Source organism: Plecotus auritus (assembly GCF_963455305.1).
Source record: "Plecotus auritus genome assembly, chromosome: X".
In the NCBI taxonomy this organism is placed as follows: Eukaryota; Metazoa; Chordata; class Mammalia; order Chiroptera; family Vespertilionidae; genus Plecotus; species Plecotus auritus.
The window spans coordinates 83662949-83807127 of NC_137784.1; positions in this window are offsets into that span (position 1 = coordinate 83662949).

Sequence of the window (144179 nt, forward strand, 5' to 3'; positions counted from 1 at the left end):
CTGCTCGCCTGCCTGCCTTCCTGATTGCCCCTAACCGCTCCTGCCTACCAGCCTGATCACCCACTAACCACTCCCATGCCAGCCTGATTGATGCCTAACTGCTCCCCTGCCAGCCTGTTTTCCCCTAACTGCCCTCCCCTGCAGGCCTGGTCACGCCTAACTGCCCTCCCCTGCAGGCCTGGTCACCCCTAACTGCCCCCCCTGCAGGCCTGGTCACCCCTAACTGACCTCCCCTGCAGGCCTGGGTCCCTCCCAACTGCCTTCCCTACAGGCCTGGTCACCCCCAACTTCCCTCCTCTGCTGGCTTGGTCACCCCTAACTGCCCTCCCCTTGTAGGCCTGGTCCCTCCCAACTGCCCTCCCTTGCTGGCCTCCTTGTGGTGGCCATCTTGTGTCCACATGGGGGCAGGATCTTTGACCACATGGGGACAGCCATCTTGTGTGTTGGAGTGATGGTCAATCTGCATATTACTCTTTTATTAGATAGGATAGAGGCCTGGTGCATGGGTGGGGGCCAGCTGGTTTGCCCTGAAGGGTGTCCCGGATCAGGGTGGGGGTTCCCTTGGAGCGTGGGGTGGCCTGGGCGAGGGGCCTGTGGTGGTTTGCAGGCCAGCCACACCCCCTGGCGACCCAAGCGGAGGCCCTGGTATCTGGGGTTTATTTATCTTCTATAATTGAAACTTTGTAGCCTGGAGCGGAGCCAAGCCTTCTGCTTGCTCGGTGGCGGCAGCCATTTCTGTTGGAATTTATGTATCTTCTATAATTGAAACTTTGTACCCTTAAGCGGAGGCCTGGGCTGGCCAGGGTGTGCGGAAAGCTTGGCTTCCTCCATCACCGGGGACAACCCTAGCCTCCTGCTCTTTCCAGCTCTGTGGCTGCCTCCATCTCTGTTTGGGTTTATGTATCTTCTATCATTGAAACTTTGTAGCCTTGAGTGGAGGCCTAGCCTTGCAAGGGCAGGCGGAAAGCTTGGCTTCCTCCATTGCAGGGGAAACCCAAGCCTCCCTCCTGCTCTCTGTGGCTGTAGCCATCTTGGTTGGGTTTATTTGCATATTCACTCCTGATTGGCTGGTGGGTGTGGCTTGTGGGCGTGGCTTTGTGGGTGTAGCGGAGTTGTGGTTAATTTGCATATTACTTTTATTATATAGGTTATTCAGAGACAACAATCAACCTTAGTCACATAATAGGTGTCAACGTATTCATTCACTAATTTAAAGTATCAAGGTACTAGTAGATTGAAATAGTTAGAAAAGGCTTCCTAAAAGAAGTGGGATGAGAGCTGTACTTTGAAGGATGGGCAAGCTGAAAATTGGGATAAGAAGTGGAGAGGATGTCCATTGATGGTTAGAGTTTGCTTAGGAGAAAGAAAGCTACAGGGACTACAAGAAAAAATGAATATGTAAATGGCTAGAAGAGGGAGGTGTACTATGGGGTATTAAAAATTACAAATCCAACCCAACAAAGGCATGGCAAATCTAGTTCAGTTTTCTTTTTAATCTTCTTTTTCTTTAATTCTTTCTAATATGAAAGTATTACACATGTCTTCTTTTCCCCCATTGACCCCTCCCTGGACACTCCCACCCCCAGCACATGCCCTAACCCCCCTAGTGTCTGTGTCCACTGGTTATGCTTATATGCATGCATATAAGTCCTTTGGTTGATCTCTTACCCCGCCCCCGCCTTCCCTCCAATATTGACAGTCTGTTCAATGCTTCTCTGTCTCTGAGTCTATTTTTGTTCATCAGTTTATGTTGTTCATTATATTCCACAAATGAGTGAGATCATGTGTTATTTACCTTTCTCCAACTGGCTTATTTTGATCAGCATAATGCTTTCCATGTCCATCCTTACTGTTGTGAATGGTAAGAGTTCTTTCTTTTCTACAGCAGCATAGTATTCCATTGTGTAGATGTACCACAGTTGTTTTTTATTATTTTTTATTGATTAAGGTATTACATGTGTGTCCTTAACCCCCCATTGCCCCCACCATCACCCCCGCTCGTGCCCTCACCCCACTAGTGTCTATGTCCATTGGTTATGCTTATATGCATGCATACAAGTCCTTTGGTTGATCTCTTGTAGAGGTTTGACAGTCTGATCGATGCTTCTCTATCTCTGGATCTGATTTTGGTCATCAGTTTATGTTGTTCATTATATTCCCCAAATGAGTGAGATCATGTGATATTTATCTTTCTCTGACTGGCTTATTTCACTTAGCATAATGGTCTCCAGTTCCATCCATGCTGTTGCAAATGGTAGGAGTTCCTTCCTTTTTACAGCATCATAGTATTCCATTGTGTAGATGTGCCAAAAATTTTTAATCCACTCATGTGCTGATTGACACTTAGGCTGTTTCCAAATCTTAGCTATTGTAAATTGTTCTGCTCCTATGATATATGAACATAGGTGTGCATATATCCTTTCTGATTGGTTTTCTGATTTCTAGGGATACATTCCTAGAAATGGGAATCCTGGGTCAAATGGGAGTTCCATTTTTAATTTTTTTGAGGAGACTCCATGCTGTTTTCCACAGTGGCTGCACCAGTCTGCATTCCCACCAGCAGTGCATGAAGGTTCCTTTTTCTCCACTTCATCACCAGCACTGTCGTTTGTTAATTATTTGATGATAGCCATTCTGACAGGTGTTAGATAGTACCTCATTGTCATTTTGATTTGCACCTCTCAAATGATTAGTGATTTTGAGCATGTTTTCATGTCTCTTGGGATTCTGTATGTCCACTTTTGAAAAGTGTCTATTTAGGTCATTTGCCCATTTTTTGAGTGGATTGTTTATCTTCCTTTTGTTAAGATGTGTGAGTTCCCTATAAATGTTGGAGATTAGACCCTTATCGGAAATATCATTGGCAAAAATGTTCTCCCATGCAGTGGGCTTTCTTGTTGTTTTGTTGATGGTTTCTTTTGCTGTGCAGAAGCTTTTCATTTTGATGTAGTCCCATTTGTTTCATTTTCTCCTTAGTTTCCATTGTCCTAGGAGCTGTATCGGTAAAGTTTTGCTGCTTATGGATTCTTCTAAGATTTTTATGGTTTCATCTCATACATTTAACTCTTTTATCCATTTTGAGTTTATTTTTGTGTATGGTGTAAGTTGGTGGTCTAGTTTCATTTTTTTGCGTGTATCTGTCCAATTTTCCCAGCACTATTTATTGGAGAGACTGTCTTGACTCCATTGTGTGTTCTTTCCTCCTTTGTCAAATATTAATTGAGAATAACGGCTTGTGTCGATTTCTGTGTCTCTGTTCTGTTCCATTTGTCTATATGTCTGTTCTTGTGCCAGTCCCAGGCAGTTTTGAGAACAGTGGCTTTGTAATATAGCCTGATATCTGGTATTGTGATCCCTCCAACTTTGTTCTTCTTTCTCAGAATTGATGCAGCTATTCAGGGTGGTTTTTTATGCCAAATGAATTTTTGGAGAGTTTGTTCCTGGTCTATGAAATATTCTGTTGGTATTTTAATGGGAATTGCATTGAATCTATAAATTACTTTGGTTAGTATGGGCATTTTAATAATGTTGATTCTACTAATCCATGAACACGGTATATTAATCCATGAACACAGTATATTCTTCCATTTGTTGATGTCTTCCTCTTTCTCTTTTTTCAACATCCTGTAGTTTTCTGAGTACAGGTCTTTTACCTCCTCAGTTAAGTTTATTCCTGTTATCTTATTTTTTGTTGTTGCAATGGTAAATGGGATTGATTTTTTAGTTTCTTTTTCTGTGAGTTTATTATTGGTGTATAAAAAAACCATAGATTTCTGGATGTTAACTTTGTATCTTGCTGTATTGTTGAATTCATTTATTAAATCAGGTAGTTTTTGATGATGTCTTTATGGTTTTCTATTTACAATATCATGTCATCTGTGAATAATGACAGTTTTGGTTTTTCTTTTCCAATTCAGATGTTTTTTATTTCTTCTTCTTGTCTGATCACTTTGGCTAGCACTTCCAGCACTATGTCAAATAGGAGTGGTGAAAGTGGGCATCCCTATCTTGTTCTTATTCTTAGGGAAAATAGTTTTAGTTTTTGCCCATTGAGTATGATGTTGGCTGTGGGTTTGTCATATAAGGCTTTTATTATGTTGAGATATGATTCCTCTATTCCCACTTTGCTGAGTTTTTTTATCAAGAAAGGGTTTGGATTTTGTCAAATGCCTTTTCTGCATCAATTGATATGATTATGTGATTTATGTCTCTAAATTTGTTTACGTGATGTATCACATTTATTGATTTGTGGATATTGTAGCATCCTTGAATCCCCGGGATAAATCCCACTTGGACATGTATATGATCTTTCTAATGTAATGCTGGATCAAATTTGCTAGAATCCTGTTGAGGATTTTAGCATCTATGTTCATCAGGGATATTGGCCTGTAATTATCTTTCTTTGTAGTGTCTTTATCTGGTTTTGGGATCAGGGTAATGCTGGCTTCATAGACAGAGCTTGGAAGTGTTCCTTCCTCTTGAATATTTTGGAATAGTATGAGGAGGAAAGGTTTTAGTTCTTCCTTGAATGTTTGGTAAACATCCCCTGTGAAGCCATCTGGCCCAAGGCTTTTGGTTTGCTGGAAGTTTTTTTTTATATATATATATTACTACTTCAATTTCCTCCATAGTTATTAGCCTATTCAGGTTTTCTGATTCTTCCTTATTGAGTTTTGGAAGATTTTATTTTTCTAGGAATATGTACATTTCTTCTACGTTGTCCAGTTTTTTGGAATAGAGTTGTTTATAACATATTTTTTTACAATCCTTTGTATTTCTGTGGGGTTGGTTGTTACTTCACCTCTTTCATTTCTGATTTTATTTATTTGGGTCCTGGCTGTTTACTGCTTTATGAGCCTGGCTAGAGTTTCATCAATCTTGTTTATCCTTTCAAAGAACCAGCTAGTGGTTTTATTGACCTTTTGTATTGGGGTATTATTTTTGTCTCTATGTCATTTATTTTCACTATCATCTTTATTATTTCCTTCTTTCTGCTCACTCTGGGGTTTTCTTGTTCCTCTCTTTCTAATTCTTTAAGTTGTAGAGTTAGGTAATTTATTACCAGTTTTTCTTGATTTTTGAGGTAGGCCTGTAATGCTATGAACTTATTTCCCAGGACTACTTTCACTGTGTCCCATAGATTTTGGATTGTTGTGTTTTCATTGTCATTTTTTCCAGGGTGTTTTTTATTTCTTCTTTGATTTTTTTAGTAACCCCATCATTGCTTAACAGCATGCTATTTAACCTCCAAGTGTTTGTTTTTTTTTATTGTGGTTGATTTCTAATATTATGCCATTGTGATCTGAGAAGATGCTCTACATGATTTCAATCTTCTTGAATTTGAAAATGCTTTGCCTGTGTCCCAATATGTGTTCTATCTTTGAAAATGTCCCATGTGCACTTGGGAAGAATTTATATTCCATAGCTTTGGAATAAAATGTTCTGAAGATGTCAGTTAAGTCCATATGATCTAGTGATTCATTTAGGATTGCTATTTATTTGTTGATTTTCTGTCTAGATAATTTATTCAGTGATGTCAAGAGGGTAATAAAGTCCTCTACTATGATTGTATTGTTTTTGACCTCTCCCTTGATAACTTCCAAAAGGTTTTCTACATATTTGGGTGCTCCTGCATTGGGTGCATATATGTTTACCAGAGTTATAGCCTCTTGTTGTATAAATCATTTTAGTATTATGAAGTGGCCTTCCTTATCTCTTGTTATGGCCTTCACTTTGAAGTCTATTTTGTCAGATATAAGTATTGCTACCCCAATGTTTTTTTCATTTCCATTTGCCTGAAAATTTTTTTCCACCTTCAGTCTGTGTGAGTCCCTTGTTCTGAGGTGGGTCTCTTGTAGACAGCATATGTATGGGTCATATTTTCTCATCCATTCATCCACCTGATGTCTTTTTATTGGAACATTTAATCCATTTACATTTAAAATTATTGATAGGTACTTGTTTGTAACCATTTTTATTCTTTATGCCTGCGTTCCTTCTTACCTATCTATTGCTTCTTTTTATAACAGTCCCTTTAGCATTTTTTGCACTGCTGCCTTGGTAGTGATAAACTACCTTAGCCTTTTTTTTTTTCTGCAAAGCTCCTGATTTCCCCTTCAGTTTTGAATAATTGCCTTGCTGGATTAAGTATTCTTGGATTCAGTCCTTTGCTTTCCATCACTTTGTATACTTCATTCCATTCCCCTCTGGACTGATGTGTTACTGTTGAAAAATAATTTGATAATCTAATGGGAGATCCCTTGTAGTTAACTGTCTGTCTCTTGCAGCCCTTAAGATTCTCTCTTTGTCATTAACATTTGCCATTATAATTATGACATTTTTTGTCATGGGTCTTTTTGGTTCATCTTGTTTGGGACTCTGCATTTGTGTTACTTTTTTCTTTCCCAAATCAGGGAAGTTTTCTGTCATTATTTCTTCAAATAGGTTTTCTAATCCTTGCCCCTCTTCTTGCTCTCCTGGCACCCCTATTATATGTATGTTGCTTTGTTTCATGTTGCCCCAAAGCTCCCTTTAGTTCTCTTCCTGCTTTCTAATTTTTTCTCCAATTGCTGTTCATATTGGGTGTGTTTTTCAGCCCTGTCTTCTAACTTGCTAATTTGGTCCTCCGCTTCTTGTAGTCTACTGTTGAAACATTTCATTGTATTTGTTTTTTTATTATTATTGTAGCTATATCATTCTTAATTTCCTCTTGATTCTTACATAAGTTGTTGATTTTCTCATCGAGGTGGTTTAGAAACTGTATGACCCTTATCTGAATTCTTTCTCTGACATATTGCATGCCTCCATTTCATTTAGTTCCTTTTCTGGAGATTCCTCCTTTTCTTTCCTTTGGGGGTTGTTTCTCTGTCTCCCCATTTTGCTGTCTCTTTCTGGCCCTGGGCTCCATGCTTGGGGTCTGAGGTGTTGAAGCCCCTAATGGTTCAATGAATTGGGGCTTGCAGACTGGAGGCTGCATCTTCCTTGAGTTTCACACATTTATTGTCTCTGCTCTGAGTTGTACCCCATTTTCCCATGGTTCTTGTCCCTCAGATGTCCACTTCAGATTCTCAGGGTCCGTGGGGGTGTGTGCACAGTTCCTCTGGTGTGGGACTCCCTGTGAGGGCCCAGAGCCCTCTGGCATGCAATTCACTGTGCAGTCCCAGCACAGTGAGTTTTTATGACACATTCTCTCTGTTATGTACAACACTCTACTATCCATATTTATTGTAAGCTGTAGACCTTACCTCCCACTTCATTGAGAAAAGAGAATTAATTAAATGGTAACTCTTTTACCTTCCCTCCACCACATCTACCTACCTACCACCATCTGTAGCCTTGCTTTCTGATGTGCTGGCTGAACTGCATCCTGTTAAAGGCCATTCTTTCCATTTGTGCATTGGATTCCATGTGAATCAGTTAGGATTAGGTTCATATGAGATGAACAGGGGGTCCAAAATAATACTTGCTTAAACAAGAGTTTATTTTTTTTTCACACAAACGAGTGGAAGTAGGCAGTCCAGAGTTGGTATGAAGAACTTGCTTTACAAAATCTTTAGAAACCTAGTCTCCTCTAAACTCTCCACATCCCTTGGGTGTGGCCCTGTCCAAATTTCAGGCAACTAGGATAAAAGGCATGTGCCAGCTCTCTTTCAAAGAAGGTTCCCAAGAGGTTTCACATGACACTTCTGATTACATCTTATTGGCCAGAGATAGTTACATGGCCACACTTAGCAACAAGGAAGACTTGAAAGTATAATCTTTATTCTAGTAGGCTATGAGGATAACTATGACTTGGAAATTTTATTATTGTGGAACAAGAGGAGGCAAATATTAGAGACTAGCTAGAAGTCATTGTCACAGCATCATTTTCCCTTTTTAAGAATCTTTGCCCTTTCTAGCAAATAATTCTTAACAGCATATAAATTTGAGTTAGCATTTAATATCCCTAAAGTAAACTCTTCTTTGTCCCTACTATCCTTCCAAGCTGCTTCCCCACATTCTGTACACATGAACAGCAAACGAAAGAATTGTCTACACATGCAATCTATTTTTCCTCACTTCCTATTTATCCTTAAGTCCACTCCAATTTGGTTTCCATATTCATGAATTCACCAAAACCGCTCTTGTCAAGATCCCCAGAGACCTCTATGTTACCAAATCCAATGACAGCATTTCTTTCTTAATTTTATCAGCCCTCTCATTAACATTTCAAACAGGTAATCACTCCCTATTTCTTTGAAAGGTTTCCACTTTTGACTTTGTTAATACCATATATTTACCAATCTTACCACTCCTTTACAGTGCCCTCTAACTGAACTCTAAATATTAGAGTTAGCCATACTTTGTTTTCAACCCTCTCTTCTCTCTTTCAAATCATTCCTTTGGTGGTCTCCCATTCCCATAATTCTAAATACCATCTTTATGCTGATGACTTCCAGAGAAGGTCTTCAAAAGATTCTAAACTTTAGATTCATTTATTCATATGTCCATTTAAAATATCTGCTTGGACGTCTATTAGATATCTCTAACATAACACATGTAAAATAGAACTCTTGACACACTCCTCCTACCCAGTCTACTTTTCTCATGTTTTCCATCTTAGAAAATGACATTAACATGTCAGAATCATGGAAGTCATTATTAATCCTCCTTCTCTCCCATTCCCAAATTTCAATCCACCAGCAAATCCTGACCATTCTACATCTGATGTGAATTTCTAATTCTTTTACTTCTCCACTGTTCCTACCCTACTCTAAGGGAAACTCATCTCTTGCTGAAACTGTAAGATACAATAATCTTTTTATATTTTTTTATTGATATTTTACAGAGAGGAAGGGAGAGGGATAGAGAGCTAGAAACATCGATGAGAGAGAAACATCGATCAGCTGCCTCCTGCACACCTCCCACTGGGGATGTGCCCGCAACCAAGGTACATGCCCTTGACCGGAATCAAACCCGGGACCCTTCAGTCCGCAGGCCGACACTCTATCCACTGAGCCAAACCGGTTTCGGCACAATAATCTTTTTAAAATGGAAATTAAATCATGTCACTCTCCTGATCAAAATCCTCTAATTACACTTAAAATAAAATTGAAGCTCCTACATGATATGGCCCTATAGTCTGGATGACTCTTGATTCATTTTCACTTCTACTCTTTTTGCCTCAACTTACTATGTTCCATTCATATTGGTCTTTGATATTTGAATTATATGTAAAGCTCTTTCTAGCCTGAGAACTCTTTCATTCTAAAGATTCTTTTTAAGTCCCTCTGCCTGAAATGCTTTTGCACCAGTTTCTCCACATTACTGGATACTTTTCAATCTTCCAATCTTGAATCAAATGGTACTTTCTCACACAGGTGTACCTGGACTACCTTATCTAAAGCAGTTATGTCTTACTATTTTTTTATCAGGTTTTATTCAATGGTATCATTGCAATGTGCAAGTACATGAGATCAGAAAACTTGTCTTTCTTATTTACTACTATATCCCAGCACCAACCATAGTTTCTGGCACTATACTTGTCAACAGGCTCAATAGATACTCATCAAACACTTGTTGAGCCCAGAGTAAGTAAAAGGAAGGAAATAATAAAGATCAGAGCAGAAACAAAAGACAAAGAGACTGAAAAAAACAACAACAATATAAAAGATCAATGAAACCTAGAGATGGTTCTCTGAAAAAATAAACAAGATTAATGGACCTTTAGCCAGACTCATCAAGAAAAAAAGAAAAATGACCAAATAAATACAAAGGAGGTAAAGAAACAACTGACACCACAGAAATACAAAGGGTTTAAGAAAATACTATGAACAACAAGAAAACCCACTGCATGGGAGAACATATTTGCCAATGTTATCACCGATAAGGGTTTAATCTCCAACATTTACAGGGAACTCATACAACTTAACAAAAGGAAGACAAACAACCCAATCAAAAAATGGGCAACAGACCTAAATAGATACTTTTTGAAAGAAGACATAAGGAAGGCCAAGAGACACATGAAAACATGCTCAAAGTCACTAATCATCCGAGAGATGCAAATCAAAAGGACAATGAGGTACCATCTCACACCTGTCAGAATGGCTATCCAACAAATCAACAAATGGCAAGTGCTGGCAAGGATGCGGAGAAAAAGGAACCCTCGTGCACTGCTGGTGGGAATGCAGACTGGTGCAGCCACTGTGGAGAACAGTATGGAGTTTCCTCAGAAAACTAAAAATGGAACTCCCATTTGACCCAGTGATCCCACTTCTAGGAATATATCCCAAGAAACTAGAAACACCAATCAGAAAGGATATATGCATCCCTATGTTCATAGCAGCACAATTTACAATAGCTAAGATGTGGAATCAGCCTAAGTGCCCATTAGCAGATGAGTGGATTAAAAAATTTTGGCACAGCTACACAATGGAATAATCTGCTGCTGTAAAAAGGAAGGAACTCCTACCATTTGCAACAGCATGGATGGAGCTGGAGAGCATTATGCTAAGTGAAATAAGCCAGTCAGAGAAAGATAAATATCACATGATCTCACTCATTTATGGAATATAATGAACAATATAACCCAATGACCAAAAACAGATCTAGAGACAGAGAAGCATCAATCAGATGCTCAAACCTCAGAGGGAAGGTAGGGGAGGGTGGGGGTAAGGGAGAGGGATCAACCAAAGGACTTGTATGCATGCATATAAGCATAAGCGATGGACGCAGAAAATAGGGGGTGAGGGTGAAGCAGGACCGGGGGGTGGGGGGACAATGGGGGAATAAGGACAAATTTGTAATACCTTAATCAATAAAGAAAAAAAGACTATATATATAGAAAAAATACTATGAACAACTATATGCCAACAAGCTGGGCAATGTGGATGAAATGGACAAATTCCTAAAAAAAATACCATCTTCAAAACTTAATTTGGAAAAATCAGAAAACCTGAATAGGCTGATAACAACCAATGAAATTGAAGCAGTAATCAAAAAAACTCTCGGCAAACAAAAGCCATAGTTGAGATGGCTTCACAGGGGATGTTTACCAAACATTCAAAGGAGAATTAACATCTATACTACTCAAAGTATTCCAAAAAAGAAATTCATGAGGAAGGAACACTTCCAAGCTCTTTTTACAAGGCCATCATTATCCTAAATCCAAAACTAGATAAAGACACTACAAAGAAATAGAATTACAGGCCAATATCCCTGATGAAAATAGATGCTAAAATCCTCAACAAAATATTAGCAAATCGGTTCCAACAATAAATTAAAAATATCATACACCATGACCAAGTGGGATTTATCCCAGGGATGCAAGGCTGGTACAATATTCACAAATCAATAAATGTGACACATCACATAAACAAATTGAATGACAAAAATTACATGATCATATCAATACAGGGAGAAAAAGCATTCGACAAAACCCCACACCCATTTTTGATAAAAGTTCTCAGTAAAGTGGGAATAGAGGGAGCATACCTCAACATAAAAAAGGCCGTGAATGACAAACTACAGCCAACATCATACTGATTGGTGTTTCAGGCTTCTTAAGATATGTTCCTAAAGAAAAGGGGAAAAAAATAGATACAGAAGCAAAAAGCATTGAACAGACTGTCAAACTACAGCGGGAAGGCAGAGGAGGTTTTTTTTGGGGGGTGGGCTGTAAGAGATCAACTGAAGGACTTGTATGCATGCATATAAGCATAACCAATGGATAAAAGACACTGGGGGGGGGGGGGCGCAGGTAAAGGCATGTACTGGGGGGAAGGGGAGGCTGGGGGGAGGTCAATGGGGGAAAAAAAAGAGACATATGTACTACTATTTGTAATACTTCAAACAATTAAAAAAATTTAAAATAAAAAAAATATGAACAAAAAAAAAAGATATGTTCCTAGAGTAATATAAACTGTCATTATTCACAGATGACATGATATTGTACATAGAAAACCTTAAAGACTCCACCAAAAAACTACCAGATTTAATAAATGAATTTGGCAATGTTACAGGATACAAAATTAAGACGCGGAAAATAATGGAATATTTATATAACAATAATAAACTCTCAGAAAGAGAAACTAAAAAAAAAAAAAAAAAAAAAAAACAAAAAAAAAACACAAAAAACAATTCCATTTACTATTGCAACAACAACAAAAAATTAAGAGACTTAGGAATAAACTTAACCAAAGAGGTAAAAACCCTATAATTGGCAAACTATAGGACATTGTAAAAAGAGATATAGGGAGGAGAAAAAAATGGTGGCAGAATAGACAGACATGTCCCGAGCCTTGTCCCGGAGCAGATAGAAAGAACAGCTGAGGGTCACACAGGGAGTGTCTGTTGGTGAGTTAAGGGACAGCTATACTCCAGGAGAAGGTGGGGCACTGCTGGACAGGGCTCCCCTGACTGGGAAGCCCCCACTGCTGCTGGGTTCCCTCCCGGAGCCACCAGCTTGGACGTGGAGACGGCGTCATCTTGAAAGGGAAAGTGGATGTTATCAGAAGCATTAAAATCTATAACTGCGGCACCCACCGAACAGCTGCAAACCCCAGAGCACTGGTCCCCAGTTGGCGCAAACACGTGGATTCAGAGGAGCTCTACACTCCACCACAGAAAGGTCAGATTTCGCCTGGGATAAGGTGAGGTCTCTGGGCCCGGCAGGACAGAGAAACGCACGGACTGTGGGATCTGGAGGACCGGGGGAAGTCTGCACCTAGAAGAATCCATGGATATTGGGGCTGGCGTGATCCGTGAATGTGGAAGGGGGTCCTCAGAGCTGCTAACAGAGGGGATATCTAAAAAGCAACCTATTTTGATATGATGCAGAAGGACAGCCTAAAAATTTTGGAAGTGTGCCAGCTGCTTGGACACAAGGAGGAAAAGGGGACTGCGCAGGCTTGCACACAGCCCTGGAGTTCGCACACTTGTGCTTTTTCCTATTTGAATCCTTGCTTCTGATTACTGAGTCCAATACATAGGATAAACCAGTTGGGGACACCCTAGGAGACTGCAGGGGAAAGTTGTTTTTCTGAAACCTGGGGATCAGAGCGGGGAGTGACTGTCAGAGAACCAGCTCTGGGGCAGCCCATTCCCACAAACCGGTATTGAGTGCCACAGGGAAAGCAGGATCTAAGCACAGGCTAGAGAGGACCTATAGACCCGGAGGTCAATCCAGAAACACTGCCACCCAGGGGCTGAATCACAAATTGACTCTTGTGTAATCACAAATAAAGGAATACAAGAGAGTAAGACACACCGCCTGCTTAAAAATCAGGACTGGCTTACAACACTGAGGAGCAGTGGAACGCAGGGAACTGCAATACTGTCCTGACTGGGAAACAGGCATGCCAAACAGAACAACAGAGGAAGTGAATGACCTTCACTACTGCACATTTTATTTTTTTTTCATTTTTTTCATCTTTTACTTAAGAAACTAATTTTTTTTCTTTTTTCTCACTTGATTTTACCTTTTTAATTATACATTTTTATTTTCAATCATTATTATTACTACTACTATTTTACCTTTTTTGAAAAAGTGTCATTTTATTTTCTCTTTATTTGACTTTGGGATTAGTGTTCTACATTCTAGTTTCATCTTTCCTTTAGCATCATTCTACTCTATCTCAACTCTACCTTTATGCCATCACTCTCTTCCTAACGTTTCCCCTTTTGTTGTCCTGTTTCTCTTACCCTTTTCCTGCTTTAGATTTTCCCTATTCTTTCTTTTTACACCCTGTTAAAATTTCATCCTACTTATATATCTAATTTTCAATCCTCTGCTCCGAGTTCATACACACCTCTCTCTTCTCTGTCTTCACTATCCAAAAAATTGCTCTTCTCTCTGTCCTTTTGTTGTTGTTTGCTTGAATGTTGATTATATCGATTTTTATGCTTGTTTGTGAGATTGTTTTGCTTATTCTATTTTGTTTTGCTTTTTTTTGTTTGTTTTGTTTTTTGCTTCTGTTTTCCCTTGCCTCACTTGATATTAGTTGTTGTTTGTAGTTTGTATTTATCTTCAGGTACTTGTTGCTGGCATTTGCTGGGATTAGTGGCTGTTCTATTGGAGTTTTCTCCCCTGTATATAGTTTGTTCCCCTTTTCTATCTTATTCTCTTTATTTTCAATCTTACTTTATTTTTCCTTTTCCCAATTTCATTTTGACACTCCTTTCTTTTTTTTTCTCCTCTTCTTCTTTCTCTCCTATCCCTTAATTTGCCTTTCTCTGGTGGTCATCTTCATTTGGGGTTATTAATATCATGAATACATTTCTGTTCAGTGCCTTGTGTGTTGTAACTGGTTGTTTTTTATTTTGTGCCTTTAAATCAACGCAGGAGAGAGAGAACTACATAACCAGACACCCGGAGAAGAGAGACCATGGGGAGACAAAGAAACAGCCCGATATGAAAGAAAAACAGGCATCACCAGAAAAGGAAGTAAATGAAATGGAGGCAAGCAATCTGTCAAAGAAAGAATTCAGAGAAATGGTCATAAGGTGGCTGAAAAGAATGGAAGAAAAATTCGACAATATGAGTAAGAACCAAGAGGAAATGAAGAAGAACCAAGAAGAAATGAAAAATGACATCGCTGCTGTAAAGAACTCAATAGAAAGCATCAAGAGTAGACTAGAAGAAGCAGAGGACCGCATCAGTGAGCTAGAAGACAAGGTAGGAAAAAATACCCAAGTAGACCAGCTTCTAGAAAAGAAATTAAAAATCAGGAGGAAAGTCTAAGAGAACTTTGGGACAACATGAAACAAAACAACGTCTGCATAATAGGGGTTCCAGAAGGAGAGGAAACTGAGCAAGGAATAGAAAACCTGTTTGAAGAAATAAAGACACAAAACTTCCCTGATATAGGGAGGAAAAAACTCACACAAATCCAAGAAGCTCACAGAGTCCCAAGCAAAATGAACCCCAAAAGACCAATGCCAAGGCACATTATAATTAAATTGGCAAACACCAACGACAAAGTAAGAATCTTAAAAGCAGCCAGAGAGAGACAGAAAGGTACCTACAAAGGAACCCCCATCAGACTATCGACTGATTTCTCAACAGAAACTCATCAGGCCAGAAGGGAATGGAATGAAATATACAAAGTCATGCAAAGGAAGGGTCTGAATCCAAGAATACTGTACCCAGCAAGGCTGTCAATCAAAACTGAAGGTGAAATCAGGAGCTTCACAGACAAAAAAGGACTAAGGGAATTTATTACCACCAAACCAGCAATGCAAGAAAGGCTAAAGGGTCTGCTGTAAAAAAAAGAAATAGGAAGCGAAAAAGGAACACAGGGGTAAAGAATAAAAATGGTGACAAATAAGTACCTATCAATAATAACTTTAAATGTAAATGGATTAAATGCCCCAATCAAAAGACATAGGGTAACGGATTGGATAAGAAAATACAACCCATATATCTGCTGTCTACAAGAAACCCACCTCAGATAAAAAGACGCACACAGACTGAGGGTGAAGGGATGAAAAAGATTTTTCAGATAAATGGAAATGAAAAAAAGCTGGGGTAGTAATATTTATATCTCACAAATTAGATCTCAAAGTGAAGGACATAACAAGAGATAAGGAAGGCCACTTCATAATTCTAAAGAAAGGAATCCCACAAGAAGAAATAACTCTGGTAAACATATACACACCCAATACAGGAGCACCCAAATACATAAAAAAACTCCTGGAGGATATCAAGGGAGAGATTGACAGCAATACAATCATAGTAGGAGACTTTAATACCCCACTATCACCAATGGACAAATCCTCTAAACAAAAAATCAGCAAAGAAACATCAATCCTAAATGACTCACTAGACCAGATGGAATTAATTGACATCTTCAGAACATTTCACCCCAAAGCCACAGAATATACATTCTTCTCAAGTGCACATGGGTCATTTTCAAAGGTAAACCAAATGTTGGGTCATAGGCAAAGTCTCTTCAAATTCAAGAAGATAGAAATCATATCAAGCATCTTCTCAGACCACAGTGGCATAAAACTGGAAATCAACTACAATAAAAACAATACTAAGAAATCAAACACATGAAGACTAAACAGCATGGTATTAAACAATGACTGGGTTACCAGAGAGATGAATGAAGAAATAAAAAACATCATGGCAACAAATGACAATGAAACCACAACAATCCAAAATCTATGGGACACAGCGAAAGCAATCTTGAGAGGGAAGTTCATAGCTCTACAAGCCTATTGCAAAAAACAAGAAACAATGGAAATAAATTACCTAACCCTACAACTCAAAGAGTTAGAAAGAGAGCAATAAGAAACACCCAGTGTAAGCAGAAGGAAGGAAATAATAAAGATCAGAGTGGAGATAACCAAATTGAGACCAAAAAAACAATACAAAAGGTCAACAAATCAAAGATCTGGTTCTTTGAAAGGATAAACAAGATTGATGAACCTCTAGCCAGGCTCACCAAGAAGCAAATAGAGAGGACCCAAATAAACAAAATCAGAAATGAAAGAGGAGAAATAATAACAGAACCCACCGAAATACAAAGGATTGTTAAAAAAAAAATACTATGAATAACTCTATTCCAACCAACTGGACAACCTGGAGGAAATGGACATGTTCTTAGAAAAATATAACCTTCCAAAACTCAATCAGGAAAAATCTAAACATCTCAATAGGCCAATAACTATGGAAGAAATTGAAGCAGTCATCAAAAAGCTTCCAGCAAACAAAAGCCCAGGGCCAGATGGCTTCACAGGGGAGTTTTACCAAACATTCAAGGAAGAACTAAAACCTATCCTCCTCAGACTATTCCAAAAAAGTAAAGAGGAAGGAACATTTCCAAGCTCCTTCTATGAAGCCAGCATCACCCTAATACCAAAACCAGATAAAGAAAACACAATGAAAGAGAATTACAGGCCAATATCCCTCATGAACATAGATGCCAAAATTCTCAACAAAATTCTAGCAAATCGGATCCAGCAGTACATCAGAAAGATAATACACCATGACCAAGTAGGATTTATATCAGGAATGCAAGGATGGTACAATATCTGCAAATCAATAATGTGATACATCACATACACAAATAGAGAGATAAACATCACATAGTCATATCAATTGATGCAGAAAAAGCATTTGACAAAATCCAACACCCTTTCTTCATAAAAACTCTCAGCAAGGTGGGAAGAGAGAGATCATACCTCAACATAATAAAAGCTATATATGATAAACCCACAGCTACCATCATACTCAATGGGCAGAAACTAAAACCATTTCCCCTAAGAACAGGAGCAAGACAGGGATGCCCACTCTCACCACTCCTGTTCGACATAGTACTGGAAATATTAGCCATTGCAATTAGACAAGAAGAAGAAATAAAAGGCATCCAAATTGGAAAAGAAGAAGTAAATTTGTCCTTATATGGAGATGACGTGATATTGTACATAAAAAACCCGAAAGACTCCATCAAAAAACTACTAGATTTAATAAATGAATTCAGCAATGTAGCAGGATACAAAATTAACACCAGGAAATCTATGGCATTTCTATACACCAATAGTGAACTTACAGAAAGAGAGACTAAAAAAGTAATCCCATTTACCATCGCACCAAAAAAAATTAAGATACCTAGGAATAAACTTAACCAAGGAGGCAAAAGACCTATACTCGGAAAACTACAGGACACTGAAAAAAAGAGATAGAGGAAGACATAAACAGATGGAAGAACATACCATGTTCTTGGATTGGAAGAAACAACATCATCAAATATCCCTACTAACCAAAGCAATCTATAGATTCAATGCACTCCCCATTAAAATACCAACGGCATATTTCACAGACCTAGAAAGAACTCTCCAAAAATTCATCTGGAATAAAAAAAGACCCCGAATAGCCACAGCAATCCTGAGAAAGAAGAACAAAGTAGGTGGGACCTCAATACCAGATTTCAAGCTGTATTACAAAGCCACTGTTCTCAAAACAGCCTGGTACTGGCACAAGAACAGACATATAGATCAATGGAATAGAATAGAGAACCCAGAAATCGACCCAAATCATTATGCTCAATTAATATTTGACAAAGGAGGCATGAACATACAATGGAGTCAAGACAGTCTCTTCAATAAATTGTGTTGGGAAAATTGGAGAGATACATGCAAAAAAATTGAAACTAGACCACCAACTTACACCATACACAAAAATAAACTCAAAATGGTTAACGGACTTAAACATAAGACGGGAAACCATAAAAATACTAGAGGAATCCACAGGCAGAAAAATCTCTGACATATGCCGAAGCAATTTCTTCACTGATACTGCTCCTAGGGCAATGGAAACTAAATAGAAAATAAACAAATGGGACTACATCAAAATAAAAAGCTTTTGCACAGCAAAGGAGACCATCAATAAAACAACAAGAAAGCCCACTGCATGGGAGAACATATTTGCCAATGATATCAATGATAAAGGTTTAATCTCCAACATTTACAGGGAACTCATGCAGCGTAACAAAAAGAAGATAAACAACACAATCAAAAAATGGGCAACTGATCTAAATAGACACTTTTCAAAAGAAGACAGAAGGCAGGCCAAGAGACATATGAAAACCTGCTCAAAGTCACTAATCATCAGAGATGCAAATCAAAAGGACAATGAGGTACCATCTCACACCTGTCAGAATGGCTTTTATCAACAAATCAACAAACGACAAGTGCTGGCGAGGATGCGGAGAAAAAGGAAACCTCGTGCACTGCTGGTGGGAATGCAGTCTGTTGCAGCCACTGTGGAGAACAGTATGGAGTTTCCTCAAAAAACTAAAAATGGAACTCTCTTTTCACCCAGTGATCCCACTTCTAGGAATCTATCCCAAGAAACTAGAAACACCAATCAGAAAGGATATATGCACCCCTATGTTCATAGCAGCACAATTCACCATAGCTAAGATTTGGAAACAGCTTAAATGCCCATCAGCAGATGAGTGGAATAAAAAACTGTGGTTCGTCTACACAATGGAATACTACGCTGTGGTAAAAAAAAAAAAAAAAAGGAGTTCTTACCATTTGCAACAACATGGATGGAGATGGAGAGTATTATGCTAAGAGAAATAAGCCAGGCAGAGAAAGATAAATATCACATGATCTCACTCATTTGTGTAATATAATGAACAACATAAACTGATCAACTAAAATAGTTCCAAAGACAGAGAAACATCTATCAGAATGTCAAACCTCAGGGAAGGTAGGGGAGGGTGGGGGTTAGAGCGAGAGATCAACCAAAGGACTTATATACATGCATATAAGCCTAATCAATGGACACAGACAACAGGGGTTTGGGGGCATGAATGGGAGGTGGGGGGTAATAGGGACACATATGTAATACCTTAATCAATAAAGAAATTAAAAAAAGAAAAAAAGAAAAAAGAGATATAGGAAGATATAAACAAGTGGAAGAATATAATGTGTTAATGGATTGCTAGAATTAACATAATTAAAATGTCCATACTACCCAAAGCATTCTATAGATTCAATTCAATTCCTATTAAAATACCAATGGCATATTTCACAGTCGTAGAAGAAATACTCCAAAAATTTATAAGGAACCAAAAAAGACCCTGAGTAGCCAATACCAAATATCAAGTTATACTACAAAGCCACCATAATCAGAACAGCCTGGCACTGCTACAAAAACAGGCATATCAGTCAATGGTACAGAAAAGAGAACCCAGAAATTGATCCAATTCATTACACTTAATTAATATTTGGCAATGTAGCAAAGATAGTCCCTTCAATAAATGGTGTTGGGAAAGTGAACAGGGACATGCAAAAAATAAAACTATACCACCAACTTACACCATTTACAAGAATAAACTAAAAATGTATAAAAGACATAAATGTAAGTTGTGAAACCATAAAAATGCTAAAAAAAAAAAAAAAAAAAACTATAGCCAGCAAAATCTCATACATCTCTCATAGCCATATATTTGCTGATACATGTCCTAGGGCAAGAGAAACAAAGGAGAAAATAAACAAATGGGACTACATAAAAATAAAAAGCTTCTGCACAGCAAAAGAAACCAGCATCAAAATGAAAAGGGAGCCCACTGTATGGGAGAACATATTTGCCAATGATACTTCTGATAAGGGGTTAATTTCCAAAATATATAAAGTACTCATACAACTCAACAAAAGGAAGACAAACAATCCAATTAAAAATGGGCAAAGGACCTAAATAGTCACTTCTACAAAATGACAAATAGAGGGCCCAGAGACATATGAAAAATGCTGAACGTCACTAATCATCAGAAAGATGCAAACTAAAACGGTAATGAGGTACCACATCACACCTGCCATAATGGCTATCATCAATAAATCAACAAATGACAAGTGCTGGAGAGGATGTGGAGAAAAGGGAGTCCTTTACACTGCTGGTGGAAATGTAGACTGATACAGGCACTATGGAAAAGAGTATGGAATGTCCTCAAAAAATTAACAATGGAACTTCCCTTTGACTCAGTGATCCCACCTCTAGAAATATATCTTAAGAAGCCTGAAACACCAATCAGAATGAATATATGCACTCCTAAGTTCATAGTGTTAGGGTTGCAGAAGAAGGAAACCATGAGGCCAAAACTGATAAAGAATTATAAATTTACTAGCAGCCCCATGCATGAACTTGTGCACCAGTGAGGTCTCTCTGCCTGGCCTGCAGGATCAGGCTGGAACTGGCTCTCCAACATCCCCCAATGGGTCCCGGATTTTAAGAGGGTGCAGGCCAGGCCAAGGGACCCCACCAGTGCAGGACGTGGGAGGTTGGCCAACTGGAGAGGGACCGTGGCAGGGCTCCAGGGCACGTCCGGCCCAGCCCATCTCGCTCAGTCCCAATCAGCTGGACCCCAGCAGCAAACTAACCTACCAATGGAGCGTCTGTCCAATGGTGATCAGTGCACATCATAGTGACTGGTCAACTGGTCAACTGTCCCCTGGTGGTCAGTGCATGTCATAGTGAGTGGTTGAGTTGCCTTACATTAGCATATTATGCTTTGATTGCTTGAACAGATTATTGGACGACAGGACACTTAGCATATTAGGTTTTTATTATATAGGATTGTTACATCTGTGAGCAGAGGGGCTGAGACCAAAATGGCATCAATGGAGCAGAGTAGGGGGTGCAGGATATTTATGTATCCTGTAAAGGTCAGAGTAGCCAGTTAGACCAGGTGGAGGTTGGGGGCCGGATGTAGGCAGTCCACTGAAAACTGGGTGAGGCAGTTTACTGGAAACTGAAGGCTGTTAATCATGTCTCGGGAAACCTATAATAAGAATATCAGGAAAACTGCCAGGAGGGGCAAGAGCCCCAAGTGGGGCATAATGTAAGTATGTACCTAACAGCTAGCCTCTCCCTCTCTTTTTTTCCCCGAACACATAGCAGCATTATTTACAATAGCTAAGACCTGGAAACTGCCCATGTGCCCATCAGTAGATCAGTGGATAAAAAGATGTGATATATTTACACAATGGCCTGAATACTATGCAGCTGTAAAAAATAAGGATCTCTTACCCTTTGAGACAACGTGGAGGGACCTGGGGAGTATTATGCTAAGTGAAATAAGCCAGTCAGAGAAAGACAAATATCACAAGATCTCACTTATATGCAAAATCTAATGAACAAAATAAACTGACAAACAAAATAGATCTGTAGACATGGAAGCATGCAACAGACTGATGGATATCAAAGGGAAGGTGGGGGGGAGGTGGGAACAGATTAACCAAAGATTTTATATGCATACTAGTGGTCCAGTACATGAAATTCGTGCACAGGGGGGAGGTCCCCTCAGCCCAGCCTGCATCCTCTCCAATCAGGGATCGGGCCTAAACTACCGGTCAGACATCCCTCTCTCAATCTGGGACCACTGGCTCCTAACTGCTCACCTGCCTGCCTACCTGATTGCCCCTAACCCCTCTGCCTGCCTGCCTGATCTCCCCTAACCTCTCTGCCTGCCTGCCTGATCATCCTTAACTGCCTCTGCCTGCCTGCCTGATCGCCCCTAACTGCCCTCCCCTGCCAGCCTGGTTGCCCCCAACTGCCTTCCCCTGCTGGCCTGATCTCACCTCCAACTTCCCTCCCCTGCCGGCCTGATCTTGCCCCCAACTGCCCTGCCCTGCTGGCCTGATCTTGCCCCCAACTGCCCTCCCCTGACAGCCTGATTTCGCCCCCAATTGCCCTCCCATGCTGGCCTGATCTCGCCCCCCAACTGCACTCCCCTGATGGCCTGCTCTCACCCCCTGCTGGCCAGGCCCTCAGCGAAAGGGAGAGGCAAGTGCTGATCAACAGCTGCTACAGAGGCTACGGATCAGACCCTGCTTCTCTCTCCAGGCCTCTGTTCGGGCCTGATACGCAGCCCCCTCGCAGTCAGTGCTGGATCGGGGCACCCGCAGCAGTGGCAGTCAGTGCTGGGTCGCCACGGCAACCCAGCACTGACTTCTGGTTGGTCAAGCCTTCAGTCATTTTGGATGTTATGGACCCTGGGTTTTTATATATTAAGATATGCATAATTTATGGACACAGACAATAGTGTGGTGAAGGCCTGAGTAGGGCAGGGGTCAATAGGAGTAAAAGGGGGACATCTGTAATACTTTCAACAACAAAGATAATTTTTTTAAAAAAGAAAAGAAAGAGCAACTTGTTGAAATTATGAATTAATAAATAGGAGGTGTATAAATCCCCTCTTAGTGATTGATATGGGAGGAGGAAAGCATTATGGAAGCAGTAAAGTTGGTTGGCCTCAGCAAGGTTTCCAATCCAAGGCTAGAACAACAGTTGGAGTCCTGAAAGGACAGCAAGAGGAAATTCTATGCATACACATTTGAGCCAAGATCTTGAGAAAGAATGGAACCACTGGGAGGGAATAATGGCGGCGGAATAGACAGACGTGTTCCGAGCCTTGTCCCGGAGCAGAAAGAAAGAACAGCTGAGGGTCGCGCAAGGAGTGTTTGTTGGCTGGTTGGGAGACAGCTGAATTCCAGAAGGAGGTGGGGGACTGCTGAACGGGGTTCCCCTGACCTGGCAGCACGAACTGCGGCTGGGTCCCCTCCCGGAGCTGCGGGCTTGGACGCGGAGTCTGCGCCATCTTGATCCGGAAAGTGGAGCTTATCTGAAGCCTGAGAATCCACAACTGCGGCACCCCAGGAACAGCTGCGAGCCCCAGAACAACGCTCCCCAACTGGCGCAAGCACACGGGTTCAGAGAAGCTCTACACTCCACCACGGAAAGGTCAGATTTCGCCTGGGATAAGGTGAGGTCTCTGGTCCCGGCGGGAGAGAGGAACGCGCGTTTTGCGGGAGCTGGAGGACCAGGGAAGTCTGTGCCTAGAAAAATCCGTGGCTGTAGGGGCTGGCGTGATCTGTGACTGTGGAAAGGGGTCCTCAGAGCTGCTAAGAGAAGGGCACTCTAAAAAGCAACCCATTTTGATCTGAAGTGCAGGGACACCCTAAGAATTTCAGGCAGTCCAGACTTACGCGCAGCCCATGCGCTCCCTGGGTGCCTGGGCTTACTCGCAGTCCCAGAGTTCGCACACTTGGGCTTTTTCCTCTTCAAATCCTTGCTTCTGATTACTAAGCCCAATACATAGGATCACCCAGTTGGGGACACCCTGGGAGACTGCAGGGGAAGGTTGTTTTTCTGGAACCTGGGGATCGGAGCGGGGAGTGACCATCAGAGAGTCAGCTCTGAGGCAGACCACTCCCACAGGCCCGTGGCGAGTGCCACAGGGAAAGAAGGCTCTAACACTGCCTAGAGAGGCCATAGATAGACCCGGAAGTCAATCCAGAAACACTGCCACCCAGGGGCTGAATCACAAATTGACTCTTGTGTAATCAAAAATAAAGGAATATGAGAAATTAAGACACACCGCCTGCTTAAAATCAGGACTGGCTTACAACACCGAAGAGCAGTGGATCGCAGGGAACTGCAATACTGTCTGGACTGAGAAACAGGCGTGCCAAACAGAAAAACAGAGGAAATGAATGACCTTCACTACTCCACATTTTATTTTTACCTTTTATTTTTTTTATTTTTTTTATTTTTTTTTAATTTTCATTTTTTGCATCTTTTAATCAAGAAACTTTTTTTTTCTTTTTTCATCACTTGATTTTACCTTTTTAATGATTACATTTTTATTTTCAATCCGTATTATTACTACTGCTATTTTATCTTTTTTTTTTTTTTTTTAAAGTGTCATTTTATTTTCTCTTCATTTTATTTTGGGATTAGGGTTCTACATTCTATTTTTTATCTTTCCTTTAGCATCGTTTTACTCTATCTCAACTCTACCTTTAGGCCATCACTCTCTTCCTAACCTCCCCCTTTTCAGTGTCCTGTTTGTCTTACCCTTTTACTGCTTTAGATTTTCCCTATTCTTTCTGTTTACCCCTTGTTAAAATTTCACCCTACGTACATATCTAATCTCCAATCCCCTGCTCCAAGTCCACATACACCTCTCACTTCGCTGTCTGAGTTATCCATAAACTTGTCCTTATCTCTGTCCTTTTGTTGTTGTTTGCTTGAATGTAGATTATATCCAATTTTTATGCTTTTTTTGTGAGATTGTTTTGCTTATTCTTCTTTTGTTTATTTTTTTGTTTGTTTTGTGCTTCAGCTTTCCCTTGCCTCACTCCATATTAGTTGGTGTGGTAGTTTGTACTAATCCCCAGGCACTTGTTGCTGGCATTTGCTGGGATTAGTGATTGTTCTATTGGAGTTTTATCCCCAATATATATAGTCTGTTCCCCTTTCTCTCTTAGTCACTTTCTTATCTCTCTTACTTTTTTTTTTTCTTTCTCTTTACTTTCCCTTTTCCCAATTTCATTTTCTCACTCCTTTTTTCTTTTTTTCTTTCTTTCTTTCTTTCCTTTTTCCTCTTCTTCTTTCTCTCCTATCACCTAATTTGCCTTTCTCTGGTGGTCACCTTTATTGGAGGTTATTAATATCGTGAATACATTCCTGTTCAGTGCCTTGTGAGTTGTACCTGGTAGTGCTGTATTTTGTGCCTTTAAATCAACCCAGGAGAGAGAGAACTACATAACCAGACACCCAGAGAAGAGAAACCATGGGGAGACAAAGAAGCAGTCCGCATATGAAAGAAAAGCAGGCATCACCAGAAAAGGAAGTAAACGAAATGGAGGCAAGCAACCTTCCAGAAAAAGAATTCAGAGAAATGGTCATAAGGTGGCTGAAAAGAATGGAAGACAAATTCGACAATATGAGCAAGAACCAAGAGGAAATGAAGAAGAACCAAGAAGAAATGAAAAATGACATCGCTGCTGTAAAGAACTCAATAGAAAGCATCAAGAGTAGACTAGAAGAAGCAGAGGACTGCATCAGTGAGCTAGAAGACAAGATGGAAAAAAATACCCAAGAAAAGCAACTTCTAGAAAAAAAAATTAAAAGGCAGGAGGAGAGTCTAAGGGAACTTTGGGACAACACGAAACAAAACAACATCCGCATAATAGGGGTTCCAGAAGGAAAGGAAGCTGAGCAAGGAATAGAAAACCTCTTTGAAGAAATAATGACAGAAAATTTCCCAGATATAGGGAAGAAAAAACCCACACAAATCCAAGAAGCTCACAGAGTCCCAAGCAAAATGAACCCCAAAAGACCGACGCCAAGGCACATTATAATTAAATTGGCAAACACCAACGACAAAGTAAGAATCTTAAAAGCAGCAAGAGAGAGACAGAAAGTTACATACAAAGGAACCCCCATCAGACTAGCAACTGATTTCTCAACAGAAACTCATCAGGCCAGAAGGGAATGGAATGAAATATACAAAGTCATGCAAAGGAAGGGGCTGAATCCAAGAATACTGTACCCAGCAAGGCTGTCAATCAAAATTGAAGGTGAAATCAGGAGCTTCACAGACAAAAAAGGACTAAGGGAATTTATTACCACCAAACCAGCAATGCAAGAAATGCTAAAGGGTCTACTGTAAAAAAAAAAAAAAAAAAAAAAAAAAAGAAAGAAAGAAAGAAAGAAACAGGAAGCGAAGAAGTAACACAGGGGTAAAGAATAGGAATGGCGACAAATAAGTACCTATCAATAATAACTTTAAATGTAAATGGATTAAATGCCCCAATCAAAAGACATAGGGTAACAGATTGGATAAGAAAACACGACCCATATATCTGCTGTCTACAAGAAACCCACCTCAGAAAAAAAGACGCACACAGACTGAGGGTGAAGGGATGGAAAAAGGTTTTCCAGGCAAATGGAACTGAAAAAAAAGCTGGGGTAGCAATACTTATTTCTGACAAATTAGATCTCAAACTGAAGGACATAACAAGAGATAAGGAAGGCCATTTCATAATACTAAAGGGAGCAATCCAACAAGAAGAAATAACTCTGGTAAACATATATGCACCCAATACAGGAGCACCCAAATACATAAAAAAACTCCTGGAGGATATCAAGGGAGACATTGACAGCAATACAATCATAGTAGGAGACTTTAATACCCCACTATCACCATTGGACAAATCCTCTAAACAAAACATCAGCAAAGAAACATCAATCCTAAATGACTCACTAGACCAGATGGAATTAATTGACATCTTCAGAACATTTCACCCCAAAGCCACAGAATATACATTCTTCTCAAGCGCACATGGGTCATTTTCAAAGATAGACCATATGTTGGGACATAGGCAAAGTCTCTTCAAATTCAAGAAGATAGAAATCATATCAAGCATCTTCTCAGACCACAGTGGCATAAAACTGGAAATCAACTACAATAAAAACAACCCAAAGAAATCAAACACATGGAGACTAAACAGCATGCTATTAAACCATGACTGGGTTACCAGAGAGATCAAAGAAGAAATAAAAAACATCATGACAACAAATGACAATGAAAACACTACAATCCAAAATCTATGGGACACAGCGAAAGCAGTCTTGAGAGGGAAGTTCATAGCTCTACAAGCCTACTGCAAAAAACAAGAAACAGGGGTAATAAATTACCTAACCCAACAACTCAAAGAGTTAGAAAAAGAGCAACAAGAAAAGCCCAGTGTAAGCAGAAGGAAGGAAATAATAAAGATCAGAGCACAGATAAACGACATAGAGACCAAAGAAACAATACAAAAGATCAACAAAACCAAGAGCTGGTTCTTTGAAAGGATAAACAAGATTGATGAACCTCTAGCCAGGCTCACCAAGAAGGGAGAGGACCCAAATAAACAAGATCAGAAATGAAAGAGGTGAAATAACAACAGATCCCGCCGAAATACAAAGGATTGTTAAAAAATACTACGAACAACTCTATTCCAACAAACTGGACAACCTGGAGGAAATGGACATATTCCTAGAAAAATATAACCTTCCAAAACTCAATCAGGAAGAATCTAAACAGCTCAACATGCCAGTAACTATGGAAGAAATTGAAGCAGTCATCAAAGAGCTTCCGGCAAACAAAAGCCCGGGGCCAGACGGCTTCACAGGAGAGTTCTACCAAACATTCAAGGAAGAACTAAAACCTATCCTCCTCAGACTATTCCAAAAAATTCAAGAGGAAGGAACACTTCCAAGCTCCTTCTATGAAGCCAGCATCACCCTAATACCAAAACCAGATAAAGACAACACAATGAAAGAGAATTACAGGCCAATATCCCTCATGAATGTAGATGCCAAAATCCTCAACAAAATTCTAGCAAATAGGATCCAGCAGTACATCAGAAAGATCATACACCATGACCAAGTAGGGTTTATCCCAGGAATGCAAGGATGGTTCAATATCCGCAAATCAATAAATGTTATACATCACATAAACAAATTGAGAGATAAAAATCACATAGTCATATCAATTGATGCAGAAAAAGCATTTGACAAAATCCAACACCCTTTCTTGATAAAAACCCTCAACAAGGTGGGAATAGAAGGATCATACCTCAACATCATAAAAGCTATATATGATAAACCCACAGCTAACATCATACTCAATGGGCAAAAACTAAAACCATTTCCCCTAAGAACAGGAACAAGACAGGGATGCCCACTCTCACCACTCCTGTTTGACATAGTACTGGAAGTATTAGCCACTGCAATTAGACAAGAAGAAGAAATAAAAGGCATCCAAATTGGAAAAGAAGAAGTAAAGCTGTCCTTATTTGCAGATGACATGATATTGTACATAAAAAACCCGAAAGACTCCATCAAAAAACTAACAGACTTAATAAATGAATTCGGCAATGTAGCAGGATACAAAATTAACACCAAGAAATCTATGGCATTTCTATACACCAACAATGAACTTACAGAAAGAGAGACTAAAAAAGCAATCCCATTTTCCATCGCACCAAAAAAATTAAGTTACTTAGGAATAAACCTAACCAAGGAGGTAAAAGACCTATATGCGGAAAACTACAGGACACTGAAAAAGAGATAGAGGAAGATGTAAACAGATGGAAGAACATACCATGTTCATGGATTGGTAGAATCAACATCATTAAAATGTCCATACTACCCAAAGCAATCTATAGATTCAATGCACTCCCCATTAAAATACCAACGGCGTATTTCACAGACCTAGAAAGAACTCTCCAAAAATTCATCTGGAATAAAAAAAGACCCCGAATAGCCACAGCAATCCTGAGAAAGAAGAATAAAGTAGGTGGGACCTCAATACCAGATTTCAAGCTGTATTACAAAGCCACTGTCATCAAAACAGCCTGGTACTGGCACAAGAACAGACATATAGATCAATGGAACAGAATAGAGAATCCAGATATTGACCCAAACCAATATGCGCATTTAATATTTGACAAAGGAGGCATGAGCATACAATGGAGTCAAGACAGTCTCTTTAATAAATGGTGTTGGGAAAATTGGACAGATACATGCAAAAAAATGAAACTAGATCACCAACTTACACCATACACAAAAATAAACTCAAAATGGGTACAGGACTTAAATATAAGACGGGAAACCATAAAAATACTAGAGGAATCCACAGGCAGCAAAATCTCAGACATATGCCAAAAGAACTTTTTCAGTGATACTGCCCCTAGGGCAATGGAAGCCAAACAGAAAATAAACAAATGGGACTACATCAAAATAAAAAGCTTTTGCACAGCTAAAGAAACCATCAACAAAACAACAAGAAACCCCACTGTATGGGAGAACATATTTGCAAATAGTATCACTGATAAAGGTTTAATTTCCAACATCTACAGGCAGCTTATACAACTTAATAAAAGGAAGATAAATGATCCAATAAAAAAATGGGCAACGGACCTAAATAGAAGCTTGTCGAAAGAAGACAGAAGGAAGGCCAAGAGACACATGAAAACATGCTCAAAGTCACTAATTATCCGAGAGATGCAAATCAAAACAACAATGCGATACCATCTCACACCTGTCAGAATGGCTATCATCAACAAATCAACAAACGACAAGTGTTGGCGAGGATGCGGAGAAAAAGGAACCCTCGTGCACTGCTGGTGGGAATGCAGACTGGTGCAGCCACTGTGGAGAACAGTATGGAGTTTCCTCAAAAAACTGAAAATGGAACTCCCATTTGACCCAGTAATCCCACTCCTAGGAATATATCCTAAGAAACCAGAAACACCAATCAGAAAGGATATATGCACCCCTATGTTCATAGCAGCACAATTTACAATAGCTAAGATTTGGAAACAGCCTAGGTGCCCATCAGCAGATGACTGGATCAGAAAACTATGGTACATCTACACAATGGAATACTATGCTGCCGTAAAAAAGAAGGAATTACTACCATTTGTAGGCACTTGGATGGAATTAGAGAACATTATGCTAAGTGAAATAAGCCAGTCAATGAAAGAAAAATACCACATGATCCCACTCATTTGGGGATAATGAAAAACATTATAAACTGATGAACAAAAAGATAGTTACAGAGGCAGTAAAGCATCAAACAGACTGTCAAATTACAGTGGTAAGGTTAGGGAGAGATGGGGGAAATAAGAGATCAACTGAAGGACTTATATGCATGTATATAAGAGTAACCAACGGATGCAAAACATTGGGGGGTGAGGGCATGTATGGGAGTGGGGTGGGGGTGGGGGGCAATGGTAAGATATGTACACATATAATACCTTAAAAAAAATTTGAAAAAAAAAAAATAAAGATAGCTCATTCGGAAAAAAAAAAAAAAAAAAAAAAAAAAAAAAAAAGAATGGAACCACTCCACTCCATGGCAAAAAGAAGATTGTAAAACAGGACAGAGTCAAGAGTGAAAGGCAAAATGGCAACCCAATTGGAAAAGGAGTAAGTACACTAAGAAATGAGAAGGGCCCTAGACAACTCTCAAGAACATTACTTGAGCCCTAGCTGGTTTGGCTCAGTGGATAGAGCGTCAGCCTGCGGACTTAAGGGTCCCAGGTTCGATTGTGGTCAAGGACACATGCCTGGGGTTGTGGGTTCAATCCCCAGAAGGGGACATGTAGGAGGCAGCCGATAAATGATTCTCTCTCATCACTGATGTTTCTATCTCTCTCTCCCTCCCCCTTCCTCTTTGAAATCAATAAAAATAAAAAATTTAAAAAGGAATCCAGAGAAATTATTTTTTTTAAAGAATATTACTTGAGAGAGGGAGGTTGCTGCCCTACAATAAGCAAAAAAATAAAAAAAGTACATTACAGACTGACTTTGGGTGGAGGCTTTTAGGACAGGTACACTCTAAGAACAAGTATTGAAGGGGTAAGAGAGCTGGTGAAGTAGAATCTTATAGTCTAAGAATGGAAATTGAAGTTTAAAGTTTCAGAGATAGAGCAGTTCTGGGTGATGATGAGGTCCACCATGTGGCTTAAGGCAGTGGCTAAAATGGAGCAAAGCTAAAGATAACCTAAAATTAGGGAGTCAAGAAGCCAAAGTTGGTCCTTCTATATAGGGCTCTCAGGCTAATGACAGAATTTGGGATATAAGGGCATGCCAGGATCTTCCATGGATCTGGGATAGTAACTAGAATGACAATAAATGTTAATAGTGAGGACACATACCAGTAAAGGGTAAATGGTGTGAGGGTCAAAGAAGGAAGGAATGCTGCTTGAGAGTAAAAGAAGGGCACTAGGAAAATGCTGGCTCTCAGGCTTTTGGAGAAAGAAATATTTCGCTTCAGAGGAAATATTTTAGTCTGGATTGTCCCCAAAGCAGACTCTGAGATAAATATTCCAGCATAAGTAGCTTTTTGGGAAAGTGATCACGGGAAATACACATAAAGGAGTTAGGGGGTGAGATAAGGGAGGGAAGAAAGCCAATAAAGGGGCATGTATTTCAATTGGTTGCCTCCTGCAGGAGCGACAGAGCAGGGCCAGGGCCAGGGCCAGGGCCAGGGAGGAGTCTGCAACCAAATCAAATCTGGGACTCTTCGGTCCGCAGGCCAACACTCTATCCAGTGAGCCAAACCGTCTAGGGATAAAGGGGCATGGTTTTTTTGTTTTGTTTTGTTTTTAAATGTGTTTTATTGATTTTTGGGTAGAGAGGAAGGGAAAGGGAGAGAGAGATAGAAACATTGGTGAGAGAAGACACATTGGTTGTCTGCCTCCTGCACCCCCTCTACTGGGGATTGAGCCTGCAATCCAGGCATGTGTCCTGACCGGGAATCGAACTGTGACCTCCTGGTTCATAGGTTAAAGCTCAATCACTAAGCCATGCCTGCCAGGCTAAAGGGGCATATTTTAATGAAAATTACCACTGTGGGTAACTGGAGCTTAATCATTCTGGAGTATTTTAGGAAGTAGTGTTGAACATGCAGTTCAGAGTTATTCCACCTGAGGGACAACTTACTCCTGTCAGTAATTGATTCAGAGCTGTTCCAAGGACATCATTCATCTGTTGGCACTTCTGGCTTCTTCTGTATACAGGCAAAGAGGTCTTTGAGGGCAAGAGGAAAACCTCTAGGCAAAGGAATGCAGGGGCTGGCAGTTGGAAGTCAGGCTGGCACAGACAGAAATGGGAGATGGGTGGAGCACCAACAGTATCTACTACAAGAAGCAACATGTAAGCAGGGAGTCAGGATTCCATCAGGACAAAGAAATGGAGAGACCATTCTGTAACTAGAAAGAGAGTGATAGACCTAATTTACTTTAAAATAGACATTTAAAAAATAATTGTATTTATTCTTTATTTCAGTGTGCAAATTTTTAACACCTCATAATGCTCAAAGCATATTTAAATTTCCCCCAATTATTCAAGAAATGCCCTTAACAGCTGGTTTGTCCAAATCAGGATTCAATCCAAAATCACACATTCATCTTTTAATGCCCCTTAAATTTTCTTAACTTGAAGACACTTTTTTGTTTGTTTGTTTTTTTGTTAATCCTCACCTGAGGATATTTTTCCATTGATTTTTAGAGAGAGTGGAGGGAGGGGGAGAGACAGAGATAGAGAAACATCAATGTGAGAGAGACACATCAATTGGTTGCACATGGATGGAGCCTGTAACCAAAGTACCTGCTTGGCCGGAATCAAACCCAGGACCTTTCAGTCCACAGGCTGACACTCTATCCACTGAGGCAAACCGGCTAGGGTGAAGACACTCTTTTTTTATTTCATGTTATTTTGACTTATTGAAGAAATCAGGCCAGTTGTTTTGAAGAATGTCCCACTTTTTAGATTTGTCTAAGTGCTTAAATGTGGTATTTAGTTTGTTGCTTAATCTCCTGTATTTCCTATAAACTGGACGTTAGGTCTAAAGGCTTGATCACATTCAAGTTAAAGATGTATTTGGCTAGAATACATCAACATGGCATTGCAGCACATGGACACATGTGTCTAATTGCCCTGCTGGTAGTAATGCTGTGATTGACCACTTTGCAATAGCACCATGGTAGCCAGATTATTGTATAATTAGGTTTGACTTCTGATGCCCAGAAAATGGTCTGTGGGCTGTTAACTTTGTTACCATGCAAATGCCCAGCTACCCATCAACTATTCACATGATTGTTTTAATCCCACTTGACAACTCTTGCCTGGATCAATGAATTCATGATAGGCTTAAAAATAATTTTCTAGCCCTAACCGGTTTGGCTCAGTGGATGGAGCGTTGGCCTGCAGACTGAAGGGTCCCGGGTTCGATTCTGGTCAAGGGCATGTACCTTGGTGGCAGGCACATCCCCAGTGGGGGGTGTGCAGGAGGCAGCTGATCGATGTTTCTCTCTCATCGATGTTTCTGGCTCTCTATCCCTCTCCCTTCCTCTCTGTAAAAATCAATAAAGTATATAAAAAAAATAATTTTCTAATTCCATCACTTTATATTTACTAGCTGGAATTTATAATTAGAACTTATTTGTTTAATCAAGGCAACCTAGTGCAGTGGGTCAGAGCATGGACTTTGGAGTTACACTGTCTGGATTTAAATCCTGGCCCCACCACTTCCTAGAAGTGTGACTAAGTCACTTTACCTCCAGGTACCTCAATTTCCTTATCAGTAAAATGCAGTTGCTATAAGAATTAAGTGAGGTAATATTAGTAAAGCAATCAGAATAAGGCCTGCTGCATGGTAAGTGCTATATAAATGTTAATAAATAAAAAGTAGGAGGAGAATAATGGCGGCGGAATAGACAGACGTGTTCCGAGCCTTGTCCCGGAGCAGAAAGAAAGAACAGCTGAGGGTCGCGCAAGGAGTGTTTGTTGGCTGGTTGGGAGACAGCTGAATTCCAGAAGGAGGTGGGGGACTGCTGAACGGGGTTCCCCTGACCTGGCAGCACGAACTGCGGCTGGGTCCCCTCCCGGAGCTGCGGGCTTGGACGCGGAGTCTGCGCCATCTTGATCCGGAAAGTGGAGCTTATCTGAAGCCTGAGAATCCACAACTGCGGCACCCCAGGAACAGCTGCGAGCCCCAGAACAACGCTCCCCAACTAGCGCAAGCACACGGGTTCAGAGAAGCTCTACACTCCACCACGGAAAGGTCAGATTTCGCCTGGGATAAGGTGAGGTCTCTGGTCCCGGCGGGAGAGAGGAACGCGCGTTTTGCGGGAGCTGGAGGACCAGGGAAGTCTGTGCCTAGAAAAATCCGTGGCTGTAGGGGCTGGCGTGATCTGTGACTGTGGAAAGGGGTCCTCAGAGCTGCTAAGAGAAGGGCACTCTAAAAAGCAACCCATTTTGATCTGAAGTGCAGGGACACCCTAAGAATTTCAGGCAGTCCAGACTTACGCGCAGCCCGTGCGCTCCCTGGGTGCCTGGGCTCACTCGCAGTCCCGGAGTTCGCACACTTGGGCTTTTTCCTCTTCAAATCCTTGCTTCTGATTACTAAGCCCAATACATAGGATCACCCAGTTGGGGACACCCTGGGAGACTGCAGGGGAAGGTTGTTTTTCTGGAACCTGGGGATCGGAGCGGGGAGTGACCATCAGAGAGTCAGCTCTGAGGCAGACCACTCCCACAGGCCCGAGTGCCACAGGGAAAGAAGGCTCTAACACTCCCTAGAGAGGCCATAGATAGACCCGGAAGTCAATCCAGAAACACTGCCACCCAGGGGCTGAATCACAAATTGACTCTTGTGTAATCAAAAATAAAGGAATACGAGAAATTAAGACACACCGCCTGCTTAAAATCAGGACTGGCTTACAACACCGAAGAGCAGTGGATCGCAGGGAACTGCAATACTGTCTGGACTGAGAAACAGGCGTGCCAAACAGAAAAACAGAGGAAGTGAATGACCTTCACTACTCCACATTTTATTTTTACCTTTTATTTTTTTTATTTTTTTATTTTTTTATTTTTTTTTTAATTTTCATTTTTGCATCTTTTAATCAAGAAACTTTTTTTTCTTTTTTCATCACTTGATTTTGCCTTTTTAATGATTACATTTTTATTTTCAATCCGTATTATTACTACTGCTATTTTATCTTTTTTTTTTTTTTAAAGTGTCATTTTATTTTCTCTTCATTTTATTTTGGGATTAGGGTTCTACATTCTATTTTTTATCTTTCCTTTAGCATCGTTTTACTCTATCTCAACTCTACCTTTAGGCCATCACTCTCTTCCTAACCTCCCCCTTTTCAGTGTCCTGTTTGTCTTACCCTTTTACTGCTTTAGATTTTCCCTATTCTTTCTGTTTACCCCTTGTTAAAATTTCACCCTACTTACATATCTAATCTCCAATCCCCTGCTCCAAGTCCACATACACCTCTCCCTTCGCTGTCTGAGTTATCCACAAACTTGTCCTTATCTCTGTCCTTTTGTTGTTGTTTGCTTGAATGTAGATTATATCCAATTTTTATGCTTTTTTTGTGAGATTGTTTTGTTTATTCTTCTTTTGTTTATTCTTTTGTTTGTTTTGTGCTTCAGCTTAACCTTGCCTCACTCCATATTAGTTGGTGTTGTAGTTTGTACTAATCCCCAGGCACTTGTTGCTGGCATTTCCTGGGATTAGTGATTGTTCTATTGGAGTTTTATCCCCAATATATATAGTCTGTTCCCCTTTCTCTCTTAGTCAATTTCTTGTCTCTTACTTTTTTTTTTCTCTTTACTTTCCCTTTTCCCAATTTCATTTTCACACTCCTTTTTTCTTTTTTTCTTTCTTTCTTTCTTTTTTCCTCTTCTTCTTTCTCTCCTAGGACCTAATTTGCCTTTCTCTGGTGGTCACCTTTATTGGAGGTTATTAATATCGTGAATACATTCCTGTTCAGTGCCTTGTGAGTTGTACCTGGTAGTGCTGTATTTTGTGCCTTTAAATCAACCCAGGAGAGAGAGAACTACATAACCAGACACCCAGAGAAGAGAGACCATGGGGAGACAAAGAAGCAGCCCGCATATGAAAGAAAAGCAGGCATCACCAGAAAAGGAAGTAAACGAAATGGAGGCAAGCAACCTTCCAGAAAAAGAATTCAGAGAAATGGTCATAAGGTGGCTGAAAAGAATGGAAGACAAATTCGACAATATGAGCAAGAACCAAGAGGAAATGAAGAAGAACCAAGAAGAAATGAAAAATGACATCGCTGCTGTAAAGAACTCAATAGAAAGCATCAAGAGTAGACTAGAAGAAGCAGAGGACTGCATCAGTGAGCTAGAAGACAAGATGGAAAAAAATACCCAAGAAAAGCAACTTCTAGAAAAAAAAATTAAAAGGCAGGAGGAGAGTCTAAGGGAACTTTGGGACAACACGAAACAAAACAACATCCGCATAATAGGGGTTCCAGAAGGAAAGGAAGCTGAGCAAGGAATAGAAAACCTCTTTGAAGAAATAATGACAGAAAATTTCCCAGATATAGGGAAGAAAAAACCCACACAAATCCAAGAAGCTCACAGAGTCCCAAGCAAAATGAACCCCAAAAGACCGACGCCAAGGCACATTATAATTAAATTGGCAAACACCAACGACAAAGTAAGAATCTTAAAAGCAGCAAGAGAGAGACAGAAAGTTACATACAAAGGAACCCCCATCAGACTAGCAACTGATTTCTCAACAGAAACTCATCAGGCCAGAAGGGAATGGAATGAAATATACAAAGTCATGCAAAGGAAGGGGCTGAATCCAAGAATACTGTACCCAGCAAGGCTGTCAATCAAAATTGAAGGTGAAATCAGGAGCTTCACAGACAAAAAAGGACTAAGGGAATTTATTACCACCAAACCAGCAATGCAAGAAATGCTAAAGGGTCTACTGTAAAAAAAAAAAAAAAAAAAAAAAAAAAGAAAGAAAGAAAGAAAGAAACAGGAAGCGAAGAAGTAACACAGGGGTAAAGAATAGGAATGGCGACAAATAAGTACCTATCAATAATAACTTTAAATGTAAATGGATTAAATGCCCCAATCAAAAGACATAGGGTAACAGATTGGATAAGAAAACACGACCCATATATCTGCTGTCTACAAGAAACCCACCTCAGAAAAAAAGACGCACACAGACTGAGGGTGAAGGGATGGAAAAAGGTTTTCCAGGCAAATGGAACTGAAAAAAAAGCTGGGGTAGCAATACTTATTTCTGACAAATTAGATCTCAAACTGAAGGACATAACAAGAGATAAGGAAGGCCATTTCATAATACTAAAGGGAGCAATCCAACAAGAAGAAATAACTCTGGTAAACATATATGCACCCAATACAGGAGCACCCAAATACATAAAAAAACTCCTGGAGGATATCAAGGGAGACATTGACAGCAATACAATCATAGTAGGAGACTTTAATACCCCACTATCACCATTGGACAAATCCTCTAAACAAAACATCAGCAAAGAAACATCAATCCTAAATGACTCACTAGACCAGATGGAATTAATTGACATCTTCAGAACATTTCACCCCAAAGCCACAGAATATACATTCTTCTCAAGCGCACATGGGTCATTTTCAAAGATAGACCATATGTTGGGACATAGGCAAAGTCTCTTCAAATTCAAGAAGATAGAAATCATATCAAGCATCTTCTCAGACCACAGTGGCATAAAACTGGAAATCAACTACAATAAAAACAACCCAAAGAAATCAAACACATGGAGACTAAACAGCATGCTATTAAACCATGACTGGGTTACCAGAGAGATCAAAGAAGAAATAAAAAACATCATGACAACAAATGACAATGAAAACACTACAATCCAAAATCTATGGGACACAGCGAAAGCAGTCTTGAGAGGGAAGTTCATAGCTCTACAAGCCTACTGCAAAAAACAAGAAACAGGGGTAATAAATTACCTAACCCAACAACTCAAAGAGTTAGAAAAAGAGCAACAAGAAAAGCCCAGTGTAAGCAGAAGGAAGGAAATAATAAAGATCAGAGCACAGATAAACGACATAGAGACCAAAGAAACAATACAAAAGATCAACAAAACCAAGAGCTGGTTCTTTGAAAGGATAAACAAGATTGATGAACCTCTAGCCAGGCTCACCAAGAAGGGAGAGGACCCAAATAAACAAGATCAGAAATGAAAGAGGTGAAATAACAACAGATCCCGCCGAAATACAAAGGATTGTTAAAAAATACTACGAACAACTCTATTCCAACAAACTGGACAACCTGGAGGAAATGGACATATTCCTAGAAAAATATAACCTTCCAAAACTCAATCAGGAAGAATCTAAACAGCTCAACATGCCAGTAACTATGGAAGAAATTGAAGCAGTCATCAAAGAGCTTCCGGCAAACAAAAGCCCGGGGCCAGATGGCTTCACAGGAGAGTTCTACCAAACATTCAAGGAAGAACTAAAACCTATCCTCCTCAGACTATTCCAAAAAATTCAAGAGGAAGGAACACTTCCAAGCTCCTTCTATGAAGCCAGCATCACCCTAATACCAAAACCAGATAAAGACAACACAATGAAAGAGAATTACAGGCCAATATCCCTCATGAATGTAGATGCCAAAATCCTCAACAAAATTCTAGCAAATCGGATCCAGCAGTACATCAGAAAGATCATACACCATGACCAAGTAGGGTTTATCCCAGGAATGCAAGGATGGTTCAATATCCGCAAATCAATAAATGTGATACATCACATAAACAAATTGAGAGATAAAAATCACATAGTCATATCAATTGATGCAGAAAAAGCATTTGACAAAATCCAACACCCTTTCTTGATAAAAACTCTCAACAAGGTGGGAATAGAAGGATCATACCTCAACATCATAAAAGCTATATATGATAAACCCACAGCTAACATCATACTCAATGGGCAAAAACTAAAACCATTTCCCCTAAGAACAGGAACAAGACAGGGATGCCCACTCTCACCACTCCTGTTTGACATAGTACTGGAAGTATTAGCCACTGCAATTAGACAAGAAGAAGAAATAAAAGGCATCCAAATTGGAAAAGAAGAAGTAAAGCTGTCCTTATTTGCAGATGACATGATATTGTACATAAAAAACCCGAAAGACTCCATCAAAAAACTAACAGACTTAATAAATGAATTCGGCAATGTAGCAGGATACAAAATTAACACCAAGAAATCTATGGCATTTCTATACACCAACAATGAACTTACAGAAAGAGAGACTAAAAAAGCAATCCCATTTTCCATCGCACCAAAAAAATTAAGATACTTAGGAATAAACCTAACCAAGGAGGTAAAAGACCTATATGCGGAAAACTACAGGACACTGAAAAAAGAGATAGAGGAAGATGTAAACAGATGGAAGAACATACCATGTTCATGGATTGGGAGAATCAACATCATTAAAATGTCCATACTACCCAAAGCAATCTATAGATTCAATGCACTCCCCATTAAAATACCAACGGCGTATTTCACAGACCTAGAAAGAACTCTCCAAAAATTCATCTGGAATAAAAAAAGACCCCGAATAGCCACAGCAATCCTGAGAAAGAAGAATAAAGTAGGAGGGATCTCAATACCAGATTTCAAGCTGTATTACAAAGCCACTGTCATCAAAACAGCCTGGTACTGGCACAAGAACAGACATATAGATCAATGGAACAGAATAGAGAATCCAGATATCGACCCAAACCAATATGCGCACTTAATATTTGACAAAGGAGGCATGAGCATACAATGGAGTCAAGACAGTCTCTTTAATAAATGGTGTTGGGAAAATTGGACAGATACATGCAAAAAAATGAAACTAGATCACCAACTTACACCATACACAAAAATAAACTCAAAATGGGTACAGGACTTAAATATAAGACGGGAAACCATAAAAATACTAGAGGAATCCACAGGCAGCAAAATCTCAGACATTTGCCAAAAGAACTTTTTCAGTGATACTGCCCCTAGGGCAATGGAAGCCAAACAGAAAATAAACAAATGGGACTACATCAAAATAAAAAGCTTTTGCACAGCAAAAGAAACCATCAACAAAACAACAAGAAACCCCACTGTATGGGAGAACATATTTGCAAATGGTATCACTGATAAAGGTTTAATTTCCAACATCTACAGGCAGCTTATACAACTTAATAAAAGGAAGATAAATGATCCAATAAAAAAATGGGCAACGGACCTAAATAGAAGCTTTTCGAAAGAAGACAGAAGGAAGGCCAAGAGACACATGAAAACATGCTCAAAGTCACTAATTATCCGAGAGATGCAAATCAAAACAACAATGCGATACCATCTCACACCTGTCAGAATGGCTATCATCAACAAATCAACAAACGACAAGTGTTGGCGAGGATGCGGAGAAAAAGGAACCCTCGTGCACTGCTGGTGGGAATGCAGACTGGTGCAGCCACTGTGGAGAACAGTATGGAGTTTCCTCAAAAAACTGAAAATGGAACTCCCATTTGACCCAGTAATCCCACTCCTAGGAATATATCCTAAGAAACCAGAAACACCAATCAGAAAGGATATATGCACCCCTATGTTCATAGCAGCACAATTTACAATAGCTAAGATTTGGAAACAGCCTAGGTGCCCATCAGCAGATGACTGGATCAGAAAACTATGGTACATCTACACAATGGAATACTATGCTGCCGTAAAAAAGAAGGAATTACTACCATTTGTAGGCACTTGGATGGAATTAGAGAACATTATGCTAAGTGAAATAAGCCAGTCAATGAAAGAAAAATACCACATGATCCCACTCATTTGGGGATAATGAAAAACATTATAAACTGATGAACAAAAAGATAGTTACAGAGGCAGTAAAGCATCAAACAGACTGTCAAATTACAGTGGTAAGGTTAGGGAGAGGTGGGGGAAATAAGAGATCAACTGAAGGACTTATATGCATGTATATAAGAGTAACCAACGGATGCAAAACATTGGGGGGTGAGGGCATGTATGGGAGTGGGGTGGGGGTGGGGGGCAATGGTAAGATATGTACACATATAATACCTTAATAAAAATTTGAAAAAAAAAAATAAAAAATAAATAAATAAAAAGTAAAATTATGGCTGTTTACTTACCAGTATACTGAAATATAGTTCCTATTGGAAAGGCAGTATAAATGCTTAATTCTTTTCCTTTAATTACCAAATCTCAAAGTAAGAATTTGGTTTAATAGCTGCCACAAGGGGTGACAAATAAGCGGAATAAACATTAAAGAGCTCAGGGAAAGATTTGCTAGGGAGGGGAGCTGGGAGAAGATCCCAGAATGAGAACATGTAGAGCAGTACAGGGCTGGGAGGAGAGCACTGGAAATAACCTTCTCCAACTTTTTTTTCTTCATTCTACAGAGCCTCAGTCAAAATCTCACAGGGCTCGGCAACTAAAGGAAATAGGAAATAGAGGTCCTTGTTAAAGGACAGGCACTTGGCCGTTCATGCACATCTGCAAAAGAAATTCATATGTTCTCTTCACTTGTTGTTATGATAATACTATTGCCTTGTTATAATATGTATTATAAATACTATAAAATAATAATAGAAGTTTTAAATTCATAAAACAAAACTTGCAAGACAGCAACACAAAACTTATTCTAGCCCAATGATCTTGATTTGTTAGATAAAATAATGAGCCCACATTTGGAAAGCCACTTAAATATGTTCCTAGACAGGGCCAGTGTCATGGGTGTGAAACCTGTGCAATTGCACAGGACCCCATGCTCAGTAGGGCCCAAACTTGGTTCAATGCTATGCTGTCACTGTCTTGAAATTCTTAATGATTTTTGAACAATGGATCCTGCCTTTTTACTTTGCTCTGAGCCCTGCAAATTATGTAAGCCTCTCTTTATAAGGCCTTTCTTGGCCCCTGATCCCGACCCCAAGACAGTGGCCAGCCTGCCCCATGCAAAACAGCCTAGGTAGATATCCATTTGCATTTCTAAGCTCTCTCCTTTTTTTTTTAAATCTCACCCAAGGATATTTTTCCATTAATTTTTAGGGAGTGGAAGAGAGAGGGAAAGGCAGAGAGAAACATTGACGTGAGAGAAACACATCAATTGATTACCCCCTGCATGAAGCCCAACCAGGGCCTGGGCCAGGAGGAGCCTGCAACCAAGGTACCTGCCCTTGACTGGAATTGAACCCAGGACCCTTTAGTCTGCAGGCCAACGCTTTATCCACTGAGCCAAAGGGCAAAGCTCTCTCCTTTTTAACTCTTGGGCTGCTCTAAGCCTTGCGCTTCTTACTGGCAGCTTTTTTATTTGGTTGCACACACAGTTTGTTCCAGTCTCCACCCACTTCTGGAGTTCTTTTTCCTCTTCAGAACCATTGATGAAATGCATTTCTCTGTGGGCAGCGCTCCTTCTCCCACCCCAGGAACATGCCTTCACCAGAACTGTAAGGATTGTCTGTCTTGTCTTCTTCTCCCTCAGTCTGAGCATTCTCTGTATTGCTTGTTACTAAAATAAGACACATTGCCAATAAAAGAGAAGAAACCATCCCCTCCCACCCCAGGTCTACTTGACAAACATGTTATCAATGTGTGGCCCAGCTCAGCTCTGGGGCCTTGGACATTTGAATACAGGCGGGGCTTGGTTGGAAGAGAAGGAAAGTAAAAAAAGGACACTCTAAAAATATAGGTTATCCAGTTCCTCTGTCTGTCTCTCCATAGGAGCTGCCTCTGTCTTTATGACAGACAGCTGAGGGCTAATTCTTAAGGAGCTCCAGGGAAGGCCATGTCATTGGGTTTCTAATTATAAAAGCTTTCATTCTGCCCATTTACAGTTCATTTCCTGTTGCCAAATGCCTTCCCACAAGGAAAGTGATCAATATCACTTTTTCAGCACACTGAATTCTAATTTTCACCCTTTCTCCATCTAAGTGTCCCCTCGCTTGAACTTAATATATGCTATTCATGCTCCAATTCCTTGCTTTATGTATCCTATCGAATAAAAGAGTAATATGCAAATTGACTGTACCTCTGCTACACCCACAAGCCACACCCACCAGCCAATCAGGAGCAAGTATGCAAATTAACCCAACCAAGCTGGCTGCGGCCACGGAGCTGCAGCAAGCAGGAGGCTTGGGTTTCCCTGGCAATGGAGGAAGCCAAGCTTCCCAGGCCTACACTCAAGGCAACAAAGTTTCAATTATAGAAGATAAATAAATCCCAACAAAAATGGTGACAGCCACAGAGCTGGAGAGAGCAGGAGGCTTGAGTTGCCCCCGGCAATGGAGGAAACCAAGCTCCCACAGCCCTGGCCTGCCCTGGCCTCCGCTACAAAGTTTCAATTAGAGAAGATAAATAAATCCCAACAAAATGGCTGCAGCCACAGAGTGAGCAGGAGGCTTGGCTCTGCTCAAGGCTACAAAGTTTCAATTATAGAAGATAAATAAACCCCAGATTCCAGGGCCTCCGCTTGGATTGCTGGGGGACATGGCCAGCCTGCAAACCACCACAGGCCCCTCACCCAGGCCACCCCACGCCCCAAGAGAATCCCCACCCTGATCCAGGACACCCTTCAGGGCAAACCAGCCAGCCCCCACCCATGCACCAGGCCTCTATCCTATCTAATAAAAGAGTAATATGCAAATTGACCATCACTCCAACACAAGATGGCTGCCCCCATGTGGACACAAGATGGCCACCACAAGATGGCCAGCAGGGGAGGGCAGTTGGGAGGGACCAGGTCTGCAAGGGAGGGCAGTTGTGGGCGATCAGGCCAGCAGGGGAGGGCAGTTGGGAGGACCCAGGCCTGCAGGGGAGAGCAGTTGGGGGGGACCAAGTCTGCAGGTGAGGGCAGTTAGGGGTGACCAGGCCTGCAGAGGAGGGCAGTTAGGGGCAATCAGGCTGGCAGGGGAGCAGTTATGCATCAATCAGGCTGTCAGGAGAGTGGTTAGGGGGTGATCAGGCTCACAGGCAGAAGCGGTTAGGGGCAATCAGGAAGGCAAGCAGGCAAGCAGTTGGGAGCCAGCAGTCCTGGATTGTGAGAGGGATCCCAGATTGGAGAGGGTGCAGGCTGGGCTGAGGGACAGCCCCCCCCCCATGCACGAATTTTGTGCACTGGGCCTCTAGTACCTATATAATTCTCCTATTCAGATAAGGCTTTATGTCTAAGATCATGCTTTTGCCCTTCCTCCTTTGTCCCACTCTCTTTCTTTACTGTGAGAACTAAAGCCCTATTGTTAGGGCTAAAATAATCCCTAACAGTGTATTTTGTTTGTTCATTTATTTTTTAAGTAAATAGATGCTTGAATAATAGTAGAATAAGTAGTAGTAGTAATAGTAGCAGTGGTAGTAGTAGTAAAAGTAGTTGTAGTACTGGCTTCCTCCCATGTGCAAGGCACCATCCATGCATTGCTTATTCTAATGATAACCATGTGGTTTTATTGTCCCCATTTTACAGACAACAAACTGAGACTTAAAAGTCTAGAGAACTGAGAGAATTGGTGTTTTTACAAAGGTGCTGTTTTCAGGTGATTCAGCCAGAGTCAGGACCTTCTGTTTCTGAGCAATATTTCTCACATGGAATCTTTAATAAGTAACTTAGAGGTGATTTGCATGCAGTTATGCAAAGTACACTTTGAGAAACTGTTTTAAAAAATAAAAAAGGCAGATCTCTGGAGGGGAGACAAAATGGCAGCGGAATAGACGGACATGTCCTGAGCCTTGTCCCGGAGCAAATAGAGGGAGCAGCTGAAACGAGTGGAATCCAGACCTAATTGGCGAAGGAGGCGCAGCTGGTGAGACAGTTTGCAGCCAGGAAGGGCAGAGATCCCCCCGATAAAGGTAAAATCAAAGATCTAGGCAGTAGAATCTGCCGGACCTCTGTGCCCAGAAGGTCAGGGAGAAACTACACGGCACCAAGCTGCGTCCCTGAGGACAGGCAAAGCGTCTGACTGGAAAAGAAAAAAAAGGTGTCCACGGGACTGCGGGAGGTAGTGGATTTTAGACCTTGGAGTCTGGATTTGGGATCTGAGCTCAAATGCAGCCCTGAAGAGCTGCTGGACCCCGCAGTGACGGCAAGAGAGGAACTTGCAGAGACGCGGTTCCTCCTCATGCTGGGGCCTGCGCCTTTCTCCTCTGAACCTTATTTGTAGGACCTTTCGGATACAGACACTTACCTGTGGCTGAGGTGCAGAAGAAGGGGTCAGGTAGTGGAATCTAGGGAGAGTCGGCAGCGGACGGTCCAGGAGAGGTGGAAGCAAGTCTGGTGCGGAGTCATATCTAAGCCCCGGTCGCCATTTTCTCCTGAGAGATAGCCCCTCCCTCCAGTCTCCAGGCAACCAATATAGCCACACCCAGATCCCACCCTGCATAACACCATGGAATCTGAATATGCCCTGAGGCCATAGGATCTGCCCTAAAGAGAAATCTTTAGAAGCTAGGCACCTCAATTACACCGCTACACTGCCAGGGCCCTTCAGAGTGCTTCAGTGTGCCTCATTGGCAAACTTACCACGGGTGCTGTGAGCCGCCACTGGGAGTAAGCGCCTATCCACCACAGGTGCAGCAGCGAAAGCTGCGTCTGCCCACCCCATAGCTACAGAACTCTGGGCATCACAGTCACACCTTTTCAGACTGCAGGCCCCCTGAGCCACATCACCCTGACAGACAGTTCCTTGGTGCCACTGTGAGTCCCCACTGGGCACGCGTGATTTCAATTAAGGGTGCAAGACAGCAAAAATTGGGATACTCCCCTCCACGGCTGCTGACTTCTAGACACCGCAGTTGTGCCTCTCAAGCTCACAGGCCTACATCAAGAGAACCCAAATAGCTCAAGTAGGGAGCTACACTAGATTACCAAGCCCAGGAGAACTGAGAGATTACACCAGTAGCACCATCCCCAAAAGAACCTGGGTAGCAAAGCAATTGGATCTACAATTAAAACATTACAGGAAAACATGGGGAGACACAAAAGCAACTCCCAAAGGAAAGAAAAAGAGGAATCCCCAGAAAGGGAGTTAAATGAAATTGAGGCTAGCAGCTTAACAGAGAAAGAATTCAGAGTAATGGTTATGAGGATGTTTAAATGGATGGATGACAAATACACACAACTCAATGACAAATACACACAACTCAATGAGAACTATAAGGAGCTGAATGAGAATGTCACCAACATGAAAAGGAACCAAGAGGAGATAAAGAATGACATAGCTGCAATAAAGAACACATTAGAAGGCTTAAACAGTAGACTAGAAGAGGCTGAGGACCGCATCAGCGAATTAGAAGACAAGTGGTCACCATAACCTTAAGAGAAATTGTTTCATGTGACAAAGATTTTTAAATGAAACTCTCTGTAGCCCGAAAATTATTTTGGAAGGAAACAAAGAGAAGTTTCCTTCAGAAGTCGTAAGGATTGTAATTGAAAGTCAATATATTTGGCCTCTTGAACTAAAGTAAGTAATTTGTGTTTTTGCCTCCCTGACAAAGTTTATATAAAGTTACAAAAAGAAATTGACAGCCAGTTTGAAATTGAATTGCCATAGCCTAGAGCAAAGAATATCCTTACATTATATTATTCTACAATGTCATTATAATTTTAGATATTTTACAACAGCATATTGTACAATTATCCCAAACAAACTTACAAACTAATTCTTTGAATGTTTGGCAGCAATTTAAAAAAAAAAGACATGAAAGGATTTAATCCCTTTCAGAAGGAAGTAAGGCGCTGGGAAGGCACTTGAGCATTCTATATTGGCCCCTCTTGCCTTTTGTGCCAAGAGGGACCCTCTTCTCACAATCCAATTGCCCTCAGCTGTTGCCTGAGTTTTCTGTTCATGCTGAGCTTGAAGCCTCGTGGTGGCTGGTACCATGGGTCTGTCTCTTGCCCAATCGTGTGAGCTGGGCCCTCCCTGGGCCCTCTCTGGAGAAGAAACCTGAGTTCCCTGAGATATGTGATCAGTGCCAAGGCCCTGCCGCAGGCCAGGGGATCCCAAGGCAGGTGCTGGGCGTGGAGGCCATGGGGCATAGGCTACCAAGGAGACAGAACTAAACCTCACATCACCCTGCTTGGCCCCAGAGGATGGCTGGTTAGCCAGAGACAGGTAAGATTCCTCAGGGAAGGAACAACCTAAGACAGGCACAGTCGCAGAGGGGCCATCAGGAGAGAACTTGGGGGTCAACAGAGGTGGGGCACAGACCCTCACCCCCCCCCAACCTTGCAGGGGCCTGAACCCTCACCCCGTCTGAGGGAGGTCTCCTGCCCCCATGGCTGCTTTGCTTCCCAAGCCCAGCTCAGATCGGGACCCAGGTAACAGACAGAGACTTGGCCGACAGCAGCTGCCCTATATCTAAATCCAGCCTAGCACCAGGAATGCTCAGGGCCTACTCAAGAATGCAAATAATCCTTTCCACTAATATTTACAGGGTAAACTAAGATTGTTGGTAGAGTATTAAATTTGACAGTAAAATAATAATCAATTTTCAGATTAATTTAAATAGGCTAATTGAAATAAGTGAATATTCAAGAAAATTTAATTGTACTGGACAAAAAGCTGTTCCTAAAGTGGTAACTAAAATTTCTGTTGGTAGGGAGAAACCAAGATGGCGGCATAGGTAAACACCTAAACTGCTGCCTCGCACAACAATTTCAAAACTACAACTAAAAGACAGAACGGACACCATCCAGAACCACAGGAAAGCTGGCTGAGTGAAAATTCTACAACTAGAAGGAAAGAGGAAAGCTCACAGAGAATTGGAGGTACGGCAAAGGGGCTTTGTGCGTGCAGAGAGGAAGGGCGGCTGAGAGCCTGGCTGACTTTCTCTGGCGGAAGGGGGAAGGAAGCTTCCGACTGCACTGAACCCCAGTTCTGACAGCACTGAACCCCAGTTCCGGGCGAACCCCTGGGGACCCATGCTCTTACGGGGGGAGTCTGGACTCTCAGGCGGAGACTCAGGAGCTGGGGAAGGCGGAGGACTGAAAGTGCCCGCGCGCGCGCGCCAGTGCACACAAAGGCTGTGGAAGTTGCCACAGGCTTTCCCTAGTGGAAGGGAGTCAGAGGATTCTGACTGCACTGAGCCCCAGTTCTGACTGCAGTGAACCCCAGTTCCAGGCGAGCCCCTGGGGACCCACGCTCTTGTGGGGGAGTCTGGACTCTCGGGCGGAGACTCGAGCTGGGGAAGGCGGAGGACTGAAAGCGCACGTGCGTGCAAGGGCAAGGCTGACAGGAAGCCAAAACTGAGACTCCACCCCATCCAAGCTGAGCACAGAGGCTATTGCAATTTGGCAAGTCTAATCCTATAAGGCTGTCTCCAGCACCGAACTTCTCCCAGCATAGACACAGCTGATCCTTACAGCCAACTGGCCCGGAAGTGAATTCTTCCCAGTGATACCAACAACAATAAAGACTTAATTACAACAAGGCTGTACACACAGTCCACAAAGGGGTGCACCAAGAGTGTCAACCTCAGGTTAACTGGGGAAGCAGACCCACTGGGCCATATTGGAAACCTAGCACAAATATCTACCTTACCAACTCAGGGAATCAGTGAAAATGCGGCATCAAAGAATCAGATCACAAACGAAAGAAATGGAGGAAAACAAACGACTGGATATAGAATTCAAAACCACGGTTATAAGACTTTTTAAGAATATCCTAGAAAAGGCCGATAAATATAACGAGACCCTCGAAGATATGAAAAAGGACCAACTAGAAATTAAACATACACTGACTGAAATAAAAAATATTATACAGAGACCCAGAAACAGAATAGAGGAACCCAAGAATCAAGTCAAAGAATTGAAATACAAAGAAGCAAAAAACACTCAACCGAAAAAGCAAAAAGCAAAAAAAAAAATCCAAAAAGTTGAAGATAATGTAAGAAGACTCTGGGACAACTTCAAGCGTACCAACATCAGAATTATGGGGGTGCCAGAAGAAGAGAGAGAGCAAGATACTGAAAACCTATTTGAAGAAATAATGAGCAAATACTTCCCCCACCTGGTGAAAGAAATAGACTTACAAGTCCAGGAAGCACACAGAACCCCAAACAAAAGGAATCCAAAGAGGACCACACCAAGACACATCATAATTAAAATGCCAAGAGCAAAAGACAAAGAGAGAATATTAAAAGCAGCAAGAGAAAAACAGTTAATTACCTACAAGGGAGCACCCATACGACTGTCAGCTGACTTCTCAACAGAAACTATGCAGGCCAGACGGGAGTGGCAAGAAATTTTCAATGTGATGAATAGCAAGAACCTACAACCAAGATTACTCTACCCAGCAAAGCTTTCATTCAGAATTGAAGGGCAGATAAAGAGCTTCACAGATAAGAAAAAGCTGAAGGAGTTCATCACCACCAAACCAGTATTATATGAAATGCTGAAAGGTATTCTTAAAGAAGAGGAAGAAGAAAAAAGTAAAGAGAAAAATTATGAACAACAAATACATATCTATCAACAAGCGAACCTAAAAATCAAGTGAATTAAAAACCTGAGGAACAGAATAAACTGGTGAATATAATAGAATCAGGGGCATAGAAAGGGAGTGGACTGATAACTCTCAGGGGGAAAGGGGTATGGGGGGTTCATGAAGAGAATGGACAAAAATTATACACCTATGGATGAGGACAGTAGGGGGGAGGTAAGGGCAGAAGGTGGGGTGGGAAATGGGTGGAGGGGAGCTATGGGGGGAAAAAGGAGAAATAATTGTAATAATCTGAATAAAGATTTATTTAAAAATAAAATAAAATAAAATAAAATTTCTATTGGTAGTTCATCTCATGGTAAAATTCCTGAACATGCAATGAAACTAAAGCAGTCATATTTTTGTGCAAAAAATTAAAATTTAAAGTTATCAAGACTGCATTATATATTTACAAAAGCCTCCATTACTCAAAAAAAGGGGGGATAGTAGGGTAATGTCATGTAAGGAAAAATATCCTATAAGTAAATTACATCTAGAAAATTTTTACTTTACAAAATTAGTTTTCATTTGTAATGCTAACAGAAAGACACCCATGAAAAACACACATGGTGTCTAAATAAGACAAAGGAAAATCGTTTGGGCAAAAATAAAAAGGATCCCAAATCAATTATATAGAAAAGATTCCTTTATTAACTTTTGGTCGAGAATATGTTTGTATATTTTCAGAAAACAACTCCAAGACCATGGTGGATTCCTGCAACAGAGAGGAATTGACAGGTCTGCTCCAACCACGAAGACAAGAGGAGAAACAGTCCAGAGAGGGAAGACGCTGACGACGCCTTGCCACGCTAGCAGTCAGCAGCTGTGTGATGCAGCAGGTTGCCTAGGACCAAACCAGAGAGGGTCGGACCTGCATTGCCACCATGTGCCCACCATCCAGATATCATTGCTGACATGTACACATAAGGAACTGTTTGACATTGAAACGGGGACTCAGAACTGCTGGACATTGAAATTGGGACTCAAACATTTTTTGTTATTATATGTTTATTTCTAGTCTGCAGAGGCAAGATTTTTTAAAGGAAAGAAATGGGGGAAAAATAGATACAGAGGCAAAGAAGCATTGAACAGACTGTCAAACTATAGCGGGAAGGCAGGGGAGGTTGGGGGTGGGTGGGGCTGTGAGATCAACCGAAGGATTTGTACACATGCATATAAGCATAACCAATGAATACAAGACACTGGGGGGTGGGCAGGTAAAGGCATGTACTGGAGGGTAGGGGAGGCCAGGGGGAGGTCAATGGGGGGAAAAAAAGAGACATATGTACTACTATTTGTAATACTTTAAACAATAAAAAAATAATAAATAAAAATAAAAAGGCAGAGCAGGGAAAAAAATAAAAAGTCTAGAGAACTGCCCAAAGTAGTTACCTTTTAAATGACAGAACTGAGATGCTAATGCCATTCTGTTGATACCAATGCTTGGTTACCATACTGCTTCCTTCTCCTCTCTGTTTAAAATAGATGCACCATAGCATTCTCTTTTGTTTTAACAGGGATCCATTAGCTGGGGAGCCATAGCATTTTCATTCTTTATGTTCATGCAGACACTAAGAGCTAGGGTGCCCCCCCCCATACAAACATCTTCTTTCTATCCTGTTACATATTACCTTTCACTAGCTGCTTGTTATGTAAGATGTTCCACATGACAGCTCTTCTTTGCGCTCTTTCTTACATTCCCCCAAACCTCTCAAAGATATTTTTAATGTTCTCATCCCCTCACCCATCAATGTCTATTTGACGGGCCTAGCCATCCTTTGAGTCCTTTGATATTTATCTGTACATTGCTTTCTTGGTCTTCCCTTTTAGGTCCTTGCCCTTTCTTTCTCCCACTACCTCTTCTTTGTCATGCCTTATCCACAGGTCACCCTTTTCCAATATTGTATATCTTGAATTCAGTGACATGGGCTCTTCCTATTAGTTTTTCAGTGTTGGCAGAAGGAATTTGAAGCCTGCCTCTGAGTTGTCCTCTTCTGGTATCTTACTTTGAAACACAAAAACATTAAATTGTAAATAAATTCTACATTAATCAAAACTGGCTCCCATCCCCACTGCCTGGCTGTGACCCCTGAAAGCTGAAACTGAGTATTTTTCTGTGAGTGCTCTACCATTGTATGAGGGCAAGAAAAGGTCCTCATGAACAAAGCTACAACCTGTTGGCAGGAGTCAGGCAGAAAAGCTGGCAGCCAAAATTTGCTCAGTTCTACCTGCCTTTTTAAATAAGTTTAACCTCTAATTGGCTTCCTTTTTAAATTTCCCTACTCCTAATGCATCTCATTCTTCTCCCAAGTGCAGTCAGATAGTCTTATCCTTCACTTTTACATTTTTCTCTCTCTTCCTTTCCTCTTCTTTTGCTCACTTGTCCTTTTGGTTTGACTCTCACCTCAGTGTGTTTGGACTATTCTTTTAGTAGCTTTAAATAATTTAACAAGCAGCATTGAATGCCTACTATGTTCCTGCCCTCAAGGAGTTCATTATTTCAATACTGTGTAATCCCAGGGTGGAAGGGAGGGAGTGATTAAAATAGACAGTTAGTCACCCATATATAAATGGAGTTTAGAAAAATGCACAAAATGATCTTAGTCCCAGTTTAAGTCACATTATTTCAACCGATATGAGTCAAATGGGCATGTCAATATTTGAATGGCTCCTTACTATTCCACTCATTTTCAGTTCTTCAGTGGGCACAAGGCCTTTTTTCTAGATTCTTTGGAGTACCCTTCCCTCTTGAAGTCAGTGGGGGAACCCCTTCTGCCTCTTTTCCCCTCCCCGCTGAACTCTCTTTTCTGATGTGGGTCTCTAGATTCATGGTCACTCATTGTCAGTCTTTCAGTTTCATCCAGTTCCAAAGCTGAATGGATATAAGGAAGTTCTTTCACTCCTGTGGGTGGAGGAGATGAGAAGGGAAGAGGTCCTAACCAAAATCTGACTTCAGGGTAAATATCTTTGAGAAAGTTGAACATTCCACACTGCCAATATTGACATTCTCTTAGCATGCCTTTGGTAGATTCATATGCTAGAATAGTCGCTGTCCCTTTACCCACCTTGATTTACAGTGAAAAATTCTGTTAACATAGCTTGAATTTTTGCCAAGCCCTGGTTGGTAAAATAATGAGAAAAGAGAAAAGAAATATATTTACTATCCTTCAATATTGGCCGTATGATGTCCTCTGCATGGGTATGGATCCTTGCTTCTCAAGAACCCCTCCCCTTTCCATCCAAACACTTTGCTCTCCTTTGTTTGACATATATTTCTTTTCTCCAGACTTCACATCTCCATTTGCATATCTAATAGGCATCTTAGATATAACCGAACCCACACTAAAGTCATGATTTTTCCAATCACTAAAATTTCACGTCTTCCATTTTTCCCCATCTCAATAAATGCTATCCTAATTCACCTAGTTACTAAGGCCAAAACACTTGGAGTCATCCTTGACCCTCTCTCACACTCCACATCCCATCCATCAGTAAATTCTATTAGTTTTAACTGGCTTTAAAATATATTCTGAATTCATCTACTTTTCACTGTCTCCACTGCTGCCACCCTAGTTGACACCACCATCATCTCTCACTTGCACTAATTCCATAGTCTCCTATCTGGTCTCCCTGCTACCACTCTCACCCTCTACACTCCATTATCTATACTACAGCCAGAGGGATGCTTGTAAAAGGTCAATCTGACACTGTTAATCTCTAGATCAAGGCACTCTAATGGCATCCCATCACAATTAGGAAAAAATACAAAGTTCTTACTCCAAGACCTTCTGTAGTTTGGCCCTTGGCTGCCTTTCTGGCTTAATTTCTTATCATTCTTCCTTTAACTCATCTCACACTACTGGCATGCCTTTCTAACATGTCAAGCAACTCCAAGATTTTGCACTTTCTGTCCCCCTAGCCTAAAATACTTTTCTCCCAAGTATCCACATAACTCATGTACTCACTTTATTTAGGACTGTTCACTCCTCGGAGGGCCTCCCAGTCCATACTACCTAAAAAAGCACTGTACCCCATCATTTTCTATCTTATTAACTTGCTCTATTTTCTTCACAATACTGATGAGATTATGTTATACATGATCAATTGTTTGTTATCTATTTCTCATCAGAATTCAAGCTTCATGGGAGAAATGTCTGGGTTGTTTTTGTTTGTTTGGTGTGTGTGTGTGTGTGTGTGTGTGTGTGTGTATGAATAAATAAATAAATGTGAGAATTAAGAACCATAAATAGCTTGATATTTGGTCTAAATGTGGACTTCATGCACTGTAAACAGTTGTGCTAACATCTATATCCTTTTATAAAATGCTGAAATTTTTTACTATTTTTCATTAATGTTTTTATTTTTCAATCAAAGTTTACATTCAATATTATTCTATATTAGTTTCAAATGTATAGCAAAGTGGTTACAAAATAATGTATTTTATAGAGTGGTCCCCCTGCTGCTTCAAGTACCTACCTGGCCCCATATATATTTATCTCAATATTATTAATTATATTTCCTATGCTATAGTCTGCATCTCTGTGGCTAGTCTGAAACTACCAAGGAAATGTCTGTTTTATTCACTTCTATATTCTCAGCTCCTAAAATAGTGTCTAGCACATAGTAAGAGCTCAATATTTGTTAAATGAGTGAATGGTTATGTGGATGAGACCAAACTTGACAGCCTAAATTGGTTTCACATATATCTTATGTTTTTCTGGAGGGTCTAAGAGATGAGCCTTCCAGGGAACTATATCTTTAGAAGCCCAAGGAGTCTCTAGGAAAGATTTTATCCTAATGGAAGAAAAAGTGAAAATGTAGGCTTCTGCTAGATTTCATGTTGGAAGGGGAGGGACAATTTTGAGTATAACTCTCAGGTTGTAATTAATCAGAACATTTTAAAATAAGAAACAAGAGAAACCTAACTCAACTCACCTGAACCAGAAAAAAAGGATTGTATTGGTTCAAAATGCTAGGAAGGAGAGTAGGATGCTTAAAGGAACTAGGGCTGGAGAGTAAACATGGTCAGAACTCATCGTGTCTATATCTCATTTCTGCTTGTCTCTGCTTCATTTTTCCCAGTTGTCTCATCCTCTCCTGTTATAGACTGATCTTCTCCATATTGAAGGAAATGCAGCTACCATCAACTGAAGCTTAGCAAACAGAACTTGTATCTTCCAGAGTCCATGGATCTATTCTAGGGAACAATTGTAATTGGCATTTTTTGGTCATGTGTCCATAACTTGGTCCAATCACTGTTGCTAAGAGAACGGATGTTCTGTGATTGGCCAAGTCTAGTTCACATATTTATTCTTGAGGCTAGGAATAGAGTCTTAACCATTTGAAAAGAAATGAAAAAGTTTACTGGGAAGATCAAAACCAAACAATAGCAACAACAACAAAACAATAATAATAACAACAACAATAACCAGAGGCCACTACACTGGTTATCTTCTGATCAGGCTCTCAGGATTCATACCTGAGTCTGAAGAAGAGAGGGTTTTGTAAGAGTAGCTACCAATTTAAAAGAATGTTTCACTAAAATCTCTGTGGGGCATTGAGTACACAGGGCACATCAGAAACATTGGCCTTAGTAGTTTCAGTTGGGTGGGAGGCAGCTTAGTGACAGCAGCAATGGCAGCAACAGCCACTTCAATGCATCAATGCCTTTGTTATAACCACCAAAAGCCCGGGCAGCAGATTATCATCCCAGGGAGCTAGCGAAGGAAAGTAGGAAATGGTGGAAACCACTGGGGAGGTGAAAGAATTCTTTTAATAAACCTATTTGACAGACATCTTGGAAAGTCACAGAAATAGTTGGGCAGTGAAAGGCTTTGAGGAGAGGCAAATATTGCAAGGCAGAGTCAGAGAAATTCTTTTTTGTGATTATATTGTAAACTTGATTTTACTTCCAGTTTATTTCCCAAGTCACAGGGATGTCCACTGACCACAGAAATGTAAGGAAGAGTGCCAACAGGTCACCTAGTGATGTCCCATTTCCCAGAGGCCTTAGCACTGTGCTGAAGTCACAAAATCTGTGAAACTCTACCTCTCTCTTGGAAGTTCAAAACAGGGCAGAAGGGATTAAAAATTGTGGCAGAGTAAGTAGATGCTACACAGACAAGCTCCCAGGACCAAACAGGAGTTACAACTAAAATACAAAAAAAACAATCCTGAATAATCAACTGAAGACTAGCTAGAGAGAATCCTGATAATCAAGAACCAAAAGTGGAGACCTCATAGAGACTGGTAGGGAGAGGGGAAGCGCAAAAGGGCTGGCCAGGCTCTCATAGACAGCAGCTAAAGTTCTGAAGAGATATCTCAGCTGTGGGGGCTTCCCTCTGAGAACTCTGGGGTCTAAACCCCAAGCTAGGCCCCCCAGCAGAGAGCACCAGAACTGAGAAAGGTGTCTACATAACATCTGGCTGTGAAAAGCAGCAGGTTGCTGTCTGCCAGGGAGAGACAGCTGGAAATATAGGCATCTTCTTAAAGGGGTAATGCAAAAAATTTTGTGTGCAGGCACCTACCTTGAGCTCCAGCAGAGAGAGGGCAGAGTGGACTGGAGCTGCATGAGCAGAAGACAGGGTTGGTGATTCTGGGATTAGAGCTCAGAAGGCAGACAGCCCAGTTTCCTGTGCTAAGTCACTCCCTTACACTGCAGAGGACATCTTTCTCAGGTAGACCTCTGCTATCCAGGTGGTTTTTGCCTGGGGTAAAAACAGTTGCCCCACCCTATGGAGTTTCTGAGATCCATTACGAGACTGAGAATAACAATTAGCTTCAAGGCAGAGGAAATTGACCCACCCTGATGAAAAACCTTTCACCCCACCAGTGAACAATTGTCTGAGGCTACTCAACACTGAATCCAGTCGGTCCACAGGCAGAAGCAGATTTTTGAAGGCTTTGAGTATTTGCATGATCTAATTAGTCAGAAACAGTGTTTGACACTGTCCTACACTAGAGATTTGGAGGGATAGCAGATCTACCTAATACATAGTCACAAACACAAACAGACAGCTAAAATGGGGAGACAAAAAAACAATCCCCAAATGAAAATAAAAGAGAATTTTCCAGAAGAAGAGCTAAATGAAATGGAGATAGGAAATTTATCAGACACAGAGTTGACAATAAGGATGGCAAAGATGCTCAATGACATGAGAAAAGATATAGTAACTGTGAAGAATAACATAGCACTAATAAATAACACAGTGGAAGGAATACACAGAAGATTAGGGGAATCCAAGGATCACATATGTGAATGAGAAGACAAGGCAGAAAAAAATCTCTCAAGAACCAAAAAGAAAAAAATATTAAAAAACAGGACAGCTTTAAGGAGCTGTAGGACAACATGAAATGTAAAAATATTTACATAATAGGTGTGCCAGAAGGAGAAGAAAGTGAGAAAGAGCTAGAGAATGTGTTTGAAGAAATAATGGCAGAAAACTTCCCTAACCTGGTGAAGGAAAAAGTCACGGAAGTACAGGAGACACAGAGAATCCCAGACAAGAAGAACCCAAATAAGCCCACACCCAAACAGATCATAATTAAATGGCTAAAAATTAAAAACAGAGAATCTTAAAGGCAGCAAGAGAAAAGCAATTTATTACCTACAGAGAAGCTCCCATAAGGCTGTCAGTTGATTTTTCATCAGAAACTGCACAGGCCAGAATGGAATAGCACAAAGTACTCAAGGTAATGAAAAGTAGGGATCTGAAACCAAAATAAATATATCCAACAAGGCTATTATTCAAAATAGAACTACCTAGGGGTGGGGGGGTAGGCTGGTCCTCACAGCCAATTGGCCTGGAGGTCAATTCCTCCCAGTGATACCAACAGCAATCAAGACTCAACTACAATAAGACTATTCTCACATCCCACAAAGGGTTGCACCTAGAGCTCCCAGCTTAGGTGACTGGGGAAGCTGAGCCACTGAGCCCTATAGGACACCTACTACACAAGGTTACTCTACCAACTCACAGAGACATAGCAGCTCCACCCAACATATAGAAACAAACACAGGGAAGCAGCCAAAATGGGCAGACAAAAAAAAAACATTTCACAAATGAAAGAAATGGAATAAAGCAAACTACTGGATACAGAGTTCAAAACCACAGTTATAAGGTTACTCAAGAATCTTCTAGAACAGCAGTTGCCAACCAGTGGTCCGCGGACCACTGGTGGTCCATGAAGTCCGAAATGTTGGCAATTGCTGGTTTAAGGAAACCTTTGGAGTAGCGGTTGCCAACTGGTGGTTCATGGACCACTGGTGGTGCAGGAGGTCCGAAAGGTTGGCGACCGCTGTTCTAGAAACCTCCAAGGGACTTAGTGAGACTTTCAAAGATCTTAGTGAGAATGCCACAAAAATGAAAAAGGATGAGTCAGAAATTAAGCATACATTGACTGAAATAGATAATAATTTGCAGGGATTCAATAGTAGAGTAGAGGATTCCAAGAATCAAATCAACAATTTGAAATATGGGGAAGCAAAAAACACCCATCCAGAAGAGCAAAAATAAAAAAGAATCCAAAAATATGAAGATAGTATAAGGAGTCTCTGGGACAACTTCAAGTGTACCAATATTCACATTACGGGGTGCCAGAAGGAGCGAGAGAGCAAGATATTGAAAACCTACTTGAAGAAATAATGACAGAAAACTTACCATACCTGGTGATAGAAATAGACTTACAAGTCCAGGAAGCACAGAGAGTCCCAAACAAGAGGAACCCAAAGAGGCCCATACCAAGACACATCACAATTAAAGTGCCAAGGATTAAAGACAAAGAGAGAATCTTAAAAGCAGCAAGAGAAAAGAAGTTAGTTAGGTACAAGGGAGTGCCCATATGACTGTCAGCTGATTTCTCAACAGAAACTAGGCAGGCCAGAAGGGAGTGGCAAGAAATATTCAAATTGATGAAAAGCAAGAACCTACATTCAAGATTACTCTACCCAGCAAAGCTCTCATGTAGAACTGGAGGTCAGATAAAGAACTTCACAGACAAGGAAAAGGTAAAGGAGTTCATTACCACCAAACCAGTATTATATGAAATGTTGAAGGGTAATCATTAAGGAGAGGAAGAAGAAGAAAAAGATAAAAGATATGAACAATAAAATGACAACAAATACATACCTATCAACAATTGAATAAAAATCAAAATAAATGAATAAGAAATCTAATGAGCTGAATAAACTGTTGAACAGAATAGTATTAGAAACAAGGAAATGGAACAGACTGATGATTCTCAGAGGAAAGGGGGTTGGGGGCTGGAAGAGCTTAAACAAAGAACTTATATGCATATATGCATTACCTATGGACACAGACAATAGGGTGGTGAAGTCCTGGGGCAGGGTGGGAACTGGGTGGAGGGGGACAATGGAGGAGAAACGAGGGACACTATAATAACTTCAACAATAAAGGTAAAAAAGAAAAGAATTAGAAAGAGAAAAACAAGAAAAGCTCAAAGTGAGTAGAAGGAAAGAAATAATAAAGATTAGAGCAGAAATAAGTGACATAGAGACTAAAAAAAAGAAAAAGAAAAAATCAATGAAATAAAGAGCTGGTTCTTTGAAAAGATAAACAAGATTGATAAACCATCGGCCAGACTCATCAAGAAACAGAGAGAGGACCTAAATACATAAAATCAGAAACTAAAGCAGTGAAGTAACATGTGACACCACAGAAATACAAAAAAATTTTAAGAAAATACTATGAACAACTATATACCACCAAGCTGAATAATGTGGATGCAATGGAGAAATTCCTAGAAAAATACCATCTTCAGATCCACAACTGCAGCACCCACGGAATAGCTGCGAGCCCCAGAACAACGCTCCCCAATTGGCGCAAACACACAGGTTCAGAGGAGCTCTACACTCCACCACGGAAAGGTCAGATTTCGCCTGGGATAAGGTGAGGTCTCTGGTCCTGGCGGGAGAGAGGAATGCGCGTTTTGCGGGAGCTGGAGGACCAGGGAAGTCTGTGCCTAGAAAAATCCGTGGCTGTTGGGGCTGGCGTGATCTGTGAATGTGGAAAGGGGTCCTCAGAGCTGCTAACAGAAGGGTTCTCTAAAAAGCAACCCATTGTGATCTGAAGTGCAGGGACACCCTAAGAATTTCAGGCTGTCCAGACTTACGCGCAGCCCCGGAGTTCCCCGGGTGCCTAGGCTTACGCGCAGCCCCGGAGTTCACACACTTGGGCTTTTTCCTCTTGAAATTCTTGCTTCTGATTACTAAGCCCAATACATAGGATCACCCAGTTGGGGACACCCTGGGAGACTGCAGGGGAAAGTTGTTTTTCTGGAACCTGGGGATCGGAGAGGGAGTGACCATTGGAGAGTCAGCTCTGAGGCAGCTCACGCCCACAAACCGGTAGTGAGTGCCACAGGGAAAGAAGGCTCTAACACTGCCTAGAGAGGCCATATATAGACCTGGAAGTCAATCCAGAAACACTGCGACCCAGGGGCTCAATCACAAATTGACTCTTGTGTAATCAAAAATAAAGGAATATGAGAAATTAAGACACACCGCCTGCTTAAAATCAGGACTGGCTTACAACACTGAAGAGCAGTGGAACGCAGGGAACTGCAATACTGTCCGGACTGAGAAACAGGCGTGCCAAACAGAACAACAGAGGAAGTGAATGACTTTCACTACTCCACATTTTATTTTTATTTTTTATTTTTTTATTTTTTTATTTTCATTTTTTGCATCTTTTACTCAAGAAACTAACTTTTTTTCTTTTTTCATCACTTGATTTTACCTTTTTAATTATTACATTTTTATTTTCAATCTGTATTATTACTACTGCTATTTTATCTTATTTTTTTTTAAAGTGTCATTTTATTTTCTCTTCATTTTATTTTGGGATTAGGGTTCTACATTCTATTTTTATCTTTCCTTTAGCATCGTTTTACTCTATCTCAACTCTACCTTTATGCCATCACTCTCTTCCTAACCTTCCCCTTTTCGGTGTCCTGTTTATCTTACCTCTTTCCTGCTTTAGATTTTCCTTATTCTTTCCGTTTACCCCTTGTTAAAATTTCACCCTACTTACATATCTAATCTCAAATCCCCTGCTCCAAGTCCATACACACCTCTCTCTTCGCTGTCTTAACTATCCAAAAAATTGTTTTTCTCTGTCCTTTTGTTGTTGTTCGCTTGAATGTAGATTATATCGAATTTTTATGCTTTTTTTGTGAGATTGTTTTGCTTATTCTGTTTTTGTTTATTTTTTTGTTTGTTTTGTGCTTCAGCTTTCCCTTGCCTCACTCAATATTAGTTGGTGTTGTAGTTTGTATTAATCCCGAGGCACTTGTTGCTGGCATTTGCTGGGATTAGTGATTGTTCTATTGGAGTTTTATCCCCAATATATATAGTCTGTTCCCTTTTCTCTCTTAGTCTCTTTCTTGTCTCTCTTACTTTTTTTTCTTTTTTTTTCTTTCCCCTTTCCCAATTTCATTTTGACAATCCTTTTTTTTTTCTTCTTTCTTTCTTTTTCATCTTCTTCTTTCTCTCCTATCCCCTAATTTGCCTTTCTCTGGTGGTCACCTTTATAGGAGGTTATTAATATTGTGAATACATTTCTGTTCAGTGCGTTGTGAGTTGTACCTGGTAGAGCTGTATTCTGTGCCTTTAAATCAACGCAGGAGAGAGAGAACTACATAACCAGACACCCAGAAAAGAGAGACCATGGGGAGACAAAGAAACAGCCCGCATATGAAAGAAAAGCAGGCATCACCAGAAAAGGAAGTAAACGAAATGGAGGTAAGCAACCTTCCAGAGAAAGAATTCAGAGAAATTGTCATAAGGTGGCTGAAAAGAATGGAAGACAAATTCGACAATATGAGCAAGAACCAAGAGGAAATGAAGAAGAACCAAGAAGAAATGAAAAATGACATCGCTGCTGTAAAGAACTCAATAGAAAGCATCAAGAGTAGACTAGAAGAAGCAGAGGACCGCATCAGTGAGCTAGAAGACAAGATGGAAAAAAATACCCAAGAAAAGCAACTTCTAGAAAAAAAAATTAAAAGGCAGCAGGAGAGCCTAAGGGAACATTGGGACGACAGGAAACAAAACAACATCCGCATAATAGGGGTTCCAGAAGGAAAGGAAGCTGAGCAAGGAATAGAAAACCTTTTTGAAGAAATATTGACAGAAAATTTCCCTGATATAGGGAAGAAAAAACCCACACAAATCCAAGAAGCTCACAGAGTCCCAAGCAAAATGAACCCCAAAAGATCGACGCTAAGGCACATTATAATTAAATTAGCAAACACCAACGACAAAGTAAGAATCTTAAAAGCGGCCAGAGAGAGACAGAAAGTTACATACAAAGGAACCCGCATCAGACTAGCAACTGATTTCTCAACAGAAACTCATCAGGCCAGAAGGGAATGGAATGAAATATACAAAGTCATGCAAAGGAAGGGTCTGAATCCAAGAATACTGTACCCAGCAAGGCTGTCAATCAAAATTGAAGGTGAAATCAGGAGCTTGACAGACAAAAAAGGACTAAGGGAATTTATTACCACCAAACCAGCAATGCAAGAAATGCTAAAGGGTCTGCTGTAAAAAAAAAAAAAAAAAAAAAAAAAAAAAAGAAAGAAAGAAACAGGAAGCGAAGAAGTAACACAGGGGTAAAGAATAGGAATGGCCACAAATAAGTACCTATCAATAATAACTTTAAATATAAATGGATTAAATTCCCCAATCAGAAGACATAGGGTAACAGATTGGATAATAAAACACGACCCATATATCTGCTGTCTACAAGAAACCCACCTCAGAAAAAAAGACGCACACAGACTGAGGGTGAAGGGGTGGAAAAAGGTTTTCCAGGCAAATGTAACTAAAAAAGAGCTGGGGTAGCAATACTTATATCTGACAAATTAGATCTCAAACTGAAGGACATAACAAGAGATAAGAAAGGCCACTTCATAATACTAAAGGGAGCAATCCAACAAAAAAAATAACTCTGGTAAACATATATGCACCCAATACAGGAGCACCCAAATACATAAAAAAACTCCTGGAGGATATCAAGGGAGAGATTGACAGCAATACAATCATAGTAGGAGACTTTAATACCCCACTATCACCATTGGACAAATCCTCTAAACAAAAAATCAGCAAAGAAACATCAATCCTAAATGACTCACTAGACCAGATGGAATTAATTGACATCTTCAGAACATTTCACCCCAAAGCCACAGAATATACATTCTTCTCAAGGGCACATGGGTCATTTTCAAAGATAGACCATATGTTGGGACATAGGCAAAGTCTCTTCAAATTGAAGAAGATAGAAATCATATCAAGCATCTTCTCAGACCACAGTGGCATAAAACTGGAAATCAACTACAATAAAAACAACCCAAAGAATTCAAACACATGGAGGCTAAACAGCATGCTATTAAACCATGACTGGGTTACCAGAGAGATCAAAGAAGAAATAAAAAACATCATGGCAACAAATGACAATGAAAACACTACAATCCAAAATCTATGGGACACAGCGAAAGCAGTCCTGAGAGGGAAGTTCATAGCTCTACAAGCCTATTGCAAAAAACAAGAAACAATGGTAATAAATTACCTAACCCAACAACTCAAAGAGTTAGAAAAAGAGCAACAAGAAAATCCCAGTGTAAGCAGAAGGAAGGAAATAATAAAGATCAGAGCAGAGATAAATGACATAGAGACCAAAGAAACAATAGAAAAGATCAACAAAACCAAGAGCTGGTTCTTTGAAAGGATAAACAAGATTGATGAACCTCTAGCCAGGCTCACCAAGAAGCAAAGAGAGAGGACCCAAATAAACAAAATCAGAAATGAAAGAGGTGAAATAACAACAGATCACGCCGAAATACAAAGGATGGTTAAAAAATACTACGAACAACTCTATTCCAACAAACAGGACAACCTGGAGGAAATGGACATATTCCTAGAAAAATATAACCTTCCAAAACTCAATCAGGAAGAATCTAAAGAGCTCAATATGCCAGTAACTATGGAAGAAATTGAAGCAGTCATCAAAGAGCTTCCGGCAAACAAAAGCCCGGGGCCATACGGCTTCACAGGAGAGTTTTACCAAACATTCAAGGAAGAACTAAAACCTATCCTCCTCAGACTATTCCAAAAAATTCAAGAGGAAGGAGCACTTCCAAGCTCCTTCTATGAAGCCAGCATCACCCTAATACCAAAACCAGATAAAGACAACACAATGAAGGAGAATTACAGGCCAATATCCCTCATGAATGTAGATGCCAAAATCCTCAACAAAATTCTAGCAAATCGGATCCAGCAGTACATCAGAAAGATCATACACCATGACCAAGTAGGATTTATACCAGGAATGCAAGGATGGTACAATATCTGCAAATCAATAAATGTGATACATCACATAAACAAATTGAGAGATAAAAGTCACATAGCCATATCAATTGATGCAGAAAAAGCATTTGACAAAATCCAACACCCTTTCTTGATAAAAACTCTCAACAAGGTGGGAATAGAAGGATCATACCTCAACATAATAAAAGCTATATATGATAAACCCACAGCTAACATCATACTCAATGGTCAAAAACTAAAACCATTTCCCCTAAGAACAGGAACAAGACAGGGATGCCCACTCTCACTACTCCTGTTTGACATAGTACTGGAAGTATTAGCCATTGCAATTAGACAAGAAGAAGAAATAAAAGGCATCCAAATTGGAAAAGAAGAAGTAAAGCTGTCCTTATTTGCAGATGACATGATATTGTACATAAAAAACCTGAAAGACTCCATCAAAAAACTAACAGACTTAATAAATGAATTCGGCAATGTAGCAGGATACAAAATTAACGCCAAGAAATCTATGGCATTTCTATACACCAACAGTGAACTTACAGAAAGAGAGACTAAAAAAGCAATCACATTTACCATCACACCAAAAAAATTAAGATACTTGGGAATAAACCTAACCAAGGAGGTAAAAGACCTATATGCGGAAAACTACAGGACACTGAAAAAAGAGACAGAGGAAGATGTAAACAGATGGAAGAACATACCATGTTCATGGATTGGTAGAATCAACATCATTAAAATGTGCATACTACCCAAAGCAATCTATAGATTCAATGCACTCCCCATTAAAATACCAACGGCATATTTCACAGACCTAGAAAAACTCTCCAAAAATTCATCTGGAATAAAAAAAGACCCCGAATAGCCACAACAATCCTGAGAAAGAATAAAGTAGGAGGGATCTCAATACCAGATTTCAAGCTGTATTACAAAGCCACTGTCCTCAAAACAGCCTGGTACTGGCACAAGCACAGACATATAGATCAATGGAATAGAATAGAGAATCCAGATATCCACCCAAACCTATATGCTCAATTAATATTTGACAAAGGAAGCATGAGCATACAATGGAGTCAAGACAGTCTCTTCAATAAATGGTGTTGGGAAAATTGGACAGATACATGCAAAAAAATGAAACTAGATCACCAACTTACACCATACACAAAAATAAACTCAAAATGGTTACAGGACTTAAATATAAGACGGGAAACCATAAAAATACTAGAGGAATCCACAGGCAGCAAAATCTCAGACATATGCCAAAAGAACTTTTTCAGTGATACTGCCCCTAGGGCAATGGAAGCCAAACAGAAAATAAACAAATGGGACTACATCAAAATAAAAAGCTTTTGCACAGCAAAAGAAACCATCAACAAAACAACAAGAAACCCCACTGTATGGGAGAATATATTTGCAAATGTTATCACTGATAAAGGTTTAATCTCCAACATCTACAGGCAGCTTATACAACTTAATAAAAGGAAGATAAATGATCTAATAAAAAAATGGGCAATGGACCTAAATAGAATCTTTTCTAAAGAAGACAGAAGGAAGGCCAAGAGACACATGAAAACATGCTCAAAGTCACTAATTATCCGAGAGATGCAAATCAAAACGAAAATGCAATACCATCTCACACCTCTCAGAATGGCTGTCATCAACAAATCAACAAACGACAAGTGTTGGCGAGGATGCGGAGAAAAAGGAACCCTTGTGCACTGCTGGTGGGAATGCAGACTATTGCAGCCACTGTGGAGAACAGTATGGAGTTTCCTCAAAAAACTGAAAATGGAACTCCCATTTGACCCAGTAATCCCACTCCTGGGAATATATCCTAAGAAACTAGAAACACCACTCAGAAAGGATATATGCACCCCTATGTTCATAGCAGCACAATTTACAATAGCTAAGATTTGGAAACAGCCTAAGTGCCTGTCAGCAGATGACTGGATCAGAAAACTATCTGCACAATGGAATACTATGCTGCCATAAAAAAGAAGGAATTACTACCATTTGTAGGCACCTGGATGGAATTAGAGAACATTATGCTAAGTGAAATAAGCCAGTCAATGAAAGAAAAATACCACATGATCTCACTCATTTGGGGATAATGAAAAACATTATAAACTGATGAACAAAAAGATAGATACAGAGGCAGTAAAGCATTAAACAGACTGTGAAATTACAGCGGTAAGGTTAGGGAGAGGTGGGGGAAATAAGAGATCAACTGAAGGACTTATATGCATGTATATAAGAGTAACCAACGGATGCAAAACATTGGGGGGTGAGGGCATGTTTGGGAGTGGGGTGGTGGGGGGCAATGGTAAGATATGTACACATATAATACCTTAATAAAAATAAATAAATAAATAAATAAATAAAATAAAATAAAAAGAAAAAAAAAGAAAAATACCATCTTCAAAACTGAATCAGGAAGAATCAGAAAACCTGAATAGGCCAATATCTACTGAGGAAATAGAAGCAACAATAAAAAAAAACCTCCCAGCATACTCTGGCTTCTCTTCTGATCACATAAATCTTTGCCTTTTACTAATGATTTCCATGGAGAGGAACAAACAACAACAACAACAACAACAAAAACCTCCCAGTAAACAAAAGCCCTGGTCCAGATTGATTCATAGGGGAGTTTTACCAAACACTCAAAGAATCACTAAAACCTATACTCAATGTAATCCAAAAAATCCAAGAGGAAGGAACACTTCCAAGCTCTTTTTATGAGGCCAGCATTATCCTAATTACAAAACTAGATAAAGACACTACAAAGAAAGAGAATTACAGGCCAATATCCCTGATGAACATAGATGCTAAAATCCTCAACAAAATATTAGCAAATCAGATTCAGCAATATATTAAAAATATCATACACCATGACCAAGTGAGATTTATTTCAAGGATGCAAGGATGGTACAATATTCGCAAATCAAACAATGTGATACATCACATAAACAAATTGAAAGACAAAAATCACATGATCATATCAATACATTCAGAAAAAGTATTTGACAAAATCCAACACCCTGTCTTGATAAAAACTCTCAGTAAAGTGGGAATAGAGGGAGCATATCTCAACAGAAAAAAAGGCCATGTATGACAAACCTACAGCCAACATCATATTCAATGGTCAAAAACTAAAACCATTTCCCCTAAGAACAGGAACAAGACAGGGATGTCTGCCTTCACTATTCTTATTCAACATAGTACTGGAAGTCCTAGCCACAGTGAGCAGACAAGAGGAAAAAATAAAAGGCATCCAAATTGGAAAGGAGGAAGTAAAACTCTCATTATTCTCAGATGACATGATATTGTACATAGAAAACCCTAAAGACTCCACCCCAAAACTACTAGATTTAATAAATGAATTTGGCAATGTAGCAGGATACAAAATCAACACCCCAAAATTGATGAATTTTTTATACACCAACTAGGGGCACAGTGCACGAATTTGTGCACCTTGAAAGGAACTGTGGGCATCGATGCTGCAGTGGCCACAGGGGTGGGTCTCAGCCCATCCTCCACACCCCAGCCCGGCCCCTCTCACTGCAGCCCCTGGTTTCCTTTCTACAGTTAGCCCCGTTCCCGCCACTGCCACTCCCTCCCGCTGACAGCATAGAGTGATTGGGGCCGGCGCCAGCAGCAGGTGTGAGCAGGGACGTCACTGGCAGTGGGTGCGAGAGGCGGCTGCTGGCCCTGATCGCCCATCAGGAGCAGGGGGAGGTGGAGAAGCCCTGAGGGGTGATCGAGGCAGGCGCCGGCACCAGCAGCGGGTGTGAGAGGGTCTGGTACTGGCAATAGGTGCGAGGGCCAGGCGGGACCGCGGTGTGAGGGAGCAAAGAATTTCCAGTAACCACCAGAGGCTCACCCAATGACAGTGACCAGTGCCCCGCCTTGGTCTGGGGCCCCTGCTCACCTGCTCCACCATCCCATCACGGCTGACGCCCGCCATGTTCCATGCTCTGCCGCCTCCTGCCAATGCGCGCCATGTTCCACACTCCCCCTGGTGGTCAGCGCATATCATAGCGACTGGTTGTTTGGTTGTTCTGTGGTTTGGTCTATTTGCATATTAGGGTTCTATATATATACACATATATAGATAGATAGATGATAGATAGATAGATAGATAGATAGATAGATAGACAGATAATGAATTCTCAGAAAGACAAACTAAACAAACATTACCATTTACAGTTGCAACAAAAAATTAAGATACTTAGGAATAAACTTAACCAAGGAGGTAAAAGGCCTATACTTTGAAAAATATAGGATGTTGAAAAAAGAGATATAGGAAGATATAAACAAGTGGAAGAGTATACCATGTTCATGGATTGGTAGAATTAATATCATTAAAATGTCCATACTACCCAAGGCAATCTACAGATTCAAGGCAATCCCTATTAAATTACCAACAGCATATTTCACAGTCCTAGAACAAATACTCCAAAATTTATATGGAACCAAAAAAGACCCCAAATAGCCACAGCAATCTTGAGAAAGAAGAGCAAAGTTAGAAAAATCAGAATACCAGATATCAAGTTATATTACAAAGCCACCATAATCAAAACAGTGTGGTACTGACACAAGAAATATTGTATAGATGAATGGAACAGAACAGAGATTCCAGAAATCAACCCAAGCCATTAGGCTCAATTAATATTGACAAAAGATGCAAGAATATTCAATGGAGAAGAGACAGTCTCTTCAATAAATGGTGTTGGGAAAATTGGACAGATACTTGCAAAATAATGAAACTAGACCACCAACCTAAACCATATATGAGAATAAACTCAAAATAGATAAAAGACTTAAATGTAAGTCATGAAACCATAAAAATCCTAGAAGAAACCATAGACAGAAAAATCTTAGACATTTCTCGTTGCAATGTGTTTACAGATACATCTCCTAGGGCAAAGAAACTAAGGAGAAAATAAACAAATGGGACTACATCAAAACAAAAAGCTTCAGCACGGCAAAAGAAAACATCAACAAAAAAGAAAAGGGAGCCCAGTATATGGGAGAACATATTTGGCAATGATACATATGATAAGGGGTTAATATTCAAAATATATAAGGGACTCATACAACTTAACAAAAGGAAGACAAACAATCCAATTAAAAAATGGGCAAAAGACCTAAATAGACACTCCTCCAAAGCGGACATACAGATGGCCAAGAAACATATGAAAACATACTCAAAGTCACTGATCATAGAGAGATGCAAATTAAAACAACACCTCACGCCTGTCAGATTGGTGACCATCAACAAATCAACAAATGACAAATGCTGGTGAGGATGTAGACAAAAGGGAACCCTGGGACACTGCTGGTGGGAATGCAGACTGGTGCAGCCATTATGGAAAACAGTATGAAGTTTTCTCAAAAAATTAAATATGATCTGCCATTTGACCCAGTGATCCCACTTCTAGGAATATATCCTAAGGACCTGAAACACCAATCAGAAATAATATGCTCCCCTATATTCATAGCAGTGCAATTTACAATAGCTAAGATCTGGAAACAGCTGAACTGCCTGTCAGTTGATAAGTGGATAAAAAAAAGCGGTGGTACATTTACACCATGGAATACTATGTAGCAATAAAAAAGAATATCTCTTACCCTTTGGGACAGCACGGAAGGACCTGGAGAGTGTTATGCTAAGTGAAATAAGCCAGTCAGAGAAAGACAATTATCACATGAAGTCACTCATGTGGAATCTAAAGAACAAAATAAACCGATGAACAAAATAGATCCAGAGACATAGAAGCATAGAACAGACTGCAGAATCTCAGAAGGAAGTTGGGGAGGGTGGGTGGGTGGGGAGTGAGCAACCAAAGAATTTGTATGCATATATGCATAACCCATAGACACAGACAATAGTGTGGTGAAGGCCTGGGGCAGGAGACAAGGGCAGGCTAGAAGGGGTCAATGGGGGGTGGGGCAACAGGAAGTGGACATATGTAATCTTTCAACAATAAAGATTTTTTTTAAAAAAAAAAAACAGGGCAGAGGGCAGATGGGTCCTAGTTCTGGGATCCACTGGCATACTATGGCTGAGCTATGGTATGGACCTACCTAGCTGTTCTGATTCAGGAAATACTTTTTTTTTTACTCTGATTTTATCTCCATCTATTTCCCTTTTCTTGGCTTGAAGCCCAGTCACATACCAATACCACCATTAGACAAGGATTCTACTGATACTACCTTCTGTCTGGTTTGGAATTCTGCAGCTTCACTCTTTGCTTATCTATTCAGAATCCAGACCTTCTCTGTGTCCTCCAGTTTGGCTTTATATCCTTGATTCATACCTCCACTTCACTGTCAAAACTTATGGTATCTAGCTTCCTGGTCATTTCTAAATTCCCTAATCACTTGCTGGCTCAACCTGGCTGCAAGTCCTTCCTTGCATTGTTTGGCAGCCACCCATGCCCTAGCATTGACAGTGTCCTTCCACCTTACTCCCCTTATTACTTGAATTGCTTTCTCTACCCACTCTTTGAATATAAAGATGCTACTCACGTTGATACATAATGTCTTCATATTTCAGCAGCTTGTCTGGCTGAAGGAACCTGCATAACCTCCTCTAGCAATCCATTCCATGCTCTAATCATGCTGATAGTCAAAGTTCTTTCTTCTGTTATACATTTAGTAGAAGCCTGAGTGCTGCTAAACAATAATCATTCTAAATGCCACCCACCTGGGAGAGAGGAGAACAATGATCCTCAGGGTATGCACTATCTGGAATGTGCCCAGAATGTCAAAATACCTGTTAGAGATGGAAACAGTGCTCCCCTGAACATATGTTGTTGATAGGTACAAGGAGCTGCAATAACCACTCCCAGAGCTTATTGGGATAAAATGAGGAACCAATGGGGTGACTTTAAGGCTTTTGGGCAATTGAGGTTCTTTGGGAAGAAATACTCAAACTGGAAGTGGAAGAAGGCATCCTTCTGTGGCTGGATAGAAGCAGTGAGATTGCCCAACTAATGCAGCTTGTAATGTCCAGTCCACTGTCTGGCAAAATAAATTCCCATTCATTCATTTTTAATTCTCTCCATTCCAACTGTCACTGCCCACTCTGTTCAAGTTCAGGCACCCAATTTTTTCCGAATAGATGACTGTCATAGCTCCTGTCTGGTTTTCCTGCCATCAGTCTTGCTCTCTTTGATTCTATTTTCCTCACAACAGTAAGGAAAGATCACAGAGTGATCCTTTAAAAAATGTAAACCATGGGAGTCAATAAATGTCTGTTGTTTAAGCCAACAAAAAACTGGACACAGAAAACTTTTGAGGATGATGGATGGTTTCATGGGTATCTCCATGTAAAAACTCACCAATTTTATACTTTAACTAGAGGCCCCATGCACAAAAATTGTGCACTGGGGGCGGGGGGGGGGTCCCTCAGTCCGGCCTGTGCCCTCTCACAGTCTGGGACCCCCTCGCTCCTTACCACCAGCCTGCTCGCTCTTCCTTACCGCTCGGCTCGCTGCTCCTTAGTGCTGCTGCCGAGGCAGGAGAGGCTCTCACCACCGCTGCTGCACTCACCAGCCATGAGCCCAGCTTCTGGCTGAGTGGCACTTCCCCTCTGGGAGCACACTGACCACCAAGGGGCAGCTCCTGCATTGAGCGTCTGCCTCCTGGTGGTCAGCGCACATCATAGCAACTGGTCATTCTGGTCATTCTGCTGTAACAGTCGCTTAGGCTTTTATTATATAGACTAGAGGCCCGGTGCACAAAATTCATGCATAGGGGGAGGGGTGTGCCTCAGCCTGGCCTGCACCCTCTCCAATCTGTTACCCCTCAGGGGATCGGGCCTAAACCGGTAGTCGGACATCCCTCTCACAATCCGGGACTGCTGGCTCCTAACCGCTTGCCTGCCTGCCTGCCTGATTGCCCCTAACCACTTCTGCCTGTCAGCCTGATCGCCCCCTAACCACTCCCCTGCCAGCCTGATTGATACCTAACTGCTCCCCTGTCAGCCCAGTTTCCCCCAACTGCCCTCCCATGCTGGCCTGGTCGCTCCCAACTGCCCTTCCCTAATGGCCTGATCGATCTTGCCCCCAACTGCCCTCCCCTGCTGGCCTGATGGCCCCCAACTGCCCTCTTCTGCAGACCTGGTCACCCCCAACTGCCCTCCCCTGCCGGCCTGATCGCCCATCTTGTGATGACCATCTTGTGGCAGCCATCTTGTGATGACATCACGGTGACCATCTTGTGACAACATTGTACAATGCCACCTAGGCTTTTATTATATAGGACTAGAGGCCCAGTGCACCAAATTCGTGCACCAGAGGGGGTACCTCAGCGCAGCCTGCACCCTCTCCAATCCGGGACTGCTGGGGTAGGGCTTAAACCAGCAGTTGGACATCCCTCTCACAATCCGGGACTGCTGGCTCCTAACCACTCACCTGCCTGCCTGCCTGATCGCCCCTAACCCCTCTGCCTGCCTGCCTGATCTTACCTAATTGCCTCTGTCTGCCTGCCCGACCACCCCTAACCTCTCTGCCTGCCTGCCTGATCACCCCTAACTGCCTCTGCCTGTCTGCCTGATTGCCCCTAACCACCTCTGCCTGCCTGTCTATGCTCCTAACTGTTCCCCTGCTGGCCTGATCACCCCTAACTGCTCTCCCCTGCCAGCCTGATTGCTCCTAACTGCTCTCCCCTGCTGGCCTGATTGCCCCTAACCGCCTCTGCCTCGTCCCTCGCCACCATGGCTTTGTCCAGAAGGATGTCCGGAAGATGTCCGGTCTATCCAGTCTAATGTTTATTGCAGTTTTATTCATAATTGGCAAAAATTTGAAGCAAATAAGGTATATTTCAATAGGTAAATAGATAAACTGTGGTACATTGTACAATATAATATTATACAGCAATGAAAAGAAATGAGCACTCAAGCCGCAAAAGGACATGGATATCACTTAAATGCATATCTCTAATTGAAAGAAGCCAGTCTGAAAAGGCTACATACTGCACAATTGCAATTATATTAGAAAAGGAAAAACCATAATGAATAGAAAGATTAATGGTTGCCAGGGTCTGGGAGGTGAGGGGAAGGCATGAATAAGTGTAGGACAGGGTGTTTGTGTGTGTGTGTGTGTGTGTGTGTGTGTGTGTGTGTGTGTGTGTGTGTTTTAGGACAGTGAAACTATCTGTATGATCCTGTAATTGTGGATACATGTCATACATTTGTCAAAACCCATAGAACCATATAGTACAAGGAGTGAACACTGATATAAACTATGGACTTTAATTAATAATAATGTATAATAATTGCTTCATCAATTGTAACTAATGTACCACACTAATTCAAGATGTTAATAATAGAGGCAACTGTGTGCAGAGGAAGAGGGGGTAGAATTCTCTGAGCTCTCCATTCAATTTTTCTGTAAATCTAAAACTGTTCTAAAAATAGTCTGTTAAGTTTTAAAAAGTGGAGGGAATGTGTGAGCAACAGTTCTGGAAGGTGCAAGTGAGGAGACAGAAACTCCTGATATTGCATGGGAGATAGAACTTGATGTTTAAAAAGACAGGTTCCAAAAGAGCTGCAAAAAATCTCTTCCTACTAAAACCTATAGCCCGTGCTGGGCTCTAGCACTGGTCTTAACCCCATATGCATTTCAGGCTTCACAAGCAACTAAATCCCATTTGGGGAAATCTCAGATAGGCACAGGAGCCCCTCTGCCTCTCACAACCTCTCCTCTTTCTACCACTAAAGTCCCACTGAACTGTTATATAACAGTTTGATTCTATTGAAGGAATGTCCCCCATGATAATTACATTTTTACTGCCCTCCCAAATGGAAGGGGGGAAGGAAGGAAGGAAGGAAGGAAGGAAGGAAGGAAGGAAGGAAGGAAGGAAGGAAGGAGGGAGGGAGGGAGGGAGGGAGGGAGGGAGGGAGGGAGGGAGGGAGGGAGAAAAGGGAGGGAGGAAGGGAGGGAGAAAAGGAAGGAAGGAAGGAAGGAAGGAAGGAAGGAAGGAAGGAAGGAAGGAAGGAAGGAGGAAAATAACTAATGTAAAACTAGAATTCATTTTACAACTACCTTTGGTGAAGTACATCCATTCCATTAAAGTGTGGGATATTTGCATGTCTCTTCATTCATATACCCTTCTGTCTCATTGGAAAAAGATATGGGAAATACAGCTTCAATGACTGATACTATGTGTTCTCCCTATCAGAGCTATTTGTAATTACCTATGGATCTTGGAGTCGCATGTTAGGAAGAAATTAGACTCATGGGAGACTTCCAGGCACTAGTGAATGATGTGACTCATGGAGAAAATTTCCCCTGGGCTTCTTCTTTATTTTAATCCTCACCCGAGGATATATTCATTGATTTGAGAGGAAGGGAGAGAGAGAGAGAGAGAGAGAGAGAGAGAGAGAGAGAGAGAGAGAGAGATTAATGTGAGAGAAAAACATTGTTCAGTTGCCTCCCACATGCGTCCCAACTGAGGATCAAACCCACAACTAGGAATGTGTCCTGACCTGGAATCAAACCTGCAGCCTTTTGGTGTATAGTACTAGGCTCCAACCAGCTAAGCTACCTGGCCAGGACTCCCTCAGGTTTTTTCCTCAATCTCATGTTCTGGGCCCTAGGAAACTGAGGAGCAATAGAAGAAAGAGCATGGACAGGCTCAATTTCAAGATTTTCTGTTGTGCTTAATTGGTCATAATTCTGAAAGAAGCCAATCTGAGCATGCTACATACTGCAAATGTTGCATAGACCAGAGAGGATGGGATGAGACTTAGTTCTGGTCCCACAGCCCTTAGAAAATTATAAGAGGAGAAAGCTGACTGCTCTTGGCTGCTGAGGCCCTGCTAAAATTGAGGAGTTGACTGGACTGGCAAAACTGGAAGGCTTTGCTAGGAGCAAGGCAGCTGAGTGAGCTTTTTATTCAACAGGCACTAAAAATGAAGTTTGGCCCCTTATTTGAGAACTTCCAGCAGTGTGAAGGAAGCTGATTTGTTTTTTCAAATAAAACTTAATCACTGTACTGTTTATTTAATAGTGATATAATAACATCTTATGTTCATGAACTGTTTTATAGCCAGAAGGAGTCCACACCACTTTACAGACTTCAAAATATGAAAGAAACTAGACAGGGGTTGTGTCTCCAATCACTGAGATGCCATCACCCCAGGGGCTGGGGGCTAGGGTGGGGAGGAATTGGCTCAGACAGTAGAGTGGCTTTATAACAACGATGCTTTCTGGATTAACTTCACATTCTCTTTAGCCCAGGACTCTTGTCCCTAATGGTTGGGGCTACCGCATAGGGTTTGGCAGTTTGTTCAATGCATGACAACCAGTTGAGGAAGCCAGCGAGATCTCAAGTTGAACTCAAGATCTACTTGCCAAGGTGAGCACCCTGTGAGAGTCTGTCTAGGAGAAGAAATACCCTTTTTTAATTCATCAAAAGAAGTATTTCTAATTCTAATTAATGAAGCATCTAATTCTAATGTATGTTGGCTAGCTGTGGCCCTGATGAAGGGGTCTCTTGGCATGTGTTGTGAGAGGACCGGGCTGCCTTTGATAACCCAACTTCCATGTCAAGGTAGTGTGGTAAAGGCAAACTGGAGACCGACTCTGACGTGAAATAACTATGCAACCCAAGTAGTGGGGGAGTCGTGGCAGCTAATTTTTGAGGAGGACTGCTGAGATGCACAACTCCAGGGGGCACCATTTACAATGTTTCTGAAGAACCTTGAGCTTTAAACTGACTATATAGGCCTGACTGTGTGATGATAGGGCTAACTGTTCCCCTTTTAGTGTGTTTAAGCCAAATGCTGCCACTTACTTTAGGTTCTCTCACATGTGGAGGCCAGTTTGCCCTGCTCCAACCCCGCACAGTATACGCTGGTGGGCTGTACATAAACTTGTAAGATTTTATTATTTTTATGTCCCTTATTAGTCTAGGATCTCTCCAAGGGCAAAATAGGCTCTTTTTATCTATCTTTGCATATCCACCCTCTGCCCAAACTGCCACACTCCAAGCTGTACAGAGTCTATGTGGCTATTCTAGCTAATTAGAGGTTTTTAAGCCTGCTTGGTTTCCTCTCCATCTCTAAAAACTTAACTTTGAGAAAAATATGGGCGGGGTGGGGTGGGAGTTATCTGGGAGACCACTAGGAAGCACTCATTTCCCATCTAGTCCCCTCTTTGGCTCCAGGAGCCCCCTTATGATGCCCCTCACTGCAGAGGTTGGGGGAGGGGGCTGGAGCGATAGAGATTAGATGATCTCTAAAGTCTCTTCTGTTTCCAGCTTCCTATGAAATCATCTTAGTTGCCCTTAGTAACCAGCTATGCATAAATTTATGAATGTATCTAGTCCTTTTGAAAAGGTATTTATACATCCTTTCAGCTTACACTAACTCTCAAGGATAATGAATTCCATGCATTGTTTCCCCTTGCATAATATCACATTTACTTGTGTTTTTCTAAATGGACCTCTTTCAAAGCCTCAAGTGGACTCTGATAGAATCTCCTAGATTTTGTGACCACATCTGCATTCACTATCTCTGTGGACCTCCCCCCGTTCTGCTGTGTCTTCCTACATACAGAATTCAGAAGCAGGTGTTTTTTGTGCAAGGGGAGGAGCAGGTCTTTCCAGAATAAGGCCAGTATTTGGTTGCCTGCATTGACCACAGTGGTAGGTGGCTATCTGACTTTTTTTAAAAAGTCCTTTATGAAAGAGTTCTTTCTTCAGCCTTTTCTACTCATCCCTCCCATTTCTTATTTTATAGCCAGTATTGAAGTGGGTTTTGAAAAATGAGAAATATACTGCAAACAAGCTAAACAACTATCATGAATCCTAGAAGGGTCTTTGGCTGCATTTCAAGAGCTCCCAACTCTTGGGGAGATGGTGTTTTCTCCTGGGATCCTAGAGAAACATGGAGCCTAGGGGATAACAAGACCATCCACCATTCATAAAAGATTCCACATTAGAATATGTAGACTTGGTAAAACTGCTACAAAGAAAAGAGAGAGCTCTGAAGAAAAGAGAACCAGTCTAATTATATAGAGGACTTGAACCTACTGCTGAGCAACACTGTTGGATTGCTAGGTGGATATTACCTCGGTTTTTTCATCTGTCTAATAGAAAAGTATGAGGATAAATGATACAGCAAAAATAGCTATTTATAATCCAAGCCTCCTTTTCAAGAGGGTGGCTACTGGCACATGGAAGAAAGGTTCTTAATTCTGTTGAGGCCTTGATGGGTTGACCTATTAGATTCTCTAAAAGAGAGAAAAGAAATTGTGGGACAGGTAGGAACACAATCTAGGAGGGAGGTGGGTAAAAAGAGGAGAGAAGGAAAGAGAAGAATGCCAGGGAGTTAGTGGAAGGCTCTGTGCCATGACCCTCTCCCTGGCACCCTCTTCCCCAAATCAGTAAAGTCTCACCAGACATAATGAATACTAGATATGAGTAGATTTTTTTTAGAAATAAAAGAAAGGACTGAAGTTTTGCCTGGAGTCCCAGGGAAGCAAAAGCAGCATATGTAGCTGCAGAACCAGAAGTAGAGTGGGGAGGAAAGGAAAAGAAGCCCTCCAGAATGGCTGACTCCCCTTCCATTGCATTGAACTGCCCCTGGGGTTCTGTGGTGTCCTTCCCTGCTAGGAGACTGCTGTTAGACCTATCTACTTGGTCAGATTTCCCTAACCTGAAAACTCTAGTAAGAGAGCCTGGGGTCCCATTATTTTTTCTTTCATTGGGCCCCTCTCCTCCAACACACACACACCTGGTTTCCTGCTTAAAGGAGGGGGAGGGCGCTGAAGAGGCATCAGGGCAAAGATTATGTAGCCACACCCTTTCTCTTGCACAAAGGTGCACACTGGCCTTAATTTACTTAGCTAACAGGAGCCACTCAAGGGATTTTTTTGCCATAATAAAATAAAACAAAATCAAATAAATGAAAATCTGTGAGCTAAGGTGACATGCAGATTTGGCTCCAATAATTTTTAAATTGCCACCACAAGCTTCCAAACCTCTCAAAGAAACCTGTGCAGTTTTCTGGTTTTGAGGCACCTCTCCCCTGGGTCTATCTTTTCACCTACAGATTTGTTTATTGCTGAGGGTGCGGTGGGGGAGCAGGATAAATGGATCAATATTTATGAGGAGATCCCCCATCTTGGCCCCTAGAACAAACAAGCTCCAAAGCATCAGAATCTGATGCTGCACTGCACTCAAGATCTGGACACAGTGGTCCTTCTGGTCTCTCTTTTCTTGTGGGCTGTGAATTAGTTACCCTGGTGGCATTTCATATTGCAAAGTTTGAGATGTTAAAATAATGTAGTGTGGGCCATTCCTGTTATGGAAATCAAAAGGGAAGGATAATTTCAAGCAGGAAGGACACAGCAACCTCAGCGGCCTGCCCACCCCCTCCTGTCTTCCACTCTCTATCTGCCTCTCCATCCACCTCTATAGGATTTCCCTAGAATCCTGAACCAAGATGGATGCTGCCACTGCCACACCTGGCCTCTGACAATCCAGTGTTTCCCTATCTAAGCTGTCCAATTGTGGACAAATCCCTCAGTTCAGCAGAGATAAGGTTGGAATTAGAAATCAAATGCAAACACATAGAAATGGAAGGGTTGGCAGCACTGGCATCTTTGGCCAAAGCTACAAAAACCCATCTAAAGCTTATAAGCCACCCAGCCCTTGTTCCTTTTCCTCACTAAAACCTTACTTTGCGTAAAGGGTGGATGCTTGGCCAAACCACGCAGACTTGTAGCCAAAAGATTTTTGAGTTTGTGCAGCAGTAATTGCATGGAGGAGAGAGGAGGCCCACACAGAAAAGAGATAAGGACACACACACACACACACACACACACACACACACACACACACACTTTATATGATCACTAAACAAAGGTATCAATAACAACCATAAATGAGCCATAGTACCTTGGGATCTTAGTGCCATCAGTTGAAGTGAGAAATATTTTTTATTCTCACAGTTAAGGGCCCAGTTGACTCCACTGATTTGACTCTGTCTCCTATTCTGTGTGCTGTCTAATTCACCCTTGAATTTGCTGATGGATTGGGCATCATCATAGCTACTGGGCCAGTTTTTAGTTTTGAGCTTTACCTCTGTGACAGATTTAATCTAGTCATAGAAGGTTTGTTTTTGGCTTTGAAATAGCCACATTCTTCTTCTCTGAGAATTATGAATTGTTTCAGAAATGGGAGCTTAAAAAAAAATCTCCTATTGGATCTGGACTTCAGCCACTCATGAAACTGTTTATTTCAGCTGATCCTGACTCTGCTTGCTGCCACCTACACATACAGGAAACATTGCCTGGGACTGAAATTTATAGGGTCCTGCCCATCATCCAAAGTGCTAGATCTTATGTTCTGGAAGCTGATGTCTACTATTAATCACAATGTTGAGGCATGCACACAAAATCTATAAATGCTGTTGGCCTACTGAAAATAGCCTAGATCTTTGGGATGATATGAGCATGAAGAAGGTAATGGTTGTAACCTGACTATACCAAGGAAACCCAAAATATAGCCATGGCTCAAAATGAGCCATATAAAGCTGAGCAATATTGCCACATTTTAATATGTAAACAACCCATAATCATTGAGCAAGAGGGAAACCAAAGTAAGTTTTCAGTGTGTCTCCTGCAAAACCAGCAGACAGATGTGGCTCTAAAATATCCTTTGCACACTTCATGTGAATCATGCAATGGCATAAGTGACCAGCAGGGAAGACAGTGTCATAGTATAGATAGAAGCTTGTGCTTGCTATAAAACTGCCTGGCTTCAAAAACCCCTTGAAACACTAACCACAATTTCTTTTGGAAATTAAAGAAGGGAGTAAAGTTGTGTCTCTCTTACTTAACTTAATAAAACTCTTTGAGTCTCCATCTTCTCATTCAAAAATTGTCATAGCAATAACACCTGCTAGGCATTTCAAAAAAAGATAATTCATGTAAATTTTAGCATAGTTCCTGGTACACCAATGACAGTTCAGTACATATTAGTTTTATTGTTTATGGGGCTCAGGGGACCCATGAATCCATGGCAGATTTTGACCCCTGTTTCTAATTACAAAGAGTGTGATTCTTGAGGCTTCCAAAAATCTTAATATAAACTAATATCTCCTGCCATGGAAATACAGTGCCCAGTCACTGAGAGAATGGATTTTCAAATCAGATCTGGGGACATATTAGTTAGAGTTCTCCAGAGAAATGGCACCAATAAGATAGAGATCTAGAGATACAGATCTAGATAGTTAAAGATAGAGATGAGATAGTGATAGAGATAGACATAGAGATAGAGATAGAAATTTAGTATGAGAAATTGACTCATGCAGTTATGGAAGCTGAGAAGTCCCAAAATCTACAGTCAGCAAGCTGGAGACACAGGAGTGCCAATTGTGTAGTTCCAGTCTGAGTCCAAAGATCTGAGAACCAAGAAAGTTGATGGTGTAAGTTTCAGTTCAAAACAAAGCAAACTTGAGACCCAAGAAAAGCCAATTTTCAATTTGGTTCCAAAGACAGGAAAAGATGGATGTCTAAGCTCAACAGTCAGACAGTAAGCGTTTCCTCTTACTGAACCTCTTTATTCCATTCAAGCCTTTAGTTGATTGGATGAGGCCCACCCACATTGGGGAGGGCAATCTGCTTTGCTTAGTCTAAGTATTCGAATGTTAGTCTCATCCAGAAACACCCCTAGAGACACACCCAAAATAATGTTTGACCAAATATCTGAGCACTCTATGGCTCAGTCATAAAATTAACTATTATAGGGGACATAAACTAAATTCACAATAGCCAAAGTGTTATCTGTGGATCAACAACACTGCCACCCCCAGGAAGCCTGTTGGAAATGCAGAGCCTCATGCCCCACCCTACCTGCCAAAACAGAATCTGCATTTTAACAAGATCCTCAGATGATTTGTATACACATTAAAACTTGAGAAGTGCTGAGCTAACACGTTAAAAGCTGTGGTTCTCAAAGTGTGGTCCTTGAAGAACCAGTAGCATTGGCAAGACCTATGAGCATTTCATAAATGCTGATTCATAGGCCCTTCTCAAAAAACTGAATAAGAATCTATGGGAACAAGGCCTAAAAAACTGACTTTTTTTTTTAAATAAATCTTTATTCAGATTATTACAATTGTTTCTCCTTTTTCCCCCCATAGCTCCCCTCCACCCAGTTCCGACCCCACCTTCTGCCCTTACCTCCCCCCCACTGTCCTCATCCATGGGTGTATGATTTTTGTCCAGTCTCTTCCTGAACCCCCCCCATACCCCTTTCCCCCTGAGAATTATCAGTCCACTCCCTTTCTATGCCCCTGATTCTATTATATTCACCAGATTATTCTGTTCCTCAGGTTTTTAATTCACTTGATTTTTAGGTTCACTTGTTGATAGATATGTATTTGTTGTTCATAATTTTTACCTTTACCTTTTTCTTCTTCCTCTTCTTAAAGAATACCTCTCAGCATTTCATATAATACTGCTTTGGTGGTGATGAACTCCTTTAGCTTTTTCTTATCTGTGAAGCTCTTTATCTGCCCTTCAATTCTGAATGATAGCTTTGCTGGGTAGAGTAATCTTGGTTGTAGGTTCTTGCTATTCATCACTTTGAAAATTTCTTGCCACTCCTGTCTGGCCTGCATAGTTTCTGTTGAGAAATCAGCTGACAATCGTATGGGTGCTCCCTTGTAGGTAATTAACTATTTTTCTCTTGCTGCTTTTAATATTCTCTCTTTGTCTTTTGCTCTTGGCATTTTAATTATGATGTGTCTTGGTGTGGTCCTCTTTGGATTCCTTTTGTTTGGGGTTCTGTGTGCTTCCTGGACTTGTAAGTCTATTTCTTTCACCAGGTGGGGGAAGTATTTGCTCATTATTTCTTCAAATAGGTTTTCAGTATCTTGCTCTCTCTCTTCTTCTGGCACCCCCATAATTCTGATGTTGGTACACTTGAAGTTGTCCCAGAGTCTTCTTACACTATCTTCAACTTTTTGGATTTTTTTTTCTTTTTGATTTTTCGGTTGAGTGTTTTTTGCTTCTTTGTATTTCAATTCTTTGACTTGATTCTTGTGTTCCTTTAGTCTGTTGTTGGGTCTCTGTATAATATTTTTTATTTCAGTCACTGTATGTTTAATTTCTAGTTGGTCCTTTTTCATATCTTCGAGGGTCTCGTTATATTTATTGGCCTTTTCTAGGATATTCTTGAAAAGCCTTATAACCGTGGTTTTGAATTCTATATCCAGTCATTTGTTTTCCTCCATTTCTTTCGTTTGTGATCTGTTTCTTTGACGCCGCATTTTCACTACTTCCCTGAGTTGGTAGGGTAGATTTGTGTGCTAGGTTTCCTATATGGCCCAGTGGGTCAGCCTCCCCAGTTAACCTGAGGTAGACACTCTTGGTGCACCCCTTTGTGGACTGTGTGTACAGCCTTGTTGTAGTTAAGCTTTGATTGTTGTTGGTATCACTGGGAGGAATTGACCTCCAGGCCAGTTGGCTGTAAGGATCAGCTGTGTCTATGCTGGGAGAAGTTCAGTGTTGGAGACAGCCTTATAGGATTAGACTTGCCAAATTGCAATAGCCTCTGTGCTCAGCTTGGATGGGGTGGAGTCTCAGGGCGGAGCAGACAGTCTTGGCTTCCAGTCAGCCTTTCCCTTGCGCTCGTGCACGCCTGCAGACCTCTGCCTTCCCCGACTCCCGAGTCTCTGCCCGAGAGACCAGATTACCCCCACAAGAGCATGGGTCCCCAGGGGCTCACCTGGAACTGGGGTTCAGTGCAGTCAGAATTGGGGTTCAGTGCAGTCAGGAGCTTCAGACTCCCTTCTGCTAGGGAAAGCCTGTGGCAACCTCCGCAGCCTTTGTGCACACTGGCGCACGCGCCTCCAGAACCCTGCCTGCCGGGGCTTCCCGGGTCTCCGAGTCTCCGGGTGCCTTTCTCTCTACCTGACAGTCCAGACTCCCCCTGTATGAGCCTGGGTCCACGGGGTTTCGCCCAGGACTGGGGTTCAGTGCAGTCAGAACCTGGGGTTCAGTGCGGTCAGGGGCTTCCTTCCCCCTTCCGCCACAGAAAGTCAGCCAGGCTCTCAGCTGCCCTTCCCTCTGCGCGCACAAAGACCCTTTGCCGTACCTCCAATTCTCTGTGAGCTTTTCTCTTTCCTTCTAGTTCTAGAATTTTCACTCAGCCAGCTTTCCTGTGGTTCTGGATGGTGTCCGTTCTGTCTTTTAGTTGTAGTTTTGAAATTGTTGTGCGAGGCAGCAGTTTAGGTGCTTACCTACGCCGCCATCTTGGTTTCCTCACTAGGAAACTGACTTTTAACAAACAAGTTAACATTTGAGAACCACTGAGTTACAAGTAGGTTCTCTTCTTCATAATAGTCAAATGATCTGAGGTTTGAACAATAGAACATTCTTTCAGATCAATGACTTGGTTCTCTTAAGCTGATATATTTGACTCCATAATTTTTCTCCTCTCTTAGCTCTTTCATACTTTCAACCTTTTTGTTAGTCACTAGTTTAGTGGGGATACTGTCATGAGATGATGTTTGATATCATAGGTAGTCCAAATTGCCATCAGCTTTAAGCTGTGCAGCCACCTTTTCTACCTTCCAGAAATGACCAGTCTTCACAAGAGATTTCTGACCTGCCCAAGGAAGGATATTGCATTCAGTGCTGGAGGCCTGCACCCTTTCCAATCCAGGACCCTTCGAGGGATGTCCGACTGCGGGATCAGGCCTAAACCAGTAGTTGGAAATCCAGGAATGCTGGCTCCTAACCGCTCACCTACCTGCCTGCCTGATCACCCCTAACCACTCTACGTGCCTGCCTGATGTCCCTAACTGCTCGCCTGAGACCTGATCACCCCTAACTGCTCTCCCCTGTCAGCCTGATCGCCCCTAACTGCTCTCCCCTGTCAGCCTGATCGCCCCTAACCGCCTCTGCCTTGGCCCAGCCACCATGGCTTTGTCCAGAAGGATGTCCAGAAGGACATCCAGAAGACGTCTGGTCTATCCGGTCTAATTAGCATATTACCCTTTAATTAGTATAGATTATCAATCACTCATATCTCAAACTTGGTCCATATAAATCCATTCTTCAACAACATTTTTTGAGCTCTGTGCCATGCACAAGGTTAAAGACAAGTTGGAAATTTAAGGAAAAGAATTAAGAGAGAATCCCAAAGAAGATTTGGAATAAGGATAATAGAGGTCTGAGTTCCTAGGTTCTTTCTTGCCTGGAAATCTCATGTATTTACTCATTCAAATTTTTTTTTAGTACAGTAGTCCCCCCTTATCTGTGGTTTTGCTTTCTGTGGCTTCAGTTACCTGTGTTCAACCATGATCTGAAAATATTAAATGAAGAATTCCAGAAATAAACAATTTATAAGTTTTAAATTGTGCAATGTTCCAAATAGTGTGATGAAATCTCATGACATCTGGCTCCTTTCCACTTGAGATGTGAATCGTCCAGTGAGTCCATGCTGTATAAGCTCCCTGCTCATTAGTCACTTAATAGTCCTCTTGGTAATCAGATCAACTGTGGCAGTACTTCAGTGTTTGTGTTCAAATAACCCTGATTTTACTTAATAAAGGCCCCAAAGTGCAAGAGTAGTGAGTGATGCTGACAATTCTGATATGCCAAAGAGAAGCCATAAAGTGCTTCCTTTAAGTGAAAAAATGAAAGTTCTCCACTTAATAAGAAAAGAAAAGAAATGTATGCTGAGGTTGCTATGATCTATAGTAAGAATGAATCTTCTATCAGTGAAATTAAAAAAACAGAAAAAATAATTTTGGGCTAATTAGTAGAGAGAGGGGTGGTGGAAAGAGACCACATTCACATAACTTTTATTGCAATATCTATATATTTAAAACCCTAATATGCAAATAGACCAAGTGGCGGGACAACTGAACAACCAGTTGCTATGACATGCACTGACCACCAGGGGGTGCGCGCAGAACATGGCAGGCGGCAGCAGTAGGCGGCAGAAAGCGGAACATGGCAGACATCGGCCATGGCAGGATGGCGGAGCAGGTGAGCGGGGATACCAGACCAAGGTGGGGCACCGGTTGTTGTCATTGGGGCGGGCCTCTGGTGGTTACTGAAAATTCTTTGCGCCTAGCACTTGCACCCACTGCCGGCACCTGGCGCTGGTCCCAATCGCTCTGCACTGTCAGCGGGTGCAAGCAGTGGCTGCCAGACCCGATCGCCCCTCAAGGCTTCTCCACCTCCCCCTGCTCCTGAGGGGCAATTGGGGCTGGCAGCCACCTCTTGCACCTGCTGCCTGCACTGGCCCCACTCACACCCACAGCCGGCGCCACCGCTCGCACCCGCTGCTGGCACCCAGTGGTGGTCCCGATCGCTCAGCACCATCAGTGGGTGTGAGTGCCGGCTACCAGCCCTGATCGCCCTTGAGGGCTTCTCCACCTCCCCCTGCTCTTGAAGGGCGATTGGGGCAGCAGCCGTGCTCTCACCCGCTGATGGCACTGGCCCCACTTGCATCTGCTGCTGGCAACGGCCTCAATCACTTGGCGCCGTCAGTGGATGCAAGTGGGGCCAGCGCTGTCAGTGCGTGGGAGTGGCAGAGGCGGGAGCGGGACTGCTGGCAGACAGGGGATCATGGCCAATGTGGGAGGGGCCTGGCAGGGGCATGGAGGATGGGATGAGACCCGCCCCTGTGTCCACTGCAGCCTCATGGCCCATAGTTCCTTTCAAGGTGCACGAATTTGTGCACTGGGCCCCTGGTATTGTTATAATTATTCTATTTTATTATAAGTTACTAGAGGCCTGGTGCATGAAATTCGTGCATGGGGGGTCCCCTCAGCCCAGCCTGCACTCTCTCCAATCTGGGACCCCTCTGGGGATGTCTCTGTGGGATTGAGCCTAAACCAGCAGTCAGACATCCTTCTCACAATCCAGGACCGCTGGCTCCTAACCGTTCACCTGCCTACCTGCCTGATTGCCCCTAACTGCCTCCCCTGCTAGCCTGATCACCCCTAATTGCCTCTGCCTGCCGGCCTGATCACCCCTAACTGCACCCCATGCCAGCCTGGTCACCCCCAGCTGCCCCCCCCACTGGCCTGGTTGCCCCTTACTGCTCCCCCTGCCAGCCTGGTTGCCCCACACAGCCTGCTGTTCAGTCGTTTGGTCATCCCTCACTAACCCTTCTGCTGGCCTGGTCACCCCATGCAGCCTGCTGTTCGGTCATTACTGTGAGGACATCCTGACCAATTTGCATATTACCCTTTTATTAGTACAGATTATTGTTCATCTCTTACTGTGCCTAATCTATAAATTAAACTTCATCATAGTTATGTATGCATAGGAAAAAGCATAGTTCTGTACTAATCCCAGCTTCAGGCATTTACTAGTGGTCTTGGAATGTTCCTCTGTGGGTAAGGGGGGATGACTGTACATGCTATTTGTGAAACACTAGTCACTAGATATAGAACAATGAATAAGAACAAAACAGACAAAAATCCTCGAAACTTACATGATAGTGGAGAGAGACAGGCCATAAAGTAGTGAGGAATATACAGGGTCGGGGGAAAGTAGGGTTACAGTTGAGTACATGTAACACAGAGTTTATTCTTGTATTATTCTTTTTTTCTGTTCATCAGATTTTTTATTCATTTGATTTTTAGATTCACTTGTTTTTTTATTTCTTTATTGATTAAGGTATTATATATGTGTCCTTATCCCCCCATTGCCCCCCCGTATTATTCTTTATAAAAAACTGTAAACCTACTTTTGCCTGAATCTGTATATAGTATAATAGATTGTTATTAACACTATGGGAAAAATTTAGCGGGATATGGGGATAGAGATGTCAGGAGTTGTAATTCTAAATGGGAAAAGGACAGAGGAGGACTCACTAAGAATGCAGCATTTGAGTTAAGAATCAAAGACAGCGAGAGAGTGAGCCATGTGAGTAACTTCAAAGTTAGAGGGAAATATCAAGGGCAAAAGTTGTGAGGTGGGGGACTCTGGCTGGCACATCTATGGAACAGTGTGGAAGCCAGTGTGACTGGAGCAGAGTGAGTGAGGGAAAGAAAGGCAGGAGATGAGATTGGAGAGGTAATGGCAGAGCTACAGGTCAGATCATGAGGACCTTGTAGGCCATTGGAATGACTTAGGCTTTTATTCAGAACTAGAGGCCTGGTGCATGAAATTCATGCACAGGGGGAGGGGGTCCCCTCAGCCCAGCCTGAACCCTCTCCAATCCAGGACCCCTTGGGGAATGTCAGACTGCCTGTTTCAGCCCAATCCCAGGGATCAGGCCGAAACTGGCAGTTGGACATCCCTCTCACAATCCGGGACCACTGGCTCCTAACTGCTCACCTGCCTGCCTGCCTGATTGCCCCCAACTGCCCCCCCCCCCCCCCGCTGGCCTGGTTGCCCATAACTGCCCCCTCACCCGCCAGCCTGGTCGCCCCTTAGTGCCCCCCCTGCCGGCCTGGTTGCCCCCAACTGCCCCCCCTGATGGCCTGGTTGCCCCTCACTGCCCCCCTCTGCCGGCCTGGTTACCCCTCACTGTCCCCGTCTGTTTGCCTGGTCGCCCCTCACTGTCTGCCCTGCCGGCCTGGTCACCCCATGTAGCCTGCTGGTGAGTTGTTTGGTCATCCCTCACTAACCCCCCTGCCAGCCTTGTCTCCCCATGCAGCCTGCTGTTCAGTTGTTACTGTGAGGGCAACGTGACCAATTTGCATATTACCCTTTTATTAGTATAGATTATTAGTATAGATGAGGTGGGAAGCCATTAGACTAAGAAGTTTTAAATTTTTAACTAGTCGCATTTATCAATTTTATGATTATGAAGAGTGACAGGATCAGATCAGATCATTTCTTTAAATTTAAAATACTGGTATATATGTACATGATGGAAAAAATCAAACCATGCATAAAAGTATGAAATGAAAACCAAAACTCTTCCTTCCTTTTTTCCATCTATCTCTACCAGACCTTTTCTACAAAGATAAACACTATTTATAGGATCTTGAATAACCTTTAAGAAGAAAAATACACACATACATATGTGTATGTCTATAGAGAGGCTTATTTCCTTTTTTATTTATAAAAATGGAATTATATGAATTATACATTTTATACAGTTCATAGCTTAGAGATTTTTTTCATATTGATCCATACAGATGTATCTCATCTCATTCTTATTAATATTAGGTTGCATAGCACTACACTGTCTATCATAATTTATTAAACCAATTACTTATTGATGGCTATTTAGGTATTTCTAGAGTGGTTTTTTTGGTATTATAAACAATACTGCAATAAATATACTAATAAATGCCTCTTTGGGCACAATAATAATAATGATAGCTAGCATTTATTGTGTGCTTACTATGTACTAGGGACTGTGCTAAGCATTTTATATGCCCTATCTCATTTTATACCTACAACAACTCTATGAGGTAAGTACTTGCTATAGATTGAATGTTTGTGTGCCCCCAAAATTCATATGTTGAAAACCTAATGCCCATATGCCCTAATGTCATTACAGGTATTAGAAAGTGAGGACTATGGGAGGTGGTTAGGTCATTAGAGAGAACCTTTATGAATGGGATGTGTCCTTACAAAAGAAGCCTGAGAGACCTTCATGCCTCTTCAATCATGTTAACTTATAGCAAGAAGGAGGCTTCCTGCAACCTGGAAGTCCTTTCCCAGAACCTGACCATGTTGGCACCTTCACCTTGGACTTCCCAGACTCTAGAAGTGATAAATTAATTTCTGTTGTTGGTTTATAAGCTACCCAGTCTGTGGTATTTTGTTATAACAGTCCAAGCAGATTAAGACAATACTATGATTATCCCCATTTTGCAGATAAGGAAACAGGCTTAATGATGTTGAGGAACTTTCCCAAGATTGCAAAGTTAAGTTGTATATATAGAACTTGAACATAGGCAGCCTGACTCCAGAACCTGTGCTCTTAATCACTATGCTATATATGTGGGATTGCTAGGTCAGAGGATATATACATTAAAAATTATACAGTTAACCCTTGAACAATATCGGTTTGAACTGTGTAGATTCACTTACATGTGGATTTTTTTCAATAAGTACACAGTTGGCTCTCCATATACCCAGGTTTCACATCCACAGATTCAACCAGCTGTGGATCAAAAACAGCATTTTTGATCCAAAGTTGCGAATCCACGGATGCTGAGAGCAAACTTACGTTACATGTGGATTTTCAACTGTTCATGGGGGTTGGCACCTCTAACCCCCACATTGTTCAAGGGTCAACTGTAATAGCTAAATTGCCTGTTTCCATATACCCTCATCAACACTGGATATTATAAATCTTTTAAAATGTTTGCCAGTTTGGTAGGTCAAAACGGGCATCTTGCTGTTTTGATTTACATTCTTTTGTTTAGGAGAAAGGGTGAATATTTTTTTATATGTGTATTTCCCATTTGTACTTCATTTTTGGTGAACTGCCTATTCATATCATTTGCTTGTTTGCCTTTGGGTTGTTGGCATTTTTCTTGTTGATTTATTTGAGCTCTTTGGAAATTAGTCCTTTGTCATAAGTGTTGCAAATACCTTGTTGCGGTTTGTCATTTGTCTTTTGACTTTATGTAGTTTTGCTGTGCAGAAGTTTTAAATTTTTACCTAGTCACATTTATCAATTTTTAAATGGATTCTGGATTTTTCACCTGCTTACCAAAGGCATTCCCCCTTTCAAGATTATGTGTATTTAAATTCTCTCATATTTTTAGTACTTTTAGGGTTTCATTTTTCACATTAAAATCTTGGATTCATCTAGAATTAATTTTTTTTAATATATTTTATTGATTTTTTACAGAGAGGAAGGGAGAGGGATAGAGAGTTAGAAACATCGATGAGAGAGAGACATCGATCAGCTGCCTCCTGCACACCCCCCACTGGGGATGTGCCGCAACCAAAGTACATGCCCTTGACCAGAATCGAACCCGGGACCCTTCAGTCCACAGGCCGATACTCTATCCACTGAGCCAAACCGGTTAGGACTAGAATTATTTTTTTTTAATAAATATTTATTCAGATTATTACAATTGTTTCTCCTTTTTCCCCCCGTAGCTCCCCTCCACCCAGTTCCCACCCCATCTTCTGCCCTTACCTCCCCCCACTGTCCTCATCCATAGGTGTATGATTTTTGTCCAGTCTCTTCATGAACCCCCCATACCCCTTTACCCTGAGAATTATCAGTCCACTCCCTTTCTATGCCCCTGATTCTATTATATTCACCAGATTATTCTGCTCCTCAGGTTTTTAATTCACTTGATTTTTAGGTTCACTTGTTGATAGATATGTATTTGTTGTTCATAATTTTTATCTTTACTTTTTTCTTCTTCCTCTTCTTTAAGAATACCTCTCAGCATTTCATATAATACTGCTTTGGTGGTGATGAACTCCTTTAGCTTTTTCTTATCTGTGAAGCTCTTTATCTGCCCTTCAATTTTGAATGATAGCTTTGCTGGGTAGAGTAATCTTGGTTGTAGGTTCTTGCTATTCATCACATTGAAAATTTCTTGCCACTCCCGTCTGGCCTGCATAGTTTCTGTTGAGAAATCAGCTGACAGTCGTATGGGTGCTCCCTTGTAGGTAACTAACTGTTTTTCTCTTGCTGCTTTTAATATTCTCTCTTTGTCTTTTGCTCTTGGCATTTTAATTATGATGTGTCTTGGTGTGGTCCTCTTTGGATTCCTTTTGTTTGGGGTTCTGTGTGCTTCCTGGACTTGTAAGTCTATTTCTTTCACCAGGTGGGGGAAGTATTTGCTCATTATTTCTTCAAATAGGTTTTCAGTATCTTGCTCTCTCTCTTCTTCTGGCACCCCCATAATTCTGATGTTGGTACGCTTGAAGTTGTCCCGGAGTCTTCTTACACTATCTTCAACTTTTTGGATTTTTTTTTTTGCTTTTTGCTTTTTCGGCTGAGTGTTTTTTGCTTCTTTGTATTTCAATTCTTTGACTTTATTCTTGTGTTCCTCCAGTCTGTTTTTGGGTCTCTGTATAATATTTTTTATTTCAGTCAGTGTATGTTTAATTCTAGTTGGTCCTTTTTCATATCTTCGAGGGTCTCGTTATATTTATCGGCCTTTTCTAGGATATTCTTGAAAAGCCTTATAACCGTGGTTTTGAATTCTATATCCAGTCGTTTGTTTTCCTCCATTTCTTTCGTTTGTGATCTGTTTCTTTGACGCCGCATTTTCATTGCTTCCCTGAGTTGGTAGGGTAAATTTGTGTGCTAGGTTTCCTATATGGCCCAGTGGGTCGGCCTCCCCAGTTAACCTGAGGTGGACACTTTTGGTGCACCCCTTTGTGGACTGTGTGTACAGCCTTGTTGTAGTTAAGTCTTGATTGTTGTTGGTATCACTGGGAGGAATTGACCTCCAGGCCAGTTGGCTGTAAGGATCAGCTGTGTCTATGCTGGGAGAAGTTCGGTGCTGGAGACAGCCTTATAGGATTAGACTTGCCAAATTGCAATAGCCTCTGTGCTCAGCTTGGATGAGGTGGAGTCTCAGGGTGGAGCAGACAGTCTTGGCTTCCCGGCATCCTTGCCCTTGCGCGCACGCGCAGACCTCTGCCTTCCGGCTCCCGAGTCTCCACCCGAGAGTCCAGACTCCCCCAACAAGAGCGTGGGTCCCCAGGGGCTCGCCTGGAACTGGGGTTCAGTGCAGTCAGAACTGGGGCCCAGTGCGGTCAGGAGCCTCCGACTCCCTTCCACTAGGGAAAGCCTGTGGCAACTTCTGCAGCCTTTGTGCGCACTGGCACGCCGCGCCTTCAGACTTCTGCCTTCCCCAGCTCCCGAGTCTCCCCCCGAGAGTCCAGATTCCCCCGTAAAAGCGTGGGTCCCCAGGGGCTCGCCCGGAACTGGGGTTCAGTGCAGTCAGAACTGGGGTTCAGTGCGGTCGGGGGCTTCCTTTCCCCTTCCGCCAGAGAAAGTCAGCCAGGCTCTCAGCCGCCCTTCCCTCTGCGCGCACAAAGACCCTTTGCCGTACCTCCAATTCTCTGTGAGCTTTTCTCTTTCCTTCTAGTTCTAGAATTTTCACTCAGCCAGCTTTCCTGTGGTTCTGGATGGTGTCCGTTCTGTCTTTTAGTTGTAGTTTTGAAATTGTTGTGTGAGGCAGCAGTTTAGGTGTTTACCTATGCCGCCATCTTGGTTTCTCTCAGGACTAGAATTAATTTTTTTTTAAATAAATCTTTATTCAGATTATTACAATTATTTCTCCTTTTTCCCCCCATAGCTCCCCTCCACCCATTTCCCACCCCACCTTCTGCCCTTACCTCCCCCCCACTGTCCTCATCCAAAGGTGTATGATTTTTGTCCATTCTCTTCATGAACCCCCCATACCCCTTTCCCCCTGAGAATTATCAGTCCACTCCCTTTCTATGCCCCTGATTCTATTATATTCACCAGATTATTCTGCTCCTCAGGTTTTTAATTCACTTGATTTTTAGGTTCGCTTGTTGATAGATATGTATTTGTTGTTCATAATTTTTATCTTTACTTTTTTCTTCTTCCTCTTCTTTAAGAATACCTTTCAGCATTTCATATAATACTGGTTTGGTGGTGATGAACTCCTTTAGCTTTTTCTTATCTGTGAAGCTCTTTATCTGCCCTTCAATTCTGAATGATAGCTTTGCTGGGTAGAGTAATCTTGGTTGTAGGTTCTTGCTATTCATCACATTGAAAATTTCTTGCCACTCCCGTCTGGCCTGCATAGTTTCTCTTGAGAAGTCAGCTGACAGTCGTATGGGTGCTCCCTTGTAGGTAATTAACTGTTTTTCTCTTGCTGCTTTTAATATTCTCTCTTTGTCTTTTGCTCTTGGCATTTTAATTATGATGTGTCTTGGTGTGGTCCTCTTTGGATTCCTTTTGTTTGGGGTTCTGTGGGCTTCCTGGACTTGTAAGTCTATTTCTTTCACCAGGTGGGGGAAGTTTTCGGTCATTATTTCTTCAAATAGGTTTTCAGTATCTTGCTCTCTCTCTTCTTCTGGCATCCCCATAATTCTGATGTTGGTACGCTTGAAGTTGTCCCAGAGTCTTCTTACATTATCTTCAACTTTTTGGATTTTTTTTTTTTGCTTTTTGCTTTTTCGGTTGAGTGTTTTTTGCTTCTTTGTATTTCACTTCTTTGACTTGATTCTTGTGTTCCTCTATTCTGTTTCTGGGTCTCTGTATAATATTTTTTATTTCAGTCAGTGTATGTTTAATTTCTAGTTGGTCCTTTTTCATATCTTCGAGGGTCTCGTTATATTTATCGGCCTTTTCTAGGATATTCTTAAAAAGTCTTATAACGGTGGTTTTGAATTCTATATCCAGTCGTTTGTTTTCCTCCATTTCTTTCGTTTGTGATCTGATTCTTTGACCCCGCATTTTTATTGATTCCCTGAGTTGGTAAGGTAGATATTTGTGCTAGGTTTCCAATATGGCCCAGTGGGTCTGCTTCCCCAGTTAACCTGAGGTGGACACTCTTGGTGCACCCCTTTGTGGACTGTGTGTACAGCCTTGTTGTAATTAAGTCTTTATTGTTGTTCGTATCACTGGGAAGAATTGACCTCCGGGTCAGTTGGCTGTAAGGATCAGCTGTGTCTATGCTGGGAGAAGTTCGGTGCTGGAGACAGCCCTATAGGATTAGACTTGCCAAACTGCAATAGCCTCTGTGCTCAGCTTGGATGGGGTGGAGCCTCAGTCTTGGCTTCCTGTCAGCCCCGCCCCTGCGCGCACGTGCGCTTTCAGTCCTCTGCCTTCCCCAGCTCGAGTCTCCGCCTGAGAGTCCAGACTCCCCCCACAAGAGCGTGGGTCCCCAGGGGCTCGCCTGGAACCGGGGTTCACTGCAGTCAGAACTGGGGCACAGTGCCGTCAGGAGCCTCTGACTCCCCTCCACCAGGGAAAGCCCGCGGCAACCTCCGCAGCCTTTGTGCGCACCGGCGGCGCGGGCACGCTTTCAGTCCTCCACCTTCCCCGGTTCACGAGTCTCCGCCCAGGAGTCCAGACTCCCCCCACAAGAGCGTGGGTCCCCAGGGGCTCGCCTGGAACTGGGGTTCAGTGCAGTCAGAACTGGGGTTCAGTGTGGTCGGAGGCTTCCTTCCCCCTTCCGCCAGAGAAAGTCAGCCAGGCTCTCAGCCGCCCTTCCTCTCTGCGCGCACAAAGCCCCTTTGCCGTACCTCCAATTCTCTGTGAGCTTTTCTCCTTCCTTCTAGTTGTAGAATTTTCACTCAGCCTGCTTTCCTGTGGTTCTGGATGGTGTCCGTTCTGTCTTTTAGTTGTAGTTTTGAAATTGTTGTGCTAGGCAGCAGTTTAGGTGTTTACCTATGCCGCCATCTTGGTTTCTCTCCGGTGGGCAAACTTTTTGACTCGAGGGCCACAATGGGTTCTTAAACTGGACCGGAGGGCTTGTTTCTTGCTGCTGCAATTCCAGGAAAAGTCAGACAATAACAGTCTGCTCATGAAGCTGGTGCTGGGGACTTGAGGGAGAGGAGACTCTAGAATTAATTTTGATGAAAAGAGTAAGTTTGAGAATTCAGCTAGCCCATTATGCAAATATGCTTTTTGAGTAATCCATCTTTTTCTCCTATTGATTTGATATGCCATCTTTAAAATAGTCTAATTTCCCACATGTATTGAAGATTGTGAATAGACATTGATTTTTTTCTTAAAAACCCAACTGTTTTTTTCTATATTCTTTTTTTAAATTTATTGTTGATACTATTACAGATGTCCTCCATTCTCCTCCCCCCTCCACTTTACACACCTCCACCTAGCCCCTGCCCCACCTCTGGCCATCACCACACTGTTGTCTGTGTCCATTGGCTATGCATATATGTTATTTGGACAAACTTTTCACCTTCTCTCATCCAGTCCCCCCACCTCACCCCTGTCCTCTGTTAGTCTGTTCCATGTGTCCATGCCTCTGGTTCTATTTTGTTCATCAGTTTATTTTGTTCATTAGCTTCCACATATAAATGAGTTCATATGGTACTTGTTTTTCTCTGACTGGCTTATTTTGCTTAGCATAATAATCTCCAGGTTCATCCATGCTGCAGCAAAGGATAAAAGTTCCTTCTTTTTATGACCAAGTAGTATACCATTGTGTAAATGTACCATAGCTTTTTTATCCACTCACCTACTGATGGACATTTGGGCTGCTTCCAAATCTTGGCTATTGTAAAGTATACTGCAATGAACATAGAAGTGCATATATTCTTTTGAATGAATGTTTTGGGTTTCTTTAGATAAATTCCCAAAAGTGGAATCACTGGGTCATAAGGCAGTTCCATTTTTATTTTCCACAGTGGCTGCACCAGTCTGCATTTCCACTAACAGTGCACAAGGGTTCCCTTTTCTCCACATCCTCACCAGCAACTGTTACTTGTTGATTTATTGATAGTAGTCATTCTGGCAGGTGTGATGTAATACCTCACTGTAGTTTCAATTTGCATTTCTCTGATGATTAGTGATGTTGAGCATCTTTTCATGTGTCTATTGGCCATCTGTATGTCCTCCTTGGAAAAATGTCTATTCAGGTCCTTTGTCCATTTTTAAATTGCATTGTGTTGGGTTTTTTTTTTTTTGGTGGTTTTTTTTTTTTTTTTTTTTTTTGGTGTTGAGTGTTATAACTTCTTTATAAATTTTGGATATTAACCCCTTATCAGATGTATCCTTGGTAAATATGTTATCCCATTCAGTGGGTTAGTGTGTGTTTTTTTCCATTTTGTTGATGGATTTCTTTCCTGTGCAGAAACTGTTTATTTTTATGTAGTCCCATTTGTTTATTTTTAATATAGTTTCCCATGCCCAAGGAGATATATCAGAAAAAAATATTGCTATGAGAAATATCTGAGATTTTACTGCCTATGTTTTCTTCTAGGATCATTACGGTTTTTTGTCTAACATTTAAGTCTTTAATACATTTTTAGTTTATTCTTGTGTGTGGTGTAACAGTCTAGTTTCACTTTTTTACATGTACCTGTCCAATTTTTCCAATACCATTTATTTAAGACATTATCTTTACTCCATTGTATGTTCTTGCCTCCTTTGTCTAATGTTAGTTAATTAACTATAGAGATGTCAGTTGATTTCTGGGCTCTCTGTTCTGTTCCATCTACACTAATAAAAGAGAAAGATGCAAATTGACTGTACCTCCACTATGCCCACCAGCCAATCAGAGCAAGTATGCAAATTAACCCAACAAAGATGGCAGTGGCCACAGATCTGGAGCAAGCAGGAGGCTTGGGTTGCCCCCAGCAACGGAGGAAGCCAAGCTTCCTGCCTGCCCTGGCCTCCACTCAAGGCTACAAAGTTTCAATTATAGAAGATAAATAAATCCCAGATACCTGCTTCCAGCCAGCCCTGGCCTCCGCTCAAGGAGGCACTGAAAAAAAAAAGAAAAAGAAAAAGAAAAAAAGGAGGGGCTGGGAGCCTGGGTCACTGGGGAGCATGGCCAGCCTGAAAATGGCCCTCAGCCCCTTACCCAGGCTGGCCACGCCCCCATGGAGTAAGAGTCCCCACTGGGGAGCATGGCCAGCCTGCAAACAGCCATCAGCCCCTCACCCAGGCTGGCCAGGCACCCCAGCAGGGACCCCCACCTTGAAGGGGGTGTGGCCAGCTTGAAAATAGCCCTCAGCCCCTCACCCAGGCTGGCCATGCCTCCCACAGCGGGTCCCTCACCCCATGGGGGCATGTCTGGCCTGCAAACCACCACAGGCTGTTTGCCCAGGCTGCCCCACACCCCAAGTGAACCCCCACCCTGATCAGGGACACCCTTCAGGGCAAACCAGCCGGTCCCCACCCATGCACCAGACCTCTATCTATACTAATAAAAGGATAATATGCTAATTAGACTGGGACACCTTCCAGGAGACCTTCTGAATGTTCTTCCGGACAGTGGCGGGGCCAAGGTAGAGGCAGTTAGAGGCCAAGAGGGGAGGGCAGTTGTGGGTGATCAGGCCAGGATGGGATGGCAGTTGTGGGTGATCAGGCTGGTGGGGAGTGGGGCTGTTGGGGGTAAGCAGACCAGCAGGGGGGCCAGTTGGGGATGAGCAGGCCATCAGTGGGGGTCAGTTGGAGGTGATCAGGACAGCGGGAGGGAGGCAGTTTGGAGTGAGCAGGCCAGCATGGGGGCAGTTGGGGGCAAGCAGGCCAGTGGGGAGGGAAGGTGGGGGTGAGCAGGCCGTCAGGGGTGGCAGTTGGGGGAGAGCACACTGGCACGAGGGGCAGTTAGGAGTGATCAGGCTGGTGGGGGGGCCATTTGGGGGTGAGCAGGCCAGCGGCGGGGGACAGTTGGGGGCGAGCAGGCCAGCAGGCAGAGTGGTTAGGGGCAATCAGGCAGGCAGGCAGGTAGGTGAGCAGTTAGGAGCCAGCAGTCCCGGATTGCGAGAGGGATGTCTGACTGCCGGTTTAGGCCCGATCCCTGTAAACTGGCAATAGGACATCCTTCGAAGGGTCCCAAATTGGAGAGGGTACAGGCCGGGCTGAGGGACATCCCCCCTCCGCACGAATTTCATGCACCGGGCCGACTAGTTGATATATATGGCTGTTCTTATGCCAGTACCAGGCTATTTTGATTACAATGGCCTTGTAATATGGTTTGATGTTCAATATTGTGATCCCTCCAACATTGTTCTTCTTTCTCAAGATTGCTGAGGTTATTAGGGGTCTTATTTTGGTTCCATATAAATTTTTGGAATATTTCTTCTAGATTTGTGAAATATGCCATTGGTATTTTAATAGGAATTGTGTTGAATTTATAGACTGCTTTGGGTAGGATGGATATTTTAATTATGTTAATTCTTCCATGAAGATAGTATATATGCTTTCACTTATTTGTATCTTCTTCAATTTCTTTCTTCAATGTCCTATAGTTTTCGAAGTACAGGTCTCTCATCTCCTTGGTTAAATTTATTCCTAAGTACCTTTTCATTGGTGGTGGTGTTGTAATAGTAAATGGGATTACTTTCTTAGTTTATCTTTCTGATAGTTCATTATTGGTGTATAAAAATGCCACTGATGTCTGAATATTAATTTTGTATCCTGCCTCTTTGCTGAATGTATTTATTAGCTCTAGTCATTTTTTGATGGAGTCTCTAGGATTTTCTATGTACAATATTATGTCATCTATGAATAATGACAGTTTTACTTCTTCCTTTCCAAATTGGATGCCTTTTATTTTTTCTTCTTGTCTGATCACTGTGGCTAGAACTTCCAGTACTATGTTGAGTAAAAGTGGTGAAAGCAGACATCCATGAGTTAGAACTCAATTGTTTTTTTAAAATATTTTTAATGATTTCAGAGAGGGAGAGAGAGATGGAAACATCAATGATGAGAGAGAATTATTGATTGGATGCCTCCTGCATGCCCCACACTGGGGATCGAGCCTGCAACCCAGGCATATGCCCCAACCAGGAATGAAACCATGAACTTTTGGTTCACAGGTTGGTGCTCAACCACTGAGCAATACCAGCTGGGCCAAGAACTCAACTGTTTTAAGGTAGCATCATACCATGTTTTAATCTGATAGACCTTATCCCTCCTCAAATGTGCTTTTTTTCAGAATTTTTCTGATTTTTTATTTATCCTTTTACAGTTGATTTTCAGTTTTCCCTTTTGAAAAGAACAGCAGTTATTCCCCTAGCTTATCCATACCATCTGGATATTGTTCATTCATTGAACAAATATTTACTGAGTATTGCTGATTGACAGATATTGTGTTAGGGACCAGAGCTGTAACAATGCATAATTATATAGTCTTTGCCCTCATGAAACACAAACTCACAGTCTATTGGGAGATATAGATAAGAAAACAAGTAATTATAAGTAATTATATGATTGGTGCATTTCTTGAGAGATGCATAAGTACTGTGGTTGCCTGGCAGAAAAGTAACTAACCTAGACTCAGGAGGAGGGAAGGGGTCAAGGAAGACTTGGAGTAGGTGACACATGAGCTGACCCTCAAAAGACTAAGAAGATCAAACTATGTAGAAGGTAAAGAAATTGGAGGGGGTCCCAGGGAGAACAAGCTTCTAGTGCAAAAAATAAGAAACATGAGTTTGACAAATCACAAGGAGCAGTTAGTTTTGGTCAGAGTGTAATATGAGTGGGAAACATTGGCTTGGGTGGGGGATGTGACATACCTGGAGATGTAGCAGCTGGGTCCTGTCTGGAGAGTTCTGAAAGCTGTGCTAAGTAGGGCTGGACTCTACCCAGCAAGCAACAGAACTCCATTGAAATGTTTTAATCAGAGGAGTCATGTGATCACATTCTCCTTTTAGAGTGCTCACCCTGGCTGCAGGGTACAGAATACATGGGAAAAGGGTAAAAATGGGAGCAGGAAGATGCGTTAGAAGACTTATGCAGTAAAGTAACCCATATGAGAAGTGTTGCTTGTCTTGACTAGGGTAATGGCTATGGAGGTGAAGAGAAGTAGATGGCTTTGAAAGATGTTAAAATTTAAAATTGAGATGAATTGAGGGAGACCAAGATGGTGGTGTAAGTAAACGCCTGTATTCACTGCCTCCCACAACAACATCAAAATTACAACTAAAATACAGAACAACCATTGCCGGGGCTCTTTTCCCAGCCTTACAAAGGGTTCAGCATTCTGGAGAAAGGGTCTGCACGTAGATGATTAAGAAGGAGTACAAAGGTGAAAGATAATTTTGAAAGGCATTGGGGGTCAGAGGATCTTCAGCTAAAGGAGCTAAAGACTCTCTTCCTTCACTCAGGACAATGCTTTTATTAACACGACTTATCCTAAGGCAAGGTGGAGATAATATACTTCAAAGGATAAGGTATCAAAGGATATTGTCAGATTGGGGAATAGCCTACAGCTGTTCAGGTGTTTGGCCAACAGGAGGCAATAAAATGCCCTGAGCTGTCGGGCAGCAAACTATTATCCTATTCAGGTTTGGGGGAAGTGCCGTTTAGCCATTTCCAACAGGTAAATTACATATGTGGCTCACCCTTGTTGAGCCCACCAAGTCCCATCAACCTTTTGATTGAACTCTTGTAATTATTACCTGCTGGAATTGGTTTCCAGCAAACCATCATCCAGAACTGCCAGAAACCTGGCTGAATGGAAGTCATACAACTAGAGAAGTAAAGAAGAAAGCACACTGAGACTGGTAGGAGATGTGGAGGCACGGAACAGGCTGGTCCAGTACCCATGTGTGCCGCTTTTTTAATCTGGAGGGATATCATCACTGCAGAGGCCACCCAGAGGAGCAAGGGGTCCCAGCCCCACACCAGACCCCCAGCCCAGGGTCCCAGAGTGAGGAAAAGAAATCCCTGTAACTACTGTCTGTAAAAATCAGTGTGGATTGGGGCTCAGTGACACAGAGGCTGCTGGAGACCCAGCTGCTCCTCTTAAAAGGCCAGCACCACAAACTGAACTCACAAGGTCCCACTTCCTCTGAGCTCCAGTGCCAGGGTGAGGCTCTGGGGACACAGACACATACAAGGAGGAACTGGATTGTCTGGCATCAGGGCAGTAACTCAGGGGTGGTTTTCTCCCAGATGGAGGTACTCACAGGAATCATTGTTCCTATGCTGGGACCTTCCCGGTGGCAGGGCTGACTGGCAGCCATTTCTGTTTGCTTCAACCTAGTGATTCCCTGAGACCCCACCTCATCCAATTTACAACCCCACCCAAGCTGTGTGCAGCAGATTTTGCATACGGCTAATATCTGGGTCAGGCAGCCCCAAACCTACCAATAAAAGGCCCAAGATCTGGCACCAGCAACAGCCTTGCTTCACAGCTGGGCCTCATCTGGGCACTTCCAAACCCGACACAAAGAGGAGGAATCTGCAGAATTCTCTGTAGCTCCTGTTGGGTGGCCCAAGGCAGTGGCTGACTTTGCACCTCCCTGGAGACCCAAGAACCAGTGTACCGAGTGGTCAGTGTCAGACCATACCAGATTACAACTCTACACATCCATAAGCGACACACTCAAGGGGCAGACTCAGTGAGCACCAAAGCCCCACTGAAGCAAGTCCTGCTCTATAGGGGTAACTCCTGCACAGCAGCTCTCCCACTGTAGTTGCAGCTGGTCCCCACAGCCAATTGGCCTGAAGGTCAATTCCTCCCAGTGACACCAACAGCAATCAAGTCTCAGCTATAGTAAGACTGCTCACAGCCCACAAGGGGTGCACCTAGAGCTCCCAGCTCAGGTGACTGTGGAGGCTGAGCCACTGGGCCCTATAGAACACCTACTACACAAGGCCACTCTATCAACTCAAGGAGACATAGCAGCTCTACCCAATACATAGAAACAAACACAGGGAAGCAGCCAAAATGTGGGGACAAAGAAACAGGTCACAAATGAAAAGAAATGGAAGAAAGCAAACTACTGGACATAGAATTCAAAACCATGGTTATAAGGTTACTCAAGAATCTACTAGAAACCTCCAAAAAAATGGAAAAGGACCAGTCAGAAATTAAGCATCACTGACTGAAATAAAGAATAATATACAGGAATTTGACAGTGGAGTAGATGATTCTGAGAATCAAATCAACAATTTGAAATATGAGGAAGCAAAAAACACCCATCCAGAAGAGCAAAAATAAAAAAGAATCCAAAAATATGAAGATAGTGTAAGAAGCCTCTGGGACAACTTTAAGCATACCAACATTTGCATTATGGGGGTGCCAGAAGAAGAGAGAGAGCAAGATATTGAAAACCTATTTGAAGAAATAATGACAGACAACTTACCCTACCTGGTGATAGAAATAGACTTACAAGTCCAGGAAGCACAGAGAGTCCCAAACAAGAAGAACCCAAAGAGTCCCACACCAAGACACATCATAATTAAAATGCCAAAAGCAAAAGACAAAAAGAGAATCTTAAAATCAGCAAGAGAAAAGCAGTTAGTTACCTACAAGGGAGTGCCCATATGACTGTCAGCTGATTTCTCAACAGAAACTATGCAGGCCAGAAGGGAGTGGCAAGAAATATTCAAATTGATGAAAAGCAAGGACCTACATCCAAGATTACTCTACCCAGCAAAGCTATTATTTAGAATTGAAGGTCAGATAAAGAGCTTCACAGACAAGAACAAGCTAAAAGAGTTCTTCACCACCAAACCAGTATTATATGAAACTAGAGGCCCAGTGCATGAAATTCATGCACGGGGGGGAGGTATCCCTCAGCCCAGCCTGCACCCTCTCCAATCTGGGACCCCTCAAGGGATGTCCGACTGCCCTTAAACGGGCAGTCGGACATCCCTCTCACAATCCAGGACTGCTGGCTCCCAACTGCTCACCTGCCTGCCTTCCTGATTGCCCCTAACCGCTTCTGCCTGCCAGCCTGATCACCCACTAACCACTCCCATGCCAGCCTGATTGATGCCTAACTGCTCCCTTGCCAGCCTGTTTTCCCCTAACTGCCCTCCCCTGCAGGCCTGTTCACCCCCAACTGCCCTCCCTTGCAGGCCTGGTCCCTCCCAACTGCCCTGCCCTGCAGGCCTGGTCTCCTCCAACTGCTCTCCCCTGCAGGCCTGGGTTCCTCCCAACTGCCTTTCCCTGCAGGCCTGGTTGCCAACTTCCCTCCTCTGCTGGCTTGGTCACCCCTAACTGCCCTCCCCTGCAGGCTTGATCGCCCCCAACTGCCTTCCCTTGCAGGCCTGGTCGCTCCCAACTGTCCTCCCCTGCTGGCCATCTTGTGTCCACATGGGGCCAGGATCTTTGACCACATGGGGGCAGTCATCTTGTGTGTTGGAGTGATGGTCAATCTGCATATTACTCTTTTATTAGATAGGATAGAGGCCTGCTGCACAGGTGGGGGCCAGCTGGTTTGCCCTGAAGGGTGTCCCGGATCAGGGTGGGGGTTCCCTTGGGGCGTGGGGCGGCCTGGGCAAGGGGCCTGTGGTGGTTTGCAGGCCGGCCACGCCCCCCCGGTGACCCAAGTGGAGGCTTTGATATCTGGGGTTTATTTATCTTCTACAATTGAAACTTTATAGCCTGGAGCAGAGCCAAGCCTTCTGCTTGCTCAGTGGCGGCAGCCATTACTTGTGGGATTTATGTATCTTCTATAATTGAAACTTTGTAGCCTTAAGTGGAGGCCTGGGCTGGCCAGGGTGTGTGGAAAGCTTGGCTTCCTCCATTGCCAGGGAAACCCAAGCCTCCCTCCTGCTCTCTGTGGCCGTAGCCATCTTGGTTGGGTTTATTTGCAAGAAGAGGAAGAAGAAGAAAAAGAAAAAGATAAAAAATATGAACAACAAAATGGCAACAAATACATGTCTATCAACAATGGAATCTAAAAATCAAAATAAATGAATAAGAAATCTAATGAACAACCCTGGCCGGTTTTGCTCAGTGGATAGAGGGTTGGCCTGGGGACCAAAGTGTCCCAGGTTCGATTCTGGTCAAGAGCACGTACCTTGGTTGCAGGCTTCTTCCCAGCCTGGGCCCTGGTTGGGGCTTGTGAAGGAGGCAACCAATTGATGTGTTTCTCTCACATCAATGTTTCTCTCTGTCTTTCCCTCTATCTTCCACTTTCCATAGAAAATCAATGGAAAAATATCTTCAGGTGAGGATTTAAAACAGAGAGAAATTTAATAAACAGAATAAACTGGTGAATAAAATAGAATCAGAAGCATGGAAATGGAATAGACTAATGATTCTCAGAGGGAAAGGTGGTGGAGGGGTAGGAATAGATTAAACAGAGATCTTATATGCATATATGCATTACCTATAGACACAGACAATAGGGTGGCAAAGGCCTGGGGCAGGGCAGGAATCCGGTGGAGGAGGGCAATGGGGAAATAAAGTGGGACATCTGTTATAATCTCAACAATAAAGCTTTTTTTAAAGTTACAAAATAAAAAGTGAAAGTTGAAAAAAATAAAATTTATATGAATTAGTGATTAGAGTGGTGAGAGGGAGGTATCAAGAATGTCTTCCAGGTTTACTGACCTACAACATACTAAAAGGAATAGGCTTGGGAGGAATATGTAAAGCCAGTGAGTACTGTGGAGTGCCCAGTGTTATGAACCTATTCCTTCCCCTTCCTGCATCAAAATTTATCTATCCTATGTCCTTGTACTTCAATAGTTCTGTCCTCCCTTCTTAACTTACGTTAGGGTGTTACAAGTTAGTTATTCTTATCACATTGCAAGCATGTCAAACTCACAGCTGGGAACATTTTCATTTCACAGCACTTTATTTATTTATTTATTTATTTATTTATTTATTTATTTATTTATATTTGTTAATCCTCACCAGAGGATATTTTGTCCATTGATTCTTAGACAGAGTGGAAGGGAGGGGGAGAGACACAGAGAGAGAAACATCCATGTGAGAGAGATACATCAATTGGTTGCTTCCCACACAGGGATTGAGCCTGCAACTGAGGTACATAGCCCTGACCAGAACTGAACCCAGGACCTTTCAGTCCATGGGCCGATGTTCCAACCATTGAGCCAAACTGGCTAGGGCTGACAGCACTTTTTAAAATATATATTTTTATTGATTTCAGAGAGGAAGGGAGAGGGAGAGAGAGCTAGAAACATCGATGAGGAGAGAGAATCATTGATTGACTGCCTCCTGCACACCCCCCACTGAGTATCCAGCCTGCAACCTGGGCATGTGCCCTAGCTGGGAATCAAACCATGACCTCCTGGTTCATAGCTCAACATTCAAACACTGGACAACATCAGCCAGGCTTGCAACACTTTTAAACCTTTCATTTATAAAAGTGATTCTATCCTGGCTGGTGTGACACAGTGGTTGAGCCTCAGACCATGCACCAAGAGGTCGCTGGTTTGACTCCCAGTCAGGGCACATGCCCAGGTTGCAGGCTCAATCCCTAGTGTGGGTCATGCAGGAGGCAGCCAATTGATGTTGATATGTCTCTCTCATTGATGTTTCTATCTCTCCCTCTCCCTTCCTCTCTGAATGCATAATAAACTGGCCACTCAGTATATATATATATATATATATATATATATATATATATATATATATATATGAGGCCCAGTGCATGAATTTGTGCATGGGTGGGGTCCAGCCAGCTTGGCCAGGGGGAGTAGACATGGGCAGTTGGCTGGCCTGCCTGCTGTTCGAACTCCTGGTCGAGGGGACAATTTGCATATTAGCCTTTTATTATATAGGATATACACTGAGTGGCCAGATTATTATGTGTTCAGAGATCATAATAATCTGGCCACTCAGTATATATATATATATATATATATATATATATATATATGACATATTTTTAAATGATCTAATAATGGGAGTTTTAGTCAGGACAACTGGGAAAGATATTTTTGGCAGGTGGGCTTCAAATTACAGTTTACCTTTGAACAACATAGGGGTTAGAGGCACTGACCTCCACACAGTCAAATATCCACCTATAACTTTTGACTCCCTGAAAACTTAACTACTAATAGCCTTACTAATAACATAAATAGTCAATTAACACATATTTCATATCTATAATAATAAAAGCATAATATGCTAATTAGACAGGACATCCTTCTGGACGAAGCCGGCACTATGAGGGAAGCCCAGGTCCCAGGTGCTTGCCAGCAGCCAGAGGGAAGCCCAGGTCCAGGGTGCCAGAGGGAAGCCAGTGATGGCAGCTGGGGGAAGGAAGGTCTATTCTTGCATGAATTTCATGCATCAGGCCTCTAGTGTTTATATAATATGTACTATTTTTTCACAATAAAGTAAACTGGAGAAAAAATGTCATTAAGAAAATCATAAGGAATAGAAACTATATAGGCAGTATTTATTGAAAATAATCTGCATATAAGTGGACCCATGCAGTTCAAACCCATGTTGTTCAGGAGTCAACTGTATATCTTAGCCCCACAGTCTGCTCCCCATAGCCGTTCTTCATTCTATATTACCCTAAAGGCAGATCTGACTTTGTTGCATAGCATGGACAAGTATAAAGTGGGGGTAAGATAGGTGTAGACTTTCGACTGGTCAGAGACTGGTCCAGATGTGAGCAGAAATAGGTCATATATCTGACTGAAACAATCTGTCCTGGTCTACCCTACCAAATGTCAGGCTCACTCTTCCCCAAAAGGAGTGTGACCACAGGGTTCTGGAACAAATAGTCCTGCAAGACAGGAGTTATTAGATAAGCCCATCATTTGAGCCCTTGACACTAAGCACAGCATTTACTTCAGAAAGAAAATTGGCATTCTGGATTCCAAAGGAGGGGATTGGCCTTATATCAGATGAGAGAGAGAGAGAGAGAGAGAGAGAGAGAGAGAGAGAGAGAGAGAGAGAGAGATTCGTGTTGTCATGGCAACCATAAGAGTTATACTGTATTGTTTGTACCCATAATTTAAGAGATTTTCCATGGGCTAAAAAAAAGAAAGTGTCATTCCTTTCATTTCAACATCACCATCTCAGGACACCCACCACTTTCCTGTGAGAAATTTTTATTTATTTGTTATATGTCACTTCGATATGTATTGATTTACTAATCTTCCTTCCTCCATTTTTCTTCTCCTTTTCTTCCTTACCTGCATCTGACCAGCACAGCCCAAAGGGGCCATTTGTCTTCCTGCAGATGGTGCCAGTAAATCAAACTTCTGGCTGGTGGAAAATGGATGTCCTTCCCATGCCTAAGGGCTACTTCCGGTTGGTCCTAGGAGAAAGCTGGGGAGAAGGGAGGGCCTCTGGGAAAGGGCTCTCTGTCCAAAACGGTGACAGAAAATCAGGTATTTATAGAACCCTGCAGAGGTCATTTTCTCAGCTCAAGCCTGTATTGGGTTACTAGGTAAATTGGCATCTTCCCTCCTGAGATGGCATAGTCTCAGTCTATAACCACTAAACAGGGAGCTTACTTGAGTTACAGCCTTAGAAGTGTCAGAGCAGGATCAGGGACTTAGTAAATGCGGAAAGACCTTTTATGAACCTTTACACAAGCAGGTAGGTGTTTCCTCATCACCAGGTATTTCTTCCCATGTGACAGGAGGGTAAACTGAGACAGGAAAGATATACCTAGGCAAAGCTTTAAAAGAGTGAATCAAAGAAGGATCTGGAAACAAAACAGTTCTTATTAATTCCCTGGCTCCATTTAAACCCTCTTCCCATTGATAACACTGACATCACCTAGCTTTTTAATTCCAAGGCTTAATTGGCATCCTGTTTATTAAGCTTTAAAAATCCTTTTCTTTCTTTCCCCTTCCTGGCTCAGTAATTCTCATTTTGGAAATCTCTGGAGATTTTAATTTCCCGAAGAGCCTCCTGTCATCTTTTACAGTAAGTCTTTTCATTTCAACTCGTTTAAGTATATTGGCTGGTTTAGGGGCTTAATTGCGATGAAGAAGATTAAGTCAAAATTTAATAAGCATTAAGAATAGAACAACATCCTTTATTTCCTCTGGCTTCAATAATTATTGCCTTTGTTTTTTACTTGTAGTGGAAATTTTCAGATGACCCAGACTGGGGGAAGGAGTGAACTAAAGAGAAGGACAAGGATATGTTTAGCTGGCTTTTTCTAAAATCTGTGGTGGTTGCTGCAGTGGCAGCAGACTAATGGTTAGAGGATGATGGATCTGAAAATGATCTGGGAAGAATGCAAGATGAAGCAGACATTGAAGGAGGAAGGAGTGCCTTCAAGCTCTTCTCTGGTTTCAAATGGGTTCTTTATTTCATCAGCAAGATTGGCTTCCAGAACACTCTAGGTTTTCCAAGTCTCTTGGCATGGGAGTAGACAAATCTCTTTTCCTGTTAGTACTAATTTTTTTAAAAATTAACTAGAATATGAAGGGAAACAGAAAACTAAAAAAAAAGAGAGTATAAATGCATAGAAATAAACACAGAGTCTCAGATAAAGTCTAGTCCTAGATGTGCTCAACTGGCATAATCTACAACGAAAACATGTGTACACACATACACATATAAACACGCACATATATGCATGCATGCACATGCACACCTGGTCCTTTCTCCTCCTCAGTGCTATTTGTGGAACCCTGCTTCAAAAGGCACCCTTTCAGGCATTGGGTGTTTCTCTTACGCATTGTATTCTTGGCTTTCTCCTCTATTACATCATTTATCCCTCTGTTTTCTGATGATCTCAATTCATATTTGTCTCTTCCTAGTGGAGTGTAAAGCACTGCAAGGACGAAGACTAATCATAATCATCTTTGTACCCACAGTGTCTGGCATGCAAAACCATCCATAAATGATTGTGGAACTGAAGTGCACCAAATCAGATCCTGGCAACCTAGTACCATATCTATCCTTAGAAAGTAGCTCCTCTAAAAGCTGGGTTCTCAGAGAAAACAATGCTTTACATTGTAATCTTAGGTCTGTTTGACTGCCTATAAACACACTTTTGACAATTCACAAAAACAGTACTGCCTCATAATTTTTCAGGACTGTGCTTTTCAAAACATGTTTGACACAATATTCCATTTGACTTCTTAACAACCTTGTAAGCAAATGAAACTTAGGCTAAATAGCTGCCCAAAGTTACATAGCTCTATAATAATAGAGTTAGAACTAGATCCCAGTCTTCCTATTCTTAATCCAGTAATTAACCCAATTTGGTATGTTACATCCCAAAAGAGACCATTTTTGGTCAGGTCATTAGTAAACTCAGAGAATAATTCTAAGGCTTGTCTCCCAGCATCCTCTCTGTCTTCCACCCACCCAGTATAGCACTAGCCCAGGGAGAGAGCTCAGTGATCATTTGGGGCCAAGCAAATAGCAAAGCCTTGCTGAATCAGAACCTAATGCCATGAGACCCAGCAATCCTATTTCTAGGAATGTGTCTTCCAAATTCAAAATCATCCAAATTCAAAATAAACTTTTTATTTAAAATAAAAAAAGAACAGAAACTATACTATCCAAACAAAACACAAGTGTGAGCAGAAATCAGCCAGTGGTTGACAGTTTGCTTCCTCTGAAAAAAACTAGACAGGTATATAAGATGTATGCATAAGGATATTCATGATAGCTATGTTACAATGAAAAAACATTGGAAACTACCTACTGTCTAACAATACGGAAAGGGGCAAAAAATGAGGGCACATCTATATCATGGACTGTCATGAAAGTCAATAAAACCAATGATGTGACATAAATTTATATTTATTGACATTAAAATATGTCTATGACACTGTGAAGCATTTTTAAAAGCAATATGCAATTCAACATTATCATGTAACATCATTTGTGTAAACAGTCAGGAAAGATATTTTTAAATGTTAACAATAGTAGCATGTGTGACCTTGAGATTGGAAGATGGAAGGATATGTGATCATTTTTTCTCACATATATTTTTCTGCAATGAACATATATTACTTTTCCTTAAATATATATATACTAAAGGTCTGGTGCACGAAATTTGTGCACTCGGGGGGGGGGGGGGGGAGGGTCCCTCAGTCCGGCCCGTGCCCTCTCGCAGTCCGGGAGCCCTTGGAGGATGTTCAACTGAAGGCTTAGGCCCACTCCCTCGGGACATCTTTAGCACTGCCGTGGAGGTGCTCACCAGCCGTAAGCCCGGCTTATGGGCTTCTGGGCTTCTGGCTGAGCAGTGCTCCCCCTGTGGGAGCTCACTGACCACCAGGGGGCAGCTCCTGCATTGAGCGACTGGCCCCTGGTGGTCAGTGCACGTCATAGCTACCAGTTGTTCCACCATTTGGTCGATTTACATATTAACCTTTTTTAATATAGGATATATCAAAAGATTTTCAAAGAAAAATCTGAATTCCAACCCTGCCATTTATAATCAAATGATTTTTGACAAAGGTATCAATACATTTCATTGGCTCAAGAATAATCTTTTCAATAAATGGTGCTGGAACAAGTGGATATTCACATGCAAAAGAATGGCCACTACCTCACAACATATACAAAAATTAACTTAAAACAAACCCAAGATCTAAATATAAGAGCTAAAACTATAGAAGTTTATTTCTTTTAAATAAAAAGGTTATTTTGAATTTGGATGATTTGTTAAGACACATTTCTAGAAATAGGATTTCCGGGTCTCATGGCATTAGGTTCTGATTCAGCAAGACTTTGCTATTTGCTTGGCCCCAAATAGGTATAAATCCTTAATTCTTTGAGCTGGAGTGTTGTTTTGCCCTTCAGTGATTTTGTTCAAAAACATGAATATCTTCAGGGTGGTGTGTAAATCGATATTTTTAGACCCTGGTCTATGGTAAGCAATAATGTGTGTGTGTGTGTGTGTGTGTGTGTGTGTGTGTGTGTGTGTGTTCTTCTGTCTCTGTGTCTGTGATTGCATGTGTATGTGTCTGTGCCTTTGTTTGTGTGTATTGATAAGAATAGATATGCACGAAGGAAAAAGGAGACTCCACCATCAGCCTTTTCATACTATGGCCATTAACAAAGTGCCATTTTGTGGATTTGGTGGGCCAGGAATTTATTTTCATGAGGAAACAGAAATGAGTGGTAACCTAAACTAGATGCCTAAGGCAGGGCCGAGCTGAAATCTGCTACTGAGCAGAGGTGAAATCTTTCTTAGCTTATGCCTTTAAAAGCACAGCCTTCTGTGGGCCAGTGTGACTCAGTGGTTGAGCATCGACCTATGAACCAATAGGTCATGGTTAGATTCCCTGTCAGGGCACATGCCTGGGGTTGCAGGCTCGATCCTCAGTATGTGGCAGCCAATCAATGATTCTCTCTCATCATTGATGTTCCTATCTCTCTACCCCTCTCCCTTCCTCTCTGAAATCAATAAAAATATATTTAAAAAAATAATAGCATAGCCTTCTCAACTTTCCAATCCATTCCCTGATCTGTAACCTTCTTGGTTTTCTTGTGGATAAAGTTGTTCTACTCCCTCCACCTCACCCTATTATTAATACTGGTCTCTTTGTATTACAATGAAGTGTTGCCTCTTCCTCCTTCACTTTTCCAGGTAGGCACATTTATAGTTTGTTATCCTGGACCAGGTTTCCTGGAAACAGACTCTAATGCAGGTTGTCATACAGGAAGAATATTAGGGAGTACACTGGGGACCAATACCTGTGAGAAAGTCAGGTAAAGAGGATTGAGAGTATGGAGAAGTTGAACTGGAAAGTCACACCTGTTCTGATGGGGAGCTCTAAAACTATGCCTTCAGAGTTGTCCAAAATTGATGCAAGGTGTGTGAGCCTTTGTACTTTCATTGGATATGTGCTACTTACTACACCCTACCCTGCCTAAAAAGACATAACCTTGGGCAAGGCCACATTTGGCTAAGAGCAATGCCAAGAGAGGGACATAACTGTGATCCATCAGCAACCAACACTTCCAGTAGCTGGGTGGGATCAAGTTGGTGCACCAGAACATCCACTACAGTTATTTATTTGGCCAGATCTCAGAGAAAGCTTCAAAACAGGTTTCTATCAATCTTTTTACCTTCACCTACCTTCCCACATTCTTTCATGTCTAGAATGGACAATTAGAAAGAGAAGTAAAGGATTCCCAGATTTGGGGCCTGAATAACTGGGGAATACAAAAAATTTCCCAGGCTTGAACAAATGGATGGGTGCTGGTGCTGTTTACTGAGATGGATAAGAAAAAGGTTTGGGTCAGGGAGAAATCAAGATTTTAATCTTAAATAAGTTAAGTTTGAGATGTTTGTGAAGCATTCAAATGGAGGTGTAAATTAGGTGATTGAATATATGGATATGAGCTTAGAGAAGTCTGGGATATTGCTATAATTTGGGAGTTAATATATACTAATATATTATGTTGAAAACCATAGGAATGCACGAGCTCACTTAAGGAGACAGTGTAGAAAGAGAAGAGAAAACCTAGAGTTCAGCATTCAGGAAACCTTCAATATTTAATGGATGAATAGAGGAAGATGAGGAAACAGATGGAATAGTCTAAGAAGAATACTATAAGAGCATGGTGTAACAAAAATCCATGGGAAGAGAATATATTTTAAAAATGAGATGTGGTCAGTACTAATAAATATTTCTGAGAAGTAACACAAGGTGAAGACAGAAAATTTTACATTTGATTTGACAGCATGAAAGACTGTTGCTGATCTTTGTGGAGCTGTTTTAGGAGAATTATGGGAACAGCAGGCCAGATTGGAATGGGTTGAGGAATGAGTGAAACGTGAGGAAATAGCGGAAGTAAGTATAGAAAACTCAAAAAGTTGGCTGTGATAAGGAAAAGGAAAAAGATACAGTGCAGTTAGCTGAAAGGGTATGTGAGTTTGGGGAGTTTAGAGGGGGGCATTGCTTGTTTCTTTGTTTTTGATATTTTAATGGAAGTATAAAATACATACTGAAAAGCACAAATCAGGTGTACAGCTTAATGAATTCCCACAATCTGAACACACCCATGTAACCAGCATCCAATTTTTTTTTTTTTAAAGAGAGAACACCAAAAGGCTACATACTGTATGAATCCAACTATAAGACATTTTGGAAAAGGCCTAACTATGGAGACAGTAAAAAGATCAGTGGTTGCCAGGAATAAGTGGGGAGGGAAGGATGAAGAGAGAATTTTTAAAAATATATTTTTATTGATTTCAGAGAGGATGGGAGAGGGAGGGAGGTATAGAAACATTAATGTTGAGAGAGAATCATTGATTGGCTGCCTCCTGCACGCCCCCCCCCCCCCCCGCAACCCACTGAGGATTGAGCCTATAACCCGGGCATGTGCCCTAACCAGGAATCAAACTGTGACCTCCTGGTTCAGAGGTCTACGCTCAACCTCTGAGCCACAGTGTCCGAGCTGAATAGAGGATTTTTAAGGCAATGAAACTACTCTGTGTGGTACTATAATGGTCAATACATATCATTATACATTTGTCCAAACCCATAAAATATACAGCACCAAGGATGAACCTTAATGTAAATTAAGGACTTTGGGTGACTATGATGTGTCACTGTAGGCTCATTGGTTGTAACAAATGTAACATTCTGGTGGGGGGTGTTGATAATAGGTGAGATTTTGTATGTGTGTGGCAGCTGGTTTATGGGAAATCTCTGTACCTTCTGTTCAATAATGCTGTGAACCTAAAACTGCTCTTAAAATTTAAATATCTTATTTTTAAAAAGAGGGAGAGAGAACACATTCTGACATATTTCAGTAACTAGCCCCTGAAGAGGTAACCATTATCCTAACTTCTAACATCATGGAATAATTTTCCTTATACCAGTATGAGCTCTTTCGTGTGTGGCTTTTATCACTACACATTGCCTGTGAGATGCATCCATATTGTTGTGTGTAGTAACAGTGCATTCAGTCTCATGGCAGTATATTATTTCATTGTGTTAATTTATCCATTCTACTATTAAAGGGCATTAAGTTAATTTCCAGTTTGGAGCTATTATAAACTTGTGTGTGTGTCTTTTTAAATATTCATATAATATTTAATGTGTTTCAAAAATCACTTTTCAAAAAACACTCAAACATTTTAAAATATAACTTTGTAAAAAAAAAATACAAATCTTAAAAATAAACCCTGAAGCTTAAAAATAAGATCTATGATCTAATCCTACAAAGTTAACTTCATGAATTTTGGCAATTTATTGAAAAATTTATAAAATATTTCTAGTTATATACCCATAGATTGAATGTTACAATGAGAAATTTGCTCAAAAACTAATCCGCCCTATCAATCTCAAAACATTTTTCTACTTGAAATAATCCATGAACTCATTTATGCTCACACTCCTTAAATGGCTGCTATAAAATAAGCTTGTAGTTAAATACTGGACAGAAACTTTTATTTCCAGGTCATATGTGGATAGGCAACAAGTCAAATTCAAGCATTCCATTTTTTTATTATTGTTCGGTATTACCAATATCCCCCATTTTCGCCCTTTGCCATCCTCCAGCCAGCCTCTGCCCCATCCCAGGTCTTCACCACATTATTATCTGTGTCCATGGGCTATGCATATATGTATAAAAGATCTTTGGTTAATCTCTTCCCATCCTCCCCCTCCCCTCCCCTCTGACAGCTGTTAGTCTGTTCCATGCATTCAAGCCTCTGGACCTATTTTGTTCATTAGTTTATGTTGTTCATTAGATTCCACATATAAGTGAGATCACATGATATTTGTCTTTCTCTGACTGACCTATTTTTCTTAGCATAATACTCTCCAGGCCCATCCATGCTGTCGTCAAGAGTAAGAGATCTTGCTGTTTGACCCAGAGATCCCACTTCTGGGAATCACGAAACACCAATCAGAAAAAAAAAAATGCACCCCTGTGTTCATAGCAGCAATATTTACAATAGCTAAAATCTGGAAGCATTCTATTTTTATAAAAAATTATTCAGGTGAAATTCACATAATATAAAAATTAACTATTTTAAAGTGAACAACTCAGTGGCACTTGGCATGATCCTAATGTTGTACAACAACCACCTATATCTTGGTTCCAAAACATTTTCATCACCCCAAAAGGAAAGCCTTATGCCCATTAAGCAGATGCTCCTAATCATTCTTCCCCCTCCCTCTGCCCCTGACAACCACCAATCTTCCTTCAGTCTTTATAGATGTATTCTAGATATTTCATATAAATTCTGGATGTAGAAATTGTATCATATAATATGTAACTTTTTGTATTTGAGTTTTTTCACTTAGCACAGTGTTTCTGAGGTTCATCCATATGTTGTAGCATGTATTGATACTTCATTCCTTTTTATGGCCAAATAATATTTCATACACACACACACACACACACACACACACACACACTACCATTTATTTATGCATTGATGGACAGTTAGACTGTTTCCATCTTTTGGCTATTGTGAATTATACTATAAACATGAGTATACATGTATTTGTTTATCTATTTTCAATTCTTTCACACATATACTAGTACCTAGGAATGAAATTTCTGGGTCATATGATAAGTCTATGTTTAACTTTTTTGTTGGGTCATATAATAATTCTATCTTTAATTTTTTGAGAAACCACTTAAATGTTTGGCATAGTGGTAGGACTATTTTACATTTAAACTAGCAATGTACAAAGCATCCAATTTCTTTACATCTTTACCAGCATTTGATAGTTTTCTATCTTTTTTTTTTTTGTAATTATCACAGTTAGTGTAACGTGGTACCTCATTGTGATTCTTATTTGCATTTCCTTGATGACTAATGATGCTGAGTACATTTTCAGGTGCTTGTTGGCCATTTGCATATCTTCTTTGGATAAATATCTATTCAAATCCTTTTCTATTTTTCAATTTGGTAGTTTGACTTTTTGTGATGAGTTGGAAGAATTTTTTATATATTCTGGACACTAGACCCTTATTAGATGTATGATCTGGCCCATCTGGCATGACTCAGTGGTTAAGCGTTAATCTATGAACCAGGATGTCATGGTTCGATTCCCAGGGTTGTGGGCTTGATCCCCAGTGTGGGGCGTGCAGGAGGCAGCCTATCAATGATTCTCTCTCATCATTGATGTTTCTATCTTTCTCTCTCTCCTTTACTCTCAGAAATCAATAAAAATATTTTTTAAAAGATATATGATCTGCAAATATTTTCTTCCATTCTGTAGGTTGTTTTTCCATTACCTTAGTAATGTCCTTTGATGCAATTGAAATGATCACATGGGTTTTTTTCTTTTCTTCCATTAATTTAGTGTTACACTGATTGATTTTTGTATGTTGAATCACTCTTGCATTCCTTGGATAAATCCCTCTTGATCATGGTGTATAATCCATTTGATTCAATTTGCTAGTATTTTCTTGAGGATTTTTGCATCTATATTCATAAGGAATATTAGTCTATAACAAACATTCCATTTTAAACAGAAAAAGAAGAGAACAGCAGAAACCGGTTTGGCTCGGTGGATAGAGCGTCGGCCTGCGGACTGAAGGGTCCCGGGTTCGATTCCGGTCAAAGGCATGTACTTTGGTTGCGGGCACATCCCCAGTAGGGGGTGTGCAGGAGGCAGCTGATCGATGTTTCTCTCTCATCGATGTTTCTAACTCTCTATCCCTCTCCCTTCCTCTCTGTAAAAAAATCAATAAAATATATTTTAAAAAAAAAAGAAGAGAACAAATGTACCAATGCACTTTAGTCAAGAACAAAATAAGGAAAAGGCAAATTACACCACAGCAGTTATAACTTTGAATAGTATTATTGTTACTGCATTAGGAAACATAACTGGTTATATATCTTACAGGGAAATTTTCTTCAAGAAGGATCCTGCTTAATATATCCAAGATAGTTAAAAGCAACTAAAACTTAACCTCTTCAAATAATCTATAGGCAAGGAAACAGTACCACAGAAGTTAAATGATTTATGTACAGTGACTTTTAGAGTAAGCAGGAATTGGCACTTTCATCTTGTAACCATTTACCTAAAGCACTTTCCACTTAACCACTCTATCCTTTACTACCAATCTCTAAGACTTCAACTTCTTTATCAAAAAACTCGTACCACAAAAACTTCACTTGCTTCTAACTAAAAGAAAATGTTTCCAGGAGAAAGCAAGATGGCGGCATAGGTAAACACCTGAACTTACTGCCTCACACAACCACTTCAAAACTACAACTAAAAGACAAAACGAATATCATCCAGAACCATAGGAAGGCTGGCTGAGTGGAAATTCTACAACTAGAAGGGAAGAGAAAAGCACACTGAGACACAGAGGAGGTGCGGAAGTGAAATGTGGAGGTACGGAGGCGCACACTCGCAGAAAGAAGCTGGAAACTGAGTATGCTCTTGTCTTTTTCAATCAGGAGGGAGACACAAGCTCCCGACTGCTCTGAACTCCAGTTCCCGGCGAGACTCTGGGGACCCAGACTCATACGGGGAGAAACTGGACTATCTGGCATTGGGCCGGAACACGAGGACAGCTTTCTCTCAGGGGTGCTTGTAGCGATTACTGTGGAACACTGAGACCTGGGGGCCTCTTAGGGCAGGGCTGATGATCAGCCATTGCTGTGTGCTCCGCCCTGTTGATTCCCTGAGACCCCGCCCCACCCAATTTACAACCCCACCCAAGCTTTGCACAGAGGCTTTTGCATATGAATGGCCTGGCCTTTTGCAATCTAAAATTACCTAACAAACTGCAGCTGGGTCAGAGAGCCCCAGAACTTCCAAAAGAAGGTCCAAGGCTGGACAGCAGCTTGCATTGGTTCACAGCTGGGCCTCATCTGGGCACCTCCAAACCCCAAACAAAGAGGAGGAATCTGCATATCTCTCTGTAGCTCCTGCTGGGTGGCCTCAGGCAGAGGCTAAATTTGCACCTCCTTGGAGATCCAAGAGCCAGTGTACCCAGTGGTCAGAGTGGGACCATCCAGATTACAACTCCTCAGATCCATAAGGGACACACTCAGGGAGCAGACTCAGTGAGCACCAAAGCCCCACTGAAGCAAGTCTTGCCCCATAAGGGTGTCTCCAGCACAGAAGTTCTCCCATTGTATACACAACTGATCCTCACAGCAAAATGGCCTGGAGGTCAATTCCTCCCAGTGATACCAACAACAATCAAGGCTTAACTACAACCAGACTGGGCACACAGCACAAAGGGGTGCACCAAGAGTGTCCACCTCAGGTAATTGGGGAGGCTGAGCCACTGGGCCCTATAGGACACCTAGCACACAAAGCCACTCTATCAACACAGAGAAGCAGCCAAAATGCGGAGACAAAGAAACAGGTCCCAAATGAAAGAAATGGAGGAAAGCAAACTACTGGATATAGAGTTCAAAACCACGGTTATAAGGTTACTCAAGAAGCTTCTAGAAACCTCCGAGAAATTTAGTGAGACCCTCGAGGATATGAAAAAGGACCAACTAGAAATTAAGCATACACTGACTGAAATAAAGAATAATGTACAGAGACCCAACAGCAGACTAGAGGATCCCAAGAATCAAGTCAAAGATTTGAAATACGAAGAAGCAAAAAACACCAAACCGGAAAAGAAAAAAGAAAAAAGAATCCAAAAATATGAAGATAGTGTAAGAAGCCTCTGGGACAACTTCAAGCATACCAACATCTGAATTATGGGGGTGCCAGAAGAAGAGAGAGAGCAAGATACTGAAAACCTATTTGAAGAAATAATGACAGAAAACTTACCCTACCTGGTGAAAGAAATAGACTTACAAGTCCAGGAAGCACAGAGAACCCCAAACAAGAGGAATCCAAAGAGGACCACACAAAGACACATCATAATTAAAATGCCAAGAGCAAAAGAAAAAGAGAGAATATTAAAAGCAGCAAGAGAAAAACAGTTAATTACCTACAAGGGAGTACCCATATGACTGTCAGCTGATTTCTCAACAGAAACTATGCAGGCCAGAAGGGAGTGGCAAGAAATATTCAAAGTGATGAATAGTAAGAACCCACAACCAAGACTACTCTACCCAGCAAAGCTATCATTCAGAATTAAAGGTCAGATAAAGAGCTTCACAGATAAGAAAACACTAAAGGCGTTCATCACCACCAAACCAGTAGTATATTAAATGCTGAAGGGTATGCTTTAAAAAGAGGAAGAAGAAGAAAAAGGTAAAGATAAAAATTATGAACAACAAATACATATCTATCAACAAGTGAATCTAAAAATCAAGTGAATAAAAAATCTGATGAACAGAATAAACTGGTGAATATAATAGAATCAGGGGCATAGAAAGGGAGTGGAATGACAATTCTTGGGGGGAAGGGGGTGTGGGGGTGCTGGAAGAGACTGGCAAAAATCGTACACCTATGGATGAGGACCGTTGGCGGGGGGGGGGGGGGCGGGTAAGGGCATGGGGTGGGTTGGGAACCAGGTGGAGGGGAGCTATGGGAGTGAAAAAGAGGAACAACTGTAATAATCTAAGCAATAAAGATTCATTAAAAAATAAATAAAATAAAATAAAATACTACTTAACATTAAAAAAAATAAAAGAAAATAAAAAATAAAAGAAAATGTTCTACAAATTTAAGGTATTTTCTTTGGTGAAACTAGAAAAAAACCAGTCAGTATCCTATATAATAAAAGACTAATATACAAATAGACCAAAACAGTGGATCTGGTAACTATGACATGCGCTGACCACCAGGGGGTATGTGTGGAACATGGCAGGCGTTGGCTTTGGCTGGATGGTGGAGCAGGTGAGCAGGTGCCAGACCAAGATGGGGCACCAGTCACTGTCATCGAGGCAAGCCTCTGGTGGTTACTGAAAATTCTTTGCTCCTGCGTGCAGCAGTCCCACCTGGCACTTGCACCCGCAGCCGGTGCCAGAGCCGCCGCTAGCACCTGCTGCCAGTGCCTGGCGCCAGTACCGATCACTTGGCACCATCAGTGGCAGCTACCAGCCCTGATTGCCCCTGAGGGCTTCTCCATCTCCCCCTGTTCCTGAGGGGCTATCAGGGCAGCAGCCACCACTCGCACCTACTGATGGTGTCAGCCCCACTCGCTCCTGCTGCTGGCACTGGCCCCAATAGCTCCACACTGTCAGTGGGTGCAAGTGGGGCCAGTGCCCGTCAGCACATGGGAGAGGGGCTGCCGGCAGACAGGGGCCAGGCGGGGGCACAAGGGTGGGCCAAAATCCACCCCTGTGCCTACTGGAGCCTCGCGGCCCGCAGTTCCTTTCAAGGTACACGAATTCGTACACTGGGCCCCTAGTCCTAATATATAAAAGTCCAGGGCCCATAACATCCAAAACGACCGAAGGCTCGACTGACCGAAAGTTGGTGTTGGGTTGGCATGGTGACCCAGCACTGACTGCCCGCTGCTGCAGGCACCATGACCCAGCACTGACTGCCGAGGGGGCTGCAGATCAGGCCCGAAGAGAGGCCTGGAGAGAGAAGCAGGGTCTGATCCATAGCCTCTGTAGCAGCTGTTGATCAGCCCTTGCCTCTCTCTTTCTCTTGAGGCCTAGCCAGCAGCTGCCCCTCTCTTTCTCTTGGGCCTCCACTGGGGCTGCTGACAGCCCCACCTCTCTGATCTGGCCTGGAGATAGGCCCAGAGACGCTGACTGGCATAGAAACTGACCAATCAGAATCAAATCTGGGTGAAGTGCGAGGAGCCAATGGCTGCCTAGAAGACAGAGCTTTTGATGTTGACTGGCATAGAAACTAACCAATCAGGACCTAATCTGGGTGAACTGCAAAGGCAGAACCTAAGGTAGGGCTGAGGAGGGGTTTTAAGGGCAACAGCTGTTTGGTGTAAGGCAGGGGTCCTCAAACTACGGCCCGCGGGCCACATGCAGCCTGCCGAGGACATTTATCCGGCCCGCCAGGTGCCGCTGCCTGTCCTGCTTAGCAGCCAACTTGTCCCTGGCCCGCATAGGAATTTGTTCATAGTTTTTTTTTTTTTCAACTATAGTCCGGCCCTCCAATGGTCTGAGGGACAGTGAACTGGCCCCCTGTTTAAAAAGTTTGAGGACCCCTGGTGTAAGGTGTAAGAAAGCGGTTCAATTTTTTAATGACTGGTTTGGCAGTATAGTGCATATGACTGGCTATCAGTCCAGATATACGGATTATGTATTTTTGTCTGCCAAGAGCATCTCCTCCTGATGAAAAAGGCTCCCCCCACACCCCATTTAAGCAATCCTATCCTATATAATCTATCTATACTACTAAAAGTGTAATATGCTAATTAGACCGGGTTGACTGGCCATCTTCTGGATGTCTGACTTCCTTCCAGAAAAGCCATGGTGGTGGGGGCCAAGGCAGAGGCCATTAGGGACAATCAGGTCGGCAGGGGAGGGCAGTTGGGGGCAAGATCAGGCTGGCAGGGGAGGGCAGTTGGGGGCAAGATCAGGCTGGCAGGGGAGGGCAGTTAGGGGTGATCAGAAAATCAGGGGAGAGCAGTTAGGGGCAAGATCAGGCCAGCAGGTTAGGGCAGTTGGTGGTGAGATCAGGCTAGCAGGGGAGGGCAGTTGGAGGCAACCAGGCCGGCAGGGGAGGGCAGTTGGGGGTGAGATCAGGCTGGCAGGGGAGGGCTAAGGATAATCAGGCAGGCAGGCAGAGGGGTTAGGGGCAATCAGGCAGGCAGGCAGAGGCAGTTAGGGGTGATCAGGCAGGCAGGCAGGTGAGCGGTTAGGAGCCAGCGGTCCCAGATTGCGAGAGGGACGTCTGATTGGAGAGGGTGCAGGCTGGGCTGATGGAACCCACCCTCCCCTGTGCACAAATTTCGTGCACCGGGCCACTAGTTTTATTATAAAAATTTTTCACATACTTGAAGTACAATGAACCAGGTTGCCAAGTTCTTTAACATTGTCTTTGTTAGTATTATTTCCCAAGCCTTTTGGCCTACATTGTCCAGGACGGTACATTTTCTCTGTATCTCTCAAGGTTATGAAATGAAACATATAATATATTGCACTAATAGAGGGAAACTCCCAGGATAAAGCAGTTGTTGATTGTGAAAGAGGGAGTGATATTTCAGAGTTTGAAAAATAACATGGAAATGTCAAACCTATTTGAATTGTTAAGGCTGAAATATTTAACTTAAAAGTAATGTTGAGAGAAAGAAGAATAAGGTGAACAATAATCATTTAATTCACATGCATGAGTCAATCATATTTAGTAAGTGAGTGGAACTGGAAGTGGGTGGAAATAAAATGTGAAAACTAGAAAAAAACAGCAATAAAAAAAAGGGTCAATTCAAAGTTCAGATGAACCATAAGTGAATCAAGTTAGATTCCTGCAAAATAATTTATGCAATGATCTGCTATATATCAAGTTTTATATGACATGCTGCTTCTGTTATCTGTATGAGGAAGTGCTGAAGGGCCCAACATTTCAGTATTTTCCAGTGGTAATTTCTAGCTCTGTAGCTCCAGCTCATCTGAGGATAGGCTTTTCTATTAATTTTAGAGAGAGAGAGAAAGAGAAACATTGATGTGATCGGTTGCCTCCCATATGCGCTCTCACTGGGGATCAAACCCACAAACTTTTGGAGTATGGGGATGATGCTCCAACCAGCTGAGCCACCAGGCCAGGGCTATAGCTCCGGCTCTTTAACAATGGTACTCTCCTTCTATTGTATTTTGTCCCTTTGAACTTTTCCTACTTTTCCCCTCTTTTAGTGGTACCTTCTCCTCATTTTTATTCCCGTGGATGGTACAGGCCGTTGCCTCCTCTTGTCCATCCCTCTTCATAGCCACAGTGCCCCTATCCTGGCCACTGTGCCTCCTCAATAGCAGTGACTACACTGCTGCCACTATCTAAAGACAGTCAATAGCTCTCTCTCACTTCCCTTTTCTCAGGCTCCCAGGGACTGTGGCAGCAGTGACAGCCATATACAACATACTTTTGGTAAACCTATTTGCACTTTTGTTGAGTATATGCTTAGAAATGGAATAACTGGGTCACACAATATCCTATCTAATAAAAGAGTAATATACAAATTAACCATCACTCCGCTACACCCACCAGCCACGCCCACCAGCCAATCAGGAGCGAGTATGCAAATTAACCCAACCAAGATGGCTGCGAGCAGGAGAGAGCAGGAGGGAGGCTTGGGTTTCCCTGGCAATGGAGGAAACCCCATGCTTTCTGCACACCCTGGCCGGCCCACTCCTGGCTACAAAGTTTCAATTATAGAAGGTAAATAAATCCCAACAGAAATGATGGCAGCCACGGAGCTGGAGAAAGCAGGAGGCTAGGGTTGCCCCCGGCAATGGAGGAAGCCAAGCTTCTGAAGCCCTGGCCTGCCTTGGCCTCTGCTTAAGGCTACAAAGTTTCAATTATAGAAGATAAGTAAATCCCAACAGAAATGGCTGCCACCACGGAGCGAGCAAAAGGCTTGGCTCTGCTCTAGGCTACAAAGTTTCAATTGTAGAAGATAAATAAATCCCAGATACCAGGGCCTCCGCTTGGGTTGCCGGGGGGCGTGGCCAGCCTGAAAATCACCACAGGCCCCTCACCCAGGCCGCCCCACGCCCCAAGGGAACCCCCACCCTGATCCGGGACACCCTTCAGGGCAAACCAGCTGGCCCCCACCTGTGCAGCAGGCCTCTATCCTATCTAATAAAAGAGTAATATGCACATTGACCATCACTCCAACACACAAGATGGCTGCCCCCATGTGGTCAAAGATCCTGCCCCCATGTGGACACAAGATGGCCACCACAAGGTGGCCAGCAGGAGAGAGCAGTTGTGGGGGGACCAAGCCAGCAGGGGAGGGCAGTTGGGAGGGACCAGGCCTGCATGTGAGGGCAGTTGGGGATGATCAAGCCTGCAGGGGAGGGCAGTTAGGGGTGACCAGGCCAGCAGGGGAGGGAAGTTGGGGGTGACTGGGCCTGCAGGGAAGGGCAGTTGGGGGAGACCAGGCCTTCAGGGGAGGGCAGTTGGGGGGGACCAGGCCTGCAGGGTAGGGCAGTTAGGGGCAAGCAGGCTGGCAGGGGAGCAGTTAGGTATCTATCAGGCTGGCAGGGGAGTGGTTAGGGGGCAATCAGGAAGGCAGGCAGGTGAGCAGTTGGGAGCCAGCAGTCCTGGATTGTGAGAGGGATGTCCGACTGCCCGTTTAGTCAGACATCCCTCAAGGGGTCCCAGATTGGAGAGGGTGCAGGCTGGGCTGAGGGATACTCTCCCCCCCCCCCCCGTGCACGAATTTCGTGTACCGGGCCTCTAGTAGATATATATTCAGCTTTAGAAGATACTGCCAAAGCTTTTGCCAAATGTTTGTACCAATTTATAATCCCAAAAGCAATGAATGACAATTCAAGTTTATCTTCATCCTCACCAACAGTGGGTATTTTCTTTTTTAATTTTAAGCAGTCTGGTGGATGTGTATCTTATTGTGGGTTGTTGGGTTTTGTGTCTTTCTTTTAACTATTTTGAAATAATTTGACTTAAGAAAAACATAAAAATAGTACAAAGAATTCCATAAGCTCCTCACCCAGTTTCCCCTAATGTTAACATATTATATATCCATAGTGTGACTATTGAAACCAGGAAATTAACACTGATACATTATTATTAACTAATTAATTGGTCTTAATTGAATTTTGCCAGTTGTCTCACTAATGTCCTTTTTCTGGTCCTGGATCCAATTGCATTTAATTATCATGTTTGCTTAGTCTCCTCCAATCCATGAAAGTTACTCAGTCTTTGTCTTTCATCACTGTGGAAAATTGAATAATGGCCCCCAAAGATGTCCATGTTTTAATCTCTAGAACCTGTTAAGGTTATCATATATGTCAAAAGGGACTTTTCGGGTATGATTAAGTTAAGGGTCTTAAGTTAAGTTGGGGGCGAGATCAGGCCCAATTGATCTTGGTCCCCTGATCAATTTGATTGCCCTACATTATCCAGGTAGGCCCAATTAGATAATGTGATTGCCCTACATTATCCAGGTAGGCCCAATGTAATCACAAGGGTACTTATAAGGGGAGTCAAGCAGGAGGTCAGTCAGTAGGATGAGATGTAACAACGGAAGCAAGATGATGGAGCAATGCAAAGAAGGGACCAAGAACCATGGAATGCAAGTAGTCTCTGGAAGCTGAAAAGACAATCTCCTTCGAGCCTCCAGAAGGAATGTAGCTCTGCTGAAACCTTTGACTTTAGAGTTCTTACCTCCAGAATTTTAAGAAAATATTTTTTTTTTTTTTTGCTTCAAGCCACTAACCTTGTGATAACATGTTACAGCACCAATAGGAAACTAATACAATGACTTTGACACTTTTGAAGAATACTAGTTTTGTTGAATGTCTTTAATATGAATCTGTCTGATGTTTTCTCATAATTCAATTGAGGTTATGTTGTTTAGTTTTTGTTTTGCAATACCACAGAGATGATGTTCTGTTCCTTTGTTTATCATGTCAGAGGGTTTGTGATATCAGTGTGCCCTATTACTGGTGATGGTAACCTTACGATGGTATCTACTAGGTTTCTCCATTGTAAAATTTTTATTTTTCCTTTTGTAACTGATAAATATTTTCCAGGAAATACTTTGAGACTCTGCCGATGTCGTGTTTCTCCTTAAACTTTTGCCCACAAATTTTAGCATCGATTAATGTTTCTTGCTTGCAATAAATATTACTGTGGTGTTTGCCCAATTATGCTCATCTATTTCCATTATTGCCTCTACATTTATTAATTGGAATTCTTCTGTAAGAAATAGCTATCCCCTAATTTGTTCATTTACTTATATACTTACATTAGTGTGGACCCAGGTATATTTATTTTATCCTATGGTTTCTAATCTATTTAATCCATTGCTATAATTATTTATTCTGTCATTCAAGTTTTCCCAGATTTGGCCACTGAGAGCTCTTTCAAGTTGCCTGCTCTATAAAGGTATTCTCCCAAGTTTTCTTCTGAAAGTTTTATTGTTTTACCTTTAAAACTTATATATTCAATCCATACGGAATTTATTTTTTGTGTGTGGTATGAAGAAGGGGTTCAAATATATCTCCTCCTGTATGGTTAACCAAGTCACCCAATACCATCTATTGAAAAGACTATTCTTTCCCTCTCTGAACTGCAGTGTCATCTTTGATACAAATCTGCTGTGTGTATGTTATTCTGTTCCACTAAACTGTATATTATTACATCATAACTACACTGTCTTTAATAGTAAGATAAGTAAATATTCCATATTTTTTCTTTTTCAAAATATTTTTTTTATATTCTAGGTCCTTGGAATTTTCTTTTTTTTTAAATTTTTTTATTAAGGTATTATATGTGTACATATCTTACCATTGCCCCCCCACCCCACTCCCATACATGCCCTCACCCCCCAATGTTTTGCATCCATTGGTTACTCTTATATGCATGCATATAAGTCCTTCAGTTGATCTCTTATTTCCCCCACCTCTACCTAACCTTCCGGCTGTAATTTGACAGTCTGTTGGATGCTTTACTGCCTCTGTGTCTATCTTTTTGTTCATCAGTTTATAATGTTTTTCATTATCCCCAAATGAGTGAGATCATGTGGTATTTTTCTTTCATTGACTGGCTTATTTCACTTAGCATAATGTTCTCTAATTCCATCCAGGTGCCTACAAATGGTAATAATTCCTTATTTTTATGGCAGCATAATATTCCATTGTGTAGATGTACCATAGTTTTCTGATCCAGTCATCTGCTGACGGGCACCTAGGCTGTTTCCAAATCTTAGCTATTGTAAATTGTGCTGCTAGGAACATAGGGGTGCATATATCCTTTCTGATTGGTGTTTCTAGTTTCTTAGGATATACTCCTAGGAGTGGGATTACTAGGTCAAATGGGAGTTCCATTTTCAGTTTTTTGAGGAAACTCCATACTGTTCTCCACAGTGGCTGCACCAGTCTGCATTCCCACCAGCAGTGCACGAGGGTTCCTTTTTCTCCGCATCCTCCAACACTTGTCGTTTGTTGATTGGTTGATGATAGCCATTCTGACAGGTGTGAGATGGTATCGCATTGTCGTTTTGATTTGCATCTCTCGGATAATTAGTGACTTTGAGCATGTTTTCATGTGTCTCTTGGCCTTCCTTCTGTCTTCTTTCAAAAAGATTCTATTTAGGTCCGTTGCCCATTTTTTTTATTGGATAATTTATCTTCCTTTTATTAAGTTGTGTAAGCTGCCTGTAGATGTTGGAGATTAAACCTTTATCAGTGATAACATTTGCAAATATTTTCTCCCATACAGTGGGGTTTCTTGTTGTTTTGTTGATGGTTTCTTTTGCTGTGCAAAAGCTTTTTATTTTGATGTAGTCCCATTTGTTTATTTTCTCTTTGGCTTCCGTTGCCTTAGCGGCAGTATCAGTGAAGAAGTTCTTTCAGCATATGTCTGAGATTTTGCTGCCTGTGGATTGCTCTGGTATTTTTATGGTTTCCCGTCTTATATTTAAGTCCTGTATCCATTTTGAGTTTATTTTTGTGTATGGTGTAAGTTGGTGATCTAGTTTCAATTTTTTTGCATGTATCTCTCCAATTTTCCCAACACCATTTATTGAAGAGACTGTCTTGACTCCATTGTATGCTCATGCCTCCTTTGTCAAATATTAATTGCGCATAGTGGTTTGGGTTGATATCTGGATTCTCCATTCTATTCCATGGATCTATATGTCCGTTCTTGTGCCAGTACCAGGCTGTTTTGAGGACAATGGCTTTGTAATACAGCTTGAAATCTGGTATTGAGATCCCTCCTACTTTATTCTTCTTTCTCAGGATTGCTGTGGCTGTTCTGGGTCTTTTTTTATTCCAGATGAATTTTTGGAGAGTTCTTTCTAGGTCTGTGAAATATGCCATTGGTATTTTAATAGGGAGTGCATTGAATCTATAGATTGCTTTGGGTAATATGGACATTTTAATAATGTTGATTCTACCAATCCATGAACATGGTATGTTCTTCCATCTGTTTACATCTTCCTCTATCTCTTTTTTCAGTGTCCTGTAGTTTTCCGAGGATAGGTCTTTTACCTCCTTGGCTAGGTTTATTCCTAAGTATCTTAAATTTTTGGTGCGATGGTAAATGGGATTGCTTTTTTAGTCTCTCTTTCTGTAAGTTCACTATTGGTGTATAGAAATGCCATAGATTTCCTGGTGTTAATTTTGTATCCTGCTACATTGCCGAATTCATTTATTAAGTCTGTTAGTTTTTTGATGGAGTCTTTCGGCTTTTTTATGTACAATATCATGTCATCTGCAAATAAGGACAGTTTTACTTCTTCTTTTCCAATTTGGATGCCTTTTATTTCTTCTTCTTTTCTAATTGCAATGGCTAATACTTCCAGTACTATGTCAAACAGGAGTGGTGAGAGTGGGCATTCCTGTCTTGTTCCTGTTCTTAGGGGAAATGGTTTTAGTTTTTGCCCATTGAGTGTGATGTTAGCTGTGGGTTTATCATATATAGCTTTTATGATGTTGAGGTATGATCCTTCTATTCCCACCTTGTTGAGAGTTTTTATCAAGAAAGGGTGTTGAATTTTGTCAATGCTTTTTCTGCATCAATTGATATGACTATGTGATTTTTATCTCTCAATTTGTTTAAGTGATGTATCACATTCATTGATTTGCGGATATTGTACCATCCTTGCATTCCTGGGATAAACCCTACTTGGTCATGGTGTATGATCTTTCTGATGTACTGCTGGATCCTATTTGCTAGAATTTTGTTGAGGATTTTGGCATCTACATTCATGAGGGATATTGGCCTGTAATTCTCCTTCATTGTGTTGTCTTTATCTGGTTTTGGTATTAGGGTGATGCTGGCTTCATAGAAGGAGCTTGGAAGTGCTCCTTCCTCTTGAATTTTTTGGAATAGTCTGAGGAGGATAGGTTTTAGTTCTTCCTTGAATGTTTGGTAAAACTCTCCTGTGAAGCCATCTGGCCCCGGGCTTTTGTTTGCTGGAAGCTTTTTGATGACTGCTTCAATTTCTTCCATAGTTACTGGCATGTTGAGCTGTTTAGATTCTTCCTTATTGAGTTTTGGAAGGTTATATTTTTCTAGGAATATGTCCATTTCCTCCAGGTTGTCCTGTTTGTTGGAATAGAGTTGTTCGTAGTATTTTTTAACAATCCTTTGTATTTCGGCGGGATCTGTTGTTATTTCACCTCTTTCATTTCTGATCTTGTTTATTTGGGTCCTCTCCCTTTGCTTCTTGGTGAGCCTGGCTAGAGGTTCATCAATCTTGTTTATCCTTTCAAAGAACCATCTCTTGGTTTTGTTGATCTTTTGTATTGTTTCTTTGGTGTCTATGTCGTTTGTCTCCACCCTGATCTTTATTATTTCCTTCCTTCTGCTTACACTGGGCTTTTCTTGTTGCTCTTTTTCTAACTCTTTGAGTTGTAGTGTTAGGTAATTTATTACCATTGTTTCTTGTTTTTTGCACTAGGCTTGTAGAGCTATGAACTTCCCTCTCAAGACTGCTTTCGCTGTGTCCCATAGATTTTAGATTGTAGTGTTTTCATTGTCATTTGTTGCCATGATGTTTTTTATTTCTTCCTTGATCTCTCTGGTAACCCAGTCATTGTTTAATAGCATGCTGTTTAGTCTCCATGTGTTTGATTTCTTTGGGTTGTTTTTATTGTAGTTGATTTCCTGGAATTTTCATATAAAGTTTAGAACCAACTTGCTGATTTTTACCAGAAAAAAAAATCTGCTGGGATATAGATCAGGATTGCATTGAATCTATAGGACAATGCACAGAGAATGGACATTTTATAAGAAAGTGGGGAGAGATTAACTGGGGAACTTATATGCATATATGCATAGCCCATGGACACAGACAATAGTGTGGTGAAGACCTGGGAGGGGTGGATGCAGAGTTGTGGCATCAATGGGGAAAAGGGGCGGGGGGTACATCTGTAATACTTTCAACACTAAAGATAAATTCTAATAAAAAGTATACAGTTGATTTCTACATACTGATATTGTGCCCTGCAACTTTGCCAAACTCACTTATGTTGCAAGGGAAGTAACTTTTTCCCACAGGTAATAGAAGTAAATATAAACCACTCTGTCAAGATATTTGGCCATGATAAGGAAGTAGGAGATGGAAGGCAATTAGCTGAAGGGTTGTGTGAGTCTGAAGGATTTTTGTTATTGTTTGGTTATATATTCCTCTTTGCCTTTTTAAATTTATTTTTATTAAATTTACTAGAGGCCCAGTGCACAAATTCGTGCATGGGTGGGATCCAGCCAGCCTGCCCCAATCAGGGCCGATTGGGCCTGGCTGGCTGGGGGGAGGTGCCTTGGGTGGTTGGCAGGCTGGCCCCACCCCAGATCGAGTGTGGGGGCAATTGGGGGAGGGGCCAGTCAGGGGGAGGGGCTGTGGGCAGTTGGCAGGCTGGCCCCATCCCCTGATCAAACTCCCAGTCGAGGGGACAATTAACATATTATCCTTTTATTATATAGGATTGAGATGACATTGATAAATTATATAGGTTTCAGGTGTACAATTCTATAATACATCATCTGTATATTGTAGTGTGTGTTCAACACCCCAAGTTAAGTCTCCTTCCATCACCATTTATCCCCCCTATATCCTCTTCTACCTCTCCCCACACTTATTTCCCTCTGGTAATCACCATGCTCTTATCTGTGTCTATGAGGGCTTTTTTTTGTGTTGGTTTTTTTGTTTGTTTGTTTGTTTGTTTGTTTGTTTGTTTTGCTTAATCCCTTCACCTTAAAAAAAATTTTAATCCTCACCTGAGGAGTGAGGATATTTTTCCCATTGATTTTTAGAGATAGTGGAATGGAGAGGGGAGGGAGAGAAATGGAGAAAGAGAGAAACATCAATATGAGAGAGACACATTGATTGGTTGCCTCCCACATGTGCCCTGACTGGGGCTGGAGATTCAACCTCCAACCAAGTACATACCCTTGACCAGGAATTGAACTGACAATTCTTCAATTTGAGGGTTGATGCAATAACTGCTGAGCAAAACCAGCTAGGGCTCCCTTCACCTTTTTCCAATCCCCCAACAACTCTCCCCTCTGACAGCTTGACAGACTGTGCTCTATCTATGAGCCTGTTTCTATTTTGTTTGTTAGTTTAATTTGTTATATATATACTAGGGGCCCAGTGAACGAATTTGTGTACCTTGAAAGGAACTGTGGGCCGCGAAGCTGCTGTAGGCATAGGGGTGGGTCTCGACCCATCCTCCACAGCCCTGGTCCCCTGTCTGCCAGCAGCCCCACTCCTGCTGCCACCGCTCCCATGCCCTGTTCGCACCCACTGATGGCGTGGAGCGATTGGGGCCAGCACTATCAGCAGGTGCGAGCAGCTGCTGCTGCCCTGATCAACCCTCAGAAGCAGGGGGAGGTGGAGAAGCCCTCAGGAGCAATCAGGGCTGGCAGCTGCCACTCGCACCCACTGATGATGCCAAGTGATCGGGACCGGTGCTGGGCACAGGCAGCGTGTGTGAGCAGCAGCTCCAGCACCAGCTGCAGGTGCAAGCAGGGCCAGCGCTAGCAGTGGGTGTGAGCAGTGGCTCCAGCACCAGCAGTGGGTGTGAGTGGGGCCGGCACCAGCAACAGGTGCAAGCACTGGGCGGGACCACAGCACTCAGGAGCAAAGAATTTTCAGTAACCACGAGAGGCTCACCCTGATGACAGCGACTGGCACCCTGCCTTGGTCTGGCGCCCCTGCTCACCTGCTCCACCATCCCGCCATGGCCAAAGCCCTCCATGTTCCGCACATGCACCCTGGTGGTCAGCACATATCATAGCAACTGGTTGTTTGGTTGTTCTGGTAGTTCCACCATTTGGTCCATTTGCATATTAGCCTTTTATTATATAGGATATATATTTGATTTCAGATAGGAAGGGAGAGGGAGAAAGAGATAGAAACATCAACAAAGAGAGAATCATTGATCGGCTGCCTCTTGCATGCCCCTTACTGGGAATTGAGCCCCCAACCCGGACTTGTGCCCTTGACTGGAATCAAACCCAGGACCTTTCAGTTCACAGGCCAACACTCTATCCACTGAGCCAAACCAGCTAGGGCTAATTTACTAGTAATTTATTCATAAGATTCCACCTATGAGTGAAATTATATGGTATTTGCCTTTCTCTGATTGGCTTATTTCACTTAGCATAATATTCTCCAGGTGCAAAGGGAAAGATTTCCTTCTTTTTATGACTGAGTAGTATTCCATTATATAAATGTACCACAGGTTTTTTATGATTTTTTAAATCTATCTTTATTGTTGAAAGTATTACAGATGACCCCCATTATTCCCCCACTGACCCCTCCTCCCAGCTCCTGCCCCCTCCCCAGGCCCTCACTGCACTATTGTCCATGGGTTATGCATATATGACTGTAAGTTATTTGGTTAATCACATCCCACACTTCCCCTCTGAAATGGGTGTTAATTTCCAAAATATATAAAGAACTCATACAACTTAACAAAAGGAAGACAAACAATCTAATTAAAAAATGGGCAAAGGACCTAAATAGACACTTCTCCAAAGATGACATACAGATAGCCAAGAGACATGAAAAGATGCTCAAAGTCACTAATCATCAGAAATGCAAATTAAAACAACAATGAAGCCCTAGCCATTTTTGCTCAGTGGATAGAGCATCAGCCTGTGGACTGAAGGGTCCCGGGTTCGATTCTGGTCAAGGGCTCATGCTCAAGTTGCAGGCTTGATCCCCAGTAGGAGGCATGCAAGAGGCAGCCAAGCAATAATTCTCTCTAATCATTGATGTTTCTATCTCTCTCTTCCTTCTTTTCTGAACTCAATAAAAAAAATATTTTTAAAAAAACCAATGCAATATCACCTCACAACTGTCAGAATGTCTACTGCCAACAAATCACAAGTGCTGGTGAGGATGTGGAGAAAAGGGAACCCTAGTACACTGTTGGTGGGAATGCAGACTGGAGCGGCCACTATGGAAAACAGTATGGAGTTTCCTCAAAAAATTAAAAATGGAACTGCCATTTTACCCAGTGATTCCACTTCTAGGAAAATATTCTAAGAATCCTGAAATACCAATCAGAAAGAATATATGCATCCCTATGTTCATAGCAGCACTATTTATAATAGCTAAGATCTGGAAATAGCCCAAGTGCCCATCAGATGAGTGGATAAAACAGTTGTGGTAGAAAAATGGTGGCAGAATATGCAGACAGGTCCTGAGCCTTATCCTGGAGCAGATAAAAGGAGCTACTAAATCAAATAACATCCACCCGGAATTGGTGAAGTAGCCACAGCTGGTGAGACAATTTGCAGCCAGGAAGGGCAGAGGATGCCTGGAGAATGGTAGGATTTGGGATCTGGGCTGGAGAGAATTGCAAGACCTCCAATCCCAGAGGGTCAGAAGGAAGCCGCACAGCACCAAGGTTGTGTCCCTTAGGGACAGGCGTAACATTTGACTGTGGAAAGGGAGTCCACATGGCTGCTGGTGGCAGGAGATTCTAGATCTAAGTCCACAGCCACGAGAGGCTGAGCCCAGAGGGGCAGCCTGAACAAACTGCCCAAGTCACACGGTGCAAGGGGGAGAGAAACTTGAAGTGCTGCAGCTCTTTCCCCTCTTTTTGGTCTTTGCTTTTATTTGCTAAACCCAGCTCATAGGACCTTTCAAATACAAACACTCACCCATGGCTGAGATGCAAGTGGAGGTTCAGAATTGTGGAGTCTGGGGAGAGGTTGGGGAGAAGAGCAGGTCAGGGAGAGGTGGCCGGTAGTTTGACACTGGGACATACCTGACACTCCGGTCCTAAGCAGCCATTTTCTCCTGAAGAGATAGCCCCTCCCTGCAGTCTCCAGACAACCAATACAGCCACACTTAGACTACATCCTGCGTGTTACAAAGGATACAAAAAAATCTGAATAGTCCCTGAGACTGGCCTGAAGAGAGGCTGTTCAGTCCCTGAAAGTGATATGGCAACCTCCCCAACTATAGCCCTGTCAGAAACAGCTGCTTGAGAGATTAAGATTGACAGTGGGCAGACAAGCTAAGGGGGCATATTGGTCCTGCCTGCTGGCAGTCAAGGTGGTGGAGATAGACACAAACAGAAAAGTGGTTGATCGCTTGGAACTTCAACACGTGCTGACTACCTAATAGGAAACTGAAAAGTGGCAGACAGTACAGAATAGTGGGATCTTAAACCAGCCCCCATGGGGCATTAAAATTTGGCAAAAATGAACGACACTTCACTTTTTCATTTTTATTTATTTTACTTTATTATTATTTTGTTAGCTCTTTTTTCTTTTTCTTTTTTTCACTTGTTTCTTTAGTTTTTTATTTCTTCTCACATTAGTTTTTCATCATTCTATTTTTATTTTTTATCCTATTTTAATTAATTCTTTTTCTCTTTCTCTTTCTCTTTCTCTTTCTCTTTCTCTTTCTCTTTCTCTTTCTCTTTCTCTTTCTTCTTATCCACTCATCCTCTTTCTACTTCCCCTATACTGAACTGAGGTCCTCCAATATTCATCCAATTCCTTAACCTTACTTTCTGTATTTAAGCTTGGCCTCTACAGATTCTTCCCCCACCCTCCTTTCTGGATGTTTGGTGTTTGCATTCTTTTGTTTTATCTGTTTGTTCTGTGGTATTTTCTCCCCATATGTATTTTTCCCTTTTTCTTCCTTTTTCATCTTTTTCTTATCTCTATTACCATTTTGTCTCTCCTCGATATCATTTGTGCTCTCTTTTTTCTCCCCTAATTCTCTTTGATCTGGTGGTCACTTATATTGGGGTTATTGGTATCGTGAGTACATTTGTGTTTTGTTCCCTTTGTGTCATGTCTTATCAAGTTGCATTTTGTCCTGTTTGGTCAATGTGGTAGAGAGTGAGCCACATAACCAGACACCCAGAGAGGAGACTCCATCCATGAATGGGTCAATAACACTCCAGAACCAATGACAGAGGCAGGAAGATGGTGGCAGTGAGGGAGAGAGCATGAGTGAGGAAGTGTGTGGACATGTGTGGGGTGTGTGTGTGTGTGTGTGTGTGTGTGTGTGTGTGTGTGTGTGAGTGACAGTTAGTTCCTGCAGGACCTTCGGGGGCTGGAGGACCGGGCTCGCCTAGCCAGGCAGCCTCTGCTGCCATTGCAAACAGTCCTAGGGTGGCTGACTTTACTGCAGAGGCCACACCATCTTGAAGGGGAGAGCTGCTCTGACTGGGAGCCCAGCTTCACCTCCACCAGGGTGCCCTCAGACACTTGGGATTCTACAGCCACCCCCTCCAGGGACCTGCTGCCTCAGCTGTGGTCCCATGGACACAGAGACTCCAGACACCCCGGCCACAGGTTCCTGTGAGTTCTGAACCACGGTCCCCTCTGGCTAGCCCAACACTTTAGCCCAGGGTGCTGCAATCATGTGAGCAGCAGCCATGTGAGCAACCTGCCCCCATCCGAGGAGCATCAGCCAAGTGCAGCCTGCTCCCATCTGAGGAGCAGCAGCTGCAAGCAGCTGGCCCCCATCCAACAAGCGCAGCCACGCAAGCAGCCTACCCTGGTACAAGGAGCAGCAGCCACACCCAGCCCACCCCTGTCCGAGGAGCAGCAGCCACGCAAGCTGCCCGCCCCCATCTGAGGAGCAGCAGTTGTGCGAGCAACCCGCCTCTGCCAGCCGGAGGAGCCACCACTGCTGTGAGCAGCTGCACGAGCAGTGCCCACCCAAGGAGCCACCAACAACTGAGGAGCAGCCGCTGTCGCAACCACCTGAGGAACAGCTGCCACCACCCAAGGAGCAATCTCCACACAACTTGACACCTAGATCCTTTGGTGAGAGCAAAAATGGGGAGACAAAGAAACGCCTAAAGGAAAGAAAAGGAGGAATTGCCAGAAAAGGAGCTAAGTGAAATGGAGGCATGCAATATATCAGAAAAAGAATTCAGAATAAGGGTCATACAGTTCATAAACCGGATGGATGAAAAAATCAACAACTTATGTAAGAATCAAGAAAAAATAAAGAGTGACATAGCTACGATTAAAAAAAAAAACATTATGGAAAGTTTCAAGTAGACTAGGAGAAATGGAGGACCGAATTAGCAAATTAGAAGACAGAAAGCAAAAAACAACCAAACTGAACTGCAATTGGAGAAAAAAAAATAAAACACCAGAGGAGAGCCTAGGGGACCTTTGGGACAACGTGAAAAAAAGAAACATTGGAATAATAAGGGTGCCATAACTACAAGAAGAAGAACAAGGTTTAGAAAACCTATTTGAAGAAATAATGTCAAAAAACTTCCCTGATGTGGGGAAGAAAAAAGTCACACAAGCACAAAGAATCCCAAACAAAATGAACCCAAAAACACCCAAATCAAGACATGTCATAATTATGATGGCAAACATTCAGGAGAAAGAGAGAATCTTAAAGGCTGCAAGAGACAGGCAGAAAGTTATGTACAAGGGATCTCCTATTAGATTATTTAATGATTTCTCAACAGAAACACATCAGGACAGAAAGGAATAAAAGGCAGTTTACAAAGTGGTGCAAAGCAAGGGAATGAATCCAAGAATACTCTATCCAGCAAGGCTATTGTTCAACATTGAAGGGGAAATCAGGAGCTTCACAGAAAAAAAAAAGGCTAAGGGAGTATATCACTACCAAGCCAGCAACACAAGAAATGCTAAAGGGACTGGTGTAAAAAGAAGCAATAAAAAAGGAAGAAGGAACACAGGCACAAAAAAATAAGAATGGATAAAAAAGTACCTATCAAAAATAACTTTAAATGTAAATGGACTAAATGCTCCAATTAAAAGACATCGAGTGGCTGAATGGATAAAAAAACATGACCCATATATATGCTGTATACAAGACACACACCTCAGAACAAGGGACACACACAGACTGAAAGTGAGGGGACAGAAAAATATCTTCCAGGGAAATTGAAATGAAGAAAAAGCTGGGGTAGCAATACTTATATTTGACAAAAATGACCTCAAAGTGAAGGCCATAAGAAAAGATAAGGAAGATCACTTCTTAATACTAAAAGGATCAATAAAACAAGAGGATATAACCCTGGTAAACATATATACACCCAATGCAGGAGCACCCAACACATAAAAAGACTCCTGGAAGATATCAAGGGAGAGATCAACAACAATACAATCATAGTAGGGGACTTTAATACACCACTGACATCACTGGATAAATCCTCTAGACAAAAATATCAGCAAAGAAACAGCAATCCTAAATGACTCACTAGATCAGATGGAATTAATTGACATCTTCAGAACATTTCACCCCAGAGCCACAGAATATACATTTTTCTCAAGTGCACATGGGACATTTTCAAAAATAGACCACATATTGGGTCACAGGCAAAATCTCCCCAAATTCAAGAAGATTGAAATCATATCAAGCATCTTCTCAGACCACAATGGCATAATATTAGAAATCAACTAGAATAAAAACAATAAAAAAATTTCAAACACTTGGAAGCTGAATAGCATGCTATTAAAAAATAATTGGGCTACCAAAGAGATCAAAGATGAAATTAAAAACATCCTGGAAAGGAATGACAATGAAAACACAATAATCCAAAATCTATGAGACACAGTGAAAGCAGTCCTGAGAGGGAAGTTTATAGCTCTACAGACCCACCAAAAACAAGAAAAAAAGGTAATAAATTATATAACTCTACAATTTAAAATATTAGAAAGAGAGCAACAAGAAAAAACCAGAGTGAGAAGAAGGAATGATATAACAAAGATCAGAGCAGAAATAAATGACATAGAGACCAATAAAAAAAAAATACAAAAGATCAGTGAAACCAAGAGGTGGTTCTTTGAAGGATAACAAGATTGATAAATTTCTAGCCAGGCTCACCAAGAAGCAAAGAAAGAAAACACAAATAAACAAAATCAGAAATGAAAGAGGCGAAATAACAACAGACCCCAAAGAAATACAAAGGATTGTTTAAAAATACTATGAACAACTCTATTCCAAAAAACTAGACAACCTAGAGGAAATGGACATATTCCTAGAAAAATACAACCTTCCAAAACTCAATCATGAAGATTCTAAAAATCTCAATAGTCTGATAACTATGGAAGAAATTGAAGCAGTCACCAAAAAGTTTCCAGAAAACAAAAGCTCCGGGCCAGATGGCTTCACAGGAGAGTTTTACCAAACATTCAAGGAAGAACTAAAACCTACCCTCCTCAGACTATTCCAAAAAATTCAAGAGGAAGGAACACTTCCAAGTTCCTTCTATGAAGCCAGCATTACCCTAATACCAAAATCAGATATAGACAACACAAAGAAAGACAATTACAGGCCAATATCCCTCATGAACATAGATGCCAAAATCCTCAACAAAATTCTAGCAAATCGGATCCAGCAGTACATCAGAAAGATCATACACCATGACCAAGTAGGATTTATCCCAGGAATGCAAGGATGGTACAATATCTGCAAATCAACAATCATGATACATCACATAAACAAATTGAGAGATAAAAATCACATAGTCATATCAATTGATGCAGAAAAAGCATTTGACAAAATCCAACACCCTTTCTTGATAAAAACCCTCAGCAAAGTGGGAATAGAGGGATCATACCTCAACATAATAAAAGCCTTATATGAAAAACCTACAGCCAACATCATACTCAATGGGAAAAAACTAAAACCATTTCACCTAAGAATAGGAGCGAGACGGGGATGTCCACTTTCACCACTCCTGTTCGACATAGTATTGGAAGTGCTAGACATAGCAATTAGACAAGAAGAAGAAATAAAAGTTATCCAGATTGTAAAAGAAGAAGTAAAACTGTCATTATTTGCAGAAGACATTATACTGTACATAGAAAACCCTAAAGACTCCATCAAAAAACTATTAGACTTAATAAATGAATTCAACAATGTAGCAGGATACAATATTAACACCAAGAAATCTATGGCATTTTTATATTCCAATAGTGAGTTTAAAGAAAGAGAGATTTTTTTTTTAATCCCATTTACCATTGCACCAAAAAAATTAAGATACCTAGGAATAAATTTAACTCAGGAGGTAAAAGACCTGTACTCAGAAAACTACAGGACACTGAAAAAAGATATAGTGGAAGACACAACCAGATGGAAAAAATATATTATGTTCATAGATTGGTAGAATCAACATCATTAAAATGTCCATACTACCCAAAGCAATCTATGGATTCAATGAAACCCCATTAAAACACCAATGGCATATTTCTCAGACCTAGAACGAACTTTCCAAATATTCATTTGGAATAAAAAAAGACCCCCAGTAGCTGCAGCAATCCTGAGAAAGAAGAACAAAGTAGGTGGGATCTCAATACCACATATTAAGCTATATTACAAAGCCACTGTTCTCAAAACTGCCAGGTACTGGCACAAGAACAGACATATAGACCAATGGAATAGAATAGAGAACCCAGAAATCAACCCAAACCACTATGCTCAATTAATATTTGACAAAGGAGGCAAGAGCATACAATGGAATCAAGATACTCTCTTCATTAAATGGTGTTGGGAAAACTCATCAGATATATGCCAAAAATGAAACTAGACCACTAACTTACACCATACACAAAAATAAACTCAAAATGGATAAAGAACTTAAACATACAATGGGAAACCATCAAAATCTTGGAGGAATCCACAGCCAGCAAAATCTCAGACATATGCCAAAGCAATTTCTTCACAGATACTGCTCCTAGGGCAATGGAAACTAAAGAGAAAATAAACAAATGGGACTACATCAAAATAAAAAGCTTCTGCACAGCAAAAGATATCAACAAAAGAACAAGAAATCCCACTGCATGGGAGAACGTATTTGCCAATGTTATCTCTGATAAGGCTTTTATCTCCAACATTTACAGGGAACTCATACAACTTAACAAAAGGAAGATAAACAACCCAATCAAAAAATAGGCAATGGACCTAAATAGATACTTTTCAAAAGAAGACATACAGAAGGCCAAGAGACATATGAAAAGATGTTCAAAGTCACTAATCATCTGAGAGATGCAAATCAAAATGATAATGCGGTACCATCCCACACCTGTCAGAATGGCTATCAATAAATCAAAAAACAACAAGAGCTGGAGAGGATGAGGAGAAAAAGGAACCCTCGTGCACTGCTGGTGGGAATGCAGACTGGTGCAACCACTGTGGAGAACAGTATGGAGTTTCCTCAAAAAACTAAAAATGGAACTCCCATTTGAACCAGTGATCCCACTTCTAGGAATATATCCCAAGAGGCTAGAAACATCAATCAGAAAGGATATATGCACCCCTATGTTCATAGCGGCACAATTTACCATAGCTAAGCTTTGGAAACAGCCTAAGTGCCCATCAGCAGATGAGTGGATTAAAAAACTGTGGTACATCTACACAATGGAATACTATGCTGCTATATAAAAAAGAAACTCTTACCATTTGCAACAGCATGGATGGACCTGGAGAGCATTATGCTAAATGAAATAAGCCAGTCAGAGAAAAATAAATATCACGTGATCTCACTCATTTATGGAATATAATGATCAACATAAACTGATGAACAAAAACAGATCCAGAGACAGGGAAGCATCGATCAGACTGTCAAACCTCAGAAGGAAAGTAGGGGAGGGTGGGGGTAAGGGGAAGAGATCAACCAAAGGACTTGTATGCATGCATATAAGCCTATCCAGTGGACACAGACAACAGGGGGGTGAGGGCATGAGTGGGGGGGGGGTTGGGAAGGTAATGGGGGGATGAGGACAAATATGTAATACTTTAATCAATAAAGAAATTAAAATGCAAAAAAAATAAAACTGTGGTACATCTACTCAATGGAATACTATGCTGCTTTAAAAAGGAAGGAATTCTTACCATTTGCAACAGCATGGATGGAACTGGAGAGCATTATGCTAAGTGAAATAAGCCAATCAGAGAAAGATAAATATCACATTATCTCACTCATTTGTGGAATATAATGAACAACATAAACTGATGACCAAAAACATATCCAGAGACAGAGAAGCATCGATCAGACCATCAAACCTCAGAGGGAAGACAGGGGAGTGTGAGGGGAAGGGGGAGAGATCAACCAAAGGACTTGTATGCATGCATATAAGCCTAATCAATGGACATATACAGTAGGGTGGGTGAGGGCATGAGCAGGGGGAGTGGGAGGGCAATGGGAGGATAAGGACACATATGTAATACCTTGGTTAATAAAGAAAAAAAAAACATCTACAGAGTGGAATACTATACAGCTATAAAAAAGAAGGATCTCTTACCCTTTGAGACAGCATGGAAGGACCTGGAGAGTATTATGCTAAGTAAAATAAACCAGTTAGAGAAAGACAAGTATCACATGATCTTACTTATATGTGGAATCTAATGAACAAAATAAACTGACGAACAAAATAGACTCTAGAGACATTGAAATATGCAACAGACTGTACCACAGTTTATAACCACTCATCCACTGATGGACACTTGTGCTACTTCCAAATCTTGGCTATTGTAAATAACACTTCAGTGAACATAGGTGTGCATATATTCTTTTGAATCAATGTTTCAGTTTCTTGGATATTTTCCTAGAAGTGGAATTGCTGTGTCATGAAGCCATTTTATTTTTAATCTTTTGTAGATCCTCCATACTGTTTCCCATAGTGACTGCACCAATCTCCATTCTCATCAACAGTGCACAAGGTTTCATTTTCCTCCACATTCTCGCCAACAACTTTTTAAATAGAGAAGAAAATAATCAAATCATCAATCATTTAAGGAGGGCATAGAGTTTTACTTTTGAAAACACCACTCACGTGCTTACAGATTTCTCTACCTTCCATCCTTCCAATAGAGTTACATAACAATCATTGTTAAAATTGATACTCATCATTTACATTATTATGACTGTGCTAATATAATTTATTGCTGAGCCAAGTAGTGTTCTATGATTATATTTCCTTTAATCTACATCCCATTTTCTTCATAAAGTGAGTTTGTCCTTTTAAAAATTTGTTGATTTCCTATTTGTCTATTATCTATGTTCTTTAATTCATCTTTCCCCTGAATATTGTTTTTTACATTGTCAAAGACATCTGGGATTCTGTCAGTTCCTTTTTTTTAATGGAGACATTTGTATTGCAGGCCTCCACCACCTTCTTGCTTCAATATGGACTGATTGCCCTCTAGCCCTGCTGCACAGATGTCATCTTAGTGCTTCTTTCATTCCCCTCTTATAATGAATCTCCTGTTTCTTGGGTCCCAAATGTTGCTGTCTCCTGGATCACTTCCTCTAGTAATTTCCTGAGAAGGGGTATGCAGGAGTTTTTTTTCTAACATCTTGTATGTCTGAAAACTTATCTACCCCAAATCTTTAATAGTTTTGCTGGATATAACATTCTTATTTAAAAAGAATTTCCCCTGAGGAGGCAGGGGCTAAGTGGAGGTGGGTAAAGAGAGGGGGAAATGGGGACATCTGTAATAGTGTCAATCCTACATAATAAAAGGCTAATATGCAAATTGTCCCTCGAGAGTTCAACTGCTTGGTATGATGTGTGCTGACCACCAGGGGGCGGCGCGGAACAAATGCAGGCCCCAGCAGGAGGCCAGTAGGCCCCAATCAGCCCTGATCACCAGCCAGGTCTAGGGACCCCACCCATTCATGAATTTTGTGCACCAGGCCTCTAGTAATAAATAAAAAACAATTTCACCTTAAAATTTTCAAAACACTTTTCCATTATATTCTAACTTACAATATGACTATTGAAAAGTCTCATGCCATTCTGATTCCCCAACTCTTTTTATGAAACTTGTTTTTCCTTTCTGAAAGCTTCCATTGTCTTTTTTATCTCCAGTATTCTGAGTTCTCAGGCTGCCTTGTCATAACCTAGGTACTTTTTCATTAATTAAGCAGGGCACTTGTTGGACCCTTGCAATATAGACCCTAATGTCTTTCATTCCTGGGACACTCTGACTATTTCTTTTTAAATTTTCTCCTAATTATTTTTCTCTCTTCTCTCAATTGATTCTCTAATGTTTATTATCTTCTGTCTTTGATTTTCCATGACTTTATCTTTTTCTTGCTTGCTGGGTAAAAGTCTTTATCCTACAATTCTTCAAGTTATTTTTTTAATTGAGCTATGGTATTTAATTACTAATTGTTCTTCTTGTTCTCTGTTCCTTTTTATTTTTATGATCTATTTCTGCTTATTATTTTTTATGCAATCTATTTCTGCTTATTATATGAAATATCTTATCTCCCAAAGGACAGTAATTATTGGATTTTTTAAAGTTTCCTGCTCTATACATGGTCTGTTTTCTTTGAGTTATCTTGCTCTATCTATGGATATGTGTGTGTGTGTTCCTTTCTTTCATGTTAAAGAATTTCCTCAAATGCTTGGTGATCCTCTGTTGTCTATTTATATTTTTAAATTAAAGTTCTTTTTTATACAAAATCTATGGGACACAATGAAAGCAGTCCTGAGAGGGAAATTTATAGCTCTACAGGCCTACCTCAAAAACAAACAAAAAAAATGGTAATAAATAATCTAACTCTACAACTCAAAGAATTAGAAAGTGAGCAACAAAAAAAGCCCAGTGTGAGCAGAAGGAAGGAGATCATAAAGATCAGAGCAGAAATAAATGACATAGAGACCAAAATAACAATACAAAAGATCAATGAAACCAAGAGTTGGTTCTTTGAAAGGATAAACAAGATTGATGAACCTCTGGCCAGGCTCACCAAGAAGCAAAGAGAGAGGACACAAATAAAGAAAATAGGAAATGAAAGAGGCAAAATAACAACAGAACCCACCAAAATACAAAGGATTGTTTAAAAAAAAAAACCAAACACAAACAAACAAAAAACTATGAACAACTCTATTCCAACAAACTAGCCAACCTAGAGGAAATGGACATATTCCTAGAAAAATAAAACCTTCCAAAACTCAATCAGAAAGAATCTAAACATCTCAATAGGCCAATAACTATGGAAGAAATTGAAGCAGTCATCAAAAAGCTTTCAGAAAACAAAAGCCTGGGGCCAGACGGCTTTACTGGGGAGTTTTACCAAACATTCAAGGAAGAACTAAAACCTATCCTCCTCAGACTATTCCAAAATATTCAAGAGGAAGGAACACTTCCAAGCTCCTTCTATGAAGCTAGCATCACCCTAATACCAAAACCAGATAAAAACAACACAATGAAAGAGAATTACAGGCCAATATTCCTCATGAACATAGATGCCAAAATCCTCAACAAAATTCTAGCAAATTGCATCTAGCAGTACATCAGAAAGATCATACACCATGACCAAGTAGGATTTATCCTGGGGATGCAAGGATGGTACAATATCTGCAAATCAATAAGCGTGATACATCACATAAACAAATTGAGAGATAAAAATCACATAGTCATATCAATTGATGCAGAAAAAGCATTTGAGAAAATCCAACACCCTTTCTTGATAAAAACTCTCAGCAAGGTGGGACTAGAAGGATCATAACTCAACATAATAAAAGCCATATATGACAAACCCACAGCCAACATTATACTCAATGGGAAAAAACTAAAACCATTTCCCCTAAGAACAGGAACAAGACAGGAATGCCCACTCTCACCACTCCTGTTCAATATAGTGCTGGAAGTACTAGCCATTGCAATTAGACAAGAAGAAGAAATAAAAGGCATCCAAATTGGAAAAGAAGAGGTAAAACTGTCCTTATTCGCAGATGACATGATACTGTACATAGAAAACCCTAAAGACTCCATCAAAAATCTAAGAGACTTAATAAATGAATTCGGCAATGTAGCAGGATACAAAATTAACACCAAGATATCTATGCCATTTCTATACACCAATAGTGAACTTATAGAAAGAGAGACTAAAAAAGCAATCCCATTTACCATCGCACCAAAAAAATTAAGATACCTAGGAATAAACTTAACTAAGGAGGTAAAAGACTTATATGCGGAAAACTACAGGACACTGAAAAAAGAGATAGAGGGCCCTAAATGGTTTGGCTCAGTGGATAGAGCATTGGCCTACTGACTGAAGGGTCCCGGGTTCGATTCTGGTCGAGGGCATGTACCTTGGTTGTGGGCACATACCCAGTGGGGAGTGTGCAGGAGGCAGCTGATCGATGTTTCTCTCTCATTAATGTTTCTGGCTCTCTATCCCTCTCCCTTCCTCTCTGTAAAAAATCAATAAAATATATATTTTAAAAAAAGAGATAGAGGAAGACATAAACAGATGGAAGAACATACCATGTCCATGGATTGGTAGAATCAACATCATTAAAATGGCCATACTACCCAAGTCAATCTATAGATTCAATGTACTCCCCATTAAAATACCAACGGCATATTTCACAGACCTAGAAAGAACTTTCCAAAAATTCATCTGGAATAAAAAAAGATCCCAAATAGCTGCAGCAATCCTGGGAAAGAACAAAGTAGGTGGGATCACAATACCAGATATCAAGCTGTATTACAAAGCCACTGTTCTCAAAACAG